Source organism: Hoplias malabaricus, chromosome 6, assembly GCF_029633855.1.
Source record: "Hoplias malabaricus isolate fHopMal1 chromosome 6, fHopMal1.hap1, whole genome shotgun sequence".
NCBI classification, from domain to species: Eukaryota; Metazoa; Chordata; class Actinopteri; order Characiformes; family Erythrinidae; genus Hoplias; species Hoplias malabaricus.
Window position 1 is genome coordinate 20157227 of NC_089805.1, and position 144179 is coordinate 20301405.

Consider the following 144179-nt stretch of genomic DNA (forward strand, 5'->3'; position numbering starts at 1 on the left):
AAGCATGCAAATTTCAAGTAAATAAAAAGCAACAAAAACATGCCAAAATTCAAGCAAGGAATAGAGGAAGAACCAGAGGCTCACGTTTCTGTGGTAAAAATCATTGGTGGTACTTGAGGTTTTGGTTCTGGGTCTAAAAAGTTTGAAAACCACTGCTCTAATATATAGTATTATATAATATATATAGTAATATATATATATATATATATATTCACACAATAGAATGTTTCAGAATAAAAAAAAATTGAATGAGCAAAAGTCATGAAATTAACAAAAGATGGTTCTGTAATATTTTTGTCATTATTTAAATTTAAGATATATTTTTTAACTTGTTAGATTTTAGACTTCACTGCAGTAAGAAAACAATGGAATAAAAGATTTGACAAAATATTTGACCTCTGTCTGAAAAGTGCTTAGTCATCTAGAGTATTCCATATTAGATTTTTTTTTATATTTTCTGTCAGGAACATATTTGCAATCCACTCTGAGTTTTTTGGGAATAAGACTGGGCATAATGCACATGACGTCGTCTCCAAGCTCACTCGGTAAATGTGTAAAATTCTACAGTTTGTATCATATTTAACACATTTCATTTTAGAGTGTATGGCTGAGAATGTCTCCAATATAAATTAAAACACAACAAGGGAATGTTAACAAAGTAAAAACTTAATTTTCCCTTGAGGATGTCGAACCTGAACACCAAGCTGACACAATTTTTGGCTATAGGTAAATGGATGTTCGGTTGTCATGGGAACCTTTTTAAAACGATTTATTCGACGTTTTTTCAGTAAGTATTTGTATTCTTGTTTAATCCTAGTTATTGTCCGTTTACTGTGTAGTCCTGAGAATGAAGCTGACCAACAACAACAAAACATACATTAGCTGCTTTGGCGCCTTTTGAGCTACTGGTGCGCCACCGTCACCCACGACGCGGTCCTCAGGAGAAATTCCTAGCGGAGATTGGACGATCATTTAACAAATGAAAACGCGCGCCAGCAGGTGTTTCGTCCAATCCGCAGAGGTGAAGCGCACGAAGCGGACCTTTGTGAGAACAGTCCGTTCTGCTAGTGAGGGGGGTCGACTTTTCCTCAGAGGAAAGAGGGGCGCGCGCCGAGCTGAAGTGACATGGAGATACGGTGCTATGAATTTTAATGACAAGGACAGCCTCTTTACAGACCACCGTCCCGCCTCGTCCGTGAAATAAGGGAACGGTTCTGAGGACTGGGACTCATTTATGTATTTTTAACTCCTTGGTTTCGTCTGGAAGCTCGAGAAAAGATGACCGTGTGTTTTCGATCCAGAGTAAATCACATCCTAACGTTATCTGTCGGCGTTGAAGCGAGGAGCCACTGAGGTAAATCTGCACGTGCTTGTTCGATTGTAAATTTCGCACAGTTCTCTAACCGTTGTATTTTTTTATATTTTTGTTTTGACGACAACGACATCGTGAATGAAAACTGCATGTAAAACACAACAGACAACGTATGTCTGTGTCGAGGGACACCAGAAAATGAGCGAAGGTCGATGCTGTGTTGTGTTATAGTCGAAGCTCACAGATGTGTTTTCTCAGGAGCACTGCGTTGTTTTTCAGCAGAGCGAACGTGCCCCACGCTGCTTGGCGTTTTTTTAAATAATTCACACCACACTGTCGCGTCAACATATTTATTTCAAAAAGGGCAACTTTACAGGGGAGGAGGGGGAAACGATGTTAACTTTAAATGGAAGTTAATGCGAAAACATTATCCACCCTAATTAATATTGGACCTTTTCTATTGGTCCATTAATCAGCGCATCGTAAAGGGTATCTATGTGCTATTGACAAATTGTGTAAAAACACAGAGATGGAGACACGCCGTTACCGAGGTCTCTCTTGGTTCCGCAGACCCAGCTGAGAGAAGGGATGAGCGCTGAAGCTCGCTGCACTAGGAGCTTTTCCATCGTCGCCACGCCAAGCAACATGGTGAACAGCGGCGCGCGCTGCGCATATGAGCCCCGCTACTGCTGCCCGGAATACAGCCCGCGACACGCAGGTGAGCCGCGCGCGCTTGTTCGCCTTCATTTTGTCATACTGCAACACCGACGAGCGCGAGGCCAACCAGCACAGGTTCACGCTTGTGCACGTGCCATGGCATGCATTCTTTTATTTTCCTTCAGCACTGTTGTTTCCTATTGTCTTCAATGCATTCGTCATTGGAATGGCGATGGCATGGCTAAGGATTTTTCACGAGGCTCGCAGCCTACATGCGTCTCAACGGGCTTGCTGTGCGCCGCCTCTTGAATGCTAATTTCCTCGCTGCCATGATAGTGCATCGTTCATGCTGTGTGCTATGGATTTTGCCCACTGTAGATCTCAGTGCGAAAAACAATCTTTCCTCAAATGGCACACGAGGTTATCTGTCACTCACACTTGTTGGCATTAAAATGTTCCTATCTTTACCCCCAAGATTTGTTTATTGGGTATAGCAATGACATTCAATTGAGTCTTGAAAATATCATTTGATGTTGAACTCAGCAGTACTCAACAGATATTATGCAGATTATAATCATTTCTTCAACAAAAGACTTGTTGAAAATATTCCTGCTGCTTGCAATCCATTTTGTGTTTAGGGCCTACCATGTTTTCTCCCTCAGCATTTTTCCATTTTTTACCCTGCTTCTTCCTTAACGTAGCTGTTTCTGAATGATGGGCAACACGTTGGGCCTGACAACTCCCATCAGCACTTGTAGTGAGAGAGAGGGAGAGAGACAGAGAAAGAGCAGAACAGAGTGACACAGCTCTCATGTCTTCTCTCTGGGAGAACGGTAGTGAGGAAGATCTTGGGAATGGAAAGAAAAGAACGACGACACAAGAAGACCAATGACAGATATTTCATAATTTGTTTCCATTTCTTTATCTCACTCTCATTTTTCACGCACTCTTTTTGCTGCATAGCTATTCTAAGAGAGCGGCTCCTACCCACACACTGACCGAGAATGACAGAGAAAAAGAAAGAGATGATATGCTGAGTCTTATGTTGAGTGAAAACTCTGTGACTGTTGATGAAACCTATTTGCCTTTAAGGCACAGAAAATGTGTGTTCAATCAAATGTGTGTGTGCATCAGTGGGGCATCTGCAGATGAGGGAGCATGTAGGGAAAGCTCTGTTCTGTATGTGCATAGATGTAGGCGCCCGCTTTTTTTCACAGGCGGCTGCTCGCAGGGCCCTGTCTCCCTGCTTTACGTCATTGGGCAGGCCAGGCGTTGCCGACGGCGACCACCACAGCCAGCCACAGTGCAGGAGCAGGCAGCTCAGTCTGTGGAGTTCAGTCAGATGGTCAGGAAAGGGGGAGAAGAGAAGAACATGCTCTGGGGCTGTCAGGAGCCATTTTTAAAGTGTGTAGCTGAGTGTGTTTTTTTTTTTTTTTTTTTTTGCTCTTTTCCCTTTTTTTTCGTCCCCTAACCCCTCCTGCGAGGGTCGACAGCTATAAAAAACCCCTCCTCCCTTGAACTCTCAACATGGGTCCTTCTCCGGCCTGCCAAACCCCTGCTCCCCACACATCTGTGCCTTTGTCACCCCCTACCCTTCTCTTTCTCGCTATGCACACTCCTCTCTGAATGTATTGTTGCTGCATCATATCAGCAACAAGGATTCATTTTAAAGGCGTAGAGCTTTTTAAGCCTACGTGTTTTCTATCTTTGTGTCCATGCACTCCTCTGACCCTAGCTGGATGTTCCTCTTAGCGAGTTGGTGTGTTGCATCAGTCAAGCTAACATGACTTGTTGTGTAAGCATGAAGTCTAAAGCGTATGCAATGGCAGAAAACTGTTACTCATCATTAGGGTGGCTTTAGCATATGACTCAATATATGAGACACCTGAGGTCACACTACTGTGTGCTTAAAATATGATGTATGCATATTCATTGTGCAATTTGCATGTTGATCATGAATGAATGTGATTTCAATATAGAACCCCTAAGCCAAACATAAAACAGAAATGCCTTAAACAAGTGTCTATTAAACTGTTTTTGAATTTCATTTATTCTTTTGAGCCCATAGGTATACTTACATGTTCAGCATGAAGCAAATATTTATTTTGTTTAATATAGATGCAGCCTTAGAATATGAATAGCACTTTGCATATCTTTGCACAACTTCATATTAACAGTTATTTCAAAAAGCACTTTTTCAGAAACCTAAGGCAGTTTCAGACCCTAATAAATGACAAATACAGATTAAGTGGACATGAGAAATTAAAGAAAATGTCTCTGTTGAAAATTCTTTTTGATTTCAGACATAATCATCCCATAGAAAATCTATTTTAACTTCATCGATACAAACATTGCATTGACTGAATAGTTCACTTTCTACCTCCACCTACTTCACCATTTAGACAAATAAGTAGGCTTATGTATTTAGGCCTCAGATAATCTTTTTCACAATATTTGCCTATGTAGTAATTATACAGAAGATAATTCACTCTAGAATCCTAGTAATGACTCTGGGTAAAGTCAGAGGCAGAACAATGTATGAGCAGTGTCACAAATGTTCAGGCGTATCCCTTACACACGTTACATACGCTCAGCCCCATGCCTAAAGCCTGCGACACATTTCCCATTGCGAGAACACGTCTGACACAGAAAATCTGCTGTTTGCTGCATGTGTAAAAGGACCACTCCACAAAATATCTGGACCTGATACTATGAAGTTTCTCCTGAGTTCATATGTATTCTTCCAGAAGCCCCTTTGTGAGGTCAGACACTGATGTTGGACATGAAGGCCTGGCTCGCAGTCTGCGCTCTAATTCATCCCAAAGGTGTTCTATCAGGTTGATGTCAGGCCTCTGTGCAGGCCAGTCAATTTCTTCCGTACCAAACTCACTTATCCATGTCTTTATGGACCTTCTTTTGTGCACTGGTGCACAGTCATGTTGGAACAGAAAGAGGCCATCACGAAACCATTCCCACAATGTTGGGAGCATGAAATTGTCCAAAATCTCTTGGTATGCTGAAGCATTAAAAGTTCCCAGTCCATCTCCTGATAAACACCCCACACCATAATCCCCCTCCACCAAATTTTACACTTGGCACAAAGCAGTCAGACAAGTACTTTTTCTTCTAGCAACCATTAGAGGTGGGCGATATGGCAAAAATACATTATCACAATTTATTTATATATATATTTATTTATTTTGCAGGATCACAATCTCAATTTTATCACAATTCTTTTTCATGCTGGTTTTTACCTCTTAACACTCCAGGTAATTTTTCCATTTTCCGCTTGAAATTACATACTCAAATCTTGAGGCAGTGAATAAACCAGAGGCAATTTTATGAAATGATGTTACTGAAAAGCACTTTTCTTAATTTACTTTGGAATCTTCTTTGAAATATTCCTTTGGAATCTTCAAACCCAACCTCTCCATAAGGAAAATGATTAATTTTACTGCAGAAATAAATTGTATTATCAAAGCTTAATGACAAAATGTTACATTTTATGTTCCTTGACTAATCTCATGCACCTCTCCAAATGACTTTTTACCCTCACTAAACAGGAAAAAAGTTCTGACTCACCTAGATTTATTCTGATTTTTAGTCTTGTTTCTAACCTAGTACTCTTCCCCTTTAAGGCCAGATGAGTTGGAAGGAGGGAGCTTTCCGCGATTGGCTGTAGAGTGAGGCCGCCTCCCATACGCCCCTCCTTTGTTTAAAAGGTCTCTGGGAAAGGTGACAGTGAAAGGGATCTAAGCTTTGAAAACATATTTATTGTTTTGATTGTTGTTTATTTTGATTGCTGTTGCCATATAAAACTGTTTGTGTTGTCTTTCCCGGTGCATGTCCATTAGGCGTCAAAGCGTGGTTGCTTCCAATGCCTCCTTGATTGAGCATCGCTCCGATCGGTCTACAGACTTGATGGACATGTCGTTAAATCTGAGAGCCCAAGCTACACAGCAATAGCGTAGATCCACACATAAACACACACACACACACACACACACACACACACATATATATATATATATATATATATATATATATGTAATATATATTTGTACTTTATTTTGAACGGTTGGGGTTTTTTTTCTTTCTATTTGCAAGTCATCTTTACACAAACATGAGGATTACTAACGAGTGGATTGATGGAAAGCCTCAAATTTGGTCTTGTTTTGAAGGGGAAAACCTACATAAGAACTGGTATACTTGTGGGCTCTTCAGGCTTCAAGGCGCCACAGTTTTGTTTTGGTTTTAGTTTTTGCGAGGAAGAGATCTCATATATGGAATAACAAATACTTTGGTTTTAATTCAGTAGTCATACACTTTAGAGTAGTGACTTACATTATCGGTGTCCTAAGAGTTTGCCCATTAGACTGATGTGTAATAGGTACACAGTACATAAACAACTTATAAGAACTGCAGCAAACCGTATTGCATTAGAACCACCCAACAATCTCCCTGTGATGGTGTATCGTGGACAATTTCTTATCGTTCACAATCTGATATCATCATATGACACACCTCTAGCAACTGTCAAACCCAGGCTTGTCCATTGGGTTGCCAGAAGAAGTAGTGTGATTTGTCACTACCGAGAACATGTGCCCTCTGCTCTAGAGCTCACAGTTCTGCTCTAAAATTCTTTACATCACCGCTCAGTGATGTAAGGCTTGTTTGTACATGCTAGGCCATGGAAAACCAAGTTTGGAGGTCGGTAGTGAGTGACTGTTCAGTAAGTTGGCAACTACAGTACACTGTGTGCCTCAGTATCCACTGACTCTGCTCTTCTAATTTACATGCCCTGACACTTTGTGGCTGAGCTTCTGTTGTTCCCGATCAGTTCCCCTTTGTTATAATACCACAGACAGTTTACCACAGACTTTATTCAGGACTGGACTTGTTGCACAGGCCACATCCTATTATTGTACCATGATGGAATTCACTGAGCTTCTGAGAGCTCCTGAGTGTGACCATGGAAGTAATTGGACCACCTGAGTACAGGCCATTCTTAAAATGTGTCACTTCTGTATGGTGGGTATATTGTATGACCCATCCAAGGTTGAGGGAAGGAGTGTTTTCATTCTGCATCAGGGGTTTCAGCAATGACCAGAAGTAAATGGTACAGAATTAAAGACTTAGAGATAGTTTCCAGTGTTTTATTAGATTTTCAGATCTTTATCAAAGAGGAATCCTTTTGCATTTTGGAAAATCAAAGAAATCTATTTACTGCAATGACGTGTAACTAAAATAGGGAAGCAGTTGCAAAGGACTTGTAAAACCTTTTTGTTAGTCAGATAATATATAAATCTCCTTAAGCATTAATGATTAATTGCATTTAGCTGGAATAAAGTATACCAATTAAAGCAACAGGATATACCAAATCAGGGTGGCGCAGCAGGTAGAGCCACAGTCACAGAGCTCCAGGCACCTGGAGGTTGTGAGTTCACGTCCTGCTCTGAGTGACTGCCAGTGAGGAGTTTGGTGTGTTTTTCCCCTTGTCCGCATGAGTTTCCTCCTGGTGCTCCGGTTTCCACCAACGGTCCAAAAACACACATTGGTAGGTGGATTGGCGAGTGAATGTGTGAGTGCGTGTCACCCTGTGAAGTACTGGCACCCTCCAGGGTGTGTTCCCGCCTTGCGCCCAATGATTCCAGGTAGGCTCCGGACCCACCGCGACCCTGAACTGGATAAGTGGTTTCAGACGAATGAATACCAATGTATACCCAATGTATTCCCAAAAATATCACAATAATTCCATAATATTTTATCAAGGTTTAAAATTTTACATCATTGCATTATAAACATGTGAAATGTAGAAATATACATATATGACTTATTCAGAATATTGCTTTTAATATGTGGTAGCTATAATTTTGGGCATAAGTTATCTATAAAAAATTTTCCTAGTGGCTCTGTGTATAATAATTTATTAATTCATTATCTGTAACCATCCATTATCCATTATCTGTAACCACTTATCCAATTCAGGGTCACGGTGGGTCCAGAGCCTACCTGAAATCAATGGGTGTAAGTTGGGAATACACCCTGGAGGGGGTGCCAGTCCTTCACAGGGTAACACACACACTAACGCATTCACTCACACTTTTGAGTAGCCAATCCACCTACCAATGTGTGTTTTTGGACCGGGGAAGGAAACCCGTGCACCCGTAGGAAACCCACACGGACAGAACACACTGACACAGACAGTCCTCACAGACACTAAGAACCGACACAGACAACTACTCACAGAAAGTCACCTGGAGCGGGAATCAAACCCACAAACTCCAGGTCCAAGGAGCTGTGTGACTGCGACACTACCTGCTGCACCACCATGCCACCTTATAATAAATTACGTTTTTATTCATTTCTGGACATTTTGACATTCTTAAATAAAAGCATCTATATGTTTTTTCCATAATGGAAACCATAGAGAGAGTAAAATATCTGTATATTCTAGAATATGAAAGGATAGCACTTCTTTACCAGAGCACCACTATAGATTTGAAGACATAGTTTTTTAGAGCAATGGAAGTCTTACTTCTCAGAGTAGCAGCGTATGCCAAATTGTTGGCTATTTTCTGGCTGTGGCAAAAAAAGGTGACAACAGGACTATTATTGATTAAAAGTTATCTCATAAATATAGTTCATACAAGTGTGTAATTTTTCATGTTTCCTTAATTCATCTCTCAATTTATGTCTCAATTTACTTCTTAAATCAGATTTCTGTTAGTCTCTTGACTAACTAATCAAAATCTAGCTATTCTACTGGTTTAGTATAGAAACCTAATGTTCAGAGAGTACGGTTTGATTCATTATAATAATTATTTCTTCTGCAAAAAAGGAACATGATTTTGCCCAGTCTTATTTTATCTCAGTCTTTTATCTGTATCGGTATATTTCTTAGATTGTTAAATGTGTCTAGAAGACTACAGGGTGGGGCATTTATGTGGATACACCTTAATAAAATGGGAAAGGTTAGTGATATTAACTTCCTGTTTGTGGCACATTAGTATATGGGAGGGGGGAAACTTTTCAAGATGGGTGGTGACCATGGTGGCCATTTTGAAGTCGGTCATTTTGGATCCAACTTTTGTTTTTTCAATGGGAAGAGGGGCATGAGACACATCAAACTTATTTGGAATTTCACAAGAAAAACAATGGTGTGCTTGGTTTTAACATAACTTTATTCTCTCATGAGTTATTTACAAGTTTCTGACCACTTATAAAATGTGTTCAAAGTGCTGCCCATTGTGTTGGATTGTCAATGCAACCCTCTTCTCCCACTCTTCACACACTGAAGCACAGGCTTCCAGTATCCGTAGTTGCAGGTGCTGCACATCTCATATCTTCACAGCATAGACAATTGCCTTCAGATAACCCCAAAGATAAAGTCTAAGGGGGTCAGATCGGGAGACCTTGGGGGCCATTCAACTGGCCCACGACGACCAATTCACTTTCCAGGAAACTGTTCATCTAGGAATGCTCAGACCTGACACCCATAATGTGGTGGTGCACCATCTTGCTGGAAAAACTCAGGGAATGTGCCAGCTTCAGTGCATGAAGAGGAAAACACATCATCATGTAGCAATTTCGCATATCCAGTAGCCTTGAGGTTTCCATTGATGAAAAATGCCCCCACTATATTTGTACCTTATATACCACACCATACCATCAAGATATGCAGCACCTGAAACTACAGATGCTGGAAGCCTGTGCTAGCATTTCTCCTGCAGTGTTGCTATCAGTGTGTGAAGAGTGGGAGAAGAGGGCAGCACTTTGAACATATTTTATAAGTGGTCAGAAACTTGTAAATAACTCATGAAAGAATAAAGTTACATTAAAACCACACCATTGTTTTTCTTGTGAAATTCCCAATAAGTTTGATGTGTCACATGTGTCCATTGAAAACACAAAAGTTGGATCCAAAATGGCAGACTTGAAAATGACCACCATGGTCACCACCCATCTTGAAAAGTTCCCCCCTCCCATATACTAATGTGCCACAAACAGGAAGTTAATATCACCAACCATTCCCATTTTATTAAGATGTATTCATATAAATGGCCCACCCTGTAGTTCTTTTAAGTGATCACAACTGTTGAAATGTCCCTGTATTCCACAGAACACATATTTCAATGAGATGTCTTGCAAATGTGGTGTAGGGTTTTTTGTTTGTTTCTTTATTATTTTTAAATATCATTAGCATGCCCCTTTGTTTAAAACAGAAAACCCATTAACATATATATTCAGTCAAAAAGATATGTTTACGAGGCAATGCTCAGTTAGTTTAAGTTTGAATTTGAATGCTTGACACAGTATTTTATTCTGAGTGATCCTGAGTGATCTGGGTGTCCTGTCCTGGGTGCTGTCCTGGGTGCACAATCTAGTGGCAGTTTAGCTGGCTGGCAGGCAAAATAGGTAATTAACCTATTTATACGGGTCTAACATAGATTTGAATGTCAATTATTTGAACAGTTATCAAAAAGATATCCATTGGTTTTTAGGCCTAGGAAATTAAGCAGTAAAGTTCAATTCCAATTCTAGATGTGAATCCCCTGATAGAACACTTTGTAAAGCTACTTTCATTTTTCACTTATGTTTAGGAATGTTTAGGTTTATTTTCTGTTTTGGTGGAACAAATTCAGTGAAACAGTACTGAGATTAATGTTTGGTACAGAGTGAGACAATAAGACACAGGAGAAGAAAGCAGTTGCAAGTTGCAAATCCCTTAATTTTCAAATATATATACTCTTGAACTCTTCATAAAATAAAGTTGCGTAAATAGAACCACTTTTGTTTCCATAAAGAGCTATGTTTGTTTAACAGATGTGTGAGTGTGGAACAAGCTTTTAAATGTTTTAAAATCCATAACACAAACTTATCCTTTTAAAAATATTAGCAAAATGGTTCTTTATGAAACCTGAAGTTGTACTTCTATGGCATTGCTCAAAGAACCATTTGTAGTACCTTTATTTTTAATAACCAGTATTCCATAAAGGAACAGAAACTTTAATATGATGTTATTCTCAGGAATAAAAACTTACATTAAAAGAAGGGAAATGGGCTCTAAGGAGTCTTTACAAAACCTGCCCAGAGGACAGCCACCTTTCAAAACTGGGAGTTACTAAACATGAAAGAGTTTTGTATTGTAAACCCCATTTTCATAAAATATGCAATATTTTGCAAAATGTCCAATACTTTTTGATTTGTTGATTTGTTAATTCATTTAACTGACAAAATTTTCCATACAAGCTGCATATGCCTGACTGGCCTAACTGCAGCTTAGATCTGTCTCTTAGGGCATTTCATGAAGAGAAGAATCAGGCAATGCCACCCATGGACAGCTGAGCAGCTAAACTGCAGTATCAAGCAAGAATGGACAACAATTCCACTTGCAATATTGACAACAATTTTTGTTTTAAGTTCCTCATCTCTGTGCCAGCTTTTTTTAGAATATGTTGTTGGCATCAAATTCTACATTTGTTGATATTTGTAAAGGGGGCATGGTGGCGCAGCAGGTAGTGTCGCAGTCACACAACTCCAGGAACCTAGAGGTTGTGGGTTCGATTCCCACTCCTGTGTCCCTGTGGGTTTCGTCCGGATGCTCTGGTTTCCTCCCACAGTCCAAAAACACACGTTGGTAGGTGGAATGGCGACTCTAAAGTGTGTGTATGAGTGAATGTGTCTGCGTTGCCCTGTGAGGGTTTCACAGATTCCCAATTTTTATTAAATGTTTATTCTCTTGGACATCACTAAATATTATATAATAAGTCTATCCCCTATATATACATATGTTAGTGTCAAACAAATTGTTAACCATTAGAAAATAATTTTGTAACACAGTTACAAAATCAGTAATGTTAACAAATCAGTAATGTATACAGTTAAAATACCATGTGGATAATTATATGAATGAACAATTTGAAGAGGATGTAAATAAAAATCAAACTTGAAATCTTGTTTATGAATTGAGCTATAAGCACCGAAGCCGTGATTATGATTGTAACACATCGCTGCTTTAATTAAATTAATGAATTAATGGACATATTGGTTGTATTAATCAGTTACTGTATAAAACATGGACAGAATGACATCTCTCAAAAAAAATGAAGCCAGAACAGTTATATTGAATCTGCTGGCTGGTGACAGTATGATGTGTCAATCCATCTACACTATATGCTTTCTATGGCAAAACCGCCCATTTTCCCTCTGCTAAAACAAGCACATTTTATTTTTTTCCCCTGAAGTCAATTTTAAAAACTTTAAGCTCTGTTCCATTTACCTTGGATTTCGGAGCTGGAAATGAATTCACACCTGAAATTCACTGGAACCCCGTTCCAGTGAAACATTCTGAAAACCCTATGCCCTAGGTTTTTATTGTTAGGATTGTTAGTGATACCAGTTGGTAACAGTGCATGATGTGATATTTTACGCATTTAAACACCATGGAAACAATTTACTCCTCACAGCCCACTTACAGTGGGGTACTTTATTCATACCAATGACCATAGAAATATGAACATGCTATACAATTGAAGCCAAAATTGATTGCTATGTTGTTAAATTTGATACCAGAGTCTAGTTCATTGCTTATATTCTGTGAGGAGCAGAAATGTGATGTTGAAGGACATTGGCATTGTTTGGTATGTTGGACATCAGCTTACCCTTCCCATAGGTTGTATTCAGATACCTCTTGAAAAAAGGAAAAACTCAAAAACAGGTATTTGTTTTAGAATTTCGTTCTGTGATTTCCCTTTTATTATTAAAATTGTAGTAGGTGATTTAGGTTTTAAACAGTTATTTTTATATTCCTTGCATACTCTTTACATGCCAATAACAGTAAGTCAAATGCTCCGAGGAAAGAAATAAAAAGATTTGTTTCTACATAGGCCACAGCACTGGAAAAAACCCTGTCCATTCATTTCACTCAGATTGAAAGAAATAATTGGATGACTTACTTGCCTGTTTACTAAATCAGTGGACCCACATTTTGTCCACTTATATATATCATGACCCAAGCAAAACAAATTCTGTATGTTTACTACATTATAAAACAAAATATAACTGACATTGGCCTATTTGTTTCTCTACACCACAATTAACAATATTCAGATTCAGATTTAGGTTTGGGTGATAATATATGATTGTCTAACACATTTGAAGGCATATGAGGCCTTAAAATTACCAATTAGTCCACCAATGCTCCTATCGCTGCAGACCACTGAATTAAGAGTCCCACTAGCAGCTTGGGAATGGTGCACTGCTCTTTTTTATTTGTGTTCTGATGAAGTACCTGGCTTTTGAAGGATCATCCTGATTCATAAGGGAAGGTTTTAACCACTATACCATGTAACTCGGTTCCATAGCTGACTCTCGATAACAAGGTGTAGGGGTAAAAATAAGAAATGGGATTCATCATAAACTTTAGAACAGCAGCAGCTGGGCTCGCTACACAGTCTGGGTTGCAGCATAGGGTAAATATTGCACAAGGGGGTGTTTGTGTAACTATTCATTTTGTGTTTATGTGCCTATTAAAATTCAGTTTTTTAATTAGTATAAATTTTCTCTGTGACCCATTTAATTTTGGTCACAAAATAAAATGAATGAATGAATGAATAACCCTGAACAAAATCACTGTGCCCCTATGCACATGCACTTCATGTAGCTTCATGCAGCTTCATGAAGCCAGAGGGCACACCTGAGTAAACATCATTGTAGTTGTTGGGTTTTTTCTTACATGTGAATAAGACATGAGGCCCTCATTGCACCTTGCTTTGCATAACTAAGTGGCTTTGGAAGGAAGGCTGAAATTAAGAGGGTGGGAATTGTCTGTTGATTTTTTTTTCAAAAACTGGCTTACACTTAAGCCCGACGCGAACCCTACGCCGCCTGACACGCATCTCTCCAGAAATGTAACTACGAGTTGTGTCGAGGCAGACCGCAACAACTGATTGGTCAGTAGTAAGATGGACATTGTTAATGATGAACGGAAGAAGTACAGGAATATGAACTCCTCCTCTCCAGACAATAGAGACCACAGACAGCAAATTCATAGCAAGAGATTTCCACAGATATTGTGTGGACATCAGGATTGAATAAAAATGCTGAACACAGGAAAACTACGGATGTCTCAGGAAAAAATAACTCAACAAGAAAGATGCCAGCTTTGTATTTGTTTTCTCCTTACTTTGGAATCCTTACCTTATGTTAGTTTAGTGAACAGGATATACTGTATTGATACAAATGTAGACAATAAAAGCTTATACCTGAAGGTGACCAAAATCTGGAATCATACCTGTTCTGGTGGGTTTGGAAATTTAGAATGTTTGCTAAGCTAGAAGTAAGAATGCATCATATTTAAGAAAGCAACTATGAGAAGCTTCTAGCTGCAGACATGCACTCTCTGCCGCAAATGCATTGCCAGACTATTCATGACGTCAGTGCACTGAAATCTGCCATGGAATCTGAATTAGAGTTTAATGTGTCATGGCACGTTTACAATTTCTGCTGAGAAATTACCTTAATGGTGAAAGGTTTGTAACATTTGATTAATATGTTTTGTAACTTAAAATGTTGTTTTTGGCACATTATTTTAACGTGAGTAATTTTAAGTGAAGTTTTAGCAGTATTTATTTCATTTTTTGTTTTTAAACAGTTTCTATATGGTGTTAATGTGTTTGCAGTTTATACATGAATGTAGAGAAATGTGTGCAGGCTATATCAATATCTAACTGAGCCCCAGATTTAATATTTTTCATTTATATATATTTGTACAAACTTAAAAAAAATTCATATAACCAGAATTTGATACAAATATATGAAAACTCAGAATAAAAACTTAGCTTTGCCTTGTATGAAATTAAGTACAATGATACAATTTAGAAAATTACATCTACCACAAATAAATCCTGTCACTTTGATGAGCAAAGACAAACCACATACTGTTTTGATACTGATAATAATGGAATGAAATGGTGATTATGGTATAAATGGTATCTTAAAAAAAAGTAACACAACAATAAGGTTACTGGGTCTATTTATTAGTAGAAACAGCAAGCTATTGCTCTGCTGCATATTACTGTAGCTGTCCATGATGTCACAGTTTTAAGGTCAACTCGTAAAGCAAAAACAGCCAAACAACTGTTCTGCTGTGACTTTTCTGTCATTGTGGCAGAGAGTGCATGTCTGCAGCCTCTATTGAAATCTATTTACTGGTGCTTGAGTGACAACATGTTCTGTGATGTGTAGCAATTAGCAGTTGTTGAGCCATTGTCATTCATGTGTGTTTTGAAGGTATTTCCTGGTCCTGCTGAACATTCATTCATTATCTGTAACCGCTTATCCAAGTCAGGGTTGCGGTGGGTCCAGAGCCTACCTGGAATCCTTGGGCGCAAGGCGGGAATACACCCTGGAGGGGCACCAGTCCTTCACAGGGCAACACAGACACACACACACATTCACTCACACCTACGGACACTTTTGAGTCGCCAATCCACCTACCAACGTGTGTTTTTGGACTGTGGGAGGAAACCGAACCCACAACCTCCAGGTCCCTGGAGCTGTGTGACTGTGACACTACCTGCTGCACCACTGTGCCGCCCCGCCTGATGAACAATAGAACAGAAATGGCACAAATGTGCTCTGGGAAACATTTAGTTTTATATGGAATGTTCTTACTTTAAAAATGATAAGGCATGTTGGATGCGTTTCATATTCTGGTTAAACAAAAGCACATGTACAGTATGTACCATAAAAATGGGAATTATACTGGCACAAGGAAAATATTACAGTGCCTATTTTAGCACTTTTATCTCAAATTATCTCAAGTTACATGTCTTGTAAGGCCATGGAAAATTAGAAATCGGGAAACATACTGCCTTGAATCATTTGCTTTCTTATTCTTTACATAGCATTATGTAACAAAACTTTCCGGAAAGACTATTGATTATAATTTAGTTAACACTGACAAGCATAGATCAACTTTTAAGGACAAAACTGCTATTAAACAGTATTTTTAACATCAGAAACACAGAAAAACAGAAACGTTTTTGAATTCTGAACATGCAGACCAATTACAACTATGTATTCTGTCATCAGTTAAATGGTCTGAGAATTGTGATATTTTATAATTATTATTTACTTTCCTTTTTTTTCAGTGAGAATCCAAGATTAACAAAGGAACACAGAAGCCAAGAAGAACGAGCTGAAAGTGCCATTGGTGTGGACAAGGATGACTGGAGCCCCAGCCAGGAGGAAAACACTTTCTTTTTTAATGAGGAGTATTAAACAGCATACGGCTTTGTTCTTCTTTTTATGAGCCAGGGGTATTTTGCAAAGGATATTAATTTGCTCGGATTGAAGTATTTGTCATTCTTGTTCTTTCTTGCTAAAGTGCAACCAAAACCAGTGCCAAACATTAACTGTGCAAAACAGAAGCAAAAAAAGGGAAAACAAATTTTGACTGTAATTTTGAGGTATTTTTTCATCATTTAATTCTAATTGTCAAAAAATATTTTAACCATTCATTTCCATTCATTACATTCCATATTATCCACTTCCTTTAAAACGGTTGATCCCACTATTTCAGTGCAAACCGTTAAGACAAAATTATTGAGTGCAATTGCCCAATAACAAGTGGTCAGAACATTTTTGATAAAAAGAGTTGCTGCTTCTAGAATTAAGGAGAATAGTGCTTTACTGGTTCAAAGTGCTTTATGTAAGAGTGGATGATGGAAGGGCTTTAGACTGCATACTAGCACACTCTTTCACTGGAGTTGCCCTGGACTAACTGATCGATGGATGGTTTGATGGATGGCCGGCACAAGGCTCATTTAACTCTCCAAAGTGACCTGCTGCTAATTTTCTCAATTAGTAAACTGTCCCATTCTCTGCGCCTATTTCTACTTCATGATATGACTTCTGAGCCATTCTCTGCTTCTGCTTTTTCATGAGAACTTTTTCCTCTCCTTTTCTGCGCACTGTGCACATTTATAACAAAGCCCTTAATAATCTTTTTGTCTTTTAAGGGTAAAAAATAAAGAAAGAAACAAACAAAACAAAACATAACAAAAAAAACAACAACAACAACAAAAAAAAAAACGCTGAAGCCATAAGCCCCATAGCCATGCCAATGTTAAAATACTTGTCATTGCAAAAGCCATAGTCCCCATAGCCATGATAATATGGAGATTCCTGTCATCACAATTAAGATTGGGTTTTTGTGATAAAATTGAAATTGCTTTAGAAGCACAGGTGCAAAAGTATATTCAGGGATACTTGAGAGACCAGTCGAGGCAAGGTTGTATTCTGCCATATTCACCAGCACGCAATCTGTGGCTTTAATCTGTTTACATTAGTGATCTTTTAGAATTTTCCACTAGTTTTCACAATTTGGAAGGAGCGAGAAAGTACGCCTCCGTACACAGAACAGATTAATTGATTTTGCTGAGAGAGTCAATATAGTGTTTGTTTGTTGCTCTCCACGTGTTCCATATTGACGAATGAATCCCACCTCTTTCATGTCTGTTCAGCAGGCACATTCACGCTGGCCTGCCAGAATTGGGCCCAAGCCCCTATTTGTTTTATTTTGTTGGACTGAGTTAAACCCAAAGCAGAGACATTCACATAAAAGAGTGCAACACACGTAAACCATTTAACAACCAGCCTTTTGTCTTCAATTATACATAGCTCATTTTTCTCTCTCTACCAACTCATTTCCAACATATGTGTACAATCGCATGCACCTTCTCTGAGTTATTGTCAGTCAAGGACTAACACGTGCTGCTTGGTACCTTTTTACAAGAACCCTGATCGACAAGACTCTTCTGAAGACTTTGTTACAAACCGTTGTCTTCTTGTACCGCCTTTAGAAAAAAAGATCAGCTCTTCCTTCATTTTGAAATTGACATTTTTCATTTGCAATCGATTATTTGAAGTTATTTTCTTATTGTTCAATCCTGAAGTTTCCAGTAGCCTCTATGACTTCCTAAATACAGAGGCTGTATTTTTGTATGAACAGAGACCGCAACATTAATCTATTGTTGTGACAACCTGGACTGTAATATAGATGCTCATTTTATGTAGAGGCTTGTAAGTTCTTTGGTTTTTTTTTTGCTTGGTTTTCATTGACACTGCCGAATACATCAGCCCTCTCAGATTTGTTTACAAGCATGTCATTTCTCAGAGCTGCCACAAACAGTTTACAGTGTAAGGAAGCGTTGAAACAAAAAAGTAACAATTAGTTGTTGTTTTTTATTTTATTTATTTCTTTATTTATTTTAATGAATTGGATATCATTTCACTGAGGTCTTCAGTTTGAGTTGTTGGGTAGAGCAACTGAAGTGCCAACAAGGAGCAAGAATATTTGTCAAAAAATAAGCATAAAGTAAAAGTAGACTTCGAGACAAAGTTTACAAAATTTCTCTAAAGAGAAATGTTTACATGATCTCCTTTAGATGGACTAATTTACACGTGGATTAAGTGTGGTAGTTAATTTAGAGAATCTTACCTAAAACAGGCCATCTTTGAATTAACAAGTTACCTTTAGTTATGTTTTTAACATTTTCTTTAGGGTATAAAATTGCCATCAACATGGAATTCAACTTGCTTGTCTAACCTATTTCCAGATTTGTTTTTACAGAATATTCAATTGGTTAAAATAATTTGCAAATATCAATTTGAGCCAAATTATTACTGTAAAACATTCCTCCTCTCTGACCATACTCATAACCACAATAAGTTCAAGGAAGCAAAAAAAATGAAAATTCAGTTGGAAATGTATAAATGTATTAACTTTGTGTGCATTTCTGAAGTTGATATTTTCCACAGTAATATGTTTACACACACATCATCAACATAATGTTGCAGATTTAGATGTGCATTTTGCATATTGAATAACTTGCATACCAGTGTATGCAAATTTAAATGGAAAATAACTTCTTGCCTATATCTCATATATTGTCACAGTGACGCATACATTTTGATAAACATTTCCTCAGTAAATCAGTCTTTTGTAGATCTGAAAGTTCCTTTGTACAAAAGTGTACATCCTTCTTATTTATAGAAAAAAAGGAAGCCCCCAGGATCAAAATGCCATCTGCTGCCATTTTGTCTTTTGTTCTCCTGTTGGACCATGTGGTTTTCACCTTGGCTATTACCTCACAACGGCACTTGGCCAGTGATGGGCCACTGCTGCTTCTACTGAAAAGCCGGGGTGACAAGACCCTGACCCCTTTACTTAAGGGACAAGAAAAACAAGCAGCGGCTATGGCAGCAGAACCTGAGGTGGCCGAGGTCCCTCCATTGCCCCTGCCCCAGATCATGCTTTCTCGCAATGTGACAGTTGATGCCCTGAAGCCCCCGCTTGGGGCTGCACAGGTGGCGCCGCCACCCCGCAGACTGGTGGACGTTGATGTGTGCCGGGGCTACTATGACGTAATGGGACAATTTGACAACACCTTTAACTGTACTAAGGGCACCTACATCTACTGCTGTGGCACTTGCCACTACCGCTTCTGCTGTGAGCATCAGCGCAATCGGCTGGATCAAGACTCTTGCACCAATTACAATTCACCCGTCTGGGCAAACACACAGGTGCCTGCCACCCAGCGCCCAAGCCGTTCTGACCCAGACTTCGACCCACTGCAGCAACAGAGCAACAACACAGCTTACGTCATTGGTGGCGTCATCTCCTTCACACTGGCTGTAGCCATTGGGGTCAAGGTGGCTTGCCACAAGATCTCACGCAGACCCAGGAACCGAGACATTAATATGCCCAGGTGAGTGAAAACCTTTTGTTATTCAATTCAGTGATCAAATTAGGAATACAATGTGCATTTTCACTCTTATACTAGTATTTTGATTTATGTGTTAATATTTTTATGGTAATGTGGTTTTGAAGTCTTTGTGCTTATTTGGTAATTGAACAAAGCATCTCCTGTTATCCATTCTGTAATACCTTTGCCGTTACTTTGTTAATTTTTCCAGAGCATTGGTCGATATCCTGCGTCATCAGTCCAGCCCAATCCAGCAGGGTGAGAGAAACAACACCACAGTCTTGACCACTGCCACGACAAGCGATGTCAGTCTGGGACGGCAGTCCAAAAACCTCTATACCCCCATCCTTCAGAGCAAAGACAACCGGAGTAAGTCTTTCAGCCTTAAATCTCCAGCCCTGATATAGTTTTTGGTTCATTTTTTCAGTGACCATGAAGAAAAACTATTTATCTGTAATCTGAAAGAGATTTTTCAAAGTTAGCTAGCTAGCTATTTTCTCTCTGTAAATTTGCAGTTTGAGTAAGAATACAAGGTACAAAAAGCAGGATTTAGATATTCCTTGTGTTGACATGAAGGTGTTTTGAAAAATTTAACATAACCAAGTAAAAATTATGTTTTGATTCATATAAAAGCAAATTTCTGTCTAATATGTGTCTTCAGCAGCTCAGTTGATATTTAATTACACAAATTATTAGACATAAAACAAAAATATTGAAAGGAAATAATTTCTCGGTTTTAAATGAATGTTTTTTCAATTTGTAGACATATCTAGAGTTAAATAATATTGTCAGGATACAGCTGTAGGATAGAGAGCATATGTTGGTATAAAAGTAGTAACAAAGTGAGGAGTAGAGGATTACCTTATCATGTATTAAACATGAAGAAATATCTGAAATACAGAGAATTATAGATGCTAATGCACAAGCATTTTTTTAATTTACATTTTTAACTAGGATTTCCATCCATATTTTCTGATGTCTTCTTCATAAATCTCAGTAAAACAGTCATTTTTGTAACTGTCATATTGATCAAAGTTAATAAGATCTTTTCCTTTACCATGTTGATCTAAGACCTGTGGAGTCTGTTCAAGAGAATTATAAGAAGGTTACTTTAACTACTTAATTAATTACATAATTTTGTCATGTTGTACACTTGAATGGAAGCATCCTGACCTATTTGGATTCTTCACCGATAGATTCAGGTTTGTCCTTTGATTTTTTCTATTCCTCCACATATTTATTCAGGTTTCTCAGGTTTATTCAAATTTTTCTAAATTTGTAAATACTAGGCCTAAAACTGTGATTTAATAAAATACCATGTTTATTAAATATTATACCAATATTTATATATGTTTAACAAATATTATACCAATATTTATATTAGGCATGTTTCTTCAAATCAATTCTGTAATATTCTCTTGGAATCTAAGCTCTTGTTCTTGTTATTTATTAATGACTGGTATTTAATGTACAAACCATATTTCCAGAAAATTTTACACAAATGCAAGTTTGAACTCTATCATGCAAAGAAGGAAACCTATGTAAAAAGGATCTTCTCTGCACCGGAGCAACAGACTGAGGTTTGAAATTATTTTCGGAAATCATAAAGAGGAGATATCCAGCTGGTTATAAGCGCACAGTTCAAAAGACAGCATCTGTAATGTATGGTGGGTGCATTAGTGCACATGGCATAGATGTCATGCACTGTTAATGTTGAACTATATATACATGTTTTGGAGCAACATAATGCCATCTATATTTTTCTGTAAAGGCCTTGCTTATTTCAGTAAGCCAAGATCTTACTTAATTGTAACGCATTGCTTGAATCAAATTCTAAATATGCAAATACACTTTATCAATTCCAACATTTAAGAAGTGGTTTTTGAACTAGTTTTGATTAATTATATGGGGTTAAAATGATTGCAAAACTTATTTTGTTTAATGCATTTTGTTTTATTTACATTTTGCAAAGGGTCTCAACTGCTCTGGAAATGGGGTTTGAATTGATAAGTGGGTTCAGTAATAGGAAAATAATTCAAAAGAAAATAAAGCTGGATAATGTATGTCTAAGTATGTTTTCTAAATTGGATTCTTTCAACACTCAGGAAACATGTTTATTTATTTTATTTTACTTTAGGATTAGAAAAAGTCTAATTGAAAATAGAGAGGTTTGAGTGTGGAGGCATAGAAAGACAGTATGTATATGCTTTCAAAGGCAGCTGAATGGTGAATGAAGACTGAACTATGAAGATCATAGGGAGTCAGACGTGATTGGTTAAATTTATTTTCTAGATGGAAGTGCTAGACAATATAGCACATAAATCCAAGAACAAGAAAATAAAGTCAGCCATCATATTGGCATGCACGCTTTATTGGCGGGAGTCCGTCAGTGTTCGCTCTGCTCTCTTGCAGTTGGGAAACACAATTTAATCCAGCCTGGTTCCAGCCCCAAACACACGGCTACAATTGGTAAGCCAAAGCTGGTGTGTGAGCTAAAGGCCTGAAAGAGCAAGTCAATGTATATGTGCATATATGTGCTTGTGTGCCAGAGCTAAACTTAAAAATGTCTATTCCCAGGTGAGCTGGATGTTTGTGTGTGTGAGCAAGCTTCCTGAAACAACTGTGTGTTTGTAGGCCCATGACTGGTCTGTGTGTGTCTGCATTCAGTGCGTGTCACTGCTCATGCTTCAGCTGTGCTGGCCCACTAGCTCAGGATGAGTGTGTTTATCTTCCCCTTTTCTCCTTTACCCCACGCTCACACACATACTGCCACTACCCTGTTGTAATCTCACTTCAGATATGTGCATCATATTCACCTCTTAGTGTGGGCACCAAGTGCCTGTTTGTACAGTTGGCGAGGCTTCAGTCTGTGTGTGGGCATGCTTGTGAACCTGTGTGGCATATTTATAGAACACAAAAGCATGGCCATGTGGAAACAAATATGTCACATCACAGAGACAGATGGGTACAGTCTTTTTATCTGAACACTAAATTTGTTGGTTGGGACTAACTTCATACATTAAAAAAAATATATATATTAAAATACACTTTGCTACATGTGCCTCTAATGTCTTTATGTTAACAACTACAGAAATGTCTGTCATTTTACAATGTTCCATTTTGAAAACACATTTCTATATTATCCTAAAATTTGTAATTACATATTATATGCACATTGTATTATCTCTTGGTGGTTAAAACCTGCTTCTTCTGCAACCTTGATTTAGCCCATTTTCAATATGGCGCATTCCTTAGCAACAGTTTCATCACTCTAGGATACATTTTGAATGTGACCACTGAGTTTTTCAAAATATCAGCCTGCAATGTTGTTGAGTTAATCAACACCACTCAGATGCCAAATGCATCCTGTAAAATGTTCATATGTGTATTTGTTTTTTCAGAGCGTGTACCAAGGATGAACAATACTCAGCTTGTCTCTATGGGAACGCTGCACACTGGCAAACCCAACAACACAGGCCCTCATCCGACTTTCTCTCACTCCTTCCACAACCTTGCTCAGCTCCCTCCATCATACGAGGCTGTTATGAAACCTGAAATTAATCGTTATTCTTCCCTCAAGAGGCTGGGTGAGTTTGTGTGTGTGTGTGTGTGTGCGCGAGTGAGCGAGTGATTCATACTTTGGGATATACCACCACTGTCTGTTTGAATATATTACACTAGAGGTCTGTGTGAGCCAGATTTTTTCTTATCCCGCTAGAGTTTGTCCCACTCCCCCTAAAAGGGACTGGGGCAAAAAAGGCACACATGCAAGTGGCCGAATGACCATCTACAGGCTCTGCTATTTCTGTACATATGTATGTATATATGTACATATGTGTTGTTCACATGAGTGGTACATTTGGAATACGTTTATTAATTTCTTATTGATTATTTTACTGTTTTATGTTGATTATGCATGGCAATTATTACATTATTATTATCTATTTTTATTAATTTACTGGGATTTTTCTACCTTTATGATGTCCTGCTTCCGTCATCAGTGGCTTGGTTAACCGCCTGCTCCCGTGCTGGGAGATAAGGGGCAAACAAAGTATGCAGAGCAACAGATGGACTTGAGTTTGTAATTGCAGAACAACAAAGTCCTCATCTATGGTCAATGGAGCTGAGAGAATGGACAGTGAGTGTAGAAACAATGAGGCTGTCATAATGTTATGGTTGATCCACGTAAAAGTTTGTACTACAGTTAACTGACCAATTGAACATCTTTCATGCTCACTCTGACTCTGCATGTTTCTCTCCCCTAAACACAGAAAAAGATCTGGATGAATACACAGGTTATTATACCTCAAAGAGACGACCCAACAATGCACCTCCTTCTTTTCATTCCTCCCAACATCACCTGCCCTGGGGGGGTGACTTCACTCTGGGGGCACGGGGAACTCTGCCTCTGCACTTATCCCGCACTCGAATCCACGTACCTACTTCTACCTCCACACCAAACCCTTACCCCTTACCCCAGTCGCCATACAGCCCCTCCTTCGAGACAATGAGCAAACCCCCACGCCGGGTGTTGTCTCAAGACCAGCTTCTGGCCCTGGGAGAAGGAACCACTCTCTCTCACCTCTCCAAGAACCAGCAGCATCAGTACTTCAAAGCCATGACCACCAGCAAGAGTTCCAACTCCCAGATGTTGCGAAGATCCCATGAGCGCCTTCTGGTATCACCTGATCATCTTGAGGAGAGACTGAAGGGTGGTGCAATGTGCGACTATGGGGGCATGATGACCAGCATGTCTCATCTCGACCACCACAAGAAAGCTCAGTCCCAGCAAAATGTGTGCGTGACACCTTCGCTTGACCGTCATCACATGATCAAGATGAACTCGCACCCAACCTCTGGCCGTGAACAAGAACGCAGCACCGCTGCTGCCATGTCAGTAGGCCATGGGCCTGGCACTATGGGCTGGGGGGAGGGGCACAGCTCTGGGGGTGGAGCGGGAGCGATGGCCCACAACGCTCGCAGGATGGCCTTTGCTGCGAAGCGACAGAACACCATCGAACAGCTGCACTTCCTCCCTGGAGGAGGCGGGGGAGGGGGAGGTGGTCAGGCACTGCGGACAGGGAGTAAGAACGAAGTCACTGTGTGAGGTGGGGGTTGCAGGGAGAAATGGAGACAGAAAAAGGGCTTGATAGAAGGTTAGATGCTGAGATGCATTTGCTCAAGTCAAAGAGAGGAAAAATTCTTTAAGGAAAGGAAATGAGTTTAAATGAAGCATGGAATGGAGAACAGGGAAATTAGAAAAGGCTCATAGCAAGAATGAATGTAGGGTATGAAGCTCATAGCAAGGGAACCTGATGTGTTGCTAGGACCTCAGAGAAAGAAAAATGGTGAGATGATACAAGTGTGGATCCCTTATTTGCCCCCTGCCGCTTGTTGCTAAGAAACAAGGATAGAATAAACCCTTGTGATAGGAAGGTGTTTTTGAGATTAATCTAGATGCACTAGGAAGGTTCCCAGTTTTTACTTATTCAACTGTATGTCCTGTTTATTAAGGTTTGCAGGCAACATGGAGGCATGTTTTCAGGAGGTATAAAGAAGGCTAAGGCATAATAAATAGAAAATAAACCTTTATCCAGTGAGTATCTTACTAGACTATAAATGTATTGTGAAGAATCTTTTTGGATTTGATTGAACACAGAGAGGAGAGATTGAAGCTTGAATTGTTTTGAAGTTTACTGAAGGGTTGCCTTTGACTAAATGTATTTTCACGATTTTATAAAAGATCATTAGATGATGAAGGTTTTTCTTGGATCCCACTTTGTCAGGGGGACACCAGCAATTGTGTGATTTACATCGAGTAGTGTAAAGGTATCGAGTAGAGTAAACAATAAAATGGTTATCTATCATCAGACATGAAAAAAAGTCGGAAGGTAAAGACCTGTTCATTTTGTAACGCGATTTTAGAAACAAAGACATGGCATGTTTTTTCATTCAGCTTTGTGATGTTGGGATACATCTTGTGTTGTTGCAGATGTTGAGGTTTCTGCACTTAGACAATGGTGATTGTTACATTGCGATCAAACTCTTGAATATTTCTGATTACCATCTTTGGAAATGTGTCTCTGAGAGCTATATGTGATAGTAATCTTTGGTTCATGTTCAAATAGGAGGCTTGTGGGAAATTTGGAGTGTCCAGACGACTAGACATAGACTAAAACTAAAGGAAGGAAGTAGTTATTGACAAGATCCATCCAGCACACAGTATCTGGTAGTAATTAGTCGGTAGGCATTTCGCCTTTTCATGCATGTCTGACCAGTCAAGGGACTGCTACGTATGACTTTTCCAGTTGGCGTCCTTGTGGTCTTTTATCATGGGAGTGTAAGAGTAGAGAAATTAATTATGAGCATGCATTTTTATCAACAAAGATGAAACTCTCATACAATTTGTACCTGCAGCTGTTCACTGTATAAGGTTGGTGGGGAATGAGAATGAGGGTTGGGCATACAGTGGACACATTACTCCAAGGGCTATACTGAAACATTTCTCTGTATGTCTGTGCTTCTGTGTTTGATTGATAATTTTTTAAAATTATTTTCATTATCATGTGTCAGTGTAAGTGACACAGCTGTTCAGAACAAAATGATAACCTATCACCAGAAAAGTACAGGCAAAGCATACAGAAAAAACAACACAGCGCAAGTTCTGTGTTAGATAATTATGTAATCTGTCAAGCTAAAACATCATGTAATCACAAAGTGTCATTTTCCCATTTATAAATGGCTGATTTTTGTATATTATAAAAAAAGGGCATAAAAGATTTCTGTACATTTCTCTGCTTTACACCCACCAAATGGACAGTGTGGGTTGTGGTGGGTACACGAGACTAGAATGAACTGAAAGTCCGGAGGAAACTAAAACGGCCAAAATATAAGCCTATAAATCTGAAAATCCAATTACAAGTATTTACACTTTCTACTGAAGTTATCTCAGCATAAACACAGAAAAAAGAATAAATAAATTCCCAGTTTCAGATGTGTAAACATGCCATATTTAATGCCATCATAATTATTCTGCTTAAGTTTGTGACTTCTGTTCCACTTTTTATTACTATTGAAGTTTCTAGTGGATCCTCACCTTTGTAATTACTGACAAAAAAGCAGATGCAATCAAAGTGAAAAGACAAAAAGCATGACGATGTCAAAGCCAGTATTGATGATGTCATATAGCTGACTTTTGATGTCAAGGTGTGTGTGTCCTGTTTGTGTGTCTGTATTTCTGTGCCTGTGTAGTTGAGTGTCTTTTTGGAATGCTGAATCTCACATTTTGTCTGACTTTTATCTAGTCTTTAACAAGTCAGAGAATGTGCATTTCAGAAAACCTAAGGAAAATTAAAAATCCCAAATAATCCTTTTATTTATTTATTTATTTTTATTTATTTATTTATTTATTTATTTTGAACTCAATTTTCCATAACAATAAATGTTGTAATCATTTCCAAAACTGCATTCACTGAAGTATTTTTAACCATCAGAAGCTTTTTATTACATATTGATTTTGGATTCTTTGATTACAGACACACAAATAATGTAGGGCATGATCTAGTGTAATGTTTCCAATAATATTTTTATTTTTTTATTTTTTTTTTTTTATATATATATTTTCAAAATAAACAACCCATCACTACAACAACACATTACAGCGTGTCCGGTGAATCTCACAACGTTGTCTGAATGCACTAGCATTTACATTTATTAAAGTATTACTCAGTATATGTAGATTGTTATTCAAATTTAGGCACATTTATAGCAATAACCATTGTAAAGTCTGTTGTAATTTCATTTTAATATAAGTATATTTTTCATTGCACCAAATTATTGAGCCCATGCATTCTCATGCAGTATCCACAATCCCAGCCTATATACTTTATGTTTATTCATCTGGAATGTAAGTGAACACTGATTTCTCATGTATAGGCAGACCTCACTGGCTATGGCCAGGTGGGAGAGAGACAAGGGATGTCCATTCCTGAAGGTTTTTTAAGAGCTCCCATGATGAGATTCCATAGTGTCAGTTCAACTTGGGGACAACATAATTCACTGAGTTCCACACTCTATCTCTGCCAGTTACACAGTGCTGCTAAATGTAAAAACTAGAACATGCTTCATATAACACTTGTCAAACCACTTAAGGACCACTTCACAATCTGAATCGCTTTATAAAATTTGGGGATATTTTCCCCAGTCTTTCCCTTTTCCAGTCTGTTCGCCTGCTTAAAATGTATCTAATACGATTTTGGAGCCCAGGTGTCAGTAAATGGCTAAAACAAAAAATGTCTCTTCCCGGGATATGTTAGATTGCCTGTCTATTGTTTGTTTTAAAGCTCCATTTTGTGTTTACTTTTATTGTCTTATATTAGTACTTGTCTGATAGTATGAAATGTTTGTAACAAAAACACAAAAATATAAGAAATTGGGAAAGGGGCAAATAAGGTTTCACAGCACATATATAACTTGATATATATTTCCTGAGGAAAGTAATGTGTATAGCAGATGTGTCAAGAACCTTTGGGAGTAAGTGGGAGAGAGTGAGAAGAGGGGGCATATGTATTTGTGTTTGTACGTTGTGTTTCTGAAACTCTGTCTATTGCAAACTTTAATGCTGATTGTAGCAGAGACACTCTTTGGAAAGCTGATGCACACTATTCAGACAATTGCTCATAACTCAACAAATGTATTGTGAAATGATTTCATTCATGGTTCAAATGATTGAATTCATGGGTGTTAACGGGGGAATTCCTGTACCATTTAATATATAAATGATGATTGTAAGTGAAAGTATTAAGATTTTATAAGAAAAGTAGGATCAAAGAGTTTCAGCCTAGAGCTAAAGTGGTGATGACATCACCCACTCTAGGGCCCCTCATTGAAAGCTATGGATGACAGAAATATGGAATTAAGCGTTGAAGAAGGAGGGCTGTTGTTTTTTTTTTTTTTTTTTTTTTATATTTATATATATATATATATATATATATCGATGTGAGGGGTATTGGTGTACCCAGGCCTGACCATGTGAATTTGGGTGGACATACCTCTAAAACTGACCAAATTAAAGAAGTGTTAATGTTTGGTAAAATGTGAATGGGGGGTAAAATGGGAATGTTTTTTTTTTTTTCAAAAAGCTTAAATTAAGGCATGATGAGCTTCAAAATGTAGAGAGAAGTAACAGGTGTTTCCTGAATAAAATGCCAGAGACTTGGCAGGAGGGTCACAACTAATATGCTAAAATAAGGTTGTCCAAAAGCTAAAACAGCTGCTAATATTGAATCAAGTAATAAAAGAGTGCTAGACCTTTTTGCCCCCTTATTGGCTACTCAGTAGACAGCATCCTGATTGATCAGTACAGGTGTAAAACACAGGGTCATAATTTATACTTGCAATTCTGGTTTGAGCGTGTAACTCACATAGAATGTAGAAAACATTTGTGTCCATTATCGCAAATATGTTAAACCACACTGTTGAAATTAATTCTTTGCCTGTAACCACTTATCCAGTTGAGGGTTGCGTTCGGTCTGGAGCCTACATGGAATTACTGGATGCAAGGCGGTGACACACTAAGGAAGGGGTGCCAGGCCTTTGCATGAAACACACACTCACATATTCACTTGCAGCTATGGATATTTTTACAGTAGCCACCTGCGAACATGTGTTTTTGTATTGTGGGAGGAAAACGGAGCACGTGGAAGAAACCCATGCGGACACAGGGAGAACATACAAAACTTCTTACATTACCTGTGGGCTCAAACCCACAACCCCAAGACCCTGCAGCTGTGTGATGGACACACTACCTGTTGTGCCACTGTGCCACTCCACTGCTGAAATTATATATATATATATATGATATATACGATATATATATCGTGAAGCCATCTTCAACACTTGGAGCAACATTCCCAGTATCCTTCTGGAAGCACTTGTATCAAGCATCCCTAAACGATTAAATGATTGTAGTGATCAACAGGAATGGTGGAGCTACTCATTTTTTGACATTTTTGTCTACTCATTTGTAGACAGTTTTTTTTAGCTATGGTCTAAAACTTTTGATCAGCTGATGAACATCCTATTCCAGTTAAATTGTTGTTTTCCATAAATTGCCTGCTCAAGATCTTTTGTCTTTTGCTCCCATTTCTTCTTTTAGCATTGTGAAGCTCTACTTAGAACCTTCTTAATATCCAATGTGTATACATCTTTGACAAAAGTTAACCATTTATCTTGTTGAAAAGGGGTATTTGGTATTGAAATCACTGATGCTTTCAGCCCAAATCAACGCATCCAGATTAATTTAACAGAAAACAAATTTAACACCACATTGGGAAGGCTCTGTCTTGAATCTTCAACCCTAGATAATGCACTGCTGTGACCTTACCTACTGAGCCACAACAATAGCGTTCATTTGCCTGTATACTACAACTCATGTAGAGAGGACATGAGTCATCAAAAGAAAAATTTATATTTAAAAACACTATTTAATTACTAAACATGCAAGTGGTTTATATTTTCCCCATTGTAATCCTCCTTATCTGTTGTTATTGAGTTGGATGGCAAAGTTAGGATTTGAACCCTGGCCTCCCAGAGTAAACTGACTGACTGACAGATGGACTAACTAACTGAGTCAGACTCTGTGAACTGCCATTAGGGAGCTAAGAACTGGTGTCTCTATGGCCTAGATGGTGCGCCTTCTTCGACTCTTTAATGCAAACATTTTTTCTTATGATTTATGCAGTTTGAATGAATCAAGAAGTGTGTGACTGGCTGGAGGAAGTAGGTTTTGGTGCTTAAACACATTTGCTGGTGAGATGTTAAAATGACATATCAGTGTCCATGATGTCATGTTAAAACCAGCTCACACAACAGATATCTGAAACACCTGGAATAATACCATCAGTTTGAACCTGACTTTGTCATTAAATGTGGCAAAAATGGAAGCCCTTAGATATACAAAAATATCACTCAAAAAACATATAGCACAAAAACACAGCACCAGAATTGAAGAGGAAAATACCTTGAAGAGGCCCACATCTGCTCCCTTTTTTTGAGAAAGTAGCAGATGTGAAAAAAAATGAAACATCATCTCGCCTTTTTTCCCCTCCAGCTTCAGGAGATTCACACATTACCCCAAGTAGTACAAACCAGTATTGCTGAAGGTGTTGGGGAGCTTTTTCATAATTTCAGTGAGGACTATCAAGATTTACTAAAAACGTTTCTGGAGGAGAAGAATGAAATAGGTCAAAATCTCAACATCCTTTTGGAGGAAAAGTTCCACTTTTCCACTACAAGGCATCAATTAATTTGGCCTTATAGAGCCAACTGAGTACTTGCTTTTGCACAATTCAAATGGCAAAAAGGAATCCTTCCAATATACCCCAATCCTGAAAGTTCTGCCAACTATTGTCACAAATTATTTTTTAAGGGATATAAGGGTGTCTACAGGAGACATTCTACAGGATTTTCATGATGGGTCTCTCTTTTAGGATTCACCCTTTTTTCAGTGTCTCAGAAAACAATTAAAACACTGATGAATTAGAAAATTTTAATTGTTCGGTATCTAAAAGGTTGAAACATAAAAATATTGACTTTTCATTTACTTATTGCAAACCTGCCCCCAAGGTATAGCTCACAACTACAGAACATCCATGTTACTGTCATTGTAAGACAGAAGTTTGTGGAAATATGGATATGAACCAGTGGTGATTGCTCTAAGACTGCAAGGAAGCTCAGTTTCCCCTAAAATGTAAAAAAAAATAAGTGATCAAGTATATACTGTTGTGTGTACGTCATTGAATAAATATGCACTACAACGTGCTCAACTTTTGTTCAGAATCGGCTTCTTATCGCTGGTAAAGACGCGGCTTTCCACTCAATCATTCCTAGACGAGTCAGCGATCATTTGGTTTAAAGATCCGTGGGAGCACAGGCGGACACACTTCACATGGGCCAAGGCCGTTTAAGCAGCCTAGCTCTGCTGGCCATTGAGAGGACACTAGTCAAGTCCCTGGAAAAGACGCCTTGTTGGTACGACAGGGTCACAGATCATTTTCTTAAAAAGGAACGGAGGGTAGAATTTACGTATAAATAAACCGACACATTTTATGATGTAGGCCGAAATTGAGCTTCCCCTCCTTGAAAGACCAGCATCCGCCACTGATATGAACCTGTTGTTAGGTCACTGATTTGTGACTTGTTAAGACTTCAAGCTGATGGCGTAACTATCAATATTCACAGCAAGGAGCACACAGTCAGAGGGGCACTTGTATCCATTGTATCAGACAATCTTTTTGCTCACTCTTTGGCTGGATTCTCCACTTGTTTCAGCAAATGAAGGATTTATGCCACTATTGCCACCCACACAGATGAATATTCCTTTGTACTGCATACACCTGCTGTTCACAAATATCATTTAGACCACCCTGACAGAAAGGTATTGTATGATTTAACAGGACCATGCACTTTTGATGTCATACCACATTTTTTGGTTTCTGAGAAACTTCCCCCAGATGTAATGCATGATGTTCTGGAAGGTGCCATTCCACATACAATTAAATTGATATTGCAACAGTTTCATGGTGAACAAACTGTAACCATGATTTTCCCATACAAAGATATAGATATTTGTGAATGCACACATTGGATGGTTACCTCTTACTGCATTGCTTGTGTCATATGTTGAATGCAATATACGCTCAGGAACACAGAGACCTCGGAGAGGATCACAGGAGCACTGAACCTCATATCTCTACTATGTGTACCGAGATGCTCAAAGTTAACCCAAACATTCTATCTTTAAAGGACTGAATGAAATGTACACATTATTTCAGAAGAACCATAATGGCAAATGGAAAAGCAGACAAAATAATTGAAAGGTTTCCAGTTCATTCTGCACTAATATTTTGTTCCTCCCTTCAGCTACTGTATAAAATAAAAGAACAATTTCTCATAGAAGCTGAAACCTTTACAATATGAAAGGTTTTTTGATTGAACTCCCTGGGTGGGTTCTACATACAACTCATAAAAGGTGGAAAGGTTCTGGGTGCAACCTCAGTTAAGGGTTCTTTGTAGAACTGCTCATGGGAGGTTCTATGTGGAATCTTTCACAGATGGTTCTAGGTATATCCCTTCAGAAGGGTTTTAAGTATAACCTTTATAAATTGTCCTATCTAGCGCTAAAAAGTGTCCTCCTATGAGGACAAGCCAAAGAACCTAAAATGGTTCTTAGCATTTTTTTTTCTAAGAGTGTAGGCCTTAAAATATGAAACACTTCCCATAAGATGATGTAAAAGCCAGCTGTGAACTTTCTGTTCCATGGTCCTTGGGTTATGGATTCGGTCCCCACTCCGGGTGACTGTCTTTGAGGCACCGGGCACGTGAAAAAAGAGGGTGGTGTTAATGGAAAAACAGGAATACTCCAGAGGATTCAGTGCTAAGGGTAATGGAGATTTATTAGAAAAAATGCAAATATAAGCAAATAAACAATAAAATCAAAAGGCCTGACTTAAATCAGTGCAGTTAAGTATATAATAATATATATAACTTTCAAACTAACTCCACTCCAAACTCCTCAGCTCTCCCAGCCTAAGGTGAGTATTCCCCAGCTGGTTTTTCTTTATTTTTTTTTATTTTTTTTTTTGTCTCCCCAGCACTAAGTCTCTCCCAGTCTTATAGGGTAGGTCCCATCCCTGGACTGAAATATTGAACATCTCAAGGGCGTGGCCATTTTGCAAGAAAGGGTTACCCTAATGCTAATACACAGGTTAAAAGTGAACAAAACACTACACTCAATAAAACATAATTTGTATACCCAAAACAATGTGCGCTTATATTAACATTTACTTCCCCTGTAGAACCTAACCGAAGAAACCCCCCTCCCATTAGCTGGCTGTGGGCCCTACGGCACACCTCATGGGCAAGCTCTGTCAACTCCGCCTCCCTTTACTGACTCTATAGGGAACAGACAACAGGTGAGTTTAACAGGTAGGTATTATACTCACCATCACTGGTGATGGGCAACCCCTTTGCCTCACACACAGTCCAAAACACACGCATTGGTAGGTGGACTGGCTGCTCAAAATTGTCCATAGGTGTGTGTGTGAATGTGTGTCACCCTGTAAAGGACTGGAGCCCCCTCCAAGATGTGTTCCTTTCTTGTGCCCAGTGATTCCAGGTAGGCTCCGACCCCACTGTGACCCTGAATTGGATACGCAATTACAGACAATTAATGAATTAATGAATATATATATACACCAATAAATTCACAGTTCAGCAAGGAGTCATATAAGCTAGAACTTCTGAAGGCAATAGAAAGACCAAAAGTTAGCTAACTCTATTCTGTAAATCTGATGGTAACTATTACTAAGAAGGTAAATCTCAATCTTATATCCTGCTACCAAGTGTTTCTATTATTTATTTACAAACTGGATTCCAAAAAAGTTGGGACACTAAACTAATTGTGAATAAAAACTGAATGCAATTATGTGGAGATGGCAAATGTCAATATTTTATTCGTAATAGAACATAGATGACAGATCAAAAGTTTAATCTGAGTAAATGTAACATTTTAAAGGAAAAATATGTTGATTCAAAATTCCACAGTGTCAACAAATCCCAAAAAAGTTGGGACTAGTAACAATAAGTGGCTGGAAAAAGAAAATTGAGCATATAACAAACAGCTGGAACACCAATTAACACTAATTAGGTAAATTGACAACATGATTGGGTATAAAAAGAGCTTCTCTGAAGCCAAGATGGTAAGAGGATCACCAATTCCACCATTGCTGCGCAGAAAGATAGTGCAGCAATACCAGAATGGTGTTACCCAGTGTAATATAGCAAAGACTTTTAAGTTATCATCAACAACCGTGCATAACATCATCAAAAGACTCAGAGAATCTGGAACAATTGCTGTGCGTAAGGGTCAAGGCCGTAAAACTCTACTGGATGCTCAGTCCAGATCTTTCACCTATAGAGAACATTTGGCGCATCATAAAGAGGAAGGTGCAACAAAGAAGGCCCAAGACGATTGAACAGTTAGAGGCCTGTATTGGACATGAATGGGAGAGCATTCCTATTTCTAAACTTGAGAAACTGGTCTCCTCTCTCCCCAGACGTCTGTTGAGTGTTGTAAGAAGAAGGGGGGATGCCACACAGTTGTAAAAAATGGCGTTGTCCCAACTTTTTGGGGATTTATTGACGCCATGAAATTTTGAAACAACATATTTTTTCCTTAAAATGATACTTTCTCTCAGTTTAAACTTTTGATCTGTGATATGTGTTCTATTCTGAATATAATATTAGATGTTGGCACCTCCACATCATTGCATTCAGTTTTTATTCACAATTTGCTTAGGGTCCCAACTTCTTTGGAATCCGGTTTGTATTTATTTATTTATTAAATTTGTCTATTAGGAATGAATATTTTTGTTTGGTAAATCACTAGAATGTACTCAGTGTCCCCATGCTATTATCATAGGCACTGTGTGAATATATTTAATGTATCTGTTAATTATTTGCCAAAAACCCATTCCTATTACTTTCAGTCCTATTACCAATAATAGTAATGAATGAGTGACATCCTGTCCTTAATTTATTTATTAGTGTGACCATTAATCGGCTGAACTGTTATTGATTGATTAAATAATTAACAACCAAGCAATTGTAGTTTTAGTTTTGAAATGGATTAAGAATCAAAGTAAATGTGCAAGAGGATCAATGGGGCATATATTTTACACACGATACAATGTTAGAACAAAATGCTGTGTAATAGCAAAATATTATAATGTATTTACAAAGTAGCTAATGAAAATAGACATGATTATATTAAATTCTACTTAGCAGGCCACAACGTTTACAGTAATTAAAAAATAAATTGCAACAACTAATGCAACGTGTCATTTATTGTGATGCACGTGTGTTTTAGGCAACATACTGAAGGGCAGAGAATAAGAATCAAACCTAAAGGACCTTCAGAAACAAACACAAGAATTTTTTTTATTTTTTTTTAAAGACAGAGAAAACCTACACATAATATGCTAATTACAAACAGAGTAATCTATTTAATAATTTTATTTCTTTTAATGTTGATGATTATGGCTTACAGTCAATGAAAATCCAGGAGTCATTATCTCATAAAATAAGAATAATCAACACAAAACACCTGTCAAGGATTTCCTAAGCTTTTAAAATGGTCACTTAGTCTGGTTCAGTAGGCTACACAATAATGGGGAAGACTGTTGACGTGACAGATGGACACTCTCCACAAGAAGGTCATTGCTAAAAAAGCTAGCTGTTCACATGGTACTGTATCCAAGCTTATTAATTGAATGTTGAGTGGAAGGAAAAACTGTGGTAGAAAAAGGTGCACAAGCAGAGATTCACAAGAAGGGGCCTGCTGCTCGAGTCAGTGCTTCCACACAGATGTATCCAGGACATGGGCTACAACTGTCACATTCCTTGTGTCAAGCCATTCATGACCCAGAGACAACGCCAGAAGTGTCTTATCTGTGCAAAGGAAAAAAAATGACTGGACTGTTGCTCAGTGGTCCAAAGTCTTGTTTTCAGATGAAAGTGAATTTTGCATTTCATTTGGAAACTGAAGAGTCTGGAGGAACAGTGGAGAGACACTCTGCTTGAGGTCTAGAGTGAAGTTTCTAAAATTAGTGATGGTTTGGCAAGACATGTCATCTGCTGATGTTGGTCCACTGTGTTCTATCAAGTTAGCACAGCTGTCTTAACAGGACACTTTAGAGCACTTCATGCTTCATTTTCCAGGAGGACTTGGCACCGGTCCGCACTGCCAAAATGACCAATACCTGGTTTAATAACCACAGTATCACTATGCTTGATTGGCCAGCAAACTCGCCTGACATAAACCCATTAGAGAATCTATGGGGTATTGTCAAGAGGAAGATGAGAGACACCAGATTCAACAATGCAGACAAGCTAAAGGCTGCTATCAAAGCAAAATGGGCTTCCATAACACCTCAGCAGTGCCAGAGGCTGATCGCCTCCATGCAGTAATTCATGCAAAAGGAGCCCTGACCAATTATTGCATGCATATACTGTACCTACTTTTCAGTAGGCCAACATTTCTGCATTAAAAATCATTTTTAAAATTGGTCTTATATAATTTTCAATTTTTCTGAAAAAATTACTTTTGTTTTCATTGGCTGTAAGCGATAATAATCAACATTAAAATAAATAAATGCTTGAAATAAATCACAGTTTGTAATGAATCTATACAGAGTTTCACTTTTTGCGAATTACATAAATTAACTTTTTGATATTCTAAATTGAAATGCACCTGTATGTATGAATATATATCATTTTGGAATAAGTTATAAAAAGATATATATATATATATCAAAAAGCTACATTCTGGTTAATTTAATGTTTAACCTTCACTGAATGGAATACGCTAGTCTTACTTTATTGAATGACTAATGATTCAAATTTTGTATGGGTGTATTTCATTTTATTGAGGCAATCCGATGAATGTGTTGTTTCTGTTTTTTTTTTTTGCAGTTTATATCGCCACAACAAAATCAAGGAATCTGCTCCAGATTTGTCAGCGAGGTCCAGTTACAAACATAGGAGGCATCACCGGCATTCGCCATTTTGAGGGGCAGGGTGGGAGAGAGAGAGGGTGAGGGTGTGTGAGAAAGAGAGAGGAGGGGCGGGAGGGCGGTGTGATGATAAAATGGCTTCATGGCGGAGATGGCACTGGGCTTTACCTTAAACTAACGAATATTTTAGTGCGTCATTTCCCTCCTCCAACTGAAAGTGAATGAACGTGTTTGTATACGTGTTTCGAAAACAAGTATAGCACAAAGCGTTATAAACGTGGACAAAAATTATACATATATACAAAATCCAAACATCATGCCTTGTCTGTCCATCTGCCCAGTGTAGCGTTTCTTTATTAGTGTATATATCTACTAGGTGTCCTGGCGCTTTCAAAACGGATAAAACTGTCGAAAGTCTACCGTTTTTTAAATTGGCTCTTAAACTCTTTGTGGACACTGCTGTTTTTACGATTTTTATGGGCATTTCACGAGTGTAACCAGGCAACCGGGGCTTTGTGTACGGGTCAGCTCTGAGCTTTAGCTTCGGGTCGTGTGTCTTGTGCTGTTTACTCAATATAGTAGTTAATATATTCTTCCGTCCTGTGAGTTCTGTCGGTAAGTTCGCGTCACTCGAGGCTGGATCCACGTTAACTCCGCGCTACTGTCGTTCACGTTTCTCTTGTTTTTTTTTTTTTTTTTGGAGCTCGGTGTCGGACGGTTTTCGTTGCGACACTGGCCGGAACTGTGTCACTGGCCGGAAACGACCACTGTGAAAGCGAACCTGAGCACCCACAGGAAGACGGGGACACTAAAAAAAATGACACGGGGCGGAAAATAATTCGGCCAAAACTAGCGTTTAAAATCGAAGCGAGTCGGCGCGGAGCGCTGCGTCGGTGAAGTTGGAGAGTCCCACGAGGAGCAGGCATTGCCGCGGATAGCGAGGAGTGCGCGCGGTCCGCGGGGTTTCGATTAACGGGAGAGACAACACCGCCGTCGGGCCAATGGAGAGGCCTTCGACTCTGTTTTTCAACGGGACGAGGAGGAAAAATGACCTGCTAACCTGAAATCGGAAACCGCTTTTGTTTTCTAAAAACCGCCGCGTTTCGGCGCCTTTTTTTCCTCCCATTCTCTCCCTCGCTTTCTCCGCTCTTCGAGCAACTTGTTCTGGGGCCGTAGCCTTAACGCTACTCTCCGAGGCTCGAGCGCCTCTGAAGACGGTGGTGTGGCGCCGCGGCGATGAGAGCGGAGCTTCGTCTTTATCTGGAGACATAGAGCCGCGCCGCTTCTGCGCACATCGGAGCAAGTAACCGGCGAAAAACCAAACAAAACCCCCCGCCGTCACCTAAGTACGATTTTCAAACATCAACTTCAACGTTTATTTGGACGCCGCCCCTCCCCCCCCCCTTCACCACCACCACCCCCTCCCCGCCGCCGCCGCACAAACAGCATCCATACTTTCAGAGCTCCTTCGAAAAGGATAGGCCCCAGTTGAAACACGAACTGTTTTTAAACCTTACTTTGAATATTTTTAACGCTTTTAAGAAGTATTTGTGTAATTTGGAGGGATATGGAGAAGTTCTGCCTTTCCGCACTGAGAAATATCTCACTGGAGCAGGAGAGTGATTGAAGCCTCTTAGCTTCTGGTGAGTTTTGGGGCTCTCTTCACACACGTAGTTTCATATTAAACATGAATTTAAAAAAATAAAATAAACAAAACTAATATCTCCTGTAAAACATGTAACTTGTTAACTGTATCTCAGCGCATGTAGGCTACGTTATAATTTTTTTAATCGTCTTAAATATTTGTTTTCCCACCAGCTTGTAATATCTCAAGTTCTGAAAAGCTGTTGCATTTATCTGTATTAATAAACAAACAAACCAAAAAAAAAATTTTTTTTTTTACACAATGGAGCACAAAGTACAAATTGTAGTGTCACAATATGGCAGAGCTACTAGGGCCCTGGTGAAAGATGATCGCACGGTGTAAGGGACATTTTAAAATTTCCAACGGTTGTTTTACCCTTTTTACTTATTATTCAATAACAAATGTACAGTTGAAGGTGTTATATAATATGTAATTTATTTTTCTATATATAATTTCATATTGATAATATTTTTGCTCTATTATGCAATTGTTTATTTATTCATCCGTTATTTATTAATCTGTTTAACACTCTACATATCTATTTTTATCTTCCTTCTGGGCTAGGGAGTTAGTAACTCAGTCCTGAGTTCTGCTCAAGTTCAAGCTGTTACACCATGCGTAAGTCTGGGGTTAGGCGACTTTATAATGTATATTTAGTGGGTTGTCATGATACCGTTAATCAATTTACATATTCCATTACAATATTTTTGCATAATGTGTACTTTACTCCAATGTATTATTGGTTAAAAAAAAGAAAATATAATAAAATAAGTTTTTAAAATATAAATTTTACTTTATTTTGTGCCCATACATGTAAGATCACATACCTTATAATACTGTGGTGCTCTCTGTGATGTAATTTTAAGAGGAAAAATTTGGAGAAGGTCTGTTTTTATAATAAGATATATCAGGTTTTTTAAGATATTCTTTTGTTGACTAGCTGTTCTTAGCAAACGTTTATTAAAACAAATGTAAAGATCACTTGATATTGTGGTATGCATTTGTAACTGTTCTGAATACACTTTTGTAAACTTCTATGTGCTTTATGTGTAGAAGCATATTAGCCTTAATGAATGAATTAATGACTGGCATTGAAAGTTGGCATTTTAATTGTAGCTGGGCAGCCTTAACATTGAGATATTTTTTGGTTGATTTGAAAAAAGTGTTGTACAGCACCAGGCATCATCCACCAGCATTGTTTAATTCAAAAACAGAATGTACAATTTACTTGTAACAGGTTATTTTTCTCTTCCAAATGGCCAACATCGGGATTACGGAATTGAAATCAAAATAATTTATAAATAAATATTTGTAAATTATTTTGATTTTAATTTTAAAACTTGAACAAAAAATACTTTGACATTTGTATATTACCTATTTACTAAATTGCTTTTTTTCTCCATTTTAATTATTTAGGTGAGGCAATTGACGCAGACAAGAGAACCCGCATCTCTTTGATGTGCATCTGGTCTTCCAGCCTGAACTTAAAGAAGCTGGTCCATCCAGTGGACAACCTAATCTTTTACTTGGTCACTTTGATTTGTGAAATGGAAAGACTACATTTATAAGGAGCATTCAAATGGGGACCATTTCTATGAATGCCTGTGAGATAAATAAGTAAGAGAACATTCCCTCGCTGGTAAGATTTTAATCTTGTTTTGATCAGAATATTATAAATTGAATTTTTAACATATCTTCATACTAATAATAGACTAGAATATATATTTTTGCACAATTTGTGCACAATGTAGTATACTTGCTACATGTATTTGCATATAATGATGTAATCATAGATTTCCAGTATTTTACCAAAATACTCAATTTTATTTACTTAGCTGGGATGGAAGTGAAAACATCAAACATTTTTAAGGGGAAAAAACACATTGTTATGGCAGGTTATTATTATTTATTTTTATTTTTTGTAGATTATTAACATTTGTGAATTTTTAATTGAAGATCAGTTTTAATAGTTAATGTATAACAGTAAATTAAGTAGTGGTGTCCTTTTTACTGCAGCAGCAAAGGAACGGGAAGGAGCCAGAGGAATACCCCTCAACTGTGAGAGGGAAATGTTCCAGTTCGGAAAGTACCCTATGGACATTTTAGAAATGCTTAGTGGACACCAGCCTCACCAGTTCAAAGGCCTGGGGCTGGAAAGGCAGTTGCAGCATCAACAGCAGGTTCAGCTTCAACACCAGCAGCAGCTTCAGCAGCAACAGCAACAACAAAGTGAGGCCTCTGGCACTCTTCTCTCTGGACTGAGTCTCGGTTCTCTTCAAGGATCTAGAAGTAATGCATTTTCAGATTCTTCATCCATCTTTGCCAAAATGGGTGCCCCACCTCCACCTATCCCGCAGCAAACGCAGTCCTCGTCATCACAAAGTTCAAGGAAATCTAGCAAGATGAGCAGCAGCAGTGGGAGTGGGACTTCAGCCTCTGGATATCCCCAGTTCTTACGACCCTTTCATCCTGCAGAGGCTGCTCTAGCTCAGGAGCAACTTCATTCAGGCATGGGACGGTTTGATTTTGCAGGAGGAAGTAGTAGTGGCAGTTCTGGAGTAATTGGAGGAGTTGTAACATCTGCTCCCCCACCACCACCACCACCCTTACACCCTGGCCTCTCTGTGCCTCAACCATCTCCTGGACCATCCTCTTCATCGCCTTCTCCCTCCAGTTCAACCACCACATCCAATAATCCTCCTAGCAGTAGCAGTACAGTGGCTGGACTTGTTGGAGCCCAGTCTGATCCCCGTAGTTTACACCAGCAATTTAGTTGTATGCTTGCAGCCAACCAGTACTTCCTCTCTGGAGTGCCTGCCAATGCCAGCTTGGAGCAGTTTTTAGTTCAACAGGGCCCTCATAATCATCTTGGTCTTGCAGACTCGAATACAGGCCTTGCTCCTCCCCCAGCCCTTCACCCCTCTCACACCCATGCTCACCCAGCCCCTCAGCCTCAGCAGCAGCAGCAGCAGCTACCACCCCATGCCTTGTCACACCCTCACAGTCATGCCCATCCACACCACCCTCTTCACCCTGCCCCTCAGCCATCTCCCCTTAGTGGGTTTGATTTTCAAGGTATTCCTGTTCTTTCCTCCAACCAGTTAGCTTCCCTAATGCAACAGGAAGCTGGTCTTCCTCTCCCTCTCCCACTCCATCTTTCCGTCCCTAAGGATGATGGAAAGGGGGATGGTGGATCTGGGGCTGGAGGAAGCGGAGGTAGCGGCAGCAGGAGAAAGAAAGCAATGGCTGGTTACCTGCCCCAGAGGAAGACAGATGGCAGCAGTAGCAGTAGTGGAAGTAGTGCTAACTGCCACAGCAGCTCTGGGGCACATGGTCACGATGGGTCTTCTGGCCTTGTTGGAGGAGGCGGGGGGGTTGGCATGAGGGGTCTTGGTGGTGACCCCTCCTCCATCCTCTCTTCAACACCATCCTCCTCCTCTTCTTCAACTGTCTCTTCCTCCTCTTCCTCTGCCCCCTCCTCAAACTCTGCTTCTGTCTTAGTTTCAAATGTTTCACAAATGCCCAAAACTGATAATCAGTCTGCTATGACACCCACTGTTACACAGCCTGAGCCAGAGCCTCTTTATCACTGTGCAGAATGTGGCAAATCATTCACGCACCTCCCCAGTCTCCGTAGACACATACGTAGCCATGAAGGAGATGTTAATGATCCCAATACCAGTGCAAATACAAACCCAAATACAAGCCACCAGCATCAGTCAGATACAAGTCTCCCACACTCAACTCAGGATGGCATACCTCAGCAAAATGCCCATATCCAACATGACCAAAATCAACAACAGCCCAACCCAGACCCCTCTTCTTCCTCATGCCCTAGTCCAGACAAGTCTTATTGTTGTAATGAATGTGGCAAAGGTTTTAAAAAAAGAGGGCATCTCCTTCAGCATGGCGTCATCCATTCTGGAGCACGTCCTTATGCTTGTTCTACCTGTGAAAGATCTTTTAATCGTCGTGAGTCTCTCACTCGACATGAGAAAATTCATGAGGATAAGCCTTTCCGGTGTCCAGCTTGTGGCCGCTGCTTCAGAGAGAGCACATCTTTGCTTAACCATGCTGCCTCTGGGTCATGTGGAAAACCAGGAAGGGGATCAAGGTCTAGAAGCAGCGATGCTAGTTCAGTGAGTTCAGAAGACAAGGTGGAAAGTGATTTCCAAGGGCTAGGAGATGAAAAGGGTTTGGGATATGAGAAGACAGAAGGAAGCGGAGCAGGGATTTCATGTGATGCCCTTTATCAGCAAGAAAGAGGAGGAAATCCCAACACTGGGGATAAAACTGAATCAAAATATAATTCAGCATACTCAAGAGAGCTCTACCAAACAACCTACCGGATTGATGACTATCGTCGACAACAGGGAAATCCAACAACGTATTCTGGAGATGGTTCTTGTAGTAACAATCTGTCAGGCCCTGCTCTTAGAAAAGCTCCTTTGGCTCCAACACTTCACCCACACCCTCCAAATCAGCAACAACATCACCACCACCAACCACAGCCTCATCTGCCACTCTCTTCACTCCTGGATGACTCTGAAGATGAAGTTACAAGTAGTGCCATGTCTGCAATTGCAGCTGCTGCTGCTGCCTCTGTTTTGCCTGCTGAAATGAACAGCAGTGGAGGACGGGAGGAACGAAGGGACATAATTGGAGGTCTATTAGGAGGACTTGGATTTGGGCCTATGAGTGGCCCATCATCGACATCTGCAGGAAACAGGGGCAATGAAGAGTGCCTAAATGGATCCATGATGCCCTTGTCTCATCCTGCTCAGCAGCAGCAGCCTAATACACAAAATGCCACATCAGACACCAAAACGAAGCGGCCTCGTAAGCCAAGACAGAAGAGGGAACCTAGACCAGGTGGTATTGCGGGAGAGGGAGTGAAGCGTCGAAGAAGTAATCAGAATGGTAGTCGAGGGGATGGCTCTGAAAGGCCTTATTTATGCACTGTTTGTGGACGTGGCTTTGGCAGACGTGAGACATTGCGCAGGCATGAACGTGTTCATACAGGAGAGAAGCCATTTCATTGTGACGTTTGTGGCAAAGATTTTCGAGAACCTTTCCATCTGACTAAACATCAGACTGTTCATTCAGGGGAGAAGAACTACAAATGTTCCCTATGTGGAAAAGATTTTGGATATGCGCAAAGTCTGAAAAGACATGAAAAACTGCACCTGAGAGGTGATTTCAAGCCAAGACGGAGTAAAACAAAGTCTGTAAAAACTGAAGCAGTAAGTCAAGGTAGCAGTCAAACAAATCCCAGTTCTTATTATCCTTTTCCTCAAGATAAAGCTCAAGGCTCCAATGCTAGCACATCAAACCAGCCTCCTCCTAGGCTGTACACCTGTGAAATTTGCTGGAAGTCTTTTCGCCATCATTTCCACTTAACTGCTCATCACCAAGCTATCCATGAGCATGGTGGAGAGAAACTATTCTCATGCGAGGTATGTGGGAAAGCATTTGCTTACTCCAATAGCCTGACAAGACATAGATTATCACAGCATGGGTTGGCACGTGCTGGACCAGTCACCCAGCCAGCAGGAACCGGATCTAGTGGAAACGCTGCATCCATGAGTGAAAGTGAAGCTGCCACCAACGCGCTTCTTCATCTGACTTCAGACAGTGGAGGTCATAGTGTACAGCAAACACATTCGACCATTTCCCATACTCATCTTCACTCTCAGCCCTCTGGTTATTCTCCTCTCTTCTACACACCGGAATCTGGTCCACATAGCTCGAATACAAATGTCCCTTCACACTCCCAAAACCCACACTACTCACACTCCACTGTAGGGCCCCTCCCCCATCAACAGCCAATATCTGGGAAGGGACAGCAGATTTATTCAGGAGTTCCAGTAACCCCCATTCATTCTGCTCCTCATGTCCATATATCTTCCTCTTCACTTTCTCAACACCAACATCACCAGCAGCAGCAGCAGCAGCAGCAGCAACAACAACAACAGCACCAGCAGCACTCCTTTCAAATGCTGCCACAGCATTTGCAACATCCAGTCGTTCAGATGCATGGAGACGTGGCTGAGAAAAAGAAAAAAAAAAAAAAGAAAAAAATTAGATTAGTCAGTGGGGGGCAACTTGTGAGGGAGTTCACTGGTTTTGAAAATGCTCAAAGGCATAGATTTCTTAAAAGAAAGAAACGCAGACTTCGGTATCAACTTAAAATGAAAAAGTGGATTGCCCAGCTTAAATGGGCCAAGTGCTCTGGAGTTGCAATTAATATAGGGGGTGCGACATGGCGGGTGGGTCGACTGAGGTTCAGAGGTCTGAAATCTTTGGTAATCCCCTTAAGGTCCTACCCATGCCCTATTTGTCCCTCTACCACTTTTTCACGGCGGATAACCCTTTCAGTCCACCGTGTAACGAGGCACCCGCCAAGGAAACATGGCTGTCGAGCACGTCTACGATGCATCGTCTGTGGCAAGCGTTCCCGAAGGCTCCTGTCAGCTCTCCGTCATAGGGCTCGGCACCTTTCTCAAGGGTCTTTCTCCTGCCCCCAGTGCACTTCTCGATTCTGGAATAGCACCCTACTACAGCGGCACATATTTGCTTGCCGACATGTTGGCGTGGGAAGAAAAACATCACCAAAGGTTACTAATTATCAGAAAGGAGAGGATCATTTTGCAAGGGTGGGTGGCATTGCTGTGTACAGGCACTAAATATTTTCATCTTAAAAATATGACCTTTCAGACTGAGTAATTTTGAGAGCCACAGAGAAACATGTGATAAGGCACAGTGGAATATCTACTTGGAATCCGCTACATATTAACAGACATCTACACGCATTATGCACATGGGCTCTGGCATCAGCCAAGGGAGTGCCTCTTATAATAAGGCTTGGTTAACAGAACATTAAGCCTGTACCTGATGATTAAAAAAAAAAAAGAAAAAAATCCATTAAAGACATGGATCTCTAACATGGTTTCTCCAAAGGGGAAGAATATTTTAGATTATGAGACTGTTTTTGGTAGCACCTTTTGTTGTTATGGTAGCATCTCTATCCTCTAAAAATGCATTCATTATGTATTTTCGTAACTTTTTTTGTGCTGCGATGATGGATGCGAACCTTTAAGAGTGAACTAATCTGAACAGTAACAATCTCTGAATTAGTCCACCCCCCACCCCCCCTTTACTACTCAGAATTTGACAGTGTAATCTTTCATTATTCTCAAATATATGTAGCTTTCTGTTCCTTTGTGGATTTGTGTTTTTATTGTCCTCTTCCCCCACACCTCTTTCATGTTTTTGGTCTTGTTTGTACAATTATACAAATGCTTGCCCTGGGACTTTGCTGTTTGGAAAGTTAAAGATCATAATAGTGTGTTCTCTAAGGATGACACTTACTGAGTCACTTCAGGCTTCAGGTTTTAAAACTTAACAACCCCTAACTAACGAGTATGGTGAACACTTAGAACCTTAAAATTATGTACAATTTTCTGCAGAACTGATATGGAGAGGGGACAGTATAGCGCAATAGATGCCATGTTCCGTGTGTTTAATGTTTTTTTTTTTTGTTTTTTTTTTTTTTAATGTAATTTTGTAGGTATTTCTATGACAAGTGTTATATCTTTGGTTGGGATGGATTGGAATGAGTGGAAAATCCAGTCCGTACTGTAAAATGCGTATTATATTTTATTATGTATCAGTCATTGTTTGTTTTATTTTTTTTAATTCTTCAAAGTTTTTTTTAATCATTTGTACTATCTGTGGGAGGGTGTGTGTATGTTGTAAGAGGAGGGGAATATGTGTATCAATGTGGATTTTTTTTTTTCTTCCCCCCTTTTCTTTTTTTTCTCTCCCCCATTTGTTTCTACCATTTTTGGTCTGTCTAATCTTAAGCAGTTTAGCAGAGTTCCCCAACACTATTGTATACATTTCAGTACTTAGCTCCTCTGTCCCAATGTTTTAATCCCAGTAAACTAAAATATGAAATATAAATACTAAACTGTTCTTTTTGTTCATTTTTTTTCCTTCATCAATGAAAAGGGTGAGTCCCGCTGAAATAAAATAAAAGGTGAAAATATCTTCCAGGGTACTTTGATGATGATTATTTTTAGATCTAAAACGTCACACAGTTATTTACACTCCACCCTATGATAAACAGGCCTGACATCAAACTGGATGTGACAAAGCAGTTGCCAGTTTACAGTATATAAGTTTAATAATTTATCCATGCGCCTTGCCTGTGTCAGTCTGTTTACCAAGCACGTTTGTTTGCACATGTCCTCTGCAATTCCATACTTGGCGGTGGAATTCCTTCGAGAGACAAAATCATCTATTTGTTCATATTTAGTTCACTATTCTTGGTCTGTTCAAGAGTGTACGGATTAAGGAACAGGTTTAAGCTTTAATTTAAGCTTAAATTGTTCTTTATCCATGAAAAGGAAAAAAAATTGTGTCGTCAAACTATTAAAAAAAATTAAAAACACAGTTTTCACAAATACACATTGAGGGTACAGTTCAGGTACATTTTAGCCACATATGCCACAAAAGTAAATTTTTTTAACAGTCGCATTGTGTGCCTTAAATGTGATATTAAAATACAGACAGTATTCATGGCATTTTCCTTTGCACAACCTGAAAAATATTAAGATGAGTCAAGGGAGTGTATGGAAACAAGCAAAAAATTATATTCCCTGTATATTGACACACCATTGGAAAAAAGATACAGTACACGTACATTACTGTCACTAAAAGTACAATGTAAATGTACACAACAGTGATTTTAAAGTCCAGTTCTGTTCCCTAAAGTGACATTACATTTTCTCCAGAAGGAGATGTGATCATTTGTAAGATTTCACCACTTGTGTAAAATAAAAGAAAAACATATAGGTCCTGGAGATGTAAGTGGGTGTATGAAATCATCACATTATCTACAGTTATTATAGAATAAGGTGCAATTATGTTCCCTAACTGAAGGTACTGAAACACCACAGTGACATCTTTCCTGACAGTGTAGTGGAGACGTGTTCTAGAGGTAACTAACCCAGTGACAATATTTGTACCCTAAAATGTAGATTTATTTTCTGAGACTAATAGCAATTGGACCGCAAAATGCGACCTCCAAGAATTTCACTAGATGGCGACAAAGACCCATGTGTTGAGCGGCACATTGCCTTTTTGAGTACTGCATTCCTTGTTGTAAATACCCATACTATTATCATTACAGTTGGAAGGCTGCTTTAGATATTGCACAAATTTCCAAGCTGTTTAATATATCCCTTGTTTGACATAATCACGTGAAATAATACATATTCTACAAGCCCATTGTCTTTTATTTTTTCTCATTTATTACAACAAATTTAAATAATTGGTCAAACATTAGAAAATGCTTTAGCCATTTGAGGTTGACTTGCCTTGTTGAAACACACATGCTCAAGGAGGGAATCTGACCTGGGGAAAAGAGAAGATTGTCACTGTGGTGTTAGCCTGAATGATGCAGAGATTATAATATGCTCTTATAATTGTTGATTTTAAATGTAAGATGATTTCGTACACCCCAGTAACAAGTATTTGTAGTTTAAAAGTTCAGGATGATTACATTATATATACTATGGTTATATCAGTACACATGTGCATAACACCAGACCTATGTGATGGCATAGGGTCCTTTTTTGTCAGTAATTTGTAGGTAGTTTGACCAGAGGAGCCTTGGTTCCTCCCAAGGTTTCTTCCTCAGGTCTGAGGGGTTTTTTACTTGCTACTGTCACCCCTGGCTTGCTCACCTGGTGGTTTAGGTTTCATGTTAAATTTTCTCTTTACTGGAATTCTGTGAAGCTGCTTTGTGACAAAATCAGCTGTAAAAAGCACTATACAAATACATTTGATTTGTTGATTTAAAGCAGCAAAAGCCAGTATCACCAAAAGATATTTTCTTTGCCATGGAACTGAATATTTGCTTCATTTCACAATACATGTCACAAAAATGCATAAAATATATAAATGGGGATTCTAAAGCTAAAAATAATTTGGAAGGAGCTGGTCCACAGATGTTTGTTTTCATTTTTCAACATGCAAGGGCAGAGTCCATTTGATCTCTAGATCTTACAGGAGTTGCCTGCGCTAATCCACGGGATCTCACCAGGCCTCCTTTGCATGTTGTTTTACTCCCGTCTCACGCGGCCCTAGCATGGGGAAAAGTCTGGGAGGAGCGACTGACCTACATTTGTCCAATGGGATGCGTCGAAGGGCAGACACTGACCTACTTTAAGCCAATCGCGTGGAGGCAGCGCTGCCGGTAGGCAGCAAAGCGCGTGTTTAGGCCATGTGCTCGAGCTGAGTTCTGGTGTGGGCCTTAAGGTGCTGTTCGGAGCTATTTGTGTCGGCCAAATGGAAACGCTCACGTTTCGGCGTTATCTGGATAATGTTTAAAGAAACATTAGACTCTCACTTCTCTAAAACACTTATGAATGGTAGATCAAATACCGTTGTTAATGTTATTGCCACCGAGAAACTCTCAAATATACGCCTTTCTAAACGTGTACAAATGAATAGCTATTCTACGAACACGTTTGGTCAACAAATAAATACAAAGCTCCTTGTGGTTAAACAAGTGGGTTTGGAAGAGCCTAACTACAGCTTGAATGCTGCTCTTGGTGAGAAGTGCACTTTCAAGACTTTTTTTCTGCTTGGCGCCTCGCCTGACGGTGCAGAATCCACATGTCTGTGCCTCAGCCTGAAGCCCCCGAGCACTGGAACAGCGGAGAAAGTGTTAAACAAGAAGGCGTGGCCTTTTATTAATATTCAAGAATGTACCGACGCCGTTGGCTGTGCGCTGCTCTTCGCGTCAATGAGGGCGAGGCTAGAAGATGTTCTCTTCGTTAATATTAATTACCCCTCCCCTTCGCGCTCGTCCCCCGTGAGAGGTGATGTCACGAGAGCTGCCCGTGTTCGTTCCAGCTGACTCCCGAGCCGCGGTGCGAGCGCGCAAGAGAGCGAGAGACAAGCGGTCGCAACAAGCTAAATAGCGAGACAGTACGTGGGGAATAAAACAACAACAGACAAAGAACGAAAGACGGTAGCATCCACGGAGCTCCACTTCAGCGTATTTAATATGCGGCTCCGTTGTGTGCTTCAGCCTACTTGAGAAGGTCGGTTTTGTTTAGTTAGATTCTTCCTACATTCCCTAAAAAGACTGGATTTAACACGCAAACCACCCTACATTTCTGCTACTGACGTTTATTCATGCGTCGTTCGTCGTCGTCTGGCTCCATGGACGGCCGTCGTTTCCAACTGATTCAGTTTTTCGGAGAATATTTGCGTCCTGACCGGGAGGAGCGCCAACTCAGTTTGGTGACAAATGTCAACAAATGAACGGACTGTCCACCGACACGACGTCAAGACTGAAGACCTGTGACCAGCAACTTTGTTGGATCGAATCTCTCAGGGTGGCAGGTTTAAATGCTCTTAAAGGTGCTAGCACGTCTCCGAAAGAAGATGGAGCTGTCTCACTGAAGTGAACATACTGTACCGGACGTAAACACGCCTTTCAGTTTCCATATGGGAATGGATTAGTGCAGCGTTTTTTAAGGAAGCTTTTGCACGAAGTTAGAGGCTCAGAGCCTCACGTTTCTGTCCTCTGCCCTCTCTGAAAGAGGTAAAAACAACTGTAAAGAACTCTGGCATTCCCTGTACTTCCACAGTCAGTCAGATTGCTCCAACATATTTCAAAATCAATCTCTGGCTGAACCTGAGGCAACTTGTTGTCAGGCTATGTCCAGGCAACTTTCTCAGCTTTTACCTCCAGAGCTACCCGCTGGAGCCAGTCCACAGTTTGGTCCTGCTAATCCAGCGCCTTCTACTCCTAATGGCCACCTGAACTCTATGGCCAATCTGAAATCTCTTCTGCAGCTTCCTATTAAAGGAGACAACAGAGCGAAAGACTGCTGTGATATGAAAGGTGAGACTCACTCTTTCTCTCTCTGTGCTGAGGCCTACAACCCTTTCCTCCCACTCACTATTCCCTTTGTTGTTCATGTTGTGTGAGTATTGCATTTACAGCACTATATATATATATATATATATATAATGGCACTGATATGAATTGTTCTTTGTGTTTTTTTACATGTCTTTTAAAAAAAAAATATGAAAGAACCAACTGCACGCGGAATGTATCATTGTGGAAGAACACAGAACATTCCCACAAGAGCTAATTTCATGGATCATTTAAAATAAGGCCTTTTTTCAGTTGTATTTCTTAAAGGCAAAAATGATTGGCATTAAAGGGATGACAAAATGTTCTGTTGACCACACAAGCGCTAATGACTGCTGTTGCTCTATGTCTCTCTCTGGTGGAATATCTTTCTCACAACTAGCACTCAGAGGCTTTCCTTTCAGTAAATTCCAGGACTAATGATGATGCTCTCTGAATTTATTAATAATTTTAAAAATGTATGTGTTTTTATAAGGCATGTGAAATTTAAAATTGCAAAAATAGATGGTGATTTTATTTTTAGATTAAAACGTGCAGAAATTGAGTTCTGGGAACGTTTTCTATTTTGTTAGTGAGGACTGCTCCATTTTTACATGTGAAGCATTGTAGGTTGGCTCTAGCATCACAGGATTTTACTCAGCCAGAGCTGCTTCTTGTTGGCTTTGTTCAACGCCCTCAAATACTCCCACACTCTCCATCTCCTTTTCTGCTTCTCATCTCACCACCCCCCCACCCCCCAAAACACCCCACATAAATACTACCTCTTTCTATGTGTCAGCCTTTGATTCTTTCCTCATTTCAACCATCGATATCACTGAAGTACACTCACACACAAAAAAGAATGATACTCAGCATATATCAATAAACTGCAAGGCAGAAAAATATTTTACAGATGTTTAAGCTATTTTTTAACATTTTTAACATACAATTGTTAGTGGTTTCAAAAAGTTCATATTGCCTGAACTCCAATATTAATGTTATTGGGGTGTAATGAAAAAACAGTATCAGAAGATTAGAAACTGTACTCCTACTATAATAAGTTGATATGATAGATAGAAGCTCAGTGTCAAATTACAGTAACAGAGTAAATAAACTGGAAATTTGGAAAGTTTAAATGACACATGACAGTTCATCTGTTGCTCTGCATACATTTTTAAAAGCCCATTTTGACCCTGCTCTTCAATGGTCAGGGCCCCCACAGAGCAGGTATGATTTGGGTGGTGGTTCATTCTCAAGCTCTACAGTGACACTAATGTGGTGGTGTTGTGCTAGTGTGTGTTGCACTCATACGAGTGTATCAGACACAGCAGTACTCCTTGAGGTTTCAAAGACTGTCCACTCACTGTCTACTCTGTTAGACACACCCACCTCATTGATCTGCCTTATAGATGTAAAGTCAGAGACAGTAGCTCGTCTGTTGCTGCACTGTTTGTGTTGGTCGTCCTCTAGTCCTTCATCAGTATGCTGTTGACTGGATATTTTTGATTGGTGGACTATTCTCAGTCCAGCATTGACATTGAGGGGTTTAAAAACTCCAACAGCACTGCTGTGTCTGAACCACTGGTACTAAAACAACAAACATTAACATATCAACATCACATCAGTGTCATAGGATGTGGACGTTCCACAGACACTTTAAACAGCCATATTTGCTAGATGTCTACTATATTTTCAAAAAGAGATAGACCCCTAACATGTAATATTCTGAGTATCCTTCTCCCTTGCTTAAAGTCTGATTCAGATTCATAGCCAATGTGTGTCTCTCAAGTCTTGCTCATCTTCACCCCTCCATCAAAATTGGATTGCATTGCAGCCCTCAGTTTGGCCCTTAGGGTGTCAGTGTGTGATTCCAAGCTTATGGCAGCTGTGATGGCAGAGGCTTCACACTCTCAAGCGTGCATGTGTGTCACATTCTTGTTAAAACTCTGTGCATGGCACATTTATAGCCAAGAGAATAAATACATCTTAATTTGTGTTGCCGTTTTAGGTGGAGCATTTCTGGATCATATTAAAGACAATAGAAAATATTTATGTACTCTGCAATATATGATAAGCCCAAAGCTAACTAGCCCACACTCGTTTCAGTAATTACCAATGAATTCATAGTCATTCTTATTATTAAAAGCCACCATGTCTATTTCCACACCTGGAAACTGTATGGATAGCGTTAGTTATTTTTTGGTCTTTAGGCTTATTAATGGAATGTTTATTATTGGTCTGATTGTCTCAATCCATCTTGTTGCCTGCCTGTTATATTCCTCTCACTTACTTTAAGCTGTTCCCAGCATAACTGTTTTCCAATATACTGCTTCATCAGATCATATATCAGCAATAAGATTTAGATTGGTATTTTTGGCTTTGGGTGGGAGGTGAGTTTTGATTTGGGCAAGGTTCCATTTGTTCATTTTCTTTGCCATCCAAGGTACTAAGTATCCCAGTCATAGCAGTCCCAGCAGTTCATTGAGTTTCACTAAAGGGAAAACCACTTTGTTTCAGACATTTTTTCCTGTCTTGTTAATGAATAATAGATCAGTATTTACTTGACCCCATAAAAATGCAGTGTCAGATGTTGCATGCTCTCATGAGTTGTTATGACAGATTAAGCATGGTAATGCAAAGGTGTTACATAAATGTGGGAAATATGATGAAATATTTTTTTTATCAATGTCATGATGAGGTTTGTTGTCCTGATATAAAATGTGACATCAAATAGAATTGATGTCATCTGTACATAAAGAACACTGAACACTAGGATAGGAATAATGGACCATACTTATACTCGTATCAGAGAAAGGAATATATGTCAATTAACACACACACACACACACACACACATATATAACATACATAATATTAGTCTGTGCAGTTGTCAGTGTAAGTGTTTGCATTTTACTTATGGGCTGTATCATGTATTTTCACTTTGATTAGCTAGGGTTAGCAGTGATGTTAGCACTGAGGATTACAATTTCACTACTAATTTAATTGATCAGATCAGAATCAGTATACTTGATATCAACATCAGAAAATAATCATAATATGTCATTCTCTTTTTTTTTGTTATAGATAAAGAGAAGCCCTTAGACTCTGATGAGGACTCTCTGAGTGGGGTTGGGGGTGTAGCTGGGGGCGGGGGCACCATGCGAAGCTCCTCCCAGTCAGCCTTTTTGGGACCTTTACTGTGGGAGCGCACCCTGCCTTGTGATGGCAGCCTTTTCCAGCTGCAATACATGGATCTGGAAGAGTTCCTGACGGAGAACGGGATGGGCTGCATGCCATCAGGAAATGCCTCCAGCGCCCATGCCCAAATCCCCTCTCAGAGCAGTCAGTCTGCAGTACCCAGCCAGAGCTCCCAGTGCCCCCCATCCTCACCTCCTCCCTGCTCCTCCTCTGCCTCCTCCATCTCTTCACTCTCCTCCTCATCCTCCTCTTCCTCGCTGCTAGGCCTGGACGTGCCACAGGGGCAGACACCAGGGATGCTGGGAGGTCCTGAGTGTGTACATGGTAAGTGTATATATGTGTAGGTTTGTTTTATATATTACTAACTACAAAAATGCCCTCATACTGTTAAAACGAAACAGAATAAATAGCACTGAGTTAATTTTCTCTGTAAAAAATCTAACAATCCACAAGGGTGCACCATTAGCATTCAAATACTTTTTAATTGCCATATAGAGAAAGGAAACCTAAACTAGCAGGAGCTTGTGAGTTCACATAACATGGCACCAAGAATCTTTAAATGGAAAGATAAATTATTAAATTTAAATAAAGTATAATTCAAACTGTTAATATTTAATAACAAGAAGACAATCAGCTGAAGACAGCAAAAACTCTCATCAGCTTCCAAGTACTTTACAGACCTTAAAGGAACATTATGTAATATTTTTGCCTTATTATTACAGCTTCAAAATCATTGTGATGCTTCCCTGACCTGTTATAGGGAGAAAAGGGCCTCTGTTATTGCTACTCTGGGCTCAGCACTTCTGAAACTGCACTATGTAACTTTAGGAGGAGGGTAGGAAACCACTACCCCCCACTTACTGATTTCAGTACATTGCTATAAAAATGATTTATACTAGGGGGGAGCCCCAGGAGCAAAACAAAACAAAAAAATAAACTTGCCCGTTCCTTTAACTGGATTTTTGAACATTATATACATTGCAAAGATCTTTATAAACAAACATTGAGATTCATGGTATAAAATATCATGACGAAAGCACTTATTTTCCATGCTGTACCCATTGAATAATATATAAATAAATATTTGAATGGAGATAATGCACAGTACACTAATTCACAGATAATTGTACTCCACTTGCCTGTGACTGTTTTAATAATAAAAAATTAATAATAATAAGAATTTTTCTTTCTCGATATTCTTTTATTTTACTGCCCTGTGTAAATCGTCACTGTCTAATTAAAAACACGTATCTATCTTTTGTGAATTTTAATTTACTACATCATTGTAATGCAGCTGCTGTCTTTCACATTGTGTGAAAGTTTCATGCTGAATGGACTAATAGAAATGCTCCTATCAAAATAGTTTTGATCCTTCTCCTGAAAAGCTACTATACTGGGTTAAATATTGTTATTTACATTGATTAAATATTACATTGTTTTTGTTCACTTTGTCAAATAGCTGTGAAACATATTTGTATGAAAGACTTGTGTGCATGCATGAACCTATGGGAACTCTCAGTGACTGTTTCAGTGTGTGTGCTCAGAATGTAAGTTGATGACCTGCTGAGGTTTGTGTGTGGCTCCAGGCACAAAGGCAGTAGTTTAAATGTGAGTCAAGCATTGGTTCATTGGCTCACATTTACTGCATCAAGGCATAAACTAGTGGGTTTCCTAGGTCAGTTGAATTCTGCCCTCACACACAAATGATTGTCCTGTGTGTGAAGAATATCTCCAGTCTGAAAGGATTTTATGAGTTATGTATCACTATCGCTCACTATATCAAAACCCTGTTGTATTTTTTTCTCATTGGTCAAAGAGTGGTCATAGTTTGCATAATGATTTTTTATGATGCTGTTCCACAATCATTCCACATGCAGTGCAAGTACATTTTTATTACTTTGTTTTGGTGAACTGTGAGCAAATAAATGATCTGTTTTGGGGCAATGTACAAAACTGTCTGGGGCTGAAGCATTTGTAGCCAAATCAAGATTGCTGCAAAAATAAACAAATATAAACCAAATAACCTTACAATCTCAGGACGAGAAGATATGCTAACTAAGCTTGTAGCTTTTTACATATGACTAAAAAGAAGCACATATTCATCAGCATTTCTTCTTAATCTAAGAGGAATATAATCTAAGAGTTTGTCAGCTTCTACTACTCAGTGAATATTATTCAAGTGAATATTGGAGCATTTCTTAGCGGCCTTGATTGCATTCAGCCTCATAAACATCACTGAGGTCAGATACAGATGTCAGATGATTAGTTCTGGATCATAAAAGCCATGCTGCTTCATCCCAAAGGTATTGAATAGTGCTCAATGTACTTTATACCCCTCTAAAAACCAAATGGCATTAAACAGGGGATCTTATATGTATATGCTTCACAGCATCCTCTTCTTTGGGGAATATAAACTGTGCACAAAATATCTTTAAAAGGGCCACCTAGGGCTGACCATACACATTTGAACTTTTTTGCAGGCTTGTTAGAAAGAATTACGGAAATGGCTTTATGACTTTAAATACAGCTAAACACTTATTCTAAACACTTCCACACAGAGACACAAAAACATTGGGTTTTTTGGTCTTATGTGATGTAAACAGGATGAAAATAGTTAGTCACAGGAGCCTTCTCTTAACAGATGCTGCATTAAGCTCACTCAAGCGAAAGGCACAAGCTTCCCATTTGAAGGCTAGTAGCTTTATGATATTAATAGAAGCAAAACCCAAGGTGCTTTTTTTAAACAAGGCCTGCACAATATATAATTTGTCAACTATGACACTGGCCTTTGCAGCATTGATATTGTAGAAGGTTTCAGAATGCAAACGAGGCCTTTAACAAATCCCCAAATTTTGCATGCTGCTGAGCGCTCTGCCCAACCTCAGATGCCCGAGATAAGTGTTTCATGGCTGTTTTGATGAGTCATGCCACGTGATCCAACAAATGGAAATCATTTGTAAAAGTCTAAGCCATGCAGTCACATGACATCAAGCATTCACCAATGCATTTTAATGTATTTCAAGGCAAATATCATTGGTTGTACAAACACTATATGGCCACATGCTCATCCAACATTTCTTTGGAAATAGGTATTCATAGGTAGTTTGTTACCCTTAGCTGCAGTAATAGCATGTACTCTTCTGATTATAGATAGTAGAACCCTATTATGATTATTTGAAGGCACTTGTCCATGTTAGATCATTAGTAATATCAGGTACTGATGTTGAATCATAAGATTTGGATCGTCCCAAAACTATTGGGAACACAGTTCAACTGCTTATGAATCCAGTGCTATACTCCTATAGGTGAAACATGGAATTGTGCATTATGAATTTAAGCTCATGTGCAGCTGCTTCAGTATGCCCCATTTCATCTCATGATTTCTATGGAGATTACTCAAACCATGTTCTTGTCAGTGGCCTTTCTAGACTATTGTTGTACTGGGGCACAGAGTTTAGAGGGGCACTGCTGCACCCCTTTGCTTACCAATCAGTCATAGGGGCACAAATGTGCCTCTAGTAAAAAGCCTTTTAAACTTTTTAAGTGATTTAACACTTAAGTGGCCATTATTCTTGCATGGAAATGTGAAATTAAATTGATAAATAAACATTAAATATTTTTTTTCTTAATGGCATTCATTCTGCTTATGTGCACTTTCTTTAACAAATTAAAACAGAAACATTATAAACCTCCTCAATTTTGCATTTTGCCAAAACTTTGTTTTTAAACATTAGTTTCCTCTGACATACACATGGGGTTCACTGAAAATGTGAGAGAATTGTGTAACTAAACTTCTGCAGCTCCTAACTGAATATGAATTGTCTACGAGTGAACTATTAATAAATGAAAGTCTTTAAAAAGGACATGCTCATGAGAAGTTATGTTGGGTGGTGTTACATGCTCTTACATTTATTTTTCTTTGTGCAGGGAACATCAGAATGTTTGCTTTAGTGGTGTAATGTGTGTTTGGGTAGATTATATGGTTATAAGTGGTTGTAACCAAACTGTATCACTGTGAGCAATAATTATCTTGTCTGTTACATGACTGACTTTCGTTTAAATATGTACAAATGTCTTTTTCTCAGTGTGAAGAAAAAATTAAATAAGCTGGCTCTGGTTGAAAGAGGTTAGCTGCTCAAGTTTTAGAAAAGGCACTGGGCATTGTGGGAAATGTGGAACCTACAGTGAATTTGCAAGGTGTGTCCTGTAGTTCTGCTCAGCAATCCGAGATAAAATAGGGTTTTTACCTCAGTGATTTTAGTGGGGCACAGCAACATCTTACTTGGGCACGTTGGGTATAGTGTCACCCCTAGTTTCTGCAGTGTGTGCACCATACATTAAAAGAATTCAGTAATTTCAGTTGTGCATTTGGATGCATTTAGGTATATATGTATATTGCAACAACATCAAATAGAAAACACTAATGTGCTCAAGGTCAGCTTTATTAATGTAATGCTGTCAGATTATTTCCATTTGTTTTAGGCATTCATTCATGCGCATCCTACACCAAAAATGCAATATGCAATGCATGTGAAAGCTATTTTTTTTGTAATGCAGCGCACACACTCAATTCAGACAGAGGCATTGTGGAAAACGCAGCAAAGAAAAACAGCTGAGGGATAAGCAAGGAAACAGAAAGAGAGAGATGAGGAGAGAAACACTGGAAGGGGTGGGGGCTGTGCCAGTGTGTATTTTCCTTGCCTGTTTTTGAATCTTGTTCCCTCGCTCTCCCTCACGCTGCTGTCTCACACGTTGAGGCCATGTGCAGGAAACTTGTCACGTGCTGATGCAGAGAGCAATGAAGTGAGAGAGCAAGGGGAAGGGAGGGGTAGAGGAAGAAGAGGAGGAGTCACAAGGCCAGAAAATGGGAGAGAAATAGAGGAAGCTTTGCTCTCATGTCAAAATTGCCTTGTAATTCTAATTTTTGTAAACCCTTCAAAATAAAGGAGCTGGTGTAAGTCTAGACTATATATGATTTTAATATGATTCTAGACCATTCTGGTTACCAGCCCTTACCTTATATGGAAGTTTTTGAAATATTAAAAAGGGTTATTCACATTCAGAGATCTCATTTATGGAATGGTACTGAAGGAATCAAATGTGCTTCCTTCCAATGGCATGACTCCAAAGAGTGTAGCGCTTTTATGAACCATTACTAATGGACAAAAAAAAAATTCTACATTACTTTACATTATTTATTTATTTTAGTATTTTTATTACTTATTATTCTACCACACCTGACCCATCATTGGGGGTACTACATCTTAAAACACTTTTAAAAATGATACAATATATTTTATTTGATATTCCAGTTAAACAGGACCAATTGTGTTCACTTCAATAAATCATGCATATGGTCATAATTCCCCAGACAGCAATAACAGTAAACTCAAAATAGCACAATATACTGTAAAACATTGCAATAATATGTATCATCATTTTGCCACCCTGAAATATTGCCATTGTTTCTGTATCATATTTGTAATTTCACAAACAGTATGTGTTTTCTGCCGTGAAGGAATTACAGATAACCGTGCTTCTTATTTATGATGTTTCCTTCTGAGGTAGAAAGATGCTTAAGAAGGATCTTCTGTATGCCCAAGGGAAGGAAGGATTTCTCTCTCTCTCTCTCTCTCTCTCTCTCTCTCTCTCTCTCTCTCTCCATGGGTGTATTTTTAAATGCACGAGAAGGAGGAAACTATGCTCTTAGGAGCTGTATAATACCGCTTGGAGAGAAGGCTGGATTTTTGTGTAGCGTTCTCATATCACACTTCTTTCCATGTCATTTCATTTGCATGTTTTGCTTTGAGGGTGAAACCCAACATTAAGCTGGAGATTCAATGGCTTTGCAAGGGATGGCTCATTAGAAAAATATACATTTTTCCTGTTACAATATACACTTGGATAGGCTCATGTGTGTGTGAACTTGAATTGTCTTATACATTTTTTGTATAACATTTGTGTCATGAGTAAGGAAAGTGCCTAAAACTTTCAGCCTTAAATGAAAAATAGTACTAATTTCATTATATATGCATGTCCTTCATTTTCAGCATTTGCCTTTGCAATATGCATTTGATTAAAAACTGTGCATTTTTAGTGTACTGCAACTGCAGTATGAAATACCATTATTGCTAATATATAATAATTATTGCCAAGTGCATGGCATTCAACTACTGCACTAAAAGCCTTTTACCCTCTTTTTTCTATTCAAAAGAGGAACACGCAAAGTGCACACGTGCTAATGGAAAGCAGATATTGGAAATCTTTTTTTTTTTTTTTTTTTTTTTTTTTTTTTTTTTTTTTAATTAAGACCGAATTAATGTTTTTTCACTGAGTGGTATCAGAATTATAAAGAAGTAAAGGACACGGATTTAAATATAAAAGAGACACTAGTTGGCTTGTAGAACACGTATAAAGACTGGGCCTGTTTTTTGGCTTATGACTGACTGCAGTCACTAGCGTTTACTGGTGAGGCGCCTCACTGTCTTCTGCTGCCCCCTCGTGGCTACAATATATGATTGTGTCTAGCCTTAAAAATAACATTACCATACAGCTTTGTAATCCTCTCACTCTGTCCCGAAAAGCAACAATTGTCAAAGGTGTTTATGCCAAGATAAAACCCTTTTCTTGGATAAGATGTACTACTGATGTACCACATATTATAATATATACTATTTTAAAACAAGTGTTTTTCAAGTCTAATTAGTTTAATGAAATTTAAATAAGTGCAGATGCAACTTTTAAGATTATTTTATGGTCCTCTTAGCAACCTCCCTAGCGCCTAGTCTGAAAATCTACTGACTCAGTCTTATGGTTTTGGATTTTGCGGTTCTGGAGAAAGATACAGAATGCAGCACTGTAAAAATGACCAGTTCTATCTCAACAATATACAATGCATGGCATTTAACAACAAAACCAATCTAAGCCTATAAAAAACTAAGTAAATAAGTAAGTAAGATAGAAGTGGCCCTGTGAAGGACTGGCGCCCCCTCCAGGGTGTATTCCTGCCTTGCCATGTAGGCTCCGGACCCACCGCTACCCTGAACTGAATAAACGGTTACAGATGATGTATGAATGAATAAGAAGTGTTCATTTTAATTTTTAATTAATTTGGATGCATTTTGTATTACAGTGAAATGGACCATTTAACAAGTTGCAAAATTTACTTGAATATAGTAGTTATATAGTTATTTCTAGGTGTATTAATGAATATGAACATTCTTACTTTCAGCACTTTTATATAAGGTTATTTTTTACAAGGTCAAGTCAAGTATGTATATTTAGTCAAGTAATGCCTGTATGTTTTCTCTATTCCAGTGTAACTTTTGTATGGTTGCCTGCATTCATCTTATTAATCCCTCCTGCCTAATACCAACAGCAGTCAATAAACAACTTTATGTGAAGCCAGTAAACAGAGTATGACTGGAATAAAATGCTCAGAACATTCTGGTATGGAGACAACCTGCTGCATTCTGAATTGAGCCTAATAAATATTTCCCTTTCAGAAGAAAGTATATGATTGTAGCTGGTATAGTGCAGTGGGTAACACTGCTACCATTTACATGGCAGACTAGGGTTTTATTCCCAGCTTGGGCAGGAACAACATTCCATATCACCTGGAGATCCTGGACATGATTCCTTATATTGCATTAGCCTTCATCTGTAATATGATGGATAAGAGCATCTGCCTGATGTCATACATGGAAAATGAAACTATATTATGAAGTAATTTCCTGTACTGATCTCATTAATCCCTGCTGTCTATTATCATCAGAAGCCTGTGATAGTTTTTTGGAAGTAACCCCTGTTGCTTTCTCTCTTAAGGCGGACAGGCAGTGCAGCAGGACCCGTCTCCAAGCTCCTCCTGCCCACCTCCACCAGGGCCCCTTCCCAACAATGCTGCGGATGTCATGGTGAACTTTGACCCTGACCCTGCTGACCTGGCTTTGTCCAGTGTCCCAGGTCAGGAGGCTTTTGACCCCCGAAGACATCGTTTCTCTGATGAGGAGCTCAAGCCTCAGCCCATGATCAAGAAGGCCCGCAAGATGTTGGTGCCAGATGAACAGAAGGTACTACTTTGTAACAATTGACCAGTTTATTCTAATAATAAGAATTTATTTGATAACTCTCTTCAACTCAAGAATTTAACATTTAAAATTGCTGTCGGAACAAACACTTGTATTTCCAATAAGACATAGTCCCATTGATGGGAAGCTGTGAAACAGCACCCCCTTGTGGTGTAGGTTGTTAAAAGTCAGTGAGTGAGTTACAAGCCAGTTATATTCAGATAGTAATTTTATAGGAGGAGTAAAATCCTGTAATCTTCAAATGTCAAGATTATACGTTATGTGATGCTGCATTAGTTTACCATAATTCTGCTAACCAGAGCATTCTGTTTTCATTCTAGGCAAACACATGAAAAATAAAATGTTAAAATAGGAAAAATGTTCTGCTATGTCTAGTTTTGTACTGACCACTCTCATCTTTATTTTTTCTTTCTGTCATTCTTTTAATATCCCTGAAGGATGAGAAGTACTGGAGCCGTCGTGTAAAGAACAACGAAGCAGCGAAGCGTTCTCGAGATGCTCGGCGGCTGAAGGAGAATCAGATTTCTGTCCGAGCTGCGTTCCTGGAACGGGAGAACGCAGCACTCAGGCAGGAAGTAGCCGACATGCGGAAGGAGCTGGGCCGCTGTCGCAACATCATCAACAAGTATGAGAGTCGTCATGGAGATCTATGAAGAGGAGGACTGAGACAGACGAATGCAGGAGCAGTTCAGTCTTTTGAAACAATAGCAAAGGAGATTTAAGAGCAGGAATTCCTGAGATAGACAGCGGTCTGTTGGGCATACTTGTTCCAAACTTGCACTGCAACACTTTCAAACTTTATTTCTTTGTGAGTGTGCTGTTTCAGTAAAGGTGCCGTTGTGCATGGCCACGGCAAGTACTTTGGCAAACTGTTCGATAACCCACTTGTCAAAGGGAATGCTCACAATGTCTAGACGTAAACACTGTTCAGGATACTTTTCCAAAACTTTCTGTGAGTATTGATCTTTTTCCAGCAATGCTATGCCAGTTATTTTTGTGGTGCAAAACCAAGCTCCAGACATTTTTTAAAAAAGAGTTGATTGTCCACTCAGTTACAGTGTTACCCAGACTTTATGAACATTCCTTGATTATACTGGCTTATTTTATTCTTACAGAAAGAGGATTTTAACGAGGTGACACAGGTGTAATTTTTTCTATGACACAAAACATAAACATTGTATATTTTTGAACTGGTTTTGAAAAGATAAGATAAAGAGTCTGAGAAAGGGGGCAGGTGGATGAGACACACAACGAGATTTTGACATAGGACACAAATGTATATTTTTATACTTAAAGAAGCAGACAGGTGAAGAGATTTTGGAAAATAATAATTTTTGTATATTTTATATATGGGTGGGTAGGGGTAGTTGTATAGAAAGAGGGCTATATGAAGATACTTTCAAAGAAAAAAAATATAAATAAATAAAAAACAAAACAAAAAAAACAAAAAAACAACAACATCAGGACCGAGCTTGTTTGGTTGATATATTTTACATGTAAGGATTTTTTGGAAGATATATTTTAGATGTATGGACTTTTGAGATAAAGATGTTGAAATGGTAGAATGTAATAATGGGTTGAAATGAATGGATGCTTTTAAAAAAAGCAGAAGCTTAGCAGCTGAAAGTGAAGCCAAGAGCAGAATGAGAGTTGGGTAGATTGGGAATTTGTTTAAAGCACTTAATTTGATGTTGTCTTCTTTTTCTTGATTCCTTTTTATTTCCTTGACTTTCAGCATGTTTTTGGTCTTGTTTGGACTTGAGAGAGAAAGAAGTAAAAGAGATAGAAGAGAGATAGACTTTGAAAAACTCCAGACACTACATCTTGCTCACTACATTAGAGAAAATTTATGTATATATTTTAAACGTTTAAGCTATTACAATATACACACACACACACACACACACAAGATCATTTTATTTTTATGACTAATCAGTGCATACACATCTACACAAGCACACACACACACACACACACATATATATTTGTGTGTGTGTGCTTGTGTAGATGTGTATGCACTGATTAGTCATAAAAATAAAATGATCTTGTTTCTACATTCATGTCAATTTTATCAGCTCCACTAACCATATAGGCACACTTTGTAGTTCTGCAATCATAGACTATAGTCCATTAGTTGCTCTGCATATTTGATAGACCCATTTCATCCCTTTTTTAGTGTTTCAAGACTGTGCCCACTCACTGGCTATTTTAGACACACCTACGTTTTTGGTCCACCTTGTAGACATAAAGTCAGAGAAGGTAGCTCACCTTTTGCTGAAGTGTTGCCCAAAGGAGCTGGATATTTTTGCTTGAACAGTTATTCTCATTCCAACCAGCAGTGAAACTGGGGTGTTTATTAACTCCAGTTAATATCTGCTCTGTGGTGGTCCGGTGGGTTTTGTGACAACTGAAGAACAGTGAAAAATGTGGCTGACAAAGTACACAGAGCAACAGATGAACTACAATCTGTAACTATATCAACAGCAAGAGTGCAACTCTATGGTAACTGGAGTGGATAGTAGAAACAAACAGGTGGATTTAATGTTCTGGCTGATTTGTTCATACACACCCACAAACAAACACACATACACACAAACTCATGCACACAAACTGGACATTGGTTTTAACAGCCAGTATGATGTAACGCACAATCCAACTCCTTGCATGAAGTCTGCTCATTTATACACATACAGATAGATTTACATAGATTTACAGTATCTGCATACATACTCCAAGCTATATCAGTACAGTTCTCCCTCTTTTCTCACTCTATCTCTTTTTTCTCACTCCGTCAATTCTGCTTTATTTCCGATAAGTAATGATGGAATTTATTTTCTTGCCTGGGCTTGGTTGGCAGCGAGTGGGTTGCATGGTGACGCATGCTCGCGTACTATGATCAGCACAGAAGCTATAAAGAAAAAACACCCATTTATTGACAGCTGTCTTTTTTTATATGGTGCTTACCCAAATCCTCTATTACACACAAACACACACACACACAAAACGCAAATACACAGTGTCCTCAACTGCCTACAACCTTGTTTCTCTTAATAATGGTTTATTTCTTCTTTTTTATTTTTTCCCTATTGAACAGGGAGTTGAATATAGACAGAAACACATGTTTATTAAAAAACAAATACAAACAAACAAACAAACAAAAAAAATATCCAAACAAAACCGGGTAGGTTTTTACTGAAGGGCAGTGTTCAAAAAGCTAAATGACACCTTCACTATACATCCATATATTTGTAAACACCTTTTATTATTCGTCCATTCAACTATTTTAAGGTTCATCCATTGTGGACAGAGATGTTCAGATGTACACTTGAAGTTTATATAAGCCCCATCCCCAACAGAAAATGTATGGCGTCATCATAATTTAGCACATGTCCACTAACATCTGGCTATGTAGTATACAGATGCTTCTAGGAAGAAACCTTTATAAATAGCTACACTTATGTCAGTTGAGATTATGCAGGCATTGTGTAGCCTTTCAAATGCTGCCCTTCAGTAAACTGATATCCTTAACCTTTATAGATGAAATGCACCCTAATACTACTGTACCATTGGGAAATAAAAAATCAATGTACCGATATATATATATATATATATATATATATATATATATATATATATATATATATATATATATATATATATATATAAAAAATAAACATGAAACTATTATTTCACTAGGTATGTGTGTGTACATGAATATATGCTTGAATATGTGATTCTAGATGTAATAACTTGAATACATGTAGTATCTATACCAAACACAATGATTACAATAATAATAATTAAAAAAAAAAACAAAAAAAAAACAAACAACAAAAAAAAACAGAAAACAAACAAGCTTGCCCAATTTGCTCAGGTGTCTGGGAATGCCTCCGTAAAAGCAAAAAGAAATGATGGTTCCTGGCTGATATATATACATACACACACACAGTATATATAAGGATTTTGTCCTGGAGAATACCAGGGAAACACATAATACACTATCAGCTCATCTCGGAAAGGTTATATAAACAGTGCTGGACATATTAAAAAAATTGTTTTTAAACACTCAAATTTCAATGTATTTCTTTTCCATTCTTGTTACTCTTATTGCTAGTATTATCATTGTTGGTGCAATTACAATTACTACTCCTCTGTTCCCTTTCAGCATTTTCTTGCAACAACCTTGGAAAGAAAATGTGAAGCTCTTGTACCTTTGTAGTCACTATGCCATCTAGAATAACTCAAAGACTGTTCCGTTTTGGCACCATCCACCAAGACTCTAAATGGCCCCAAGTGCATTGTGGGGGCTGTTGTCTTGTCCTTGTTCGTATGAGTTTATACAAACATGAGAATTGAGCAACTGTGATTTTTTTTCTTTCTTTCTTTCTCCTGGAGGAATCTAAACTACTCCTTCTGCCATCATTGACTTGGTGCTGCTTTTCGCTGCCAAGGGCCACGTGTCAAAGGAGAAGATGTTTATTTGTTACACCAGAACTATTTGTAGAAGCTCAAATCAAAACTTTTGACAGTGCTATTTTTCTATGTAACTCTGTGTACACGTTTAAGAGATTTCATGGGCATTGGTAGCCTACCCTCTCTTTGCAGTAGTGGTATTCTACCAAATGTTATTGCGGGTATTGTACTCCTGATTTTTTTTTTTTCTCTCCACATGTGGAATATAAACAGGTCCCTGTTTGTGACTGTTATGAACTACAAATCCCAACAGCATACCACTATCAAACTTCACTGATAATGTCTATTGTTCCTACCTTTAGGGATGCTGGGAAATGTGGTTTGGCTTTTTTTCCTGACACACCAATAAATGATTACCCTTATTCACTGATAAAAAAAAATCCTACTTTCAATTTGCACGATTTCTTTCTTTATTGAACCGGCTTACACCCGAAAACAACCTCTGAGGTTGTGGTCATTTTATAGGTGGTGATACACCCAAATAAAGACTACACTGTTTTTGCATAAGGGCAATATGAATGCCAATTTTAGTGGAATACATAAAAAAAAAGAAAAGAAAAAAAAAATTAAGTATTAATATGCTACATTCACATTTGCTAACATCAAAATCACCATCTTTAAACTGTCTAAACCAAAATTCACACTTACTTTTTTACCCATTTTTTACCCATGAACAAAACAAATCGATGCACATGCATTTGCAACATATTTTCTTTCTTTCTTTAGAACTCATAACAAACTCAGTGATGAATAACTTCTTAATAAATTCTCACTTGTCATTTTCAAACTACTTAATTTTTTTTGGTTTATTTTTGGTGAATAAACTGAAAATTGGTATTTTATTAGTACACATCAATTTCCGTAAAATGACAAAAGAGCAGGAGAATGTTATAATTTGGAATTACAATTATATGTTTAATATGATTAGTTCAATCACCACTCCAGTGCTTCCCAATATTAGGAAAAAGATACTCACTCCATAACTTGAAAGAATAGAAAGAATAAGTAATGTTGAAAGGGGGTCTAGATATATATTTTTATGTACATACAGTGTACAGTGTAAAGTAAAACAAGGTAATAGAACAAATTTTCCAAAACAATTTAGGTTGTGGTCTGTATAGTTCAAGATACTACTATATAGTAATATTAAAGCCCCATCCAATGAATGTGATGAGATGGAGTGGTATTTTCATTCAGAAGTAATCATTTAACCTCAGTATCTGATTCTATTAATGTTTTTGTGGCTGAATACCATAAAATCTTCAGAGATATTTCAGCGCTGTAAAAGTATCACTCCTGGAGGATGGTAAAATTCAGGAGGAAAATTGTGGATTTATGGATGGTGAGTGTCAAAGAAGAAGATATTTGTTTACCACATGAAAACCAAAGCACATCTTAATTAGCACAAAGTGAATAAAAAGGAAAGGAAAAGAAAAATAGTGTCTCACTCTAAGATACCAAACTTTAAATGGACTCTAATAACTGTCATTATTGAGCAGTATTACACATAAGTTCAACATTAAATTTTATCTAGTACGAAATTGAGACCATCCCCATGTTACTGATTCACCTCCTTATATACAAGAGGCCACATCCCAGACTAAACCAATGCCACAAGCAGGTAAATTACAGGTACACGTTACAATCAATGTTAACATTTTCAAACTTGCAGCACACATTGTGCACACAATTAAATATATCACTGGCCTTATTTGATATAGATTAACTGTAGGTATGCATTAACTCTTCTATTCTCTTCATTGCTGGAGGTCACATGCAAAAAATTAAGACAACCAAGGTCCAATGTGTTTTTGTTGATTTTCAGTGACAGTGACAGTCAGAAGAAGTGACAGTCAGTAAACACAATTACCATAACATAGTTAAAATGTAATCAGCATTTTGTTGTGCACAGCAAGTACTATTTCTGTTGAAAAAAATAACACAGAATATAAAATGTTAAATTAAATATGTCAAATATGTTAAATGTGAAGAAGTGTATTCTCAGTGGAGGATGTATTAATTTATTTTAATATTGAAAAGCAACAAACCACTTAATTTGACCATCCCTGTAAAATATCCAAAGTTCTGGGTTAACATCACTTTTTCTCCCTGTATTCGTCTTCATTGTGTGGTTATGGTGGTGTCAATTTTACACATGCTGTGGCTTTGCATGTTTCAAGCCATTTCTCCATTTTAATGGAAATGCAGTAAACAATCTGCTGTACATGAACCACAGCCAGATAAGGTTGGCCTGCACTCTCCTTTTTGGCTAAACACTATGTGCATTTAACTTGCTTAAGGAAAACATGTTCTTCATAACTAGTGCTATGACTTCGTAATTGTGCTATATCTAGTGCTTCATAATTAGTGTTACTCAGGTTACTCAACCTCGTAAGGTGATGCTATTTCCTGGTTTTATTGTCTGTTTTTGTTGCTCTATAGTTGGAAATGTATTAATTTATTTTAATAATGAAAAGCAACAAACCAGTTAATTTGACCAGGGACAGATGACTATACATGATTAGTGCAAAGTCTATGATGTGATTTTAGACTGTGGAAGGAAACTAGAGAGAGCAAGAGAGAGAGAAAGGACAGAATGGTAACCAAATTTTAAGGTTAAAATGCCTTGCTTTTTGACAGTGAATAGATGAGCGTAGTTTGCTTAAACTTGAATCTCTGCTGGATTTTCTGACTGAAGAAAAAATGAACTCTGCCTCTTTAGTACTGACCTATAATTATTATTTGATTTTGGGTCATGTTTGTCCATCTGTGTGAACATTTAATAATAAAAGAACACATTTATGTGATGTTCACATAATGTTCACCCACTCTTAATTAGGAAGACTGCTAACTGCATGCTACAAAACTAATCTCAATTTATAAACAAGTTTCTGTGGTTATAAAACAGTGAATAAAAACTTACAAAAAGTTCAATTTCAGCCATGTACAAATGGTCAATTTTCTCCTCAAAATCATGCTGTTGACAGTTAGATATAGAATGAGCATACATTTCTGACACCCGCTGGCAGAAAAAAGAATCACAACTTTGAAATACAGGAAAAACCCCTGCTCGGCACCTCTAGGTGGGTCAACTAGGTATGGAGCTTTAGTGAGACATCCTCTTGCTACAGTCTTTCTCCTCATCCTACACTGCTGGAGTGATAGCAACTACAGGGGATTTTGTATTTGTGTGTGCTGGATTGGTGTGTGGTGGTTTTCAATGACAGAGTTTTATTCACCCTCAAGCGTGGGGTGGATGGTCAATACGAAGCCCCACCTGTGATGTTTTTCCTCTTGTGATTGTGAAAACACAAATCTCATGGAAATATTGTGCTTAGTAAACAACATGTAGGTTGTTCTTTGAATAGTATATCATATGCAGAGAATCTATTGTAGTAAATCCATTTTGATGATTCCGACAATACAGCTATAATGTCAATCATCAAAATGCGGACTAGGGTATCCTAGATGTACTAGGTGTACTTATGAACACCTTTATGCTCGAACATGGTGTTCATAATGGATAAACTGTGAAGGGCACAGAAATCCAATAACTGAACACCTCTAAGTTTCAGATCAGCGGGGCTGTTCCTCCCAGTCACGCCCCTCTAGGTCTCACTGTCATTGCCCACATAAGCGTTGAAGTCCCCCAGCAGAACAATGGAGTCCACAGAATGAATACTTTCCAGCACCACTTCTAGGGTCCCAAGGAAGGCCAGATACTCTGATCTGCTGTTCAGTGCATAAGCACAAACAACAGTCAGAGCCCTTTCCCCAACCGAAAGGCAAAGGGAAATTACCCTTTCATCCACTGAGGTAAACCCCAACATACAGGCGCTGAGCCGGGGGGCAATGAGTAAGCCCATTACTGCCTTACGCCTCTCACCCTGGGCAACTCCAGAGTGAAAGAGCATCCAGCCTCTCTCAAGGCGATCAGTTCCAGAGCCCATACTGTGTGTCGAGGTGAGCCTGACTATATCTAGCTAGTACCTCTTAACCTTGCTCACCAGCTCAGGCTCTTTTCCCACCAGAGAGGTTACATTCCATGTTCCAAGAGCTTGTTTCAGTCACCGAGGGTCAGAACGCCACACCTTCGACTGCCACCCGATCCACATTGCACCACTACCTCTCCCACATGTGGTGGGCACATGGGAGAGTAGACCCATGTTACTCGTTCGGGCTTAGCCCGGCCAGACCTCCTGAGTAGCAGACCCCGGCCAATGAGCCCCTCCGCCAGACTTGGCTCCAGGGTGGAGACCAGATAACCCTACTCCAGGCAAGGGAAACTTTGTCTCTGATATTCTTTTCATCTAGGTCTTAAGGATCACTCTTTGTCTGGCCCATCACCTAGGACCAATTTGCCTTGGGAGACCCTACAAGGGGCTATTGCCCCAGACAATATAATGCCTAAGCTTACATAGGCACGCAAACCCCTCCAGCACGTTAAGGTGTTGATCCAGGAATCCAGGGATCCAATTTTTAAATGTTTTTTATTTTAAGTAATCACAGTCCTTTGTTGCACATGAATTAGAGGAAGATTCATTTAAGTGTGCTGGCATCCACAAAAATTATTAGGAGGTGATTAGTATTCAGTTGTATTTAAGTGGATGTAATTCTGTTAGCAGGTAATTTTCTGGCTTGTTGCGTAACATCCATTGAATTAATTACTCAGTGATATGAGATAATACTTCACTTGAAATGACCGGTATTTAAAGGTTAATGGGAGCCTGTGGGGTGAAATATAGCATGCTTAAAAAGATTCAATTGTACACTGGTACTGGTGTCCCTGTGTTCAGTGCTATCAGTAAACTCTGAATTTTAAGTTAATGGGAAGAATGTTAGAACAGAGGGTTGGAAGATTGGGCAGATATTAGGCATGCAGGCCAGAATAGGTTCAAATGCTTTGGAAACTGGTTTTGCTTGTCTATGTGTGAGGGCCAATTTTGGTATTAGTGTGACCTGAAAATAAGGCAGAAGAAAGAAGGCCACAGCACAATTATTATACAGCAGCATTTTGGCATTCACAGTGTCTCTCGCATCCCTGTAAAATATCCAAAGTTCTGGGTTAACATCACTTTTTCTCCCTGTATTCGTCTTCATTGTGTGGTTATGGTGGTGTCAATTTTACACATGCTGTGGCTTTGCATGTTTCAAGCCATTTCTCCATTTTAATGGAAATGCAGTAAACAATCTGCTGTACATGAACCACAGCCAGATAAGGTTGGCCTGCACTCTCCTTTTTGGCTAAACACTATGTGCATTTAACTTGCTTAAGGAAAACATGTTCTTCATAACTAGTGCTATGACTTCGTAATTGTGCTATATCTAGTGCTTCATAATTAGTGTTACTCAGGTTACTCAACCTCGTAAGGTGATGCTATTTCCTGGTTTTATTGTCTGTTTTTGTTGCTCTATAGTTGGAAATAATGTAATAAATAATACACTCAAAGTAAAAAATACATTTCGCTGAAGATCATTTTGTTCACTTATGTCAAAAAGAAATTGTACTTATTTTAAATACATTAGAGTTTTTATAAGAGCCAATATAGCAATTTGCAGTAACAGCTGTGCCTTTTGAATTTTCTGGAAGGAAAAGCACAAGGTTACCTTGGTCAATATCAGGCAGTAATGAAGGTGGAATATATATACAAACTAATTCTTGAGGGAAGAATACAGTTGCTCCAATAAGATCAAAAGCCTGTGTTCTCAATGTGGCAGAGAGCTCTTGTTGCTCCGAAAGGCCACTTCCAAAGTGCTCCTTAAGTAATATGCACTGCTATATTCATCTCCCATTCTCCATTCAATTTTTTGTGGGAAATGAGGTTATTTTTTGTGTGTCTGTCAAAGTCTGTAGTGTTAATGGTGCCAAGGCCTAGTTAGACTTATGAGACTAGTGTGTTTATATTGTGCGTTTTTTTGTATATGTACAAACATTCCTTTGTGACTGAAACAATTACGTAATTGTAGCCCAAATAATGACTGATTTCTGTCCATGTGTAATAACACATAGCTTGTCCTGTGCAATAAAAATGCATCTTCTAAAGGTTCACTTTATAGTGTTAATTTTAAAAATAAAATAATTGTTGTGTGTTTGAGTCCTGCTCCGGGTGACTGCATAGGTTTCCTCTGGGTGCTCCGGTTTCCTCCCACAGTCCAAAAGCACAAGTTGGTAGGTGGATTGGCGACTCAAAAGTGTCCATAGGGGAACGTGTGAGTGTGTGTCGCCCTGTGAAGGGCTGGCACCCCCTCCAGGGTGTGTTCCTGCCTTGCACCCAGTGATTCTGGGTAGGCTCTAGACCAACCGCGACCCTGAACTGGATAAGTGGTTACAGACAATGAATGAATTCATTAATTCTTATTAATTACATTTTATAATATTTATAATTACATATTACTTTTCTATCACATTATTTTTAAAATGCCTTGTATGTAATTTTACAGGTTTTAAGAATCATCAGCGTATTTGCCTTATGGGATATTTTGAGTCATCTGTAATATTACAGGATATACTTCACAACTCTGGTCCTCTTAGAAGAACATGTGTCAAGTCATTGACAGAGTCATTGTCAACTGACAAAAGTAGAGCTGTCCATTGGTTTTTAAACTTACTGTGATTATTCGCATTGTCCCATCTTAAAATTTAAGCTTTTAAAATTGATATTTAAATAGCGGTTAAGGACAATGAATTAATAATATCTCAGTGTAGTTTTGACTGGTGAACAGAACTTAATTTGCTGAATAACTTTTAGGGAGAGCATTAGCATCTGACACAAGATTTATCAGAGAATGTTCACAATATAGTGGAACTCAAGACTCAACTTGGAGGGATTAAAGGAGGTAAAATATGAAATAGAATGTCTTTCAATGTGGGTGTCTGTGTGTGTGAGAGAGGAGGAAAGCTTTGAGTGAGAATTATGATGATTAATGCATTTCATCATAGCTAAAAGGTAATTTAACTTCTAATCCCAACAGTAGTTACAACACTAGAAATACAACACTAGAAAATGAAAATGGTTTATAGGAAGTTGTGGCCAAAAAGGGATACATTAGTGTAAAAAAATAAACATGCTAGATTGATCAGGCCCTGTGAAGAACTGGCGCCCTCCAGGGTGTATTCCCCCCTTGCGCCATATGATACCAGGTAGGCTCTGGACCCACCGTGACCCTGAACTGGATAAGCGGTTACAGATAATGCATGCATGATTGATCTGGTTCTTGGCCCTGAAATTGAATCTGCACAGAAAATAAGAATTTCATACAAAAAGAGCACACACTCAAATAAATAACCAGGAATTGATTTTATCAACACAGTTTATTAAATGTAATATCAAATATTCCATATTTATTATCCATCTTTATAATAAAATGGGAAGATTAATAACGTGAGGGAAATTCTCTACCCTAAATTCTAAAAAGAGGTGATAATTTATCCCAGAAATATACTCAGAACCAACCTCTGAACCATGGGATCTCATGCTATTCCTGGGTATGATGTTGGCGTGGTGTGAGGAGATGCTTAGATTATGGAGCTTGTTGGAGCCAGTGTCATGTTGCTGCAGTGGTGATCCACTGTTCCTCCTTCTCCCAGGACTTTTGTCAGAGACACAGCTGTAGTTTGATGACCATTCTAAAGGATCCCGTGACTTTCTTCATTGCTGGATCTTCATCCTTTGGTGAACCATGAGTATATCTGTCCTGGGCCGCAGACTGGGGCCTTAAGCTCTTGTTCCACAACTTTCAGGGTTCAGAGGTCAAATGTTTCTTTCATGCCCAGGGCTTTGTGTTAAGCGTCAATTGACTAAAATTGACATAGACTCTTGCAGGAATTTATGGCTCTATCTTAGCTGAACTTCCTTGCTGGGGGTAACTTCACCCTGGGGTCAATCTCTAATTCTCATATTTAACTCCATTTCTGCCATGCTGAACTTGGAAGTCTAAGTTTTTAATGGAAAATTTCTCTTGCTTTTCTCTAATACTTCGCCTTCATCTTTTCTCTCCTCTTCACTCTGCTCCATCTTTCTTTTTCACTTCCCCTCTACTGCATTGTCTCCTGCTTCTTTTTACTGCAGCGGTTTAAACTGGACGTGATGACCAATGCCTTGGAGGTGTTAAAGGGCTGATTGGTCCTGGGGGCTTGAGAGAGAAGAATCCATCCCTTATGCTGAAATGTAATTGGAGGTTTCCATAGGTTTTTCAGCCTAGAACACAGATAATTTATGGCATTTTGGCAGGACAAATAACAAGTTATTTTTACTGAATTTATCTCTGAATCATTCCTTTGCTATAAGAAGTTAGTGTAGGTATTTTTACATTACCTACAGCAAACTGATTGAGACTGATTAAGAAAGATTATTTAGAATGGAATATTAACGCAATATATATGTTAACACAAAGTAACATAATTGAATAAACAATGTTTTACACAATTCCTAACCAATGGCACAGTTATATCTTGAATATAACAGACAGCTGTCTGTCACATAAATATAATTAAATGTTTCTTGTCCAACTAGAATTATTTTTGCACAATGATTACCTATATATCTGGAAACTTAAGATCAAATCAATTCACAGGTCCATGGGAATTAAGAAAAGTTTAATTCTGTAGTGTTAAGAGTCTTTAAAGTTTTCCTTTCTAGCCCCCTGAGACCTTATACCATATACAGAGGCTGGGGTGTCATTTTTAGAACTCCCCTTTCCAGATCTTTGGGCACTGGAAACATGTTCTCTCAAAGATTAATCTGAGGGTACTGGTTACTGTGTGACCCGGTCCGGAATGTTAAAAATCACAAACGTCAAATTTCTTATGAGTGAAATTAAACCATATTCATCTGATACTAGTAGAGTAGATGCTACAGTCTCAGAGGGGTTGATAACATTGACTGTATACAGTATGTTTATATGATTTATAGCTTTTACTAATAGCTATTTCAGTGTAGCAATTACAGAAAATCTGGACTGGTTTCCCAGATAGGGATTAAGCCTAGTCCTGGAGTACACAGGATTTTGAACTGTGATTTCTCCATTAAAAAGGTGATCTAGTCCAGGACTAAACTTAATCTCTCTCTGGGAAACCACCCCAATTTAATTAGATGGGGTGTCTAACACACCCCTATGCACGTTGGCAGTTTGGCAGTGGAGGTGGTTCAGGTACCATAAGAGTTTGTCTGTGATGTGGGTTGCTGAACCCCTCTATAGTGAAGAAGGCACAACAGTTTCCTAAAATGAATGAACAGGACACACCTGTTGTCAACTGCTATTTCAGAGGTTGACCTGACAGACTGGGCATTACACTGAATGGTGTATAAGGAAGGCCTCACACAGTGTTTACACTCCTTCTGGAGCATCCAGACCATGTCTCCCAGTCTCTCAAATAATTTCTTCCAACAGGGAGTCCTGAACTCCTCTGTCTCATATGTGGACAGACAAAGTTGAATTTGACTGTATTTTCTGTAAATAAATTAACTGTGAATTTATGAAAATAGTCATTTTTTTAATTAAGGTAAAAAGATTCTAAGTAATTCTACATATATTTTATTAACAGCTAAAATCTCTACATATATACTATATGTGTATATATATTTACACATGGCCTGATATTACTCAAAATCAAGTGTGTGTGTTCATGCACATATTCTTGAAGGGCTCCTACCCTAAATGTGTGAGCAGTCTTGTTCGTTAAAGCAGTGTGATGTGCCATGCATTCCTTTCAAAAACCCTACTGCTAACTAAGCTCTCTTTCTCTCTCTCACTCTCTCTCAACTGTGAGAACTGAAGGTGTACAACACTCAAAGCTCAATCACTCTGCCTCAAATTGCTGTCTCCCTAGCAACCAGCCAGTAACCTCAGAGCGCTGAGGTCCATGTTCAGTTTGGAGGGGCATACTGAGAGGATGTGGCAGTGGAAAGTGTGTGTTATCTTCAGGGCCACATTACTGCCCAGCACTGTGTTTCACTTTCAATTGACAGTGGGATATAAGAGTCTTTCTAGCTACAGTATATGACCAAATGTTGATTTAAACCTGCTCATCTAACATTTCATTTGACCCCTTAATTTGCTTCAGTAACAGCATCTAATCTTCTGGGAGGCATTCAGCCTCGAGTTTGAAGTCAGGTATTACAATTGCCACCTCAAATCTATCTCCTTTGGCAATGAATGGTATTGAATGGAGCTGCATCCATCCTGAGAAAATATTTCCACTCCTCTACAGCCAAGTGGATGGGGATGTTAAGAGGACATATAATACATAAAAAAAGAAAATCACTTGTTCACTGCATTAGAGAGATACATTATTAATGTGGAGACCTGGAGCTCCTACCATCGTACTAACTGTAAAATAAAACAACCCAGTACATTTTTTTTGATCTCCTTAAGTCAGAAAACATGTGATAAAATGAACCATTCTGATTTTGTGCCGCCTCTTATGTAAAGTGCAACTCTAAAAACATTTTAGAGTTGTCCCACCTCTTCATCAGATAATTTCCAATCGCAGTGCTGGACCCACATTTGAAAGCATAAAAATTAAGTTAAACATATGGGTTTTAAGTTAATATTAATGGGTTGTTTTTAATAGAGCTGATTAGAAAGGGATAGCATAGTGATGTGGTTTTTGATTCTTGTGGTACATTGACCAAAGCATGTCAATTCTCTAACTTGGTAATTCTCTAAATGGGTATAATACACTATTGCCAAAGGTATTCACTCACCCAAACAAATCATGAGTTCCAATCACTTCCATGGTCACAGGTGTATAAAACCAAGCCCCTATGCATGCAGACTGCTTCTACAAACATTTGTGAAATTCCAGTGAATTCCAGTGTGGTACAATGATAGGATGCCAACAGTGCATTCTGGTCCAATCTTGAAATTTCTTCATGCCGTTCATTCTATATATATTGCCGTTCATTCTATATATATCAGCATTCATTCTATATATATATATATTGTCGTTCATTCTATATATATCAGCTTTCATTCTATATATATCAGCATTCATTCTATATATATTGCCGTTCATTCTATATATATCGCCGTTCATTCTATATATATCAGCATTCATTCTATATATATATCGCCGTTCATTCTATATATATTGCCGTTCATTCTATATATATCGCCGTTCATTCTATATATATCAGCATTCATTCTATTCTAATATATATAGAATGAATGCTGATATATATAGAATGAACGGCGATATATATAGAATGAACGGCAATATATATAGAATGAATGCTGATATATATAGAATGAAAGCTGATATATATAGAATGAACGACAATATATATATATATATAGAATGAATGCTGATATATATAGAATGAACGGCAATATATATAGAATGAACGGCAATATACATAGAATGAATGCTGATATATATAGAATGAACGGCGATATATATAGAATGAACGGCGATATATATATAGAATGAACGGCAATATATATAGAATGAACGGCGATATATATATAGAATGAATGCTGATATATATAGAATGAACGGCAATATATATATAGAATGAATGCTGATATATATAGAATGAATGGCGATATATATAGAATGAACGCTGATATATAGAGAGTGAACGCTGATATATATAGAATGAACGGCAATATACATAGAATGAACGCTGATATATATAGAATGAAAGCTGATATATATAGAATGAATGCTGATATATATAGAATGAAAGCTGATATATATAGAATGAACGGCGACATATATAGAATGAACGCTGATATATATAGAATGAATGCTGATATATATAGAATGAACGGCGATATATATAGAATGAATGCTGATATATATAGAATGAATGCTGATATATATAGAATGAACGGCGATATATATATAGAATGAACACTGATATATATAGAATGAACGGCAATATATATAGAATGAATGCTGATATATATAGAATGAACGACAATATATATATATAGAATGAATGCTGATATATATAGAATGAACGGCAATATACATAGAATGAATGCTGATATATATAGAATGAACGGCGATATATATAGAATGAACGGCAATATATATAGAATGAACGGCGATATATATATAGAATGAATGCTGATATATATAGAATGAACGGCGATATATATAGAATGAACGGCAATATATATAGAATGAATGCTGATATATATAGAATGAAAGCTGATATATATAGAATGAACGACAATATATATATATATAGAATGAATGCTGATATATATAGAATGAACGGCGATATATATATAGAATGAATGCTGATATATATAGAATGAACGGCGATATATATAGAATGAACGGCAATATATATAGAATGAAAGCTGATATATATAGAATGAAAGCTGATATATATAGAATGAACGACAATATATATATATATAGAATGAATGCTGATATATATAGAATGAACGGCAATATATATAGAATGAACGGCAATATACATAGAATGAATGCTGATATATATAGAATGAACGGCGATATATATATAGAATGAACGGCAATATATATAGAATGAACGGCGATATATATATAGAATGAATGCTGATATATATAGAATGAACGGCAATATATATATAGAATGAATGCTGATATATATAGAATGAATGGCGATATATATAGAATGAACGCTGATATATAGAGAGTGAACGCTGATATATATAGAATGAACGGCAATATACATAGAATGAATGCTGATATATATAGAATGAAAGCTGATATATATAGAATGAATGCTGATATATATAGAATGAAAGCTGATTTATATAGAATGAACGGCGACATATATAGAATGAACGCTGATATATATAGAATGAACGCTGATATATATAGAATGAACGGCGATATATATAGAATGAATGCTGATATATATAGAATGAATGCTGATATATGTAGAATGAACGGCGATATATATATAGAATGAACACTGATATATATAGAATGAACGGCAATATATATAGAATGAATGCTGATATATATAGAATGAAAGCTGATATATATAGAATGAACGACAATATATATATATAGAATGAATGCTGATATATATAGAATGAACGGCAATATACATAGAATGAATGCTGATATATATAGAATGAACGGCGATATATATAGAATGAACGGCAATATATATAGAATGAACGGCGATATATATATAGAATGAATGCTGATATATATAGAATGAACGGCGATATATATAGAATGAACGGCAATATATATAGAATGAATGCTGATATATATAGAATGAAAGCTGATATATATAGAATGAACGACAATATATATATATATAGAATGAATGCTGATATATATAGAATGAACGGCAATATATATAGAATGAACGTCAATATACATAGAATGAATGCTGATATATATAGAATGAACGGCGATATATATAGAATGAACGGCGATATATATAGAATGAACGGCAATATATATAGAATGAACTGCGATATATATATAGAATGAATGCTGATATATATAGAATGAACGGCAATATATATATAGAATGAATGCTGATATATATAGAATGAATGGCGATATATATAGAATGAACGCTGATATATAGAGAGTGAACGCTGATATATATAGAATGAACGGCAATATACATAGAATGAACGCTGATATATATAGAATGAAAGCTGATATATATAGAATGAATGCTGATATATATAGAATGAAAGCTGATATATATAGAATGAACGGCGACATATATAGAATGAACGCTGATATATATAGAATGAACGCTGATATATATAGAATGAACGGCGATATATATAGAATGAATGCTGATATATATAGAATGAATGGCGATATATATAGAATGAAAGCTGATATATATAGAATGAATGCTGATATATATAGAATGAACGCTGATATATATAGAATGAAAGCTGATATATATAGAATGAATGCTGATATATATAGAATGAAAGCTGATATATATAGAATGAATGCTGATATATATAGAATGAAAGCTGATATATATAGAATGAACAGCGATATATATAGAATGAACGCTGATATATATAGGATGAACGGCGATATATATAGAATGAATGCTGATATATATAGAATGAAAGCTGATATATATAGAATGAATGCTGATATATATAGAATGAATGCTGATATATATAGAATGAACGGCGATATATATAGAATGAATACAGATATATATAGAATGAAAGCTGATATATATAGAATGAACGGCGATATATATAGAATGAACGCTGATATATATAGAATGAACGGCGATATATATAGAATGAATGCTGATATATATAGAATGAAAGCTGATATATATAGAATGAATGCTGATATATATAGAATGAACGGCGATATATATAGAATGAAAGCTGATATATATAGAATGAATGCTGATATATATAGAATGAACGGCGATATATATAGAATGAAAGCTGATATATATAGAATGAATGCTGATATATATAGAATGAAAGCTGATATATATATAGAATGAATGCTGATATATATAGAATGAACGGCGATATATATAGAATGAATGCTGATATATATAGAATGAAAGCTGATATATATAGAATGAACGCTGATATATATAGAATGAACGGCGATATATATAGAATGAAAGCTGATATATATAGAATGAATGCTGATATATATAGAATGAATGCTGATATATATATAGAATGAACGCTGATATATATAGAATGAACGGCGATATATATAGAATGAAAGCTGATATATATAGAATGAATGCTGATATATATAGAATGAATGCTGATATATATAGAATGAAAGCTGATATATATAGAATGAATGCTGATATATATATAGAATGAACGGCGATATATATAGAATGAAAGCTGATATATATAGAATGAAAGCTGATATATATAGAATGAATGCTGATATATATAGAATGAACGGCGATATATATAGAATGAATGCTGATATATATAGAATGAAAGCTGATATATATAGAATGAACGCTGATATATATAGAATGAACGGCGATATATATAGAATGAAAGCTGATATATATAGAATGAATGCTGATATATATATATAGAATGAACGCTGATATATGTAGAATGAACGGCGATATATATAGAATGAAAGCTGATATATATAGAATGAACGCTGATATATATAGAATGAACGCTGATATATATAGAATGAAAGCTGATATATATAGAATGAATGCTGATTTATATAGAATGAATGCTGATATATGTAGAATGAAAGCTGATATATATAGAATGAACGGCGATATATATAGAATGAACGCTGATATATATAGAATGAACGGCGATATATATAGAATGAATGCTGATATATATAGAATGAAAGCTGATATATATAGAATGAATGCTGATATATATAGAATGAATGCTGATATATATAGAATGAACGGCGATATATATAGAATGAACGCTGATATATATAGAATGAACGGCGATATATATAGAATGAATGCTGATATATATAGAATGAAAGCTGATATATATAGAATGAATGCTGATATATATAGAATGAATGCTGATATATATAGAATGAACGGCGATATATATAGAATGAATGCAGATATATATAGAATGAACGCTGATATATATAGAATGAACGGCGATATATATAGAATGAATGCTGATATATATAGAATGAAAGCTGATATATATAGAATGAATGCTGATATATATAGAATGAACGGCGATATATATAGAATGAAAGCTGATATATATAGAATGAATGCTGATATATATAGAATGAACGGCGATATATATATAGAATGAACACTGATATATATAGAATGAACGGCAATATATATAGAATGAAAGCTGATATATATAGAATGAAAGCTGATATATATAGAATGAACGACAATATATATATATAGAATGAATGCTGATATATATAGAATGAACGGCAATATATATAGAATGAACGGCAATATATATAGAATGAACGGCGATATATATATAGAATGAATGCTGATATATATAGAATGAACGGCGATATATATAGAATGAACGGCAATATATATAGAATGAATGCTGATATATATAGAATGAAAGCTGATATATATAGAATGAACGACAATATATATATATATAGAATGAATGCTGATATATATAGAATGAACGGCAATATATATAGAATGAACGGCAATATACATAGAATGAATGCTGATATATATAGAATGAACGGCGATATATATAGAATGAACGGCGATATATATAGAATGAACGGCAATATATATAGAATGAACGGCGATATATATATAGAATGAATGCTGATATATATAGAATGAACGGCAATATATATATAGAATGAATGCTGATATATATAGAATGAATGGCGATATATATAGAATGAACGCTGATATATAGAGAGTGAACGCTGATATATATAGAATGAACGGCAATATACATAGAATGAACGCTGATATATATAGAATGAAAGCTGATATATATAGAATGAATGCTGATATATATAGAATGAAAGCTGATATATATAGAATGAACGGCGACATATATAGAATGAACGCTGATATATAAAGAATGAACGCTGATATATATAGAATGAACGGCGATATATATAGAATGAATGCTGATATATATAGAATGAATGTTGATATATATAGAATGAACGGCGATATATATATAGAATGAACACTGATATATATAGAATGAACGGCAATATATATAGAATGAATGCTGATATATATAGAATGAAAGCTGATATATATAGAATGAACGACAATATATATATATATAGAATGAATGCTGATATATATAGAATGAACGGCAATATACATAGAATGAATGCTGATATATATAGAATGAACGGCAATATATATAGAATGAACGGCAATATACATAGAATGAATGCTGATATATATAGAATGAACGGCGATATATATAGAATGAACGGCGATATATATAGAATGAACGGCAATATATATAGAATGAACGGCGATATATATATAGAATGAATGCTGATATATATAGAATGAACGGCAATATATATATAGAATGAATGCTGATATATATAGAATGAATGGCGATATATATAGAATGAACGCTGATATATAGAGAGTGAACGCTGATATATATAGAATGAACGGCAATATACATAGAATGAACGCTGATATATATAGAATGAAAGCTGATATATATAGAATGAATGCTGATATATATAGAATTAAAGCTGATATATATAGAATGAACGGCGACATATATAGAATGAACGCTGATATATATAGAATGAACGCTGATATATATAGAATGAACGGCGATATATATAGAATGAATGCTGATATATATAGAATGAATGCTGATATATATAGAATGAACGCTGATATATATAGAATGAATGCTGATATATATAGAATGAACAGCGATATATATAGAATGAACGCTGATATATATAGAATGAACGGCGATATATATAGAATGAATGCTGATATATATAGAATGAAAGCTGATATATATAGAATGAATGCTGATATATATAGAATGAACGGCGATATATATAGAATGAAAGCTGATATATATAGAATGAATGCTGATATATATAGAATGAACGGCGATATATATAGAATGAAAGCTGATATATATAGAATGAATGCTGATATATATAGAATGAAAGCTGATATATATAGAATGAATGCTGATATATATAGAATGAACGGCGATATATATAGAATGAATGCTGATATATATAGAATGAAAGCTGATATATATAGAATGAACGCTGATATATATAGAATGAACGGCGATATATATAGAATGAAAGCTGATATATATAGAATGAATGCTGATATATATAGAATGAATGTTGATATATATATAGAATGAACGCTGATATATATAGAATGAACGGCGATATATATAGAATGAAAGCTGATATATATAGAATGAATGCTGATATATATAGAATGAATGCTGATATATATAGAATGAACGGCGATATATATAGAATGAAAGCTGATATATATAGAATGAATGCTGATATATATAGAATGAATGCTGATATATATAGAATGAACGGCGATATATATAGAATGAAAGCTGATATATATAGAATGAATGCTGATATATATATAGAATGAACGCTGATATATATAGAATGAACGGCGATATATATAGAATGAACGCTGATATATATAGAATGAATGGCGATATATATAGAATGAACGCTGATATATAGAATGAACTGAGATATATGTAGAATGAACGGCAATATATATAGAATGAAAGCTGATATATATAGAATGAATGCTGATATATATAGAATGAACGGCGATATATACAGAATGAAAGCTGATATATATAGAATGAAAGCTGATATATATAGAATGAACGGCGATATATATAGAATGAAAGCTGATATATATAGAATGAACGGCGATATATATAGAATGAATGGCGATATATATAGAATGAACGCTGATATATATAGAATGAACGCTGATATATATATAGAATGAATGCTGATATATATATATAGAATGAAAGCTGATATATATAGAATGAAAGCTGATATATATAGAATGAATGCTGATATATATAGAATGAACGGCGATATATATAGAATGAAAGCTGATATATATAGAATGAACGGCGATATATATAGAATGAAAGCTGATATATATAGAATGAAAGCTGATATATATAGAATGAACGGCGATATATATAGAATGAACGCTGATATATATAGAATGAACGCTGATATATATAGAATGAACGGCAATATATATAGAATGAAAGCTGATATATATATATATATATATAGAATGAATGCTGATATATATAGAATGAACGCTGATATATATAGAATGAACGGCAATATATATAGAATGAAAGCTGATATATATATATATATATATATAGAATGAACGCTGATATATATAGAATTAACGCTGATATATATAGAATTAACGCTGATATATATAGAATGAACGGCAATATATATAGAATGAACGCTGATATATATAGAACGAAAGCTGATATATATAGAATTAACGCTGATATATGTAGAATTAACGCTGATATATATAGAATGAATACAGATATATATAGAATGAAAGCTGATATATATAGAATGAACGGCGATATATATAGAATGAACGCTGATATATATAGAATGAACGGCGATATATATAGAATGAATGCTGATATATATAGAATGAAAGCTGATATATATAGAATGAATGCTGATATATATAGAATGAACGGCGATATATATAGAATGAAAGCTGATATATATAGAATGAATGCTGATATATATAGAATGAACGGCGATATATATAGAATGAAAGCTGATATATATAGAATGAATGCTGATATATATAGAATGAAAGCTGATATATATAGAATGAATGCTGATATATATAGAATGAACGGCGATATATATAGAATGAATGCTGATATATATAGAATGAAAGCTGATATATATAGAATGAACGCTGATATATATAGAATGAACGGCGATATATATAGAATGAAAGCTGATATATATAGAATGAATGCTGATATATATAGAAAGAATGCTGATATATATATAGAATGAACGCTGATATATATAGAATGAACGGTGATATATATAGAATGAAAGCTGATATATATAGAATGAATGCTGATATATATAGAATGAATGCTGATATATATAGAATGAACGGCGATATATATAGAATGAAAGCTGATATATATAGAATGAATGCTGATATATATATATAGAATGAACGCTGATATATATAGAATGAACGGCGATATATATAGAATGAAAGCTGATATATATAGAATGAAAGCTGATATATATAGAATGAATGCTGATATATATAGAATGAACGGCGATATATATAGAATGAATGCTGATAAATATAGAATGAAAGCTGATATATATAGAATGAACGCTGATATATATAGAATGAACGCTGATATATATAGAATGAACGGCGATATATATAGAATGAAAGCTGATATATATAGAATGAATGCTGATATATATATAGAATGAACGCTGATAGATATAGAATGAACGGCGATATATATAGAATGAAAGCTGATATATATAGAATGAACGCTGATATATATAGAATGAACGCTGATATATATAGAATGAAAGCTGATATATATAGAATGAATGCTGATTTATATAGAATGAATGCTGATATATGTAGAATGAAAGCTGATATATATAGAATGAACGGCGATATATATAGAATGAACGCTGATATATATAGAATGAACGGCGATATATATATAGAATGAATGCTGATATATATAGAATGAACGGCGATATATATAGAATGAACGCTGATATATATAGAATGAACGGCGATATATATAGAATGAATGCTGATATATATAGAATGAAAGCTGATATATATAGAATGAATGCTGATATATATAGAATGAATGCTGATATATATAGAATGAACGGCGATATATATAGAATGAATGCAGATATATATAGAATGAACGCTGATATATATAGAATGAACGGCGATATATATAGAATGAATGCTGATATATATAGAATGAATGCTGATATATATAGAATGAAAGCTGATATATATAGAATGAACGGCGACATATATAGAATGAACGCTGATATATATAGAATGAACGCTGATATATATAGAATGAACGGCGATATATATAGAATGAATGCTGATATATATAGAATGAACGGCGATATATATAGAATGAACGGCGATATATATATAGAATGAACGGCAATATATATAGAATGAACGGCGATATATATATAGAATGAATGCTGATATATATAGAATGAACGGCAATATATATATAAAATTGAAAGCTGATATATATAGAATGAAAGCTGATATATATAGAATGAATGCTGATATATATAGAATGAAAGCTGATATATATAGAATGAACGGCGACATATATAGAATGAACGCTGATATATATAGAATGAACGCTGATATATATAGAATGAACGGCGATATATATAGAATGAATGCTGATATATATAGAATGAATGCTGATATATATAGAATGAACGGCGATATATATATAGAATGAACACTGATATATATAGAATGAACGGCAATATATATAGAATGAATGCTGATATATATAGAATGAAAGCTGATATATATAGAATGAACGACAATATATATATATATAGAATGAATACTGATATATATAGAATGAACGGCAATATACATAGAATGAATGCTGATATATATAGAATGAACGGCGATATATATAGAATGAACGGCAATATATATAGAATGAACGGCGATATATATATAGAATGAATGCTGATATATATAGAATGAACGGCGATATATATAGAATGAACGGCAATATATATAGAATGAATGCTGATATATATAGAATGAAAGCTGATATATATAGAATGAAGGACAATATATATATATATAGAATGAATGCTGATATATATAGAATGAACGGCAATATATATAGAATGAACGGCAATATACATAGAATGAATGCTGATATATATAGAATGAACGCGATATATATAGAATGAACGGCGATATATATAGAATGAACGGCAATATATATAGAATGAACGCCGATATATATATAGAATGAATGCTGATATATATAGAATGAATGGCGATATATATAGAATGAACGCTGATATATAGAGAGTGAACGCTGATATATATAGAATGAACGGCAATATACATAGAATGAACGCTGATATATATAGAATGAAAGCTGATATATATAGAATGAATGCTGATATATATAGAATTAAAGCTGATATATATAGAATGAACGGCGACATATATAGAATGAACGCTGATATATATAGAATGAACGCTGATATATATAGAATGAACGGCGATATATATAGAATGAATGCTGATATATATAGAATGAACCGCGATATATATAGAATGAAAGCTGATATATATAGAATGAATGCTGATATATATAGAATGAAAGCTGATATATATAGAATGAAAGCTGATATATATAGAATGAATGCTGATATATATAGAATGAAAGCTGATATATATAGAATGAACAGCGATATATATAGAATGAACGCTGATATATATAGAATGAACGGCGATATATATAGAATGAATGCTGATATATATAGAATGAAAGCTGATATAGATATAGAATGAATGCTGATATATATAGAATGAACGGCGATATATATAGAATGAATACAGATATATATAGAATGAAAGCTGATATATATAGAATGAACGGCGATATATATAGAATGAACACTGATATATATAGAATGAACGGGGATATATATAGAATGAATGCTGATATATATAGAATGAAAGCTGATATATATAGAATGAATGCTGATATATATAGAATGAACGGCGATATATATAGAATGAAAGCTGATATATATAGAATGAATGCTGATATATATAGAATGAACGGCGATATATATAGAATGAAAGCTGATATATATAGAATGAATGCTGATATATATAGAATGAAAGCTGATATATATAGAATGAATGCTGATATATATAGAATGAACGGCGATATATATAGAATGAATGCTGATATATATAGAATGAAAGCTGATATATATAGAATGAACGCTGATATATATAGAATGAACGGCGATATATATAGAATGAATGCTGATATATATAGAATGAATGCTGATATATATATAGAATGAACGCTGATATATATAGAATGAACGGCGATATATATAGAATGAAAGCTGATATATATAGAATGAATGCTGATATATATAGAATGAATGCTGATATATATAGAATGAACGGCGATATATATAGAATGAAAGCTGATATATATAGAATGAATGCTGATATATATATAGAATTAACGCTGATATATATAGAATGAACGGCGATATATATAGAATGAAAGCTGATATATATAGAATGAAAGCTGATATATATAGAATGAACGGCGATATATATAGAATGAATGCTGATATTTATAGAATGAAAGCTGATATATATAGAATGAACGCTGATATATATAGAATGAACGGCGATATATATAGAATGAAAGCTTATATATACAGAATGAATGCTGATATATATATAGAATGAACGCTGATATATATAGAATGAACGGCGATATATATAGAATGAAAGCTGATATATATAGAATGAACGCTGATATATATAGAATGAACCGCGATATATATAGAATGAACGCTGATATATATAGAATGAACGGCGATATATATAGAATGAATGCTGATATATATAGAATGAACGGCGATATATATAGAATGAACGGCGATATATATAGAATGAACGGCAATATATATAGAATGAACGGCGATATATATATAGAATGAATGCTGATATATATAGAATGAACGGCAATATATATATAGAATGAATGCTGATATATATAGAATGAAAGCTGATATATATAGAATGAATGCTGATATATATAGAATGAAAGCTGATATATATAGAATGAACGGCGACATATATAGAATGAACGCTGATATATATAGAATGAACGCTGATATATATAGAATGAACGGCGATATATATAGAATGAATGCTGATATATATAGAATGAATGCTGATATATATAGAATGAACGGCGATATATATATAGAATGAACACTGATATATATAGAATGAACGGCAATATATATAGAATGAATGCTGATATATATAGAATGAAAGCTGATATATATAGAATGAACGACAATATATATATATATATAGAATGAATGCTGATATATATAGAATGAACGGCAATATACATAGAATGAATGCTGATATATATAGAATGAACGGCGATATATATAGAATGAACGGCAATATATATAGAATGAACGGCGATATATATATAGAATGAATGCTGATATATATAGAATGAACGGCGATATATATAGAATGAACGGCAATATATATAGAATGAATGCTGATATATATAGAATGAAAGCTGATATATATAGAATGAACGACAATATATATATATATAGAATGAATGCTGATATATATAGAATGAACGGCAATATATATAGAATGAATGCTGATATATATAGAATGAACGGCGATATATATAGAATGAAAGCTGATATATATAGAATGAACGCTGATATATATAGAATGAACCGCGATATATATAGAATGAATGCTGATATATATAGAATGAAAACTGATATATATAGAATGAATGCTGATATATATATATAGAATGAACGCTGATATATATAGAATGAACGGCGATATATATAGAATGAAAGCTGATATATATAGAATGAAAGCTGATATATATATAGAATGAATGCTGATATATATATAGAATGAAAGCTGATATGTATAGAATGAAAGCTGATATATATAGAATGAATGCTGATATATATATAGAATGAATGCTGATATATATATATATAGAATGAACGCTGATATATATAGAATGAATGCTGATATATATATAGAATGAATGCTGATATATATATATATAGAATGAAAGCTGATATATATAGAATGAATGCTGATATATATATAGAATGAATGCTGATATATATATATATAGAATGAAAGCTGATATATATAGAATGAATGCTGATATATATAGAATGAAAGCTGATATATATAGAATGAAAGCTGATATATATAGAATGAACGGCGATATATATAGAATGAAAGCTGATATATATAGAATGAAAGCTGATATATATAGAATGAACGGCGATATATATAGAATGAATGGCGATATATATAGAATGAACGCTGATATATATAGAATGAAAGATGATATATATAGAATGAATGGCGATATATATAGAATGAACGCTGATATATATAGAATGAACGGCAATATATATAGAATGAAAGCTGATATATATATATATATAGAATGAATGCTGATATATATAGAATGAACGCTGATATATATAGAATGAACGGCAATATATATAGAATGAACGCTGATATATATAGAATGAATGGCGATATATATAGAATGAACGCTGATATATAGAATGAACTGAGATATATGTAGAATGAACGGCAATATATATAGAATGAAAGCTGATATATATAGAATGAATGCTGATATATATAGAATGAACGCTGATATATATATAGAATGAATGCTGATATATATATATAGAATGAAAGCTGATATATATAGAATGAATGCTGATATATACAGAATGAACGGCGATATATATAGAATGAAAGCTGATATATATAGAATGAACGGCGATATATATAGAATGAAAGCTGATATATATAGAATGAACGGCGATATATATAGAATGAATGGCGATATATATAGAATGAACGCTGATATATATAGAGTGAACGCTGATATATATATAGAATGAATGCTGATATATATATATAGAATGAAAGCTGATATATATAGAATGAAAGCTGATATATATAGAATGAATGCTGATATATATAGAATGAACGGCGATATATATAGAATGAAAGCTGATATATATAGAATGAAAGCTGATATATATAGAATGAACGGCGATATATATAGAATGAAAGCTGATATATATAGAATGAAAGCTGATATATATAGAATGAACGGCGATATATATAGAATGAATGGCGATATATATAGAATGAACGCTGATATATATAGAATGAACGCTGATATATATAGAATGAACGGCAATATATATAGAATGAAAGCTGATATATATATATATATATATATATATATATATATATATATATATATATATAGAATGAATGCTGATATATATAGAATGAACGCTGATATATATAGAATGAACGGCAATATATATAGAATGAAAGCTGATATATATATATATATATAGAATGAATGCTGATATATATAGAATGAACGCTGATATATATAGAATGAACGGCAATATATATAGAATGAACGCTGATATATATAGAATGAATGGCGATATATATAGAATGACCGCTGATATATAGAATAAACTGAGATATATATAGAATGAACGGCAATATATATAGAATGAAAGCTGATATATATAGAATGAACGCTGATATATATAGAATGAACGGCAATATATATAGAATGAACGCTGATATATATAGAAAGAAAGCTGATATATATAGAATTAACGCTGATATATATAGAATTAACGCTGATATATATAGAATGAACGGCAATATATATAGAATGAACGCTGATATATATAGAACAAAAGCTGATATATATAGAATTAACGCTGATATATGTAGAATTAACGCTGATATATATAGAATGAATGCTGATATATATAGAATGAAAGCTGATATATATAGAATTAACGCTGATATATATAGAATGAATGCTGATATATATAGAATGAAAGCTGATATATATAGAATTAACGCTGATATATATAGAATGAACGCTGATATATATAGAATGATTGGTGATATATATAGAATGAACGCTGATATATATAGAATGAAAGCTGATATATATAGAATGAATGGTGATATATATAGAATGAACTTTGATATATAAGGAATGAACTTTGATTTACAGGGGTTGGACAATGAAAATGAAACCTGTCATTTTAGTGTAGGAGGTTTCATGGCTAAATTGGACCAGTCTGGTGACCAGTCTTCATTAATTGCACATTGCACCAGTAAGAGCAGAGTGTGATGGTTCAATTAGCAGGGTAAGAGCACAGTTTTGCTCAAAATATTGCAATGCACACAACATTATAGGTGGCATACCAGAGTTCAAAAGAGGACAAATTGTTGGTGCACGTCTTGCTGGAGCAATTGTAACCAAGACAGCAAGTCTTTGTGATGTATCAAGAGCCATGGTATCCAGGGTAATGTCAGCATAACACCAAGGAGGACGAAACACATCCAACAGGATTAACTGTGGACGCAAAAGGAAGCTGTCTGAAAGGGATGTTTGGGTGCTAACCCGGATTGTATCCAAAAAACATAAAACCACGGCTGCCCAAATCATGGCAGAATTAAATGTGCACCTCAACTCTCCTGTTTCCACCAGAACTGTCCGTCGGGAGCTCCACAGGGTCAATATACATGGCCGGGCTGCTATAGCCACACCTTTGGTCACTCATGCCAATGCCAAATGTCATTTTCAATGGTGCAAGGAGCGCAGATCTTGTTGGACTGTGGGCTGTGGACAATGTGAAACATGTATTGTTCTCTGATAAGTCTTACTGTTTTCCCCACATCCAGGAGAGTTACGGTGTGGAGAAGCCCCAAAGAAGCATACCACCCAGACTGTTGCATGCCCAGAGTGAAGCATGAGGGTGGATCAGTGATGGTTTGGGCTGCCATATTATGGCATTCCCTTGGCACAATACTTGTGCTAGATGGGCGCGTCACTTCCTAGAACTTCCGAACCATTCTGGAGGACCATGTGTATCCAATGGTTCAAACATTGTATCCTGAAGGCGGTGCCGTGTATCAGGATGACAATGCACCAATACACACAGCAAGACTGGTGAAAGATTGGTTTGATGAAAATGAAAGTGAAGTTGAACATCTCCCATGGCCTGCACAGTCACCAGATCTAAATATTATTGAGCCACTTTGGGGTGTTTTGGAGAAGCAAGTCAGGAAACGTTTTCCTCCACCAGCATCACATAGTGACCTGGCCACTATCCTGCAAAAAGAATGGCTTAAAATCCCTCTGACCACTGTGCAGGACTTGTATATGTCATTCCAAAGACGAATTGACACTGTATTGGCCGCAAAAGGAGGCCCTACACCATACTAATAAATTATTGTGGTCTAAAACCAGGTGTTTCAGTTTCATTGTCCAACTCCTGTATATCGCCGTCATTCTATATATATCAGCGTTCATTCTATATATATCAGCGTTCATTCTATATATATCAAAGTTCATTAAATATTTCCTGTTTGGCTTGCAATAATATATATATGGCTGTTTTTGGATCTTCAAACTTGCAACTGGTAGAGTGATTATATGCTCCACTGGGAATTAAGAGTCCAAATCTGACATCTGAATAAGCTCTGAGCTGCCTTTTAATGGAGGTGAACTCTGCACATCTCTTGGCACCTGAGCTGGTATAGTTATAGGGAAAACTGAAAGTCTCTTTACCTGATACAAAAGTGGCAAGGATACTCCTACTTTACGCAGGATGAGGTTGCGGGTCTGGTAATAATATACTCCAAATGTGAAGGGCCTGTGGGGTTCCTCAGGTTTGGGTTTAGCTCATGAAGACCTGTGAGCCTGGTCTATAACAGACTTCTCCACAAGTTGGAGTGTTTCTTTTAATAACAGAGCAGTGAACACAGTCGGTCTTGGACCTTCAAGATCCTTGGGGACACTGTGCAGACGAAGATTGTTCTTCCTTTGCCTTCCTTCTAGGTCTTCGTATTTTGCAGTTAGAGCTTTCACTCTAACCTCTAACCACAATAACCTCTGTTGGTGTTATTGTGTCATTGTGTGAGGTAGTTGTATGAGCAAGCTCTTTCAAAGTTTCATGACTTGTTTCAATGATGATTAAATCAATAGACACACATACTTCAGCAGTTAGCCCATCAGTCTTGCCCTAGAGTTCTTGACTGATTACTTTCAGGGCTTTTTGAAGGGACTTGTAGTTCAGGTTGGAGTGTTGTACATTGTTTTCTGCTGGCGGTACCATGGTCATATTGAAGACTGAGACTTTTTTGCAGCCCACACGGTTTCAGTTTCAGGTTTGGGTTGAGTGGAGGTCATTTGTATTAGCCCTATAAATCTAAGTGCTGCTACAATATTCAGCAAAGACTAATATTTGACTAAGGGCTTCCAGCTCGACACTTTAATGCAAGAACACAATAAATTAAATAAGAAAATGTATTTTGAGGATCTTGACATGAAAATGTGCTATAAAAGGCAGCTTTTCAGGCATTGGGCAGGTGCATTTCAATAAATAAGAATATCATTCATTCATTCATTCATTATCTGTAACCGCTTATCCAGTTCAGGGTCGCGGTGGGTCCAGAGCCTACCTGGAATCATTGGGCGCAAAGGCGGAAGTACACCCTGGTGGGGGTGCCAGTCCTTCACTGGGCAACACAGACACACATTCACTCACACAATCACACCTACGGACACTTTTTGAATCGCCAATCCTAAGAATATCATCAAAAAGTTAATTTATTTCTGTAATTCAATTCAAAAAGTGAAATTCATATATTATATATATTCATTACAAACATTGATATATTTCAAGCATTTGTTTCTTTTAATGTTGATGACTACGGCTTACAGCCAATGAAAACCCAAAAGTCATTTTGTGCAATATAATGAATGTGGTTTAATTTCTCTCATGAGAAAGCTGACTTTTTGGGACTTTAATATTCAGAATTTAGACTGCTTTTTGTCAGGGACATTTCCATTTTCCACTCAATGACCCAAGGTCTCCATAGGGGCAAGAACAGGATTTGGGCTAAGCCACAGAGACAGAGACTCTATAAATGATAAATTTCTTCCCTCTGAGAAATGGCTTTTAAAGACAGTTAAAACAAAAGAATCAAACATTCCTTAATTTTCTTAAAAGTTTATCACATGGTAAACAATGTTGTAAATTTAATTCCAGTTGGACAATCAAAAATGGAATTATAAACATGATTAAATGAACTTTACCAGCAACTTCACATAGCAGCTATCTGTTATATCTAGTTATTATATGTGCCCTATCTGGTTAAGAATTTGGTAAAACATGGTTAAGTCTGAATGATATTACTTTGGGTTAACATATAATCTTTTATATGGCATTTTAATTAATCTCTCTGTAATAAAATCTTGCTATAAAATCTTGAAACAACTATGCTCATGTGAGAGAATTGTGTAACAAGATTATATGGAATATTGTTTGCTCATAATTGCAAAAGCATGATTCAGAGATTCTAAAGATTTTAGGATTCATTTTGCTGTTCTTTTTTATTGTCAAATGTTGTAAATTGTATGTAATGTCACTTTTTCAGGTCCAAAAGGACCTCTGAAAACATCCAGTCAGAATCAGAACAGAGGAAGATATGCTCCAACCCACAATCCCTGAGGACCAATCAATCACCAAGGCGTGATCATGAGGCCCAGTTTTAAACTACTGGGGCTGAAACATTTCAGTCAGTCTTGGCAGTTTTTCATGCAATCTTTGCTATTTCTTTGCAGTCAGTCAAGTTAGTTTTATTTCATCAAATGAAGTGCAGCAAGAATAGGAGAATAGGTGCAGTTACTCAGAGAACCTAGAACCCAGAAATAAAATATAAATAAAGAGAGAAGTAAAGAGTAGGGGGATAAAGAATGAAAGGCAGAAATCAAATGAAAGAGAAGTGAAGATTCACCCAAGGATGAATCTGCTTCCGGTCAGGAAGTTCAGTTAAGAGAGCCACTGCCTCAAAGTAATAGAACTTCCTTTATTTCTATATAATAATTTTTTTTTTTTATAACCAAAATTAGAAAGATATACTTTAAATCCAGCAAAGTTTGAAACCACACCCAGAGCATGAAAGAGACCTCAGACCTCTGAAACCTGAGTGGTGGAACAAAAGCTGCCAGACCCATCCTGCCGCCCAGGGTTACATGCCTGTGGCTCATCCAAGGAAACAGATCATGCGATGGAGAAGGCCACATGCACCATCAGAATGATCACCTTCTGAGGATGTGTCTCTGAACAAAGGCCCAGTGAAAAGAGATGAATGGCCGCTGTTGCATTGCAACAAGGCCCACATCTACAAGAAGCTCTAGAAAGCCCTTGCATCTTTAAAGTCCCCTGCACACATCGTCTCCACTCATCTCCAGGGATGAAGTAATTCCTTGACTAATTCCACTTCATGTCTAAGAGGTTGGTGCAGAATGCTGTTGCTGGGTTACCTATAGTCCTTTTAAAATTTAGGGTAGTTATCAAAGAGAAATTCCCTCATGTATTAATCTCTCCTCACTCATGTATCGCTGTAGTCCATTTAATTATATATGAGTGTATAATCAATATTCATTATTTGATATTATAATTAATAAACCTGGGGGCAATGTCTGACTGTGAGCGTCTGGTGGCCAGTCAGCTCAAGAGAACTGGCTGGGCTCAGACGAAAAAAGCAACGTGGGAAAATCATGTGGGCCCACCACTCGCAAAATCCAGATTAGGGGTGGGGTGCAATGTCTATCAGGCACAGAGCTGGGGAGAAGGAGCCCCTGGAGTCATAGAGCTTGGTAGCATAAACTGGTTTTTGGCACGTGGAACGTATCCTTACTGGGGAGAAGGAGCCAGAGCTGAGGCATGAGGTTGAGAGGTACCAGCTAGATATAGTTGGACTCACCTCTACACAGAGTATGGGCTCTGGAACCAAGCTCTTCAATAAGGGATGGTCTCTCTCTACTAAGTAGTTGTACAGGATGAGAACCACTGTCTGGTTGTGGGGATATGAGAGGTTCACCTCAATGCAGCTTTGGCTAGCAGAGGAAAACTTTGACTGTTGTTTGTGCATATGCACCAAACAACAGCTCAGAGTATTCTGCTTTCTTGGAGGTAGTGAGTGGCATTCTAGAGAGGATTCCATGCACTGACTCTATTGTTCTAGCTGGGGGATTTCAATGCTCATGTTGGCAATGATTGGGAAAAATGGAGTGGCGTGATTGGGAGGAACGGCCTGCCTGATCTGGTCACTCAGGTAAAGACAAGGGCTGAGCTGTCAACTGATCACCATCTGGTGGTGAGTTGGATCTGATGATGGGGAAAGCTGCCAGATGGACCTGGTAGGCCCAAACATATAGTGAAGGTGTGCTGGGAAAGGCTGGCAGAGGATTCTGACCGGAGGGATTTCAACACTCACCTCCAACTTCTCACATGTTCTGGAGAATGGAGTCTGAATGGACCCTGTTCCGGAAGCGGCTGCATATAGCTGTGGTCAAAAGCTTGTTATGGTGGCCAATTATGTTGGCAACCCAAAAACCCGTTGGTGGACACCAGCGGGGAAGCGGTAGAAGGTGACTTTTCAAGCTTGGCTGGCTCAGGGAACATACGATTCTTCAGATGGGCATGCATGGCAGTGGCAGAAGCAAAATCCAGAGCATGGGAGGAGTTTGGAGAGGCTGTGGAGAATGACTTCCAGGTGGCCTTAAAGAGGTTCTGAAATACATTCTGACAGCTCATGAGGGGGAGCGGGGACACTGTCCAAGCTGTGCCCAGTAAGGATGGTGAAACTCTGAACTCGACTGAATGTATTGTTGGGCGTTGGAAGCAACATTTTGAGGAACACCTTAACCCGAGAGACATGCCTTCTGAACAGGAGGTAGGGCCAGAAGTTTCTGGGGGGTCAGATTCCATTTCCTTGGCTTAAGTCACTGAGGTGGTTAAAAAGCTACGCAGTGGCAAAGCCCCTGGAGTGGATGAGATTCTCCTGGAGTTACAGAAGGCCCTCAATACTGTGGGGCTATCTTGGATTGTGGGTTGTGGTTGTTCTTTTTTAAAAGAGGGGACCGGAGAATGTGTTCCAATTATCAGGGCATCACACTTTCAGCCTCCCTGCCAAGATGCTGGAAAGGAGAATCTGTCTGATAGTCGAAGCTAGGATTTTGGAGGAACAATACGGATTCCGTCTGGGCTGTGGAATTATGGACCAGCTTTTTATCACAGGAGATTGAAGGTATTGGACAGGTAAAAATGCTACACATGATTTTAATGGCACTCAAATGTGGCATCATTACACTACATGTTATTTTTATGATGCCCAAATGTGGGGCTTGACACTATATCATTACCTCTGAAAAGTAGAATAATCAACAATCAAGCATATTAATGGAAAGTTAGGAAGGAAAAAGATGCACAAAAAAACAGGGATTGTCTTTAAAGGAGTGTCATGAAAAACCATTCAAAAATTTGGGGGAGATCTGGGGCTACAACTGTTTCATTCCTTGTGTCAACTTTGTGTTTATATTTGCTTTGACTATGTGATCTATTTTTAAAGAATTCCCATAATATACACATTAAGAAGAAAAGTTAGTAGACTTTTAAAACAACGCTAGGCAAGATTTTGTATTTTGGCTGCTCCCCCTTACAGCAAACTTAACTTTTACAGTGCTCTGAAATCAAAGGGGGAGAGGAGGGGGGGGGGACTGCTGTGGTTTCCTACCCTCCTCCTAAATTTATGTAGTGCAATTTCTACAGTGCTGAGAGTAGCAACAACAGAGGCTCTATTCTCACTATTACATCTCAGCAAACACTCACAATGATTCTGAAGCTGTGATTTAAAGAAAAAAACAAAAACAAACAATACATATGAAGCTTTCATTAGTCAATTTATGATTAAAGAGAACATCTGCTATTGTTGGTAAACAGCTCTAAGCTCTGCGTCTTTTAAGGTGGAACAGCATGTTTGAGGGAAAATAATGACGTGTTTGTATGTGGCAGAAATTGAAATGATCTGTAAGTTTTTATTCACTGCTTGAAATACCACAGAAACTCATTTGTTACTCAAGTTGTTTAGTTTTGTAGCACCTTCGGTAATGCAGTTAGCCATCTCTCAAGACATTTCCTCTGAAACAGCAAAAATAAGCCAGTATTTCCCATCTATGGAATAGGAATAGAGCAATCCTAATTTCGGTTTGTGTTTTTCAATGTTTGTGGTTCCCTCTGTTGTCTAAAAAATCTCCAGATGCCTCTAACTTGAGCAGAGAGAAAGACTAGCATAGAGGATGGAGTCAATTTGTTTTTTAATCATTTATAGATACTGGGTTTTCATAAACAACTTCGACTGGTTTCGAGCATGCAAACAAACGGGAGAGCTAGCAAATGGCTAGGAAACATCTGAATTTTATGAAAAGTGTTTTTTTTTTTTGTTTTTTTTTTTTTAAATAAAACCCCATTGTGGAATGAAAATTGGTTCTGCACAAACATTTAAATTTCTATAGAAAATCAGTAAATGAAATGGGACACTTTGGAGCATGGTGACCTTAAGCTTAGAGATGTAGAAAGTACAAACCGGATTCCAAAAAAGTTGGGACACTAAACAAATTGTGAACAAAACTGAATGCAATGATGGGGAGGTGCCAACATCTAATATTATATTCAGAATAGAACACAAATCACAGATCAAGAGTTTAAACTGAGAGAATGTATAATTTTAAGGGAAAAAATATGTTGTTTCAAAATTTCATGGCATTAACAAATCCCAAAAAAGTTGGGACAAGGCCATTTTTTACCACTCTGGCATCCCCCACTTCTTACAACACTCAGACGTCTGGGGACAGAGGAGACCGGTTTCTCAAGAAATAGGAATGCTCTTCCATTCATGTCTAATACAGGCCTCTAACTGTTCAATCGTCTTGGGCCTTCTTTGTCGCACCTTCCTCTTTATGATGCGCCAAATGTTCTCTATAGGTGAAAGATCTGGACTGCAGGCTGGCCATTTCAGCAGCCGGATCCTTCTCCTACCTAGCCATGATGTTGTGATTGCTGCAGAATGTGGTCTGGCATTCTCTTGTTGAAAAATGTAGGGTCTTCCCTGAAAGAGATGACGTCTAGATGGGAGCATATGTTGTTCTAGAACCTGAGCATAGTTCTCTGCATTAATGGTGGATTGTGTTCTCTGACAATGCTTTCTGAAAGTATTCCTGAGCCCATTCTGTTATTTTCTTGACAGTGGAATTCCTGTTTGAGATGCGGTGACGGTTAAGAGCCCGGAGATCACGAGCATCCAGTAGAGTTTTACGGCCTTGACCCTTACGCACAGCAATTGTTCCAGATTCTCTGAATCTTTTGATGATGTTATGCAGTGTTGATGATGATAACTTAAATGTATTTGCTATTTTACGCTGGGTAACACCATTCTGGTATTGCTGCACTATCTCTCTGCGCAACAATGGTGGAATTGGTGATCCTCTTACCATCTTGGCTTCAGAGAGACACTGACACTCTGAGAAGCTCTTTTTATATCCAATCATGTTGTCAATTGACCTAATTAGTGTTAATTGGTCTTCCAGCTGTTCATTATATGCTCAATTTCCTTTTTCCAGACACTTATTGCTACTTGTCCCAACTTTTTTGGGATTTGTTGACACTGTGAAATTTTGAATCAACATATTTTTCCTTTAAAATGTTACATTTACTCAGATTAAACTTTTGATCTGTCATCTATGTTCTATTACGAATAAAATATTGACATTTGCCATCTCCACATCATTACATTCAGTTTTTATTCACAATTTGTTTAGTGTCCCAACTTTTTTTGAATGCAGTTTGTAGTTCTGAGAATTCCAGATCCATCTCTGGAGCATGGTAGCACCATTCACTGGATTTGGGAAGAATTCTAGTGGCATTTGTAATCTTGAATCAATCATCTAACATCATGACCTGAGCTCCCAAAAGCTCCTATAACTAAATGACAACAAATCCTCACAGCATTGTACTAGCATCTAGTGTAAATATCCAGAGCAGTAGAAGCTGTTACTGCATTAAAGTGGGGAAAAGTACTTCTCATTTCAGATAATAAGTTGAACAAGCAGGTGTCTATGAACATTTGGACATTCAGGTGTCTGATATTTTCAGTGAATATGAGTGTTGGTTATGGCTGGGAGCTTTGTTCTCAATGCAACAAAGTTTACAGTAAAGCGCAGAAAGAGAGAGGACAGCTGTAACCCAAACTAAATGACCCCTGTGACTTGAAGCTTTGTGTAGGAGGAAGGTGGGGGGGGGGTATACAAACTCTTTTAATTTATTTGCTCAGTGTTTTCAGAGCCAGACAGTTCAAGCTGTTGCAGCTCGATACTGAATTTGCTCGTTTCATGCTGGCAAACAGCCAAGAAAACAGCACTCAGAAGAAATGTGCTTCCCTGGAGCAAGCCAGGGATTATCACAAGCAAGATTTACAAAGAGCTATAGCTAAACGTTTGCTTACTGTAATAAATTTTATTTGTTTATGTGTGTTTAAATTAAAGCTAACTTGTCTTTTAAAGGAATACTAGGCAATTTGATTTATTTGCTTTTGGGCTCTCCCTATATTTGCAGAGAGTAATTTACTTTTACTGCACTGTCCTGAAAGCAAGGTGGACATGGAGGGAGCAAGGATGGTTTCCTACCCTCTTCCAAAAGTTACATATTGCCGTTTCTACAGTGCTAGGCCTGAAGTAGAAATGACATAGGCTGTAGTCGCCCTATTGGGGTCAGTGAAGCATCACAATGATTTTGAAGCTGTAATTTTAAGAGTCAGAGTATCTCCAAAATTGCAGGTCTAGTGAGTTTTTACCAAAATGTAGAGGTTGTTACATCCCAAAAATTGTCCAAAGAAGAACAAGCAGTGATGTCAGAATATGTCAAATGTAACACTCTCACTGTCTTGAATTGTCTTGCACATCTGAGTAAATATTGTTTTTAAATGAAAACTGTTGTCTGTTTCTGTCCTCTGGGTGATCTAGCCTCCTCCCACAGTCCAAAAACACACGTTGTTAGAGGGATTTGTTATTCAAAAAGTCCATGGTGTTCATGTGAGTGTGTGATGCACTGTGGTGGACTGGCACTTCCACCAGGTATGTTTCTACCTTGTGCCAAGGGGATCTGAAATAATTACTTTATTTATTTATTAATAATTATAATGTATTCTTCTGAGTTAATATATGCTATAAACCGATTGATGCCTAAAGTCTCTTGACTAATCTTGAGAACTGGAACATGGAGCAGTGGAATAAGGTGGCCTAGGCACAGTGGCAGAATTAGGATGGCATGAGGCATTGAAGGGAGAAAAAAAGAAAAACACAGGAATGGTGTCATGTTAATAAATAAACACAATAATTATAGCTCAGTTAACCTGCGTGGAGTGGACTCCCTGTTTCATGTTCTCAAATCTCCCTGTTGTGTGTTTTCCTGTAAGTTCCACTCTGTTCTTCTGTTTACATTATAACCCTATCTTGTTTGAGTTGCCCTTGATTACTGAAAATGAATGATCTATTTCATCACTGATTGAGATTAATTCTTTGATCACTGTAATTGTAATAAAAGGCTGATATGTTTATAGGAGCAGCCTTCATATTTTTTCACCTGAGGAGTGTGAAAATGGCGTGTATGTGTGTGTGTGTGTTTGGGCGTTTAGCTGAAGTCTCCCCCAGTTCAGACGTAGGGGGAAGCAAGAGAATCTGTCAGAAAAGTACACTTATAATTTTAAAGTAGATTATTACTATTTGTATTTATATTGTACACCTAAACCCTGAACTGAATAAGCAGTTTCAGACAATGAATGAATGATTGAATGAATGAATTTATATAGTATGACTTATTTATATATTAGCTATTTGTATGCTAGTTTCTTATGCGTTTGCCCTGTTTTGTGTGTTCTTGCTCTGTCTGTGTCTGAGTTTCAGTGCTAAGGATTAGATGGGTCTGTTTTTGTTTTGTTCCTTTCTCCTCCCTAGCCACCTTTGTCCCACCTTGTCATTAATGTTTCCACCTGTGCCTCTTTTGTAATCCTGCCCCCTCATTATCTGTTGCAGGTGTTCTTGTGTATTTATACCCCTTGGTTTCAGTGTGCCTTTGTCTGGTCTTTTGTGTACTTGTCAGCTTCTGTGGTGGGCTTATGTTTGCTCATGGCTACATCACTTCACGGTTGCTTTTTGTTTTGTTCTGTTCAGTTAAGTCTAGCTTGTGTTTACTTTCATTGTTTGTTGTGTTTTCTTCTGTTTGTGGTAAATAAATCTACTCCTTGCATTTACCTTCGCCTTTTCATCTCCCAACTATGGCATCTTTGTTTTCCTTTGACTTGTACTTGTATACATGTATAGATTTGCATATATTTTAATATTTTTCTTCCCCTAAATAGCATAATAAAAATTGTGTACAGAACACAACCTTCCCTACAAATGAGGTGTGTGTGTGTGAGAGAGGGGGGTGCTAAAATGTGGGTTTGCTTTGGGGCCACAATCTAGACATATGTGCCGTTTACCTGGAGAAGAAATGGCACCAGTCTGCACGATAGAAAGAAGGCAGCACTGCAAGTTTGATGCTCAATGTGCTGCTGGAAATCCTTGGATCTTGGCATTCATGTGGATGTTACTTTGACACGTCCCTCCTACCTAAACACTGATGCACACTGAATGCTTAGAGCTATAATACATGGCTCAGCTCCCAGTAGTAATTAACTGAGATTGTGATTCCATGCATTTCCATTGTGTCACAGATTAAGAATTTTATGTTAACGTATTCTAAATGGAAACTACAAAGAATCAGAGCCTTCAAAAAAAAAAAAAAAAAAAAAAATATATATATATATATATATATATATATATATATATATAAACAATAGGTACAAGAGAGAAGCTAAAAGCAATGTACAAAAATATTTTTTTTAATTAAAAATCTTTGTAGGCATATCCATCCCACTTGCTGCAATGGCAGTTTCTACTCGTCTAAGAAACATATGTGCCAAGTTTTAAATATTGTGATGATAATTTGATGTAATTTAGTCACTTAAACATCAGTAAGATCAGGTACTTATGTAGAATGATTGGTTCTGGATCACAGACACCCCTTCAGCTCATAACAAAGATAGTAGATGGAGTATGAACACACCAAAAAATAGAGTTCCACTGCTCCAGAGCTCAATGCTGGTGAAATTATACCACTCCAACCATTCGTCTAATCAAGTGCATACTTTACCATTTTACTGAGCACTGATTTATGCAAGAATCCTATTCTAAGATGCACAATTAATATTCAATGTCAAATGATCCACCTGACATCCTGCTAAGCAAATATATGTACGATTTTTATTTGTCATAATGTCTCCACATATAATAAAGTGACATACACAACAGATTATTCTGCATTAAAGTTACACATATGATAAATTATGCAGCCAAATAAAAACAAAACACACTGATTTAACATAATATATTTTTTCTAATCACTGTTATTAGCACCAATAATAATATAGGTGCAATTTGTAGTGCTGTAATTACAGATTGTAGTAACTGTAGACATCGGTAGCTCTGCAAACTTTTTTTTTCCTTTTGATCTATTTCACCCTGTTCTTCTAAGTTTAGGACCCCCACAGAGCAGTTATGATTTGGATGGTGGAGCTGCAGTGACACTGACATGATAGTGGTGTGTTAGTGTGTGTTGTGCTGGTACGAGTGGATCAGACACAGCAGTGCTGCTGGAGTTTCCAAAGCCCTCAGTGTCACTGCTGGACTAAGATTAAGATCTTACCTCATATATATAGAGACTTTTTTCCCAGTGACTATAGTACAATTAATTGTCACATTAAAGCAAGATTATACATTTGAATCCCATATTCAGTAAGTGCTACATTAAAAAACAAACAAGAATTTGTGACATATTTGGTTGTCTCTCATATATATATATATATATATGTATATATATATATATATATATATTAGCATTGAAAGTAAGAAGGTATATATATATATACACAGAGAGAGAGAGAGAGAGAGAGAGAGAGAGAGAGAGAGAATATATATATTTTCCTGCTGTGCTACTTCTCTCCTGGTATTCTGCTGGCAGTCCTGTTAAGAGACAGCTCACTCCTCTCAATTGGTTGTTGCCATGGAGACCAGCGCTGTAGTGGGGAGGGCCTCTTTCCCCCTGCAGAGGTGGACGAGGTGAAGAATCAGAGTGAGTCTGTGTGTGTGTGTGTGTGTGTGTGTGTGTGTGTGTGTGAGAGAGAGAGAGAGAGAGAGAGAGAGAGAGAGAGAGAGAGGTTAGATGGAGTGAGGGAGTTGGATAGTTCGGGGGAATGCTGTGTATGTGTGTGTGTGTGTGTGTGTGTGTGTGTGAGAGAGAGAGAGAGAGAGAGAGAGAGAGAGAGAGAGAGAAAGTAGTGAGTGAGCGAGCTGAGTAGTTAGAGAGAATATGGTGTGTGTGTGAGTGAGAGGGGGTAATGAGGCTGTGTCTGTCAGCTGAGGCTGCATTCTGCTCTTGGGAGCACTGTCAGTGATGAATGTTGCTCAGCAGAGTGGGTGTGTGTGTGTGCATGTGTGGATTTTGTTAGTCGGTTGGGCACTTTACAAGGCAGTGGGCTCAGGTGTGTATGTGTGTGTGTGTATGAGAGGCCCTCCAACTGAATTTATGTTGAGTGCAGCTTCAGAAAAAAGCATAATCTTCAACACTTACATTTTGTGTCTATCATTTTAAGTGTGTGGCTTTTTGAGCACTCAGAGGGAGTTTGGTGTGCTGTGTGGACCTGTTAGAGTATATGTATATTTTTGTACATGTTATATTTTAGAAATTGAAGGGCAAAACAAGACATGTGCCTTGTGATGATTTTCCACAGTGAGAGTTTGGCCTTACGTCACACTCCCCCTCAAAGAACCTAAAAAAAAAACAGTTGTTCATTTAATGATTTATTAAACAAAAAACAAAACAAACTTTAATAAGACACTAGCACTCCCACATTAACATAATAACTGTTTTTATTTACCTGATTTACCTTATTTACATGATATTGCGCTTTAAAAGCTGTTGTTGAAAATGTTATGAGTAAAATAACATTTCAGCTCTCATACATCAGGCAAATATATGCTTATTATTTGTGTGTGTGTGTGTGTGTGTGTTCATGTTTGTGTGGGTGGGTGGCAGCTGTAACTGAGAGCAGCTTTGAGGCTGATTGCTCCTTTAATGCAGTAGCTGCTTCTCTCACACACACACAAACACACAGCCTTTAATTTCTTAAAAATTATTACTGATATAAACCAAATATAATAGTGCTAATAGTGAAAACATAAAATAAGTCTCTCTCTCTCTCTCTCTCTCTCTCTCTCTCTCTCTCATGATTGAGTTGAGATGGAGGACAGATATTTGCCTGAATGTTACTGCTGCTGCTCACTGACATCATTTATAATTAACCATCAGTAATTACACTGCTTCTGAGATCAGTAGCTCGGCGCGCATGCACCCACCCACCCACCCACACACACACACACACACACACACACACACACACACACACACACACACAAACACACAAATATCCTCCTCTTTCACTGTAAGAAAGCATTACAGTTCCATTCAAAAAACCATGCTGATTTACACAAAATATTTTACACACTGAACTACACTATGTGCCTTTCATATTTTTTAACTATACTGTCTTTTGCAAAGGGAAAGTACATACAATTTTCATTCCTTACAAAACTAATAAATGAAAGATATCTGGAACTATTTATACTACTAAAACTGCTACTACTACAACTACTACGGCGAGCCTGGATATTAGAAGATGTAAATAAAAACAAAACCCAATGATGTGCAAAGCATTTTAAATCTTGTATTTAACCGAAAAAGCACAAAGAAAATATTTCACTGGTTGAGACTGAGAAAGTTTCTTGTTTTATGAAAATTGCTGGCATCAATTTTTTTTTATTTGATGCCAGCAACATGTTCCAAAAAAATTGGGAGCTGGACAGTACTAACTACTGTGTTGCATCAACTCGTCTTTAAACAACACTCTGTAAGCATTTGGGAACTGAGGAAACCAGCGGCAGTGGTTTTAAAAGTGGAGTGTTTTCTGAATTTTGCTTGTCATAGGATTTTAGCTGCTCAACAGCTCAGGGCCTCCATTATAGTGCTTCTTTATTTCATAATGCACTGATTTTTTTCACTAGGTGATAGGTCTGGACTAGTTTAGCTCTCAGATTCTCTTACTAAGAAGCCGTGCTGTTGTGATCCATGCAGAATGTTGATTGACCTCGTCTTACTGAAATAAACAAGGTCCTCCAAGAAAAAGACGCCTGGATGGCATCATGTTGTTCCTTATTGTTCAGTATCAAAGGAGCCTTCACAGATGTGCAATCGCCCATGCTATTTGCACTAATGCGCCGTCATACCATTACGAATGCTGGCTTTTTAACTGTGCATTTATATCAAACAGGAAGGTTCCTCTCCTCTTTAGCCCATAGGACACAAGACACCTTAGTCCATTTTATATGATCTTGGGCCCAGAGAAGGTGGCAGCATTTCTTGATCCTGTTTATAAAATGACTGTAGAAAACATGTGCCTATAGAAACCAAACTTGTCTGCTGTGTTGTCTAATTTTATGCCAGAGTCTCAGCAGTAGAGACCAGAGGCTGAGGCACACAGTCTGCCTCATTTGGGTGGACTCACCCCCCTTCTCAGTACTCAGCCATCTTAACAGCACAGGAGCACAGCAGATTTTTATAAACTGCATCTGTTCTGTGTGTAAGAATGTTACATTCCACCTTAAACAGTGCAGTATTTACAATCAAAAGGATAATTCTACTTTTGCCACTTTATGGAGTGTTTTTTTTTATTTGTGGAAGCTACAGACACCTTCTTGTGCTCGATAAGTATTTTTTAAAATAATGTCACCTTTGACAGAAACATGATGTTTCCTCTAGAGATTGTCAGCATATAATGTGCTATTGTAGCTTCAGTGCTAGATTTTTATTTAATGTGTTCTTTTATATCTGGGTTTCCTTTATTTGCCTTACATTTGTTTTCTAGATTATGATACTTTGGCTATATATTTCAACCTTGGCTGCCTTGGAGTTGGTTCTTGTAACTGCTGAAACAATTAAACAATAAATAATAGTTTTTTTCATCATTCAAAACTTTAACAGAAGAAAAGCAAAATACAAGTGCTTAACCTATTAATTGCAAATAATATTTATTTTGTAACATATTCCTGCCAAAATAACAGAAGACAGGAAACCTGTCTATGCTGTGTGTATTGAAGGAGACAAAGACACATGAAATTATTTTGAATTCCAAACAGCCAAATCCACTAATTGTAAAAAAAAAGCTCTGTCCATCAACTGCAGACAGCTCCACACTAAGGATGTATATCTTCACCACTCAGGTCGATTCGATACACATCTCGATACACTGCTACCGATATGATATAATTGCGATACACTGAAATGCCTTTGTCAATACGATGCGATGCAAATCACTCCTGTTCACGATACGATGCGACTCAAAAATGATTTGATAACGATATGACTTAATTATAAGATTATCTTAACCTAATAGCACAATTCTGCTTTACTCTCTATAACAATTTGAGGGATGTATGCATCTGGTAGTTTTCAATGGAGCAAAACCAATACATAATATAAAAAACCCGAAATATTGCCACACATTTGTGTGTCTTTTTTGGTGCATTAAATATCTCTTCGTCATTGCTAATGCTCTTGCTTCCCTCCATCTCTGTTGTGCACATCTGTGTGCCTGTGTCAGTGCCTGAGGACACAATGGTGCATTTATGTTGCTTCTTTATTGAAAGAAATCAATAAAATAAAAAAATAATAAAAATAAAATAAAATAAAATATATGTTGCCTCGGAAAACACATTAGAATAAGGAATAGATACTGGAAAAAACCCCACCCGTTTTAACCATGGTATTTGTCCAAGTATATAGGCTAGAGGAGATGCACCGTAAATTCGCACTCAAATTAAACCCGATGCACCTTGAATCTACTGGTGCAGTTGCATTGCAGACATGTGTGCCGAACCACCGATGTGAATCGGTAAATCTCCCCATATCTACTCCACACACTAACTAAAAACAACCTCACCCATTAACCTGCAAACAGCTCCACAGCTCTGTCTTTGAACTGTACACAAATAAAGGGCAGGATCATTTATAAATAACATATTTTCTACTTAAATTAATATCAGAATAATTTTATTTTGCCAAGTATGTAATACATATAAGGAAGAATGCTTTCTAGTACATGCTATCTTCTGCAATACCATGAAGCTACCAAACTGAGATGGCGAAATACAGCACATTTATGATACCTACATAACATCATTGGACAATTTTTGGATGCTTGAAGAAGGATGCTTACCTCCCAGTTCTGTGATATTAATTAAAAGGTTCTCACACTGGCTAGCATCCAGAGATAGGGAGAAAGGGACGGCCCTCCAACTTACCCAAAGAAAAGAAGGTCACAATTAAATCCACGTTAAAAAAATGCACATTAAATCCAGCACAGCGTGGAATCATCCACACTTGTAATATTTCCACATGCCCAGTTTTGCATGTAATGTGGAAAGAATGAGTTCAGTTCACACCTGAGACTGGCACAAATAGGTCAGGACATTAGACCCACTGTTTACTGTGTAAGACCAGGTGGACAGAGATGAACTCTGTTCATTCTTCAGTGGGGATTTTGAAAGTATATGGAAATTTCTGACCAAATACTGAAAGCATAACTTGTTTGTGTCTGGAAATTCACAAAGCATAAAGTTCTGTGTCCTGAGGGACACAGGATTCCACTTTACAAACTACGACAGTAAACGCCTGACTTAACAGAGCTATGTGGATGTCCTGATGAATCAATATGGCATTTCATACAAGACAAAGAGTGACTACTACAGTCCAGTCTGGTTCCTCTGTTCTGGGAATAGAGCCAGCTGCATCCCCTTTTTCCACAATTAAGAATGTCATAAAGAGGTAAAATAATTATTTAAATCAACAGCATTTAGATAATCCTAGTTTACTTATGGCTTGTTCAAATGCTAGCAGTAGTAAAGGCTAATGTTTTACCAAAAAAAAAAGGAATAAGGATTCATAATACTATGTGCAAAGCATATCTGACACGTTGTCTTCGATTGTGCGTACCCAGCTTGTGTAACCTCCATTGAGAAACACTACCCAATAGATGGCTTTCCAGTACTGGGCTCTGAGACAGTGGAGCTGTGTTCTCTGGAGCAATGGAGTTGGCTTGGTGCTTGTGATCCAAAACTAATCACCCAACATTAGTACTTGACCTCACTAATATTATGGCTGAATACCATCAAACCCTGAACTGGATAAACGGTTACAAACAATGAATGAATGAATGAATGAATGAATGAATAATAGATGGATTTGAAGTCTGCATTTCATGACTGTACATTTAAAAACATGTATCACATCACAAAACATGTGAGGATTTCTAGTTTACTACATGTGAACACAGCAGCTGTCCTTTACACTGTGTGAAAATTTAATGATGAATGGACCAATAGCAATGCTCAGAATTTCATTCATTTATTCACTTATTGTTTGTAACCACTTATACAGTTCAGGGTCGCAGTGGGTCCGGAGTCCATGAATCATACATAAACACACATACATTCACTCACACACTCACACTTATGGACACATTTGAGTCACCAATCCACGTGTGTTTTTGGACTGTGGGAGGAAACCGGACCACACGGAGGAAACACACCAAACTCCTCATAGACAGTCACCTGGAGCAGGACTTGAACCCACAACCTCCAAGTCCCTGGACCTGTGAGACTGCGACACTGTGCCGCCCTTACTTCTGACTTCCATAGAATTTTAAGGTTTTAAAGTTACTGTTTTTGGAGATACAAATTTTTCACTGGACAGCAACAATGTTATGAGTGTTATGTTTACCTACGAAATGGAGTATTTAAATAAGGTGTGATGTATAACTACAGAGAAGTTTGGTCACTAAAGCAGATGATGCTTCATATAAATGGTCTCACGCTTACTAAAAAGTCATGAGACTCACAGGGAAATTAATTATTACTGAGGAATAATTCAGTTAACTGAGCTCAACAGCTATACAAATCTGCTTTTCTGCAAATTTGGACGATGTGCTAAATATATGTTATCTACTATAGTAAAAGTCAAAGTATCAATTGATTATATATTTTATTTTGAGCCACCTCATAAATCTAAAAATGCATTTTATGTCCTAGTTATACCATTTCTAAATGGTGAACTCAATTAGTTGGATACAAATATTCTAATGCATAAACAGCTTGTATAATCTCAACAGATAAGCAAGTTAAATGGGACACTACAGCATCTGCACATGCCAAATGCCAAGTATAAATGCAGCTACACAAGGAACTGTCTCAGGAGTCAATGTCTTTGGGACGAATTTGACCTGCCTACTCCTCTCATGGCTGAATGCCATCAAATCCTCGCAGCAATGTTTCAAAATCAGATCTAAATCTGATGAAAAGTGATTGCATTTGGGGATACATTCACTAATAATACCCTATGTTTCAGGAAAAAATCTGCATAATTTATGTGATGTAACATAACTCATGTAACATAAATATTTTGCACCAATCAAAAACTATTGGTTAAAGCAATAATCTATGATCATCATTTATCATAATGGTAATGATTCCTAGAATGAAATACTCTTACAAATGGGGGCATATTATACCTCTCCTCCACAGGTTAACACAGTTCCCTGAGGTTTCTGCTCTTGATTTAAGAATCAGCACAAAATCAGAAATAATAGTTTTATTCCATGTTTTCTGAATTAGGCAGAAGAAAAAAAATGACTTGGTTTCACAGTTTTGGTTGGTATGCTCCAGATCCCCACATTAATGTGCAAATGCATTTAAAAAATTGTGTTTATTCATATGCCCCCTTAAATATGCATGGCTTGTGCAGTACTATGCATACAAAACATTGCATTTTGATGAAAGGCAGCTATTTTCCATGTATAGATGTGAATGTAGTCCTGATGGCAATCACTCTACTTTTTAGAATATTAAACTGCATTTGATAAATATGTATAATATATAGTGTTGTAACAACTGAGCATAAGTTAGAAACACACTCTGGACAAGGCACCAGTAAATCACAGGATATCACACGCTCACACCTGTGGATACTTTGAATTACCAATCCACCTATCAGCATGTGTTTTTGGACTGTGGGAGGAAACGAGCACACCTGGAAGAAACCCACACAGTCACAGAGAGAACACACCAAACTCAAAGACCGTAACCCAAGGATGGGTTCTAAAACACAACCCTAGAAGCTTGGAGCAGTGTGACTGCAATACTGTTGCACCAATGTGCCACCAACCAACAAGGTTTTGGGAAATGAAGACATGACCTACTGTACCCAGTTGGCTCATATGAATGTTCCAAGAAGTGCTCTGTCCAAAACTGGGCCCAAAATCATTCAGTAACCTCCTGAATTAATTTCCCTATAGTAGTACACTATATAGTGAATAAAACGGGGAGCCATTTTGGACACAGTGCAGGTCTGTGGTTTTAAACAACAAATATCAATTCTGCAAAAACAAAGAAGTCTCTTCAAATGAACACTGAAAAGTGAAACTATAAGTTAATGAACACAAATGATATGTTAGTTACATGCTTGTTTAGCAAAGATAATTTGCTGGTCATTGGTGAATGTATTGAGATGTTACACTGTTCCTAATTATCCCCACTGAGAGTCAAACTCTAATTGGTGCCTCATGACAAAAGAAAGCACGTACACACACAAAAAGCACCCTTATTCTACATAAAGACTTGTGGAAAACTTCTGGAACTCAGCATGGAAATACACTCTCTCTAGATGGATTGGAATATAATTTCTTACATAAGTTTCTTACATAAACTGAATTATTTATAAAAGAATCAGTCTGCTCTTTCAAACGTCCATTTCTCAGCAATCACTGGTCCTCCATCAAAGAAAGACTAATGCAGGTTCTTTGAAATATTGTAAGCAGTCTATGTATTATAAATGATAATTTATTAATGTGTTTACAACCTAATTAATAACTACTAATAAACAGATTGTAAATAATTAATTAACCTTTATAAGATTCTGGGTGGCATGAAGGCACAGAAGAAGTGTCGCTGTCACACAGTTCCAGGGACCTGGGTTTGTGGGTTTAAGCCCCGCTCAGGGTGACTGTCTGGGAGGAGTTTGGTGTTCATGAGCTTTTCCTCCAAGGGCTCCCGTTTCCTTACATGGTTCAAAAACACACGTTGGTAGGTGGATTGGCTACTCAAAAGTGTGTAATCTCCTTCCAGTAGAGCAGGGTACACAGAAAATAAACTAAGGAGGGTTCCCTGCAACCTCATCCTATAATTAACTTGTACAATAAACCACACCTTTCCAGAATTGTATGAATACCCAAAATATACTGTGATAAATTACAATAGGAAGTATAAATACAAACAGAGAGTAACAAACCCAAACCTGTATCTAAATATATACAGTCATGAACCAAAAACCTTGTCCCTTAGTCCAAGAATGATCAGTCTTTAGTAAAAATAAATCCAATGGTAAATTCAGTCTTACCAACAACAGTAATAAGAGGAAGTTAAAAGTGAGTCCAGTAAGATGTTTCTTTGGGAGCTGTAGTTTAATCCTTACTTAAAAGCCTCTTGATTGATGTACTTCCTTCTTGCACCAGGAAGACCACTTTAGCTGGATCCCACCACAACAAAAACTCCTTGCATGTACATACATAGACACATATGAATCAAATAGCCTAGAATATTATCTTAGCCTATTAGCTTAGCATGCTAACCCTGTCTTATATCAGTTTAGCACTGCAATTACATACAGTGGCATAGCATGTTAGCACATTAGTGTAGCAGCTTTCTCTTAAGTCAATCAATTTAGTCCACAGCAACCAAAACCCAACAACGAAATATCCTCTGTACTTACATCTGAGCATAAAACAAGTCACATTTCCCGGAAAATATTTTCCCAGGAATCAGGAAAGTTTCCCAGGAGTTACACTCAGCTGCTCACCCGAAGGACTACCCTACTTCCTTTAATCAGCAGGTATGGAACCCCATTTCTGCTGTTGCTCCCGAGTGGATGCTAAAGGAAATTACTCCCTCTTTTATCCTTATGGTACTAGGAACCATGTCTGTTACACATGTCCATAGGTGTGAATGAATGTGTGTGTGTGTCTTTACAATGGACTGGCGCTCCATAAAGGGTTATGTTCCCACCATGTGCCCAGTGTTTCTGGGTAGGCTCCGGACCCACCCTCGACACTGAATTGGATGAGCCGTTCCAGACAATGAATGAATAAATGAATTACTGAACATGAAGAGTGAAAAGTACTGTTTCCCTGTATCTGTGTTACCAATTATTATTAATGACCTTTAATGTGTTTACAACATAATAGATTATATGTAATAAACACATTTTAAAACCATTTATAATCTTTAAAAATGTAGTCTTATTTTACAGTTGTACTCATATAAATCAAAGGAAAATACTATCACTAAATAGTACTACTATCTACACACACTGGCCACATTAATAGTTAAAACATACCTTGTAGTCTTGTTGTCCCTTTTATCTGACTACTTATAATATATATGCTTTTGTAGCTCTGCAGTTACAGCTTGTCATCCATCTGTTTCTCCACATGATTTATTAGCAAGTCTTATCCTTGTCCATTAAATGATAAGACTCCCATTGCACCACCACTGAGCAGATATTATTTGAGTGGTGGATCATTCTCAGCATTGCAGTGACACTTGTAAGTGGAGATGATAAAATGGAGAATCAGTGTAGATACAAATAGGGTTACCTAATTAAGTGGGCAGTTTTGTCAGACTCATTTTTACAACTGCTCTCCATCTGTCAAACTATTTATGAGAGGTGGCTGCTTTCCAATCAATACTTTGTAATAACATATCCTATTTTAATGATTTAACCATTTGTGATGTTAGAAGCAGTGTGACAAGCTGTCATTGAAAGTAAAACCCTGGAACTAAGGATTCATGGTGTTCAGAAACAGTACTTTTTAACTCTTTGAGTATATAACAAACATAGTGTGAACTTAAAAAAACAGTTCTATCTGTGGACAGGAAATTGATTGTCGTGATCATAAAGGGAACATTTTATGGGGAAAAAAATCACATGTTCGGTGCCTGTGTACATTAATCCTAACTCCCAAAATGTGAAATAGAACAGTCCAGTATTTTTTTGTGTTTTTTGCCTAAGTCAGAAAACATGGGATAAATCCTGTCATTTGTGAAGAAACATAATGAGCTTTGAGAAATAAATGTACTGATTAATTATTCAGTATTAACCAAACGAAAATGGCTAAAAACCAGCGCTTCTGCTCCTCAATCTCATTTAAAGGAACAGGCACTAAATAGTATTTAGTATTTTGTATTTAGTATACTAGAATGCTGCTGTGTTGTTTGATCCTCATGATTTTTTTTTTTTTTTTTGACAAAAGTATGTCACAGACATTTTATTAAGACCCTAGAAATGTATTTAACTTGTGGAAATGGGGTATACTTTGTCCACTTTAATTAAACTATGAATCATAGTTTGTCTTTCTGGTATGAAACTGTCAGTATACAAAGTACAAGTGGTGTTTCTTTTCATTATATGTACTCATGTTTAGAGATCTTTTTGATTTGCTAGATTTCCTAGCCTGGTTTTAGTTAGTTAGGGCACCTGTAACTTTATATAACATATTCAACAGTTTGCCAGTTACAGATTGTTGTGATTGGTTTGCCATGGCCTTCTAATAGTTACTGATGTTCATGCCTATGATATTATACTATGGTTGTAAATTTGTGTCAGCTTACTCCAGACTACGCAGTATGTTGGCCAGATACAGTGCATATGAACACATTCAGGTGTCTTAGGTCCTTTTAAATGTTTTACAGAGGACTCTGTGCTCTTTTGTTTATTGCAAGAAAATGGTGTGTTTATATGTGTCAAAATGTCATTTGATTTGGAGGGTACCCATTTCTGCACACAAATGTATATCATTGACATGTGAGTGGTGCACACAGCGTGGCCTACAAGCTGAACTCTCCTCACATCTATTATTGCACATGATATGTTTATTTCCTGTACCCTCCTAAAGCAATTTGTTTGTATATTAGACTGTAATTTTTTCCATTTAAACATATGTTCAACAAATGTGGACAAGAAAGTGGTGCTATTAAAAATGGAATGTGATGATAATGGTTCTTCATCACTGGGTCACCAATCTTTTCCACAAAGGGGCGGTGTGGCTGCAGGTTTTCATTCCAGTTACACAGTGCACACCTGATTCTACTTGTTTAATCAACTAGTCTCCTCTCTAAACAGCTAAAGAGTGTGTGTTCGAAGGAGAACCTGCAACCACGCTGGTCCTTTGTGGATAAGTTTGGTGACCCCTGGCTCAGATGTTCACTTGGGAATTTTATAAATTACCATTAATCTGTTTCTGTATTCCTGTTTGGGTTTTGTCTCTGCATGTGGCATTCTTATTCATTTTACTATGCCTGTATTTCAATCTGATTTTAACTTACCCTTGCCCAATTTTCCTTGGTGGAATCCCTGACGACATCTTAAGAACTGTTCCATTTCTGTATGAACTGAAATGAAGTGTGTTAAATGAGCTCTCAGAGGGGACAAGGGAATGAGTCCTCACTAATATCCACTTCAGAAACACTGTGATGTCATGCAATTTCCACATTAATGAGAAATCTATCTTTTACAAAACAAAAAACAATCTCCACAATGCTTAAAATGTTAAAAAGATCACGTAATACGTTATTACAAAATAAGCTTTACACTATTATTAGCTTAATATAGCTAATCACATTTTCATTGATATGATATTGTGGACGGTGTAGAGTAGACCTTTGAAAAACCAGCTGCTTCCTCCCCTTGTACTGTGAGTGACCACTTGTGTGATGTAGATGCTACAAACGCCTGATTGGTTAGTGTTAGTATGCAAGAGCAAGTGAATGTTGGAACAGCTTAGGTTAACCATAGAGTGTACTTTGCAGGTTTCAAATCCTGACCAGCAGAGTTGATCATGCACACTGTCAGAGGCATCACGGCTCTGTTGCCAACTCTGTGCTGCTCACAGTGTAGCATAGTTAGACTCAAAATTTATATCCTACCCTTATACAATAACAATAAAATCATCAAGAGCAAAGTGTTGGATGATTAGTTCTGGATCACAAACACCACTCCAACTCATCCCAACGGTATTATATGCAATTGAGATATAATCATCCAATAAAGAGCACAGATCCACTGCCTTACAGCCCAATGCATCAAAAATGTCTATCCCTCTAGCTAACGTTTGGGAATGGTGATCTTAGGGTCATGTGTAGCTGCTTCAAAGTTTCCTATTTCATGCTGTGTACATGTTTCCACAATGGGTGCACCATAAAGTAGCTGATTTCACTCATTATTCATTGCATGTACATGGTTCTTCATCTTGAACTGCAGAAGTCTGTCTTAAAACATTTGTGCTTAAGGACATTCTAAACTAGGACACGCTCCTCACTATGACCTCCTCACAAAAAGACACATCTGCCTACATTTCCTCTGAAGTAAAACAGATCAAAAGAACATGGATTAAAGACTAAACTGCCCATTAAAACAGTGACTAAAATCAGAAGAAGACCTCCTAAATGTCAGTGCAATATCATTGTTCATTGAGTGCTTGTACAAAAAACGACTCGGTTTTGTGATTGTGATCTCTCAGTATTTGCAATATAGTGAATATTTAAAAAGGCCCCTAATTGCATATTTCCAGTTGATGAAGTATAGATGTGTGTGACCTAGATCTGCTGTGATTCTATTTTTCCCTCATTGTCTTTAGTCACAGCTCCTCTGTGCTATGCTAGTTTCTGCCAGACATTAATCTACTTCCACTTCTGTGAATTTTGTGTCAAAATTTGTACAAGAGCCAAAATAAATCTGCAAGCAAAATTCTTAGAATCAAGAGCAGAAAAATATGTTGTGAATGGAAAACAAAAAAATATATATATAAAAATATATTTTTAAAAGATACTTAGTTACCTTATTAATCTTTGCAATTGTTTAATACTGATTTTTGTTTGCATTTTGCATTATTTGGATTTTTGGATTTTTCCAGTCAGGTCTTTTGCTCCTGGAACTTTCTTTGCTCATGCTTCATTTTTTTGCTTCTGAGTTTAGAAACAAAATTCACGTGTGGGAGGATCTTAGAGTAAGGTGTTCGTCTTGATTGGTCACTGATTTGGCCTTCTGAAACACCTCTGGGACCTAGCCACTCTTCCAGCTTCCAAGCGTTTTCAAACATGGGCTTTTTGAGTACACAGCAGCAGGTGAACTGAATTTTAGCATTAAAACATTGGTACAAATGTTATAATTAATTATTTTAAACATTATAACTAGATTCATTGTCTGCAACCGCTTATCCAGTTGAGAGTTGCGGTGGGTCCGGAGCCTACCCGGAATCATTGAGCGCAAGGCAGGAACACACCTTGGAGGGGGCGCCAGTCCTTTGCAGTGCGACACACACACACACACACACACATACACACACACACACACACACACACACACACACACATTTACTCACACACTCACACCTGTTCGTTCTAATCCTCTTTATTCTACCTATTCAGATACACGCAAATTAAACACACACTAAAACAGATAGAAACTCATCAGCCATCAGATGTTTGACACAACTGCATATAACAGCTGTGACGGAAATCCACCAAAGCGGTGGAGAACTTTAATTCCTGTGGGAAAGCCCATTCCACCATGTTTAAAAACACTTGGAAGCTGGTGGAGTGGGCTTGTCTAGGTCCCAGAGGAGTTTCAGAGCAGCAAATCAGTGACCAATGGAGAATCAAGATAAATGCCTTGCTCTAAGACCTACTTTTTGATATATTTTTACTGTTTTCAGTTCACAACATATACTTTCTGCTCTTGATTATAAAAGTTTTGCTTGCAGATTTATTGTTGCTCATGTAGAACTTTTGACACAAAATTCACTCCATAAACTTTTTCATTCATTCATTATCTGTAACCGCTTATCCAGTTCAGGGTCGCGGTGGGTCCAGAGCCTACCTGGAATCATGGGTGCAAGGCGGGAATACACCCTGGAGGGGGCGCCAGTCCTTCACAGGGCAACACAGACACACACACACATTCAGTCACACCTACGGATAGTTTTTGAGTCGCCAATTCACCTACCAACGTGTGTTTTTGGACTATGGGAGTAAACCGGAGCACCCAGAGGAAACCCACGCGGACATGGGGAGAGCACCACTCCATAAACTTCTCTCTCAAAAATAAAGGTGGTAAAAAAGATTCTTTGAGCAAAGCCAAAGAAGAACCACTTTTGGTTCCATAAAGAACCATTATTGCTAATTAGTTTAAATGGATAAAAAACGGCATGATTTATTTTTAAACATTTAGAAGGTTCTTCACAATCAGGCATCTCTTATAGACACATGATTATTTATGGAACCAAAAGTGGTTCTTCTATGCCATCACTCAAACAACCCTTCATAGCACCTTCATTTTTAAGAGGGTAATTTTTTTTTTAATTTATATAGTATATTCTGAAATTACATAAAATAGAGACCAAAACATAAACAAATTGTTTATCAACTCTTTGGATCAGGAAATGATCAAAATAGAAAACGATATATAATTTTTATAAATTATTAAGCAAGAAAAGAGTTTATTGAGATAACCTAATACAGTAGGTCTGCAAAATAAAGGACAGATTAAAGGAACACTAGGTAGGTTTTTTACATTAAAATCATCAGTGTCCACTTATCTATTTAAAGGTCACGGTGGGTCGGGAGTCTACCCGGAATCACTGGGTGCAAGGCAGGAATACACCCTGGAGGGGGCGCCAGGAGAGGGCAAAAATGCACACACACCTACGGACACTTTTGAGTCACCAATCTATCTACCAACGTGTTTTTGGACGGCGGGAAGAAACCCACACAGGGAGAACACACCAAACTCCTCACACACAGCCACCCGAAGTGGAAATCGAACCCACAACCTCCAGGTCCCTGGAGTTGTGTGACTGTGACACTACCTGCAGTGCCACCATACCTCCCATGCATTACAACGGCAGCTTCAGGAACAGAACCTGTGTATTCACTGCTTTGAGCTCAGCACTGCAGAGACTGCATTGTAACTTTACCACATGTAACTTTACTCTAACTGTAAAGGGAGCGCAGAAGCAAAAATACAAAATCTTACTTAATGTTCCTATAAAGCAAATCAGCCCCAAACATTGCAGCAAGTATCTGGGGCTGCAGTTTCTTCCAACAAATAAGACGTTTTTGAACACATCCCAAATTTTTACATTTTATTAACACCTTCTTAATATTAATAGTAGCACATAATAATGGTTTAAACATTTCCAAAAAGTGTAGAGTGTACCATCTCTTCGTGAGATCAGACATGATTCATATCTAGAGTTATAGATGGTTTGAGATACACAAGAAACTTGTCATCCACCTCTCACTGTGTGGAATTGGTATTTTGTATCTGTGTTTTATGTGAAACTGACGCATTTAGGAAATAATTAAGGATCTGCATACACCATCATGTCAGAAACCCTTCATCCTTCATTCATTTGGCATCTTAGAAACATGAAATGGTGTGTGCAGATTGTTTACACTGCTGAATTTGCTGCAATGGTTTTGGAAAATAAATATGAAAAGCTTCAGATCCTGAGATTGTATTAATTTCAAAACTGTCCATCTCTGGTTTTATTGTGTTTGTGATGTTAGTTTAAAAAATACTACTCATTTCTTCCTGGGAAAAGGATCTCATTTATCATTAACTTTCTTTCCAGTACTCACCAAAAACTATACAAGTGTATCAACTGGACAAAAAAATATTCAATACATTTTATTATACTATTTTTATAATTATACTATTTCTGCATGAATATCCAATCACAGTCAACATTTCAAATGACTGTTCTAACTTTTATGTAATATCCTGCTTTTATCCACACTCTCATTATTTTTCCTAGGAGTTCCTTATCCGTGATCATCATTTGTCATGTGATCACATATGTTCTGTGTGTGGTTTTTTTTTTTTTTGTTACAATTATTTAGTTTATTGAGTTTCTTCAGCATGGGCTTAAATTAAAATTAGCATGTACTTGTATCATACTCTCATACAAAGGAACAATAATGAGAGGGTGGAGCTATGGAGTGAGGGCATCATAAAAGGGCAACAAAAACACAAGCATTGACAGGAACATTTGACAGGGCTGGGCTGGATGTTACATCTTAAATCTGGGATATGAATATATCGGTCATGAATGGATGATTCTGTTTAATTCACAGAGGCTTGGTTGTACTAAAGTGTCGCTCTCACAGAGCTCCAGGGTCATGAGGCCCTGGGTTTGATCCTTGCCTTAGGTCACTGTCTTTCTCCTTGTGTCTGTGTGTTTTTCTTTGGGTGCTGCACTTTCTGCCCACAGTTTAAAATCACAGGCTGGTAGTGATTGGCTGTGTGAAACTATCCACATGTGAATGTGTGTGTTTGTGAGTGAATGGGTGTATGCCCTGTGATGGACTGGACCCCTGTCCAGAGACGGTACCTGCTCCTAATAATACCAGGTAGGCTTCAGACTCACCACGGCCAAGTATGAAGCAGTTAGAGAAGACGAATAAATAAACAAATAAATTATTGTATTTGAATCAGTAGAAGCATTTGATTAAAATATTTACAAAAGATTTTCAAGAGTCCATCAATGGAACTTGCTATTTTAAAAACTGTATTTGAACAAAAGGGATGAGTGAATGAGCAGCTGTATTTTAGCCTGGAATTGTGAATGGAACAATGGAAGATACTCTTATAATGGAGGCCAAAATATTAACATATTCAGCAATTGAATTTATATTAAACTGAGGAACAAATTAGCTGCCTAATTTTCTGACCTTTTTGGTTTGTGTGTCATTTGTGTTTCTATATATTTATGTCCTGTAATATGACAAGGATGCTGTGTTTATGTGTAGGTGTAGTTTGAGAGTCCTTGGTGTCAACCCCCCACACCACACACACTGTGTATAGCAGTCACAGTTAATGTTCTCACTGTCAGACGGAGAGCTGGTCCCAGTGTTCCCTTCACTGTCACCCCTGCCCCCCCCCCCCCCCTTCCTTATATTTCTCTGCTTTCTTTCTCTCCTTCCATTCTTGCCCTCCGAACTCTCCGGAGAGCAGCTGCCAAATCGCAGGTGTGCCTGAGTTCCATGTGGGGGAAATAACAAAGAGCCATAGAGACAGCAAGGTTTCCACACACTCTGGCAGTTGTTAACACTGCAGAACAAAGATAAACAGAGGTGAAAGGAAAGAGCACCTATCAGTCAAATTCTGAGAAGTCTTGTAAATCTATAGTTATCACGTTTGCTATACTATTACAACCTCATTACATGTTAATTGTAGTTAGTTACATTGTTATTACATTTGTGTGCAATTTCCATTCTGTATAGATGAGTTTATCCTTGCACATCTGACTCTATTCATGCATGCAATTCCATAATTCACTCCTTTAAAGTGCCTAGTGATGTATTAGCTGTTTTATTTAGTGGTTTTATTTAGAGATTTAAACACAGCTGTTAATTTCAGAAAGCAGATTACATTTTATGCTGAAATATATATTAAATTATATATTACTCACTCACACACACACACACAGACACACACACACACACACACACACACACTCACTCACTCATTCACTCACTCTCTCTCACACACACACTCTCTGTCTTTGCTTTAGACATTTATTTGTTTTTATTTCCTTCCTATATCATAATCTAATGAAATTTATTTTCAAATTGGTTGACATTACCCATGTAAAAAATCATTGTGATTATCCACTGAGTTTTTTATTTTACATTATTATTATTATTATTATTATTATTATTATTATTAAAACCTTCAGTCTAAAAAAGATGGACATTTATATTTATCAATTGTAATTAACTCATTTTCTTTTATCAACAGTCCTAAATTTTACATCATGCAATTGTGTTAATGTCACACCTTGGCCCTGTCCTGTTTGTTGTTCCCACCATGTGGTTACTTAGCACATGGCGGTGTTTGTTTTTGTTTCTGTCTCTACCCTAGTCCTGCTCTAGTTCCTCACCCTCGTTATCTATTCCAGGTGTCCCTTGTCAGTGTCCTTTATGTTACTTCCTGTTTGTTGGTCGGTTTGATTCCATTTGGTTTGCTCTCTCCTTGTTCCACTTTCATTTGTCTTGTCTGTTTCTCCATTCATTTTGCTCCCTCCAATCTGTCTGTTCCTTGATCTTGTCTCCATTCGGTTTGCTCTCTCCTTGTTTCGCTCTCTCTAGTCTGTCTCATCTGTTCCATGATTTCCTTCTCTTCCCTTTGTCTGTCAGTATCAGTTTAGTCTGTTTAACTCTGTGTTCTAGATTAGTCTATTTATCTCTCTGTGTTCTAGCTTACTCTGTTTACCTCTGTCTCCAAGTTTCCTCTGTTTAGCTCTTTGTGTTCATGTTTCGTCTACTTAGTTTTCTGTGTCCAATTTTAATCTGTTTAGCTCTCTGTGTGTCCAGGTTTAGTCTGTTTAACTCTGTGTTCAAGTCTAGTCTGTTTATCTCCTTTGTGTAGGTCTGTTTAGCTCCCTGTGTATTGTCTCTTTGTGTTCTTTTGTTATCACTTGTTGTTCAAATAAAGTTTGTGTTATTGCATTTGTGTCCACTCCCAGTCCTTACATTTAAATACTTTAGAAAAGGAATTCTCATCTCCCTTGTTTTAAAAGTGAATGTAACTTCAATTCTGAATATCTGTGGGAGGTTTCTGGACAGGCACAACTATTCTCCAAACACATTTAAATGAGTGAAAGAAAAAATTCCCCATTTGTTCCCTATTTGGCCTTTTTATTGTCTTTTTCTCCCCCTCTCTTTCCTTTCTTTCCTTCTTCCGCTCACTCACTATTTCTTCCTTTTTGTTTTCTCTCTCTGTCTCTCTCTTTCTCACCCACTCGTGCACACAATCACAGCTCTCCAGATGTTAGATGCACGTGAATTGGATGTTCATTACTCAGTGGTTGAGCTGCTCTTACACACACACACACACACACACACAGGCTTTTGTTTCTAAAACGAGATTTACAGCAGATTGCTATGACATTGTAGGGGATTGCCTCTAAAGCTCAACTGATGGGAGTTTGAGTGCATTTGAGTGTTTTAGAGGCTCTGTGTATGTGTGTGTGTAAGCAAATGTTGATGCCTGCCAACATTGCCAACGTTGCAGGGGAATATTTTTTCTGTGTAACTCATTCACGCTTTACCAAGTGCAAATATTTACGGTGTTGATCTGTGTTTATATTTGTCCTTCTGTGAATACTCCCAGCAAATCAGTCAAAAAAGATCTGCAGATAGAGCACAAAAATGCCAGCCTGGATGTGCAGGCGCAAACGTCACGTTTGATTTAATGTGATTTGTTTACCTGTGCTCGTTACAGTAATCCGTTAAATGCTGCCATGCTATTTCCAAATCCCATCAGCACTAATACAGCATGCAGAAGCTTAATGCCTTGTCCATACATCGCCTCCCATTAGAATCAGCACTAAAGCATCTCGGCCAAGGAACGAAACCAAATCAGATCATCCTCACTTACTATGGACTGTGGAGGAGCTGTCCTGTTGTTGATATGCACACAATCTGCTTTTCCTAGGATTTCTGCACATGCTAAAAATTGTTAGCATGGACTAACAAAGACATATTTATCAAGCCTGGGTGGTTAATAAATCCCAGTCCTCTCACCACCACACAAATACCCAGTGACATGCACAATACCCTCACAGCTATAATCTTATTATGTTATTGGCCACTATATTATGACTGATAACATTGCCTTTTCACCATCATCGGGACTAAGTAACAATCACAGTGCATCCAATAATAAAGACAGCATCATGCTTCTATTATACAGTAATAGGAAGTATAGTATTGCACAGAAACTCCAGTTCCAAATGTGTGGACAGGCACTTTTCCCAACAAATCTGGAGGAAGATTTAAATGACCAAAAGAAAAAAATCTCAGAAGACAGTGGCACGTCAACACATTCAAAGTTAGAGAAGCAAGGAACTGGAAAGTCTTGGGATAGATCCCCTTGAATGACAGGAAAACTGTCCCTCAATATCTGCGAATGAGATGCCCTTGAGCAAGGTGTCTAAACCTCAGCTGGTCCCCACATACTGGGATGCCTGCCTCCTATGCCGGGTGTGTGTGTGTGTGTGTTTGTGTGTGTGTGTGGCCAATGTATGAACTATCCCTAACTGAAAGGTGGGGATTTAAGTGTCTGTGCATATAAACTGAATACAGTATTTTGCACATACTGTATAAAGTGCTCCGGTTTCCTCCCACAGTCCAAAAACACACGTTGGTAGGTGGATTGGTGACTCCAAAAAAAAAGTGTCTTTGGTTGGCTAAACAACACTGTTCAGAACGACTGGTTTTAGTACCTCTTCGTTCAAATAAGAGTACAGGAGTGAGGAGCAGAAGCCTTGTGTGGTATTTTTATTTATTTATTTAAATTTTTTTTTAAACTATTTTCATTTGCCTTTCTTATCCATTTTGTGGATTTTTATCTACAGGGAAATTATATAATGAAACCATTCACAGGCAAGTTAGCTATTTCTTGTAAACTCGTGTACCATCCAGAATCCAGAAAGTTTACCAGTGGTAAATACAACTTTGTCCACTGTTTGGACACAAATCGGAAGTGGGAAAACCAGTACAAAATGAGAACTCATTTTATCCCATGTTCTCAGATTTGTCTCAGATATGTATTTTGGTACAATATCACCAAATCTGCAGATGCACAAAAGAAAAGTGATTTAATTTAATATGTTCATTTTCTCACCAGCAACATTTCAGAATTGACCAGAATCTGGCTTATTGGCTATTTATATATGCACATATAAGGAATTTGATTTTGGTTATAAAATAGCATACAGTGCACAGTAACAGACAACAAACACTTCATAAATCAGTAACCAATACATCCCAACCTGATATTGTACATCTTTCTCTTTCTCTCTCTCGCTCAAACACACACACACACACACACACACACACACACACACACACACACACGCACATATGTAAATATGCACACATGCAGACATTTGTTCAATGAGGTATAAATGAATATGTTTATGTTCAGCGGTAAGATGAGAGGTTAGCAATAAAATAAAATAAAATAAAATAAAATAAAATAAAATAAACAGAACCTAAAGGGTAACAAAAGAAAAAAAACACACTCACTGAGAGTACTGTCTTTTGCTTTTCCTTTGTCAAGCTGCTGATATCTTGTTTAGTTGTGTGGGTGGTGTGTAACTTATAATATCTACGGTACAGTCCAACCTAATATAAATGTATGCTGATTGAGGGCCCTCTAGTGGATGGGGCAGCTTGGCACATTCCAATTATGCTCAGTGTAATCAATGGAGTGTCACAGCAGTAATTTTTAACTTGCTTTTTTTAACATAAATAAATTAGTAATAATACTAAATACACACAGCATGAGTAGCACTCAACTAAGGCTGAAATCTACAGTCATGTGCACAAGTTTGGGCACCCCATTTGTGAATGACATTTTGTGTATTTTTTTTTTTAAATAAATTAGTATTCTTTATTTGTTTTGGGAAATTTGTATATTTTGTGTGTTTTCTGAGTAAATATAAATGCACATCCTTTAGAGTTTACATCCTTATCCTATACATTCTGAAAAAATAAATGCTGTTTATTGGCTTTAATCAATTTAAACATATATACGGTGCTAATTCTAGTGTTTTAACAAATCAGAATTACTCTCTAAAACTGGCAGACATATATCACAGGAATCAACAAATCATGCAATTGGACCAGGGGTCTTCACACAGAGTGGGGACTCTTTCGCATGACTATAAATGATGAACTATTAACAGCACATTATGAAAAAAGTTCATTCATTCATCTTCTGTAACTGCTACATACTCCTCAGGGTCACAGGTAGTTCAGAGTCTACCTGGAATCATTGGGCACCCTGGACAGAGCACCAGTCCAACATAAATGAGAAGCAAAAATAACTTCAAGTCACAGTGAGTATACAGTGCTATTACAGTAGTTATTGCTACTTTAAAAATCTATGTTGTTTATATGTAATTTATACATAGACTATAGTTGCAGAGATAGAGAGGTATTAACCAAGGGGCATCATTAGACCCAATTGACTGGGGCACGTGCACCTGTTGATGCGCCCCCAAAATTAATATTTATCTTAATTTTATTTAATTCACATTTTATTCTAATAAATTCTGGATTGCTGCAAACTAAATATAGGCACTACATTTCACATAATGCCCCAGCATCATTCCAATAGCTTGAGCTGTTAACAGTTTCAGTCAGAGCCAGATTAGTATTTGCAGAGAGTAATGAAGGTTAGCATATATTTCAAAGAAAATCAGCCATGCAGCTGTTATAGCCACTTATGGCGATATAACATAACATAAATTACACCACTAAAGGAAATAGTCTGACATTCCCAGCACATGCAAAATAATGTTAAGAGCATGCAACACAACTTCTAAAGGGAATGTTCATTTTAAATACTATTGTTTCTGAAACATAATGTACTCGACAATATAATATTAAATTAGGAAGGTAATTTAAGAAGGTAATTCCCCAATTAATTCATGCTCTCTGTGTACGCAATGTGTGAGTCAAAAGAAGTAACGTGGACATGGTTTTGGAAAATGGTGGTGTAAAACTGATGGGATTTACTGTTTCTGTTTTTATTTGTTCATGAAAGTGCACGTGATTGGCACCATGGCGCAGCAGGTAGTGTTGCTGTCACACAGCTCCTAGGGACCTGGAGTCCCGCTCCGGGTGACTGTCGGTGAGGAGGTTAGTGTGTTCTTCCTGTGTCTGTGTGGGTTTCTGTCCACGGTCTAAAAACACATGTTGGTAGGTGGATTGGCGACTCTAAAGTGTCCGTAGGTGTGAGTGAATGTGTAAGTGTGTGTCACTCTCTGAAGGACTGGTGCACCCTCCAGGGTGTGTTTCTGCATTGTGCCCAGTGATTCTGGGTAGGCTCCGGACCCACCCTGAACTGGATAAACGGTTACGAATGAAAGAAAGTGCACACAGACAAGGAATTTATTGATAAAAATGTCTTTAGCATTGATTTGTTCTTCATTTATTATACATGGCAGAGTAATCTATCTAGTGTTTAATGGGCTTTTTACCAGATGCACAGTTGTTACCCTACAATTGATTTGCAAGCAGAGGGGTACAGCTGTGTCCCTTTAAATTCTGTGTGTGGCCCAGTACAAAATGTAGTCAAGAAACACCTGCAATGGTTAAAAAAAAACACAGATTATTGAGTGTACTTTCTCAGAAATGTTTCTATTGGATCATTCAACTAGAAATGTACACCAATATTGACATTCTCAGAAACTACTGTTTGTTTTCATTCAGAAACTCTGCATCTTTTAAGGTGGAATGCTATGTTTGAGGAAAAATAATATCTGTTGTTTTTACGTGTCTGAACTATAACTTGTCTGTAAGTTTTTATTCACTGTTTAAACTACCACAAACTTATTTGTAACTTGAATTGTTCAGTTTTGTAGTATGGTCTGTGTTTACTTTCATGCAGTGTGCTCAGTCCTAACCTAAGGAGCATGGAATAGTGCAACATATTCATTCAGGCTTTTCAAAATTTAGAGGCCTCTCTGCAATCTAAACACCTCCAGATGCCATATTTCTGCTGTGAGTAGAGAGGGAGAAAGCCATTTGTTTTTACCCATTTACTGACATTAGACTTTTTTCAGCACCCGCAAAAAAAAAAAGTAATGAGAGTCGATATGACCATTTTTATAAATAATAAAAGTGTGGATGAGTATATTCACTTTGACGTCACTCCTCTTTTTCTAGAGCAGCAGGTAGGGGTTAAACATTCATGAGAAAGAGGCCTTACGCATGTTTTTCACATCCTCCCTAAATCACTCATGGTCATTAAATCAATCCTTCTCCTTCCCCCTTATCACACCTCCCCCTCGTATCAGTGGGCTCTCAGCCGGTGTGTCATTATATCAGTCACTCACACCATCCTCTCTTCATCTTCAGCCTTATCTCCCTCTCTCTCTTTCTCTCTCTATCTGTGGCTCTATACTTTTTTTCTCCTTATGTCTCGCTCTCTCTCTCCTTTGTCACTCTCTCATTTCTGTCTCTCTGTGGCTCACTTTTAGCCACTCTTACTATATCCATCTCTCTCTCTAGCTGTCTGTCTGTCTCTCTTTCTCTCTCTCTCTCTCTCTCTCTCTCTCTCTCTCTCTCTCTCTTTCTCTCTCTGCTGGACAGTGTTGACCATTCTCAGGGGATTGTGAGCTGGCAGTGGCCTGTCCCATCTGTCAGAAAAAGAGGAGGAGGTGTGTGTGTGTGTGTTGGGGTGGGGGGGGGTGTAGGGGGTGTGTGTATGAGCAATGGTGTGTGAATGAGTTGTTTGGTATGTATGTGCATCCTGTGTATCAGGATGTATGGATACAGATCTGTGGATGTGCGCGGAATAGGAAACTCCTCATTTATACTCTGATACAGCTTTGATACAGAATTACTATAAACACACCTATTAGATTCATTATTGTATATTCTGTTTAAATATGAATGACTCACCATATAGCTAAACATTTATAGCTACTCATTACAATGAGTGAATTTGGCTACTCTTGTGGATACAAATGTTAAACTGCAAACAAACACACACAGCTTCTGAAGAAATGGGACACAATGAATCCCAACATCCCCAAAGCCAGAGTGGCAAGAAGGCTTCCAGAATCGACCATTCCTTCGAGTGATCGCCCACCATTCACTAACACTGGGATGAGTTAGAGTGGTGCGTGTGATCCAGAACTAAACATACCCCATCAGTACCTGTCCTCACTATAATTCTAGCGGCTGAATGCAATCAAATTTCACGGCAATATGGCAAGAGCAGATGATGTTGCTGCAACAATATAGAGTATATTCAGTTAATGGAAAACTATGTTCCATCCATTTTTATCTTCAAATTGCAGCTTCAAAATCGTTGTAATTCTTCACTGAGCTGAGATATTAAGAACACAGCTTCTGTCATTGCTACTCTGGGCTCAGCACTGCAGATATGACACTATGTAATTTCTGGAGAAGGGTAGGATACCACCCACTATATCCCCATCTCCACTGATTTCATGACAGTGCTGTAAAAATGAATTACACTAGGGGGAGCCCCAGGGCAAAAAAAATAAAAAATCAGTCTTACTTAGTGTTCTTTAAAATGCAAATTCAAAGTTTGGGTATGCCCAGTGTGAACGTAAACACTTCGTTTAGTGAATTTAACATATTTTTAAATAAATAAATAAATAGACATTTTGTATTATCTAAAGCAGATAATTAAAAACCATGTAACAATGTGCTCAGATTATATGGATATATAGGGGGTATTATATTTATACTGGATATTATGTGTAATTTTTATATATTACAGATCTTGTGTACCATTAAGGCCTGTGGATAATATATACATTTTGAATAATGCAGATTCTGTATATGTTAAAGGCTTTGGACATTTAATATAGGTTGCACATTTCAGGTCTTGTTAAAACAAGTGCGGCAATGCCAATAGTATTTTGTATTGTAAGTTTATATATACAGCATTTCTGCCAAGACAAATCACTAGTCCATGTCAGTGTCCTTGGCAGAATAAGTGACAGTGATTCTCATTCAGGAAGATAAACAGGTACATGGAGAGACTGAGATGAATGTGTATATAATATTTATGACACTACCAGGTATCTTCCTCACTACACTCTTACCAGGAAAATATCACTGGGACAGACAAAGGTTATAAAGTGCAACATGAGCATAAAAATCACAGGGACTACACATTATTCAGGATATACACAGCCTACAAGTCCACTCTGTTTCAGTGCATTTTTGTGCGCAAGTGTAGATATCACTGTTAAATAATGACAATAATGACAACAATACATTTTTATGCTGCTTAAACCCTTCACATCTAGGCCACATACCCTTTTAATCAATGACCTTTGGTAAAGTGTACAGTCAACATTTCCATACCTTAAGCAAACACAGACTTGGTTTGTTTTTACTGCAGTTAAATGTGATTGAAAACAGCAAAAAAATAAACAGGCTATAAATGAAACTTCCAGCTTATGTGCTTCATTGGGCTACACTTTTAAACACAAACATTTATTTGATATTAATTAATACACTCCTGGGCAGGACGGTGGTGCAGCATGCAGTGTCGAGGTCTCCCAGATCCAGGATTCTTGGCTTGTGTGTTCAAGTCCCGATCCGGGTTTGGTGTGTTCTCCTCATGTCCATATGGGTTTCCTCCGGATGCTCCTGCTTCCTCCCACAGTCTAAAAAACACCAAAAGTTGGTAGGTGGATTGGCGACTCAAAAGTGTCCGTAGGTGAGTGCGTGTCACTCTGCGAAGGATTGGTGCCCCCTCCAGTGTGTGTTCTTGCCTTGTGCCCAGTGATTCTGGGATTCTCCGGACCCACCGCAACCCTGAACTTGATAAGCCATTACAGACAATGAATGAATGAATAATACATTCGTTTTCTGTAGCTGCTTGTCCTGTTCAGAGTTGCAGTAGGAAATCAGAAGCAGGAACGCACCTAGAACTGCGTGCCAATCTATCCGGTCGCATCACACACTCACACATTCACTCACACCAATAGACAATTTTGAATAGCCAATTCACCAATCAGCATGTGATTTTGGACTGTGGGAGGAAACTTCTCACAGGCAGTGACCTGAGGTGCCACTGTGCCACCCAGTTAAAATAAATAAATGTGCAAAATAATACATCTGCACAACATACAACTGCATCTATATGTTTATATGTTTAGTCTCCCTCAATGTAGAGTTCAACATGAAAGAAACATGATACAAATGACATAATGTTTAGTAAAAACAAAATATAAAATCTCTTCGGTGTGCAGTCGACAAAAATACATTCTACTCACTTTCAAACTCATTATTTTTCTCCCCTCCATTAGAGGCACTCTGAAAAGTCCTTGAGGGTTTATTATCTGTTTACATGTGCTCTGTCTTGCTAGCAGTGTTAGAGGTTAGCACTGGATGCATCATTTTGGGAGGGTAATGCATTGATTTACATATTGTGCAGCTGAGAGTTGGATTCATCATCTGACTTTTTATAGCATGGTGTTGCTCAGAAGAGCTGCTTTCTTTAATGTCTGCCTGCTGCTGGATCTGGTAATGAAGTGGTCACTGGTGGGGCACCCTCTAGGTTTTTGTACTTAAGTATAATGGTGATCTACACTCTCAGAAAAAAGGTACAGTACAGGTACATTTTTGTCACTAAAGGTACAAACAGTGTAAATTTACTATTAAAGGTACAAACAGTGTAAATATACTATTAAAGGTACAACAGTGGTTTTATATTTTGGTCGCATGCCCTGAATGTACATTAGATTTGCTTCTCCAGAAGGAGAGGTGCATATTTCCAATCCTGGAGATGAAAGTGGGCATATGAAATTAACACAATTTAAAACTCTATGATTATAACAGAATAAGGTACAATTATGTTCCCTAATTGAAGGTGTGCAGCTGTACTCTTGATGGTACCACCATAGTGAGTGACAAATTTTCCTAACAGTGTATTAGTGTTTTCCTGAGGTCATTTACTCAAGTAACACTCTCAGGAGAAAGTACTAAATTGTCACTATGGTAGTTCCCCTTAAGGGTACATCTTCATAATCTTTAATTAGGGACCATTGCTGTAACATATTCCTTTGCAAGTATATTGTTTAACGTGCATCGCCTCCACACACCCTCTCCTGACTCCAGGCTATTTATTTTATTTCCATAATTTAAAAAATTAGATAAAGTCAAAAGGTAAATATGCAGAGAATGTGAGGGTAGCGTACGGGACCTAAAGACATTGTTCAACTTCTTGGGGTATATTTCCAGCTTTGGTAAACAAATATACACATATACTTTTTTAACTTATCTTTTTTTTCCCCTGACTACGCATTTTAGCTGTTTATATTTAGTCATTAGTTCAGCTCCACGACATAAGGGTCCCACCTGAGTGTGTAAAGAACAACAATAAATCATGACAAAGAAATAGGTACAGAAAAATCAGCTCTAATAGCACATTTAAGACAGTATGCAAATATGTGTGTGGACTTTGTGCTGCATGTGTGGTAAACACATTTGTGAAATATTTGTTTTACCGTACATCATTAGGGGAAGAATTGACATCTACTCCTCTTGCCTGACCCACCTACAGCCTCAGGGGGATCAGGACAGGACTCCCTGAACAGATTTTACAAGTGCTGCAGAGGCTGCTGTGCAAGGGAAACTTACCTCTCTTCACGTGGCTGAAGTTGAACATGTCTGTGTTTACTTTCATGCAGTTAGCACTCACCCAAATTTAGAGTGCCATCTACAATTGTTGCAATACTAATGCTAAGACAAAGACAAAGGTTATAGTGGAGTAAATGTGTCCTGAGCAGAGAAAAGTCACATACACTGTGTGTGTTGTTCTCTGCTCCTTGTTTTCATAGCTGCTGTGTCTGCATGTTAGTCCCACCCTGTGGAAATTTTGGCCCTCCGCAGGTTTTGTTTTGCTTTGCCAAAGTGACAAGACAGTGACAAAACACACAGCATGATGCATGCAATATGGCAGAGTGCAATAAGAAACATTCAGATGAAAGTGACTGTTTAAATATTCCGGTACCAAACACAGCATGTTCCTTAGCTAAAACAGCTTCTGACAAAAATGAAAACAGCTTCATTTTGCTCATCTGTGTTTAGCAGATGCTTCTCTGGGCACCGTGATGAGAACACAAACTGAAGGGAAAGGCATGGCTGAATATGAAACATTTGTTTTGTTCAGTGATGCTGCTGCTCTAGTGCAACATCTAGTGGCAGAATGTATCATCTTTATACTGAAAATGAACTTTCAGCTAATTAACAAAACAAAAATCTTTCCTCAACTCTCCCTAGCTTTATATCTGCCAGGTGTTTCTCAATGAGAGGGCTCTGTCTGGTAATCAGAGCAGAAATGCAAGAAAAGCTGCAGCCATGCCTCAGTTTCTGAAAAAATGTTTTGAGATTTGCTTCCAGAGATCGGTACTGCTTATTCCCTGACTCCCTCACCAAGGAGGTGGGGCACGGTCAGTGGCGAGGGTTTAGCGAGTCCCCTGTTCGGCCTCTGGGGGATTAATCCACAGTTACTTTTGGACTTCTTTTAAGTTAGCTTTACAGTCAGAGGTGGTCAGTTCAGGGCCAATTTAAAATCCTTCCCAGAATTTTGTTTCAACTGCTCTGACATCTGCACTGAGATGATTAAAAAAGCAAGACATTTGGAATTAAATCCCTTAGATACTTTTTTTTTTTTTTACATTTTTATTTTTACAATCTCTAAATACTATTGCTTCAGATTAAGGCCATGTTACATAATTGTAGGTACACTGTTATAACATACAATACTCCATTATAATTATTTATATTTGCTGTTTTAGATATATAAATTGACTTAAGGTGGAAGTGGCTCCTGATTTTCCATTGAAATAAAACATACCAGAAGTGATTCAAAAATAAACAGTTTGAGATTCTCAGGTCATTTATAAATTGAATAAAAAGGTACAGACATTTTAAATTTCAAACACAAGCAAGGTACAGTCTGCTTTTTACTCAAACATACCAGTCTCAGGAGGGGGAGTTTGTTTTGCTGTGAAAACAGTAGATCTAATTTCTTATTTATTTGTTTTTAAAATGTTACTTTATGAAGATGTTTACATATGGCAATTTTTAAAGAGAAAATTGCAATATAACCTTTAAGAAACACAACTGGATCTTAAGGATGCTATTATACCTTGAAAAAATATTTCTTTAAGGAAGTGTACTTATAGATGCTGGATGTATTAAGATGTTTCTTTGCAGTTGAATATTTTATCCAGTAAGTGATTTATTTTGGCTTTCACAGAAACAGTACGTCTAAATAAATGTTTTGATTTACACCCAGTATATTTGGTTCCACTGCAGTTATTAGAAATTGTATTGACTCCATGCACACTTAATTTTAATTTTCTATTATTAAGTGTACAAACATGCCAAAATGTGTGAAAACACATTTTCATTACTTATTCTCAAATTTACATTCATTGCTTATTCCCATAGCTCGTGTCTTTCTGACACTGCACTACGTTCACTGAGGTATAATTGTCTGTTCAGTGCTGCCCCCCACTGGAGAGAGTGTGTCAGTGTTGCTGTAGTTGTTCTTGAGAGCACTCTGTTCTCAGAGAAAAAGGACACACTGTTCTGCAGAGCCTATGTCTGAGATTGTTTTCCTCCAAACAGAAATCTGAAGCACTGCCCTCATCCAGTAACACTGGCCTACACCTTCTCACTGCTGGAGTTCACATCCACACACATACAGACACACACACACACACACACACATACTCTGGAGAAACAGAGGAAGAGGAGAGGAGGAAACGTGAAGGAGGTCTTAATGAGGCCTGAGCTCCTGTAGCAGTTATTACTCATTAAAGCCCAGCTGCTGTAAAACCAATAAGCAAGGGGATGCTTTAGCAGGCCTATAATACTGGAACAGAGCCCTGATTTGAGAAACAGAAAACATTAATTTCATTCAACCTTTTTAAAATCAGAGTATACCGCTAGTGTCCCTCATTTACAATGCAGCCAACGTAATACTTAAAATGAAAGGATTGATGTATGTAACTTTAGACAAGATAAAAAAACAAACTGAAAATAAATTATCGTACACTTAAAGAGGGTTCTTCTAGGACATTTTAAATGTGATGATTCTTGTTAGAACCATGCATCGTATATAAAAGGTTCTTTCCTTAAAGAAATGGTTCTTCAGATAGACGAAAAAAAAGTGTTAATGTGGTTATTTGTAGGACCTCTTTGCATGAAGGGTTTTTACTATTGTTACAAGCTTTGGCATGTTATAACAGAAGAACCCTTTTTAGTGCCATATAGAGTTATATACATCATATTCTCTATGAATCTGAAGAATGATTTTACCATGCAGCTGGTTTAATACAAAACTCATGGTTCTAAGTAGAGCCATCTCCTTTATTAAAACCGATTGAAATACATATAACTACATCTATATCTTTCTGTCTGTCTCTGATTTGTGTAAAAGTGTAAATGTGTGGTGCAATAAGAAAAGAAAAATTTGCACCTGGAGCGGCACGGTGGCGCAGCAGGTAGCATCACTATCGCACAGCTCCAGAGTCCTGGGGTTGTGTGTACGACCGCCATTCTGGGTTACTCTCTGTGAGGAGTTTGGTGTGTCCTCCCCGTATCCGCATGGGTTTCCTCCGGGTGCTCCGGTTTCCACCCACAGTCCAAAAACACACGTTTGTAGGTGGATTGGTGACTCAAAAGTGTCCGAAGGTGCGAGTGAATGTGTGAGTGTGTGTTGCCCTGTGAAGGACTGGCGCCCACTCCAGGGTGTGTTCCCACCTTGTGCCCAGTGATTCCGGGTAGGCTCCAGACCCACCTCGACCCTGAATTGGATAAGCGGTTTCAAACAATGAATGAATGAAATTTGCATCAAATAATGCAGAGAAATTAACCAATGACCCTAGATAAAAATTCCAAAAATATATATAAACTTTATCAAATATGAAACTAATAAAAAGATACACCTATAGTTGTGTAGTTATATATCTCTCTTTCCCTCTTTGAGAACGCAGGTGTCCTCTGCTTTGCCTCTTTACACAAGAAAGGGTAGCTAATAGTCCACTAATGGGCTGCAAGAGGGGTTTGGGACTTGTCCTCAGGTTCTGAGATATTCAGCCTTTCTAGTGTTAAAACATTTTTACTGACAGACAGATGCTCTCTCTCAGCCGGAGGGAAGGACAGATACACCACGGCTCCTAAACAGAATATGCGCTTCTCATTGGTCATCACTTTTATTTAGCCAATCCGCAGCCAGAGTTATCTGTCTATCATTTACTGCGACTGCCAATGGAGTCACAGTCCCGCCTACAGAGGGTTGTTTTGCTGTGGCCCTGACAGCAACAGGTCAGTCCTAAAACACTGGGGAAAACAACAGTTTGTTCGCCTGCTGGCCATGTTTGCGGATTAGTCATTTGTATTTGGTTCGGGTGAAATGCGAAAGGAAAGTCTCAAAATCCGAAAACCCGCGAGAGGAAATTAACAAATGCATGTCATGGAAAACACATGAGTGACTTGATCCCCAAACGCAGATTCAATAATTTACAAATACATGTTATATTCAAGACTTTGACTTTACAAATATATACAATGAAAATTTCAAATAAAGGTAGTTTTTTTTGCATAAAATTGTGATATATCTATGAAAACCAAAAACATGTATTTATGACTGTAACTGTATGTGTACAAACTGCAGACTGTGAGACACAGATCGGAATCTATTCATCTGTCAAAGGTGAAACATATTTGTGACTTGTGTTTAATTTGTGGATTAACATTTATGCATTTGTAACGTATTTTGAGACTAATCTCTCTCCATACACAACCTCCAGGTGCCTGGAGCTGGACTGCGACACTACCTGTGCTGCCCTACCATAATAATATAAATAAGAAAATCGTATAATATAAAAATCAAAGCAAAACAGTGGCAGGCTGAGTATGTATGTATGAATATGAAAAATGTTGTAAACATTTGTGTGACTAAGGTCATCTATTGCAGTGTTCATCCCATTGGGCTCTCACGTCAGACCTAACAACATTGTTTTCTCATTTGAAAACAGTGGATACACTCTACCTGCTTATCCAAAATTATTTTTATGTGTAGAGTATCAGTGGAGAGTTTGTGAGGATTTGAGTAAGGATTTGTTGGAATTCAAATACAACTTTGTGGGTTCTGGATCATAAACTCTCCAACTCCTCTACAAATTATTGGATAGCTGTCCATTACTCCAGAGAATGCAGTTCCACTGCAGCACAACTGGTGCAAAGCAATACAGGGGAGGAAGAAATCTACAGGCGGGTGTTGGTTTTATCTTGCACCATATATACAGCAAGAATAATAGAACAACAAATGATGATAAACTAAACAGACAATGCAAGACTAAAGACTATAATAAAGAAAGATTTTTTGGAACTTGTTGAAACACAATGCAATGCTAATGCTAACACAAAAACGGAAAGCATGAATACACAAGGCGTGGGAACAAGGAGCACAGGAGAATCATTGGTTACCATGACGACTACCTTGGGGATTTATACCCCTCTAGTCCACCCTTGGCATTGGCCATATGTATAACATTTGGCTCAGTTACTGGTGGTCCTTGGCACCTGTTTTTCTATGGAAATTATGCCAGTTGTTGGTAACTGAGTGTTTGTGTCATCAGAGTGCCCCTAAAGTTGCGGAATTCATATATTATTTGAGGCCATGAAAGCCCATTTAATTTTATCAGGATTTTCTTTTCCACCTTAAATGTTAGAGTTGTTAACATTTCATGGGTCTAGATGCTGTCCTTGATGTGGTATATTATGTACACCGATCAACCATAAAATTATGACCACCTCCTTGTTTCTACACTTACTGCCCATTCAGAGTTCCACAGACCACTGAGAAGTACTTTGTAGATCTATAATTGCAGACTATGGTGCATTTTTTGCTCTGTATACCCCCCTCACCCTTTCACCCTGTTCTTCAATGATCAGGACCCCCACAGAGCAAGTAGGATTTGGGTGGTGGATTATTCTCAGCACTGCAGTGACAGTGACGTGGGGGTTGTGTGTAACAATGTGTTGTGCTGGTGCGAGTGGATCAGACACAGCAAATTGGATGTTTGCAGTCAGATTGGAGAAATACTGTCACAATTTAACCTCACCATGTATTCACTAAAACGAAATCAGTGCTGTTCTCACTAGCTAGCTAAATAAGACACATTCAGGAGTTTTCCCAGTTGCTAGCATTGCTTATAATTAACAATGGCTTTTTAGTGTTTTAAATGTTCTGTCAGACCAGTAGCTATCCCAAATGTTTTACATGTACAGTTGTTGCACATTAACCTGGGGACCCATTCACAAATTTATTTTTATTTATTTATTTATTTTGGATACATTTAGTTTTACTGTTTATATAGGTGAAATAAATGTGGTTGCCACATGACAGTCTATGGTTTAGTTCACATCTCTGCTAGAAGCTTCACTCTATACCAGTATGACTCATTAAATCAGCCTTTCTGTCTGAAACCTGATTAAAGTTGTCAGTTGCTTTGGATAAGATTTTCTGGCAAATGCTGTAAGGTGATGTAATAAAAGTATTTTTCTTAGAAAAAAAAATCAGTTTACAAAATGTTTTCTATATAAATATTCCAGAGCTCATGTAGTGGCATTCATTGCAGAAGCATGTTGGTTTAAATGCAGTGGTGTCTGAGGACTTGAAGGTCATTCACATTCAGTGCTTGTTTTTATTCTTGCCCTTTATACACATATTTCCCTTAATTTTCTGAACCTTTTAATAATATGTGGAAGGTGAAATCTCAAACCTTGACCTATGTTTGCTCACCCCTACTATTTTTCCAAAACAGGTATTTTTATTTGTCCATCCACACACTTCACGACTGTGTTTTGGAATATATCTCCAGCAACAAATTTGGAAATTAATATATATTTGAAAAAAACTAACAAATAAATAAAAAATTAGAAGGTAGATCAAATAAACAAGATATATATAAAAATATTTATTTTATATTCATTTTATCTACTGTTCCATTTTTGTTTTGGAACTGGGTTGGTACAAAAGACCTCTTTTGACAAAGGTGAGAGAAACACTTGTACTGTCTCTTCAGGGCTGCTATCAAAGCAAAGGAGGTTTTTGCAATGATTGCAATGCTGCAAAAAATCAGAGCAAATCAGCCATTAAAAAGTGAGCACTTAGCAATTAGGATGTGCAGAAGCACATCCTGTGTCATCATCTCACGACGGGAGCGTCCATAAAATAGAAGCCGGTGTTACTCTGCCACTCGCGCTTCTGCTGCTTGTCTCTATTGATTTTTTTGGTTAATGAAATACAGTCAAACTGTTTACGCTGCATTTACTGCAATGCAGCTGGCTGGACCCATAAAGAGCTAGCACATCACAACTTAATATTGACGCTTGAGCTGGATAAGTCTATGGCTTGGGGGAAAGTAAAAAAATGACCTGTTTCTCATTTCCCCTTAATTAGAGTGAAATATGGTCGCAGTGTATTAGCTTCATTTGCTTGGGAGAAACCCAAACAAAGATGCATTGTAGGCTTATGAATAGGCACTGTGTTTATTGTACAGTTATCCTGGGGTCATACCTCTGATTATTTTATAGAAATGGCATTTAAATTGATTTTAAAGCAACATAATTATATTGGAACTCGCTTGTTGAGCCTTAATTTGTTTACAACATAATTTAAATAGCATAATGAGTAATAAAGCAGTGTAATCCTATCTGAGATGTGTGTGAAGATAGAGGACCAGAAGAGGTTCCCAAATCCCATGGGAGACCCAGCCTACCTAAAACATCTACATGCAAGTCTCTAATAGCGTTGCTCAAGCCCTGCTCTAGGAAAAGATTTTTAAGTATGCTAATGAAGTGTTCCACTAGATGCTAGAGCATTTCTGTGAAGGTATGCTTGTATTCAGTCACATACCTTTTTCAGCATGGCATCTATGCTGCTCTACTCAGATTTTTTGTATTTTCATTGGGCAGATTTGGTACCGGGTACCTGGAGCCAGGTACTGTTTAAGTACCCACTCCCTTGTGGGTCCAAGCAAGCCAAACAGGTACTAAACCATGAAGTTTAATCCTTGCAAAATGCTGATTGACCAGAGAGATTTGTCAATTACGATGAAATGCAGACCTCCAGCACAAACAAGCCTTTTGTAAGATCTCCACACTACAGTGCACTGTCAGAAAAACTGTTACTGAGGTGGTACCCTCAAGGGTACAAATCCTGTAGCTTAAATTGGGGAACATTATTGTACCTTATCCTATAATAACTGTAGATTTGAAAGTTTTATAGGTTTCCAGGAATTATGCTTTTTTTATTTAACACAGGTCTGGAAAGAAAGATTACACATATTCACCTCTCCTTCTGAAGAAGAGAATGTAATGTAACTGTAGGGAATGCAACTGGACTCTAAAACTACTGCTTTAGCTTTAAAGGTCCATTTACACTGTTTATACCTTTAGTGAAAATAATGGTGCCTTTCCACCACATGAGTCCGGCTCTACTCCACTCAACTCGGCTCGTTTAAAGCTTGTCACTTTTCCACTAGCCCAGCTCCCCCGCGAAATGGAGTCAGCGACATCGCAAAATGTTTACTCATCATGTATTGATGTGTTGTTTTTGTTTTTTGGACTAAACACGGCTCTGCACCCAGTTCTCATAGATCAGTTTACTTGTCACACGTCCGGCTTTTGCTGGAAATTTCCATCGGCCAAAGGATCATATAAACCTCTTCAAACCCCCTTCGAGGTAAAGTTACGAGCTGCCGTTGTGAGTCTGATCTGTGAAAGCTGCTGTAACCAAAGAGATGTAACAAGCAGCGAGTTCCATTTAAAAAATAAATGCTGACTTTGTGTCAGAATTTAACGCAAACCACCGAAAAATGCTATCAGTTCAACTGCATTTTATTCCACTGTGTGGCGCTGTGAACATGACAAAGCAAAACACAAAGCAGCGATTGGATTTCAGCTCAGAGCAGTGCTGAATTCGTGGCACAATTGAAAAGCTATCGCTATCCAATCACAGGACTCTACTGAATTTGGGGCGTGGTTATTCAAGGGTTCTTTAATAAAGACTGTGGTTCATGAATGCCAGGGTCATGTGATAAATATATATAAAGAATTACTTTGATTCTTAAAGTCAGTCAGCTTTATTATCATCACAAAATGAAATGTAGTTTCTCCTGTACATGACGCTAACATTAGTTCTGTCTAAAAGCAGCTGTATGTACCCAACTCTGACCTGCTGCTCTCAGCGCTGCCACAAAATGGTTTAGGAGTTTTGGCTGAGGGAGAGCAGCGTGTCTCAAACAAATAATCTGTCAAAACAGTTTCAAAGTGCTCCAGCTCTGAATGAGACTCGCGGGAATGTGTGTTTGTGCGGAACAGTGCTTTTCAATTGCTTCTATGTTTAAAAGTAATCTTTTTTGAGTAGAGAGGTCAAGCAACGCAAAAACAATGTAATAGCGGATTTGCTTTTAATTTTGGCATGTATTCATCACGTTAGTTTGGAAATTCCATGATGTGTGTGGATTGAATTACACATTGTCCTGTTGCAGTGATTGCTTTTTAATTGGGCACTAATTCCTCTCCATAATAAATACCACTCAAAACAACTGTTGTTTTTCTACTGCATGGTACCTACTCAGCTCTGTTTACCTGTTTTTTTATATTATCCACTAAACCAGTCTGGTACCTGGTCCATGAAAGCTGATTATTTTTAGTTCCTGCTAGTTTGGAAAACCAAAAAGGGACTAAGCAAGTAGAGCAGGTACCATGCAGTGGAAAAGTGGTATTAAGCTCATGTCTGTCTTGTCCAATGTGTTAAACTGTGTTTGCTTTGTCATGCCTTTATTGGATTACAACATGATTATAATATCATAATGAATAATAAAGTGATGTAATCTTATTTGAAATATGGGTGTGGATATAGGCCCAGGAAATGGTTCCTGAATCACATGGGGGCCCTAGCCTACATACGACATAAGTCATATACAAGTAATGTAAGTGATAATAGTAGTATTCCAGTCTTACTGTTGGAGATGAAATTACTCTGAGGTGAAATATCAGAGCAGGGAAATACCCTCCAGCGATACATAAGTAACTCTGAGAGGCCGATATATATCTGTGCAGGTCGGCTAGCAGTGCTAAGCGAGACTATGGCTCACTGTCAGGTTAGAGGTCTCCTAAGCAACACTAGAATTACTTTCAGTGGAGCGCTGTGTGTGTGTGTGTGCGCGCGCGCACGTGTGTGTGTATGAAAAATCCTGAAAGGAGTTTTCTATGCAGTAATTTCGCCGAGGCACAAATCCATGTACAGACGGTTCCTAGGC

The 144179-nt window shown here is 37.3% G+C and overlaps 3 protein-coding genes across 6 annotated transcripts; all 3 read left to right on the forward strand.

Moving 5' to 3' along the window:
* The first annotated feature begins 1134 nt into the window (after positions 1-1134).
* On the forward strand, positions 1135-27230 carry shisa7b (shisa family member 7). Of its 2 annotated transcripts, XM_066675883.1 has the most exons (7): positions 1135-1354; positions 1883-2030; positions 16126-19746; positions 19955-20112; positions 22156-22212; positions 23145-23330; positions 24015-27230. In XM_066675883.1, the coding sequence occupies exons 3-7, from the start codon at positions 19058-19060 to the stop codon at positions 24848-24850; spliced, it is 1926 nt and encodes a 641-aa protein (XP_066531980.1). In that variant the 5' UTR covers positions 1135-1354; positions 1883-2030; positions 16126-19057; the 3' UTR covers positions 24851-27230. The 2 variants fall into 2 exon arrangements, with proteins under 2 accessions (XP_066531980.1, XP_066531981.1); XM_066675884.1 differs by lacking the exon at positions 22156-22212.
* An 11574-nt stretch (positions 27231-38804) lies between these two features.
* Positions 38805-46999, forward strand: znf865 (zinc finger protein 865). 3 transcript variants are annotated; one of them, XM_066674499.1, is made up of 4 exons: positions 38805-38959; positions 39526-39579; positions 40378-40600; positions 40978-46999. In XM_066674499.1, exon 4 carries the CDS (start codon positions 41031-41033, stop codon positions 45645-45647), a length of 4617 nt encoding a protein of 1538 aa, XP_066530596.1. In that variant the 5' UTR covers positions 38805-38959; positions 39526-39579; positions 40378-40600; positions 40978-41030; the 3' UTR covers positions 45648-46999. The 3 variants fall into 3 exon arrangements, with proteins under 3 accessions (XP_066530596.1, XP_066530594.1, XP_066530595.1); XM_066674497.1 differs by lacking the exon at positions 39526-39579; XM_066674498.1 differs by lacking the exon at positions 39526-39579 and having other exon boundaries at positions 40981-46999.
* A 2909-nt stretch (positions 47000-49908) lies between these two features.
* dbpa (D site albumin promoter binding protein a) lies at positions 49909-65771 on the forward strand. Its single transcript, XM_066675408.1, has 4 exons — positions 49909-50887; positions 53984-54421; positions 61922-62166; positions 62622-65771. The coding sequence occupies exons 1-4, from the start codon at positions 50701-50703 to the stop codon at positions 62835-62837; spliced, it is 1086 nt and encodes a 361-aa protein (XP_066531505.1). The 5' UTR covers positions 49909-50700; the 3' UTR covers positions 62838-65771.
* Positions 65772-144179: the final 78408 nt, after the last annotated feature.

Coding starts and splice junctions, on each gene's coding strand:
- shisa7b (XM_066675883.1), top strand. CDS start 19,058: ATGCCATCTGCTGCCATTTTGTCTTTTGTTCTCCTGTTGGACCATGTG. Junction 19,747..19,954: donor CGAGACATTAATATGCCCAG/GTGAGTGAAAAC, acceptor TAATTTTTCCAG/AGCATTGGTCGATATCCTGC. Junction 20,113..22,155: donor TCAGAGCAAAGACAACCGGA/GTAAGTCTTTCA, acceptor GCTCTCTTGCAG/TTGGGAAACACAATTTAATC.
- dbpa (XM_066675408.1), top strand. CDS start 50,701: ATGTCCAGGCAACTTTCTCAGCTTTTACCTCCAGAGCTACCCGCTGGA. Junction 50,888..53,983: donor AGACTGCTGTGATATGAAAG/GTGAGACTCACT, acceptor TTTTTGTTATAG/ATAAAGAGAAGCCCTTAGAC. Junction 54,422..61,921: donor AGGTCCTGAGTGTGTACATG/GTAAGTGTATAT, acceptor TTCTCTCTTAAG/GCGGACAGGCAGTGCAGCAG.
- znf865 (XM_066674499.1), top strand. CDS start 41,031: ATGTTCCAGTTCGGAAAGTACCCTATGGACATTTTAGAAATGCTTAGT.